This window comes from Drosophila nasuta, chromosome 2R (assembly GCF_023558535.2).
Source record: "Drosophila nasuta strain 15112-1781.00 chromosome 2R, ASM2355853v1, whole genome shotgun sequence".
NCBI lineage: Eukaryota > Metazoa > Arthropoda > Insecta > Diptera > Drosophilidae > Drosophila > Drosophila nasuta.
In genome coordinates this window covers 16786177-16908426 of record NC_083456.1, presented here as the reverse complement: position 1 = coordinate 16908426, position 122250 = coordinate 16786177, and the positions used below count along the sequence as shown (strand labels likewise).

The following is a 122250-nucleotide window of genomic DNA, read 5'->3' as shown; positions in this document are numbered from 1 at the left end:
ACGCACGCAATCGTGTGGCGGCGATGGCGACGGCGACGGCGACGGCGACGTTGGCGTCAGCGTCAGTCAGGCGCGGCAACACCTCGTATACGCAACTTTGGCTAATTGCTGTATTTATGTGATTGCTGTTGCATGTGTGCCAGCGTTTATGACTGCTGCGGGCGATTAAATGGATAAATGCACTGATTAAGGCCATGAGATCAAGTGAAGAGTCAAAAAGATAAATGTGCAGACGACTGCTAATAAGATTATTTATCTACAAAATCGAATGCTTGTTTCGTGATAATTCATTATGACTACGCTTATAATTTACTTTAATTAATTTTTGTAAACATTCTTTGTACCTATTTACCATACATAAACAATTTGAACTATTGCAATGCTCAAATTCCAGTTGAAGCTTTGGTAATCTGTGGAAAAATTCAATAATTTACGCACATTTAAGTATTCTCTTAAATTATATAAATTTTGCAATGAAACTATATATTTTTATTTTACCAAGTATTTTAAAATTAATAAAGGAAACCATATTTAATAAAATATGCGACTCATGCAAATCATACATAATTCAAGTCCAAGCAAACTTGGAAATGTCGCTACAAGAAATCGGATCGATATAAAAGTTGTTAAATATTTATTATTAACACAAAAAAAAAACATGTTCTGCATTATTTATTGAGCGTGGCAATATGAAAATGAAGCCCATCAAAAAAGATAAGCTTTTTAATTCATTAACTTAAAGAGGGCAGTTAACCCATAGTCCATTAGCTGCACTCGAGTTGCAGTTGCCTGCTCTGATACTTGCTGCGCGCTTTAACAAAAAAGTTGCACATACTACCCAAACGCTTTGCAACATTGACCAGCATGTCCCTTTGACAATGGCTTTGGTTTCAATGCTGCATTTCGTTTCGTTTCATTTTGCTTCGCTTCGATTTTATTTGTCCCGTCTCCTTCTTTTATTCACTTGGTGTGAGTGTATGTGTGAATTGAACCAGACCGTATGTACACATGTGTGTTTTAACAGCAGCGTACCTCTTTGTGTGCGTGACTAGCTGGCACAGCTGTCGCGTGTCGCCATTATTTTACGTTAATTAAATAAGCGAAATTGAATTCAAACCAAATCAAACACGCTCGTTCAACTCAAAAACGTACATAAAATAAGTACGACGCATATAAATAAATGAAACTACATTTCATCCTATTCTGCATTATACACTTTTATAATGTTAAGTGAAAGCTGAAGTTCTACATTTATTAGCCATCATTACGGTTTAAATATTAAAATTCAAACAAACATAGCAATTATTGAAAGATCCATATATTTGAATTATTAAATAAATGTGTTCCAAGTGATGAAGAGTTGTAGTCTGCTGAGAATAAATTGTATTTATTATTTATATGCTCAAAAGAAGACATTTATGTTAACGTCTCGGTCTGATTGCCACTTAATTTGTCGCCTGCAAATTGCTTGAAGTTTAAATGAATCGTGACTTTTTTAATGGTAAAATGCGAATAAGAAGAGAATAACATGAAAATGTGCATAAACATGTTTTTTTTTTCTGTGAACCTCAAAAGTATATTATAATTTGTGTATTTCACAGAGTTGTTGCCATAATTTGCAGTTGCCAATGCGCAAATCGAAATCGAAATGCAAATGGAAGTGCGAGTGCAAGAGCGGGTGAGAATGTGAGTTTGAGTTCGAGTGCAACTGTGTGAATGCTTGAATGCACTCAAACACTTTTGCTGCTTCGACGGATTTCAATAATGCAGCAGCGCAACTTTCTGAACAGGTTGCGAGCAAAATGTGGGCGAAGAAAATAAAAGGGAAACTGTCTAGATGGACTTTCAATGCGCCAACGATTTGATGCTGCTGCTGTTGAAGCTGCTGTTGAAGCTGAAGCTGGCTATGGCAACGGTCAGATAGACAATTGATGCCGTGCATGGGTTAGCATTCATGTTAAATGCTGCCAGTTGGCAAACGTGACTCTCCACTTGTCCACCTTTCGACCTCTCTCTCTCTCTCTGTCTCTCGATAAGGCATTCAATGCTTATGCTTTCAATGTATGTGAGTGTTGTGTATGTGAGTGCACACATTCAATTGGATATTCAAATAACTTGAAATCGCATTTGTCTGCGCGTGCAGGTGAAGCCAGCACGTCCACATTCTGCACTTAAAGCCAATGATTTGGATGAGTTATTCGACGCTTAAGTAAATTTAATAAAAGCCATGTTACGAGTACACTCGCACACATGTTCATACATTCGATTTGCCCCCCATTCGCTTCGCCTTTTGGGGTCGGTCGCCTCACCCAGTTACTGTCACAGACAGAGAATACCATTTGGGTTTTCAATTAAATTTATGGCTAGCAAAAGCCATGAACGCCTCACCGCTCCACTTTAATGCCGCACAAAACTGACGACTGGCGAATGGCAACTGGCAACTGGCGACTGGTTACTCGTAACTGGTAACTGGCAACTGGTAAAGTTCATTTTGGCGTAAAGGACGAAAATCGATTAGATTCAAATCTTTTAATAAGTTTCATTTCCGTTTTGTGTTTGGCTTTCGTTCAAGCGCTGTCTATGCCGACCTAACTTTTCCGAACCATTCACCACACCTAACACACACACACACACACACATGCATCCCTTCGCTCTCTCTCTTTCCCTCTCTCACTCAGCCCTTTAAGTCTCTGTTTGGCAACGGCATTCGCTTTGTGGCTTTAAGTTTTGGTACAGTCTATTAGCTTGTACAAGCGTATGTTGTATGTAGTTGGTCGCGGTATGGAAATTGCGGTTAAATTGCTGCCATAAATGTTTGGGCCATGGCCATAGGACCGATCAACCTACAATTGTCGGCATTCAAGAGGTTTGCCAAGCAAATTAGGCCAACATAATAATATGGCTGCCTTTCTCATTCCCTTTGCTCTCTCTCTCTCTCTCTCTCTCTCTCTCTCTCTGCCACACAAACACACTGAGTAAATAACTGCCTGCGATTGACGACGATTGGCTGGCCGGACAAACAGAATCGATTTGCATCGATTGTTGGATATTCGGTTATTCGTTTGCCACAATGCAAATGCGATAATGATTATGTCGCTGTTGCTGTCGCTGTCGCTGCTCGCGGTCGCTTGCTCGCTGGTTGTGTGTGTGTTTATGTTCGACAACAGCAACAGATAATCAACACCACCCAACACACACTTCGTATACTCCTAAGCTACATTCATTTTTGATAAGCCTGTCGGGCGGTAAAAGCCACGTGCGGCACTTTCCAATTGAAACAATCTACATGAAATATAATATAATTGCCGGCAAAGACGAGGCATGTAATCAGTCAATCAAAGCACTCAGATATATATGTATATACGGTTATGTAACACAGTTATACACAGTTATGCGCCTTGGCTAGACAAAGTTCTCAAGGCAGACCACAATTAGCTTGACAGCTGAGAACAAAATCACCTTTCAAAATCAATTTGCGCTTTCCAAACAAAAGGGATAATGATACACAGAATCGAGGCTTTACAAAACCCAACCAGGGCCATTACAAAACACACACACACACACGCACAAGCATGCACACACATTTAAGATACACATTTGCACACACATACGCAAAACTGTGTTGTGCACACGTCCCAAGCAGACATTCGATTCTGAGCAGCGCTTTCAATGCTTTTTGGTTTGTCTTTTTGGTCGTCTTACGGCCGTTCGGTCTTTCTTTCATTTCAGGTGGCTTAATTGGCTGTGAGATGACAAAAGCACCGCAAACACACGCACACACACTCTGCCACACGCACACTATCATGTGTGACAAAAGACACACCTTAGCTAGAGTCCAAGCGAACTCGTTTAACAAATCATTCGCAGTGGAATTGGAATTACCCAAAAGTGTTAAAAGATATTATGGTAATGTTTCTGAAGTTTTGAAAAATATATAACTCAAATATTTTACAGTATAAATATATAATATATTGCATATATGTATATGTATCTGAGTATTTAGTTATTGTATACTTTCTTTTATTTGCTTTTTATTGTTGTTGAAATTACCCAAAAACTTACAATGATGTTATGGGAAAATCTTGTACGTCATTAAATAGTTTGAAAATATGATATTTATTTATTTTTCAAAATACCACATTATATTGAATTTATATCTGAATTTTATGTAAAAGGTTATGGGATTTTTCAACTTAAACTTATTACTCACTTTTAAGTTCGGTTTCAAAACGTGTAGCTTTAATGCTACCAAATTGAATTGAATTTCCTGAAACAATTCCCATTACTATTTACAGTGAATGATGTCAGTGTTGGGTCAGAGGCCGAAAGTTTCGTCTAATTCTGATTTCTTTGTTGCCCTTACTCCACTTCGCACTTTTGTTTTGCTGCCGTGAAAGCTTTTGTCACATTAACGACATAAGCAGTGACAGTTGGAGAAGTCAGAACGCAGGACACACAGGATACAGGACACGCAAGCACTCTCGACGAGCCTTTCACACGTTACTTTAGCTTTGGCTCTGGCCCGGGGCTTAATCTATTCCCCATTCAATGTATCGTCTCATACTTGCTGTCATGCACTTAAATGTAGTAGATATATCTGCAAGAATGTGTTTGTGGCTAAATGAATATTAAATAACAATTAAAAATAATCGATATGCTTGGCCGGAATGTTGGACAATTAAATTTAGAAAATTAAGTCCAAAAAGTCCCCTGTCCGAGTGCCCAAAACAATAACAATTATTCACAACGGATTAGAGCTGTTGGCAAACACGTCGACACTTGGCCAACATTTTTGTTGCTGCTGCTACTGCTGCTACTGCTGCTGCTGCAAATTACAAATCCCATTGGCCCATTGCTGTTGCTGTCAGTTGTTTGCCATTGCTGTTGCTTGAAACCGCAGCGCGAACTGTTTGTTTAATTAAATTGCAAGAGGCGAGCAGTGGCAAAAAAAATAAAAACATTTTACTTTCTCGTTTTTGTTTCTTTTTCTCTCTCTCAGCAAAATGACCAAAGTTATGGTGGAAATCATGAGCCCGAGATAGCAAACCACCCGCACAATACTTGCCACTCATTTGTATTAATTGAATAAGAATTGTACTGCAATCCAATATTATGCTGGTCTACTTACTGCCTTCTATGTACCTTCGACTCGAGCATAAATAGAGACCCAAGTGGCACTTCGTTTTATATCCGAAGCATTTTATTTTTATTTGCTTTGCGCGTCTTTCGTCTGCGTTTTATTTTCATTATTTACTATTATTTCGCTTCTCTTTTAAATTACGACACCGCATACGTGTTGCCTCCCTCGCTTGTGGCAACATAATTGCACTGTTACGCCCACAAAACAACGCCCCCAACGCCCACTGTCGGCTATTACCACGCATCGCCACGCGGCAATTGAAATTGAATCCGCTTCCAACTGGCAGCTATGTGATGTGTCCTTGTTACAGCCAAGGATATATGCTCTCTAAGCTCTCCCATATTCACACCTGGAAACGTGTCGAGTTTTCATGATATCCACTTAGAAATCTACGTCCATTAATTGAAATCAACGTCATGGCCACTCGATTCGATTATTATTTCAATACAAAACTCAAAATAATTACAACACTCGTTCAACTCGAATATTAAATTACTCAGAAATCCTGTTTTGGTTTTATCTGTTGCCAATGGTGATCAACGAAAGCCCATTAAATATGAATAATGACAAACTCACTGAAGATTATCATTGGCCACACTCAATCCTTGCCTCGATTATAAATCATGTTTCCACTTGCGCAACAGTTCCATAATATAAAATACACTCCATTGGATACTTGACATTTGCAAGCACATTGATAAGATAATAAAGTACGAAATACGCAGCGAATAAGTAGTTCTTGGTATTAAATAAACAATCTAATGCTACGGAAATGAACGAGTGAACGCTCAAAGGAAAAACACGCACAGCCCGAAGCTAATCAAGTTTGAAGTTTCCGCTTTCGCCGACCGTGAATAGAAGAATCCAGCATAGTATAACTCAAGTCTATGGCAGTGACAGTGCTTTTTGTGCGCGCTTGTCCTGGGGGGCAATTCACGTAGCTACTTTTCCTGGAAATCTTAAGCGTCTAATAGTTTTTACTTCGTGCGAACTTGCAACACAAATAAATCGCAAGTGAACTCAACTAGAAGTTGCCAATTACATAAACTTGTTACAGCGGCGGATGGCTTCCATTTGCTTATTGGAATTTAAGAATTTGAATGCATGCCAAACATATATCTAGTTGACTATTTTACAGGGTATACAAATCAATATATTATTTGCTGCAATTGATTAAATTTACGCAATTTAATTAACAACTAGAAACTGGTGTTCATTTGCTCTTTAGTTGCCATGAACTTCGCCTGCTTCTACGAAGTGTAATCTAGATCAAGCAACACTCAATATTAAGTATACGCTCAGTGGTCGTGGCTCTACTTCAGCTTCAAAGGAAAGGAAATTGAAAGCCTAGCTCGTTCGCAGAAGTGTTAAAAGGCATTGCGTAACATGAATCTTATTTTATTAATACGAGTTGCACAGAATACGAACTATGAGGCTATCTTTTTATGCTATGTTCTCTACAATTAGAGTAAATGTGCCTACGCTGCAGGCAAGTATTTGGGACCAGAGAGAACCTTAGATGGAGTCTGAGACTGGGCTTGGCCCACCTCTGCTGCGACTGGCGCTGAGCTAAAGTCTAGCACTGGTGCCACGCCCTCGTCCGAACTGCGTGAACTGCCGCCCAGAGCATCGAACTGTTGCTGGATGAGCTGCTGGGCACGCACAGCATCCTCGGGAGTGCGGTACTTGACAAAGTGCACCTCGGGCTTGTGTGTGTTACTCTGGCTCTCGGTCTGCAGCCTCTGAGCCAGCTCACCGACATCCGCCTGCTTGGTGAGCACATAGATGGCGGTGCGTTGCTCACTCGACTGCTTGGCCAGCTGGAGTGCGGCATTTGTGAGACCTTGTTGCTCGGGTGACTTGATGAAGAGCACGCGAAGATTACGCTTCAGCATCTGGGCAATGTTCTGAGTGGCCTCGCGATCGGCAAACTCCTCTTCGGGTGCGCTATACGTAAAGAATTCTTTGTTGAACTCATCGCCAATCAGCTGCTGCTGCTGCTGCTGCTGTTGCTGTTGCTGTTGCTGTTGCTGTTGTTGTTGCTGCTGTTGTTGCTGCTGCAGTTGCTTCTGTTGATGTCCCTCTCTGCTGAATCCCGTTGCCTCATTATCAATTAGTCCAGCAAAACGACGGTCGACGCCAGCCGTCTGATAATTATAACCCAACTTTGCTGCGCTTGCTGCAGCAACCAACAAAAGTAACTGCGAAAGAGAGAACAAAAAAAAACAGTTAGTTGTATCCACGGTGATATTTGGGGATTTGGGACTTACCAGAAATCCACGCATCATGAGCTTAAATTAGTTTTGTTGCAGTGTGGATCTGTTGCGTGCTACTCGAAGTTGCAAACTGGCGTGCAGTGTTGAGGGTTTGCTGATTTTTATACGCTCATTTAATTTCGCTGGACCAAAAAAATAGCGAAATAGTGAAAATTCGTAAATTGTAACTATGATAAATGATGCGAACGCTCAGCTGAAGATTCGGTTTCGGTTTCGGTTTGTGTTTCTGTTTTGGTTTCAATTTCAGTTCCCATTTTGATTTCATGCTCGATTTCAGACTGTTGCAATCAAAACAACGAAGATGTCGAACACAACACAACACAAGACAGCAAAAGACAACACATGTTAGGAGAGAAGACAACAAACACTATACAACAAGCCGCAGTTAATCAAAGATAAATGAGCATTTAAGCGTTAACACTGCGCCTCGAGGCTGCCCCAGTGGGGCGTTGGTTGCTGCGCTGCTGTTACATAAACTCCAACTCGGCCAAAAAACTACTCGTGTTTCGGCGGTTAAACTACAAAGCGACTGTGTGCCACCAAAACTATGCGGAAATATGCATAATTAATTAATTAGTCAACAGGCAGCCAACGAACCAGCCAGCCAACAAGTCGGCAAAATGATTTTGATATTGCATTTCTTTGTTGTTTGATAGTTTGATTTTGAATTTGTCGTTTCTTGCGGCAAACACTTGTAACTATTTAAGTATTTAAGGCAAAGTGCCAACGTAAACAAACCAACTAGATACGCTACTCGCTTGCTGGTCAAGACAACAAGCACAACTGGCTAAGAGCAACAAATTGGCACATTGTCTTGGCAACAAATGCGCTTAAATTAGGCATAAATGGCTCCTTGGAGACATGCACTACATAAACACTACTGCTGCATAAATAATATTTAACAGCAAATACGAATGAGCACGCTCTCTGTTCTCTGTTCTCCGCTCTCCGCTCTCTGCCTGATGCCTAATATTGTTTCCAGGCTTTTGCTAGGTAATTGTCTTGATTGCCGCACATAAATCTGATTACGTCTACATGTGAGTATGTGAGCACTTCTGTGTGTGCGTGTGTAAGTATGTTTATGTTATAGTGGCATAGACGATGCGCTCTAATTGATAATGATTCAGGCAGTCCACAGCCAAATTGCTACTTAGCTGTCAATTCAAATTCATCATAAACAAGCCGAGGCAGAAGACCCAGATTCCAGAATGTTGCCTGCTCAGATTTATAGACGCAACTAAGCAAACAATTCTATCATTGTCCTGGGCAAACAACAGCGACCAGCAACAGGCTAAACCAGGTCCACTCACAATGCCTATTTATGCACATAATGAGATGCCATGCATCAGCATAGACACAGCAGCCAACCAAGCACAGTGGTACGAATAGGCTCAATTTGTGATACAATTATCAACAGTTAATATTTAATTTAATTACTATTTAAATATATATTTCGAACTATTATTTACAATTATTAAATATTAATCATATATTTTCGACAGCCTTCAACTTTGACCTTTTTCTGTGCACCACTATGCGACAGCGTGTGTTCGTTTTCTAGGGCATTGTGTGTACACGGCAGCCATTAGCCATCGCCACTGGCCACTGGAGGGCAGCATTTCCATTTATAAATACTTACAATTTGTTAAAATACAATATAAGAAAATTTTGTCACAGCCTCGAGGCGCAACATCGCTTAATTTAATCACTTTTGTTTCGAGGGGAGGCAGCAAATAGCAAATCGCCAAATACAAAGAGAAAGAGACGCAACAAAGCTGTGAGAGAGATGGCTGTCTGATAGACCCAGAAAGTTTTTTGGGGACTGTTGCTGAGGCACCTGTCATGCCATTGGATATGGACACCCGCCAAAAGCTGCGTGTCCAAAGTTAAATAACATGGCCTAGGGTCACGTTGCCAGGTGCGCTTGTTTTTCTCTCTATCTCTCTTCTCTCGTCTGTCTTTTCTCATTCCAGTTGCTTGTTTATCTTTTCGGCCAAACGCAAACGCAAACAAAACTAAGCTAAAACAATAACAAATAGCAACAAAAAAGCCAGTTATCTGCCAAGATGTCGAAGCATCAATACCCTTTCCAATGAAAAGAATTTGAATTTGTTAGCCAGGCATATTTCTTGATGTTGCCAATGCGCTGATGAAAATGATATACCTTGGCACGCAGAAATAAGTCAGAGAGTCAAAAGTTGCCACGAAATAGACGAGAGCGTTAAAGTAAATTATAAGATTTTCTTTAGGCTACGCATATTGGGCTGTGGAAATTCAGTGTCTATCGATACGAATTCGAAATCTGGAGTGGACTGGGTAATTGATAGCAGCGTGTGCGGTGTTAATTAAAATTTTCGAAGCCACGCGTTCAGCGTTGTTCGACTGCCCTATAAATCATGACATCAACAGCAACAGACAAAGAGAGAGAGAGGAGGGTTGAGAGAGAGGGAGCAGGAGATAGAGAACAACCATAGATACATGTGTAGTATATATACTAGCTAATCATGGCAATTACAGCGACTAAGCACATAAACCATTATCGGTATTAAACGTATGCTTTACGACCAAAGGTTAACATTGCCACCATAATTACAAACACACACACTCAAACACTCGCACGCTCGCACACTCCCATCCACTCACACAAACATTCATATGCAAACACTGTCATGCATTATCAGTTTGGCTGGCAAGTGGCCTAAAACAATTGGAGTTGAATAGTTGGCCACAAATTGTTTAGAGATGTGGCTGCTCTCTTGGCCACTTATCGCGGCTCAATTAAAACGCAATTATCAACAAATTACCAAATGACCAGCAATTGACATTTGTGTCTGGCGCAGGTCAAAGTGCGTTAGCCCAATTTTAGCATTGGCAAAAACTGACCAAAAATACGCATTAATTTTAATGAAGAGTTCGCGTCGTCGTTACTGTGACATCAACATCGACGACTGCGACTGAGACTTTGTCTGTGTCTGTGACTCTGACTGCGACTGCGACTGCGACACACGCGACCCCGGGCAGTTCATTAAAGTGTCAAATACTTTGGCTCGCCGAAGATGTCATGTCCGAAGACGAGCCCCGATAACCCCGCGTTTGGACAGAGAAAAAGTTGTTAAAAAGCAAGCAGCAAATAACGAACAGCAGCGCATAAGAAATATGGCAACAAACCTGTTGCCTGCTGCTGCTGCTGTTGCTGTTGCTGTTGCTGCTGACGACTGCCAACTGTCGACTGCCAACTGCCGACTGGCAACTGCTGCTGAACGCCCCAAACTGACCCGGGCCAAGTTAGCTGTCATTATTAACGTGTCATAAATCAAAAACTTGTTACTTGTTGCCAACTTATTTGCATATCTGCGAAGACAGCGACAACGCCAACGACAACGACAATACACACACACATATATTGTTATGCTCAAACCACTACCAACTTGTTATAAGTAATAATCTTTGCTATTAAAGTTTACCCATCAGTTTAATTGCGCATACGCAGTGTGTGATGGCCAGTGGACGAGCTTCTTCTTCTCACCTAAATATGATTGATGAAGCAGTTACATACGCCAATTACGTATTGCAGCCGGGCCCAGAAAATGTTGGTTTACGAAACCATCCACTTAAGTATACTTAGTAAAGCTGAAATTGCCATTTAATGGGCTAAACCCGAAATGATATGCAAAATTGACAGGCCAAGTAAATGAGTGGCAAAATCGTTTTGTTTTCCATTTTACTATTCATTGGCATTTTAAAGCATGAGCCTAAAATTATGCCAGCCTCAGGCTTCATTGACAGACCAACATCATCGTCATTCTCAACGCCAACGCCTGCCAATGGCAAAGACATTGACGTAAAAGCAAAGCCCGACCCAAAGACGTTGCCCGCCCCCCTCTCTGACTGCCTGCCTGTCTGTCCTGAACGCTAAAAACAATTAGTATGACAATTTATCATATGCCCGCAGCCAAATGATTTATGAAGGCCCAGGCTGCCTACCATACTACGTAACATACAAGAAATGCTCGTAACTTGCCCATTTTGGCCTCCTCAGTCCTGCGAAACAAGCGTTTTGTGTAGGCCGCAATTTTTATTTGTGTTTGCGGGTGCGTCCGATGTTTGCTCATTTCCTTCCTTCCTATGTGATGCCTTTGCCGTTGCCGTTGCCATTGCCCTTGCCGTTGCGTTGCGCAATTTATAGTTAATAAACATTTCCGGCAAACGAAAACTTTTACGCGCCTTTTTTGGGGCAACACTCCCCTCGAGCAAAAGTATCCTTCAATAAGCTTGCTTCACATGGTCGTTTGCCTATTTACGAGCGATTGCCCCTATTTATAGCCTCAAACTAGTAACTCTAAATAAATTAACAAGAAATCTTCAATGCAATAGAGCATCAAATAAATACGGACTTTAAGTTTGTAATTTAGAAACTTAGTTCAAGGCTTTTTCTTAAACAAATAATAAAAGAGTCTCTTTAAGAATACCTAAAAAAAACTTGCTTACAATATTAGCTTAAACTATTTTCCGGCTATTCAATAAGAATTCATTTAGTTCATAAACATTCCATTCTTTTAAGCATTCAGCATCGATAGCCATTTCCATAATAACATTTATACCGTCGTTAACCTGCAACAAACACGATTCGATATATCCCTCTAGCTACAGCTTTTGTTGTGGCATATTAATTGGCTTTAATTAATTATATTTTGTTAGCACCTGGCCAAAATAGTGTTGCATAATTAATAGCTTTTAGCCAAAATAGCACTTGGCTAACATTTAGGAAAACAAGAGAATATTCCAACGAGCACAAATGGTATAGAAATTGGCTCGAAATCGTTAAAAAGCTTAAATGAAAGTGGAGAGTTTGTTGTCGAAGCTTTTGTGTAGAGTTCATAAGAGGAAGGTTCACTACTTCTTCAAAGCTTTTCTAGAGCTTTTATCTGAAATTTGTTGACTTATTGCAGAAATGAAAATTTCGTTTGGCCGTTTTCCAACTTTTATTTACAAAATTAAATAGATTTATTTTTCTTGTCCATTACATGAGAATCGAAGAAGCCAAAACAATAATATGTTAATAATACTAACAGAAAAGGGTCAACCAAAATCATTGGCAATCAACTAAAAACGATGCTTGTGTTTAACATCTAATCTAGACATTATGCAATTTTCCATTATTTTTCAATTTGCAACTGTATTTTGTGTGTGAGTTTGTTTGTATGTGTGTGTTTTGTGTTTGATATTTAGTATCTACAACATCAAAGATAACTTTACATCAATATAAGTTATTTATCTGATGATATACATATATATGTTTTATACATTTATATATATATAATATATACTCATCTACTTGTGTACTCGTATGTATGTATGCGTGTATGTATATATAGATATATGCACTCGTATATAGCCACAATTTCATTCGATATACTCGAATGTGAATATATGGTTATGTATTTATAATAAGTATTTATGTTGGGCTTTTTTGGTTTATCGTCGTTTCGGTTAATAATTACACATGTTATGTATATTTCAATAAATGTATGTATTTCTTTATGTATATAGATATATGTATGTATATCATTCCGTTTGCACTTTAACCCATGAACTTTAACAATGTGCTTATTAAACAAATCAATCTCCGCCTCGGACACGCTCAACACACCAATTCAATTGTTCTGCACTTGTACTTTAATATTTATCATTTAGTTTTTCATATATAAGTTCACATTATAAACAATTTTTAGCAATTATGCTCTTTTTTGTTGTATTATTACTTCTTTGGCCCCCGAAAGAAACTGAAAACTGCGTACGCAAATGCAATTTACATGCACGAATACAACAGATACAAACAATTTAAACACAAGAAATCTAACTAAAATCAAATCATAAGACATAATATACCTATTAAGAGATACTAATTGGAAGCAGTGTGCAGCATTTGCTTTCTCCACGTTATTAAGTTCAACATTTTATGTTTTTCATTTTGTATATATATATATGTATGTATATAGGGAAATTAAAATAGATTTAAAATATTTAAGCTAGATAATGTTTAGAGTCTAAGAGCATAGGACACAGTTTTACACATATGTTATGTATATATATATATATATATATATAGGTAGATATAGTACATTTACATGAATCGTGTCGAGTTTTAAGATAAGTATTATGTACTCTATGATTCCCTCTCTCTGTCGCTCAAAATACTACTGTAATACACGTATGCTATACCTGTTTCAGATTATTCTTTCTGCTTATCTTTGATAGTTTCTACGGATCTTCACACCATCATCATCATTATCATCGTGAATCTTTGTCTGCTTCTAAGCTGTTCTATTCGTAATTTGTGGCTCTTGAAAATAGTTCACATAAGACTAGTAAGTAATGTGCGCTTTGAAAATCCCACAATCCTCAATTCTCTCCATCTCAAAATACAAATTATAGGAGAAATTATTTAACTAAGGGAAATGATAATCAAATGAACTTTGAGTTCATTTGCATTTTATCAAAGAGAAAGTGAAGTTGAGAGAAAATTGATAATAGTAACTGAAGTTAAATCTCAATCAATCCCATTTAAACAAAACACAGCCAGCACATTTCTTGCATTTCATACTAAACTCAAAAATCTGCTAAAAAGTCATGGTGTCTAATGGACGACATCGCTTATGGAATTGGACACCATTTTACTTCATCTTCTTGTCCTCATGCGCCTTCTTCACAATGGCTAGCTTGGAGTGCGGCGAAGATGGCGACAGAGTGCGATACGGTGCCTCCTTAGTGCCATGCAGAACCAGAGACCATTCAATCAAGTGCCCAATGCGTGTTTGAGCAGAATTGAAGCGTGCCTGCAATGCAAAGAAAAATGTGAATAAAATAACTTGCAAAAATATGAATTATCACCAATTTCACCTCGAGTTTCCATGTGCCCTGTGGATACTCGCCCCAGGAGTGGGTGGTCATGAAGGGCCATTTGGTGAAGCCATCGCGATGATCATCATCGTTGGCACGTCGCGACAGAATCATGGATCTAGATACCGTAAAAAAAAGAGTGCAATGTTTAATGCTCAACTCGGATAAAATCACAAATCACACAACTCACTTGGTGCCCATGGGGGAGGTGAGGAAGAGCTCCAAGTCGCCACGTCGCGAAGCATTGGCCGTAATCACTGCCTGCACGTGTTCCAAATAATTCACTTCCGTATCACTGCCCTTGCACGCATCCGTTTTAATCTCCCAGAACAGCGAGCGACCCATTATAATTGGCCTGCAAGTGGGTCAAGAGTTTAGCTAACAATATGGAGAACGAGAACATATATGAGAGTATGTAAAGCACTTACTGCGCCTTGTTAATCTCTCCAGCCTCGCAGTGATAGCGTGCTGGCACCGAATGCCATTGCTTAGCCAGTGTCACCATGGCACCCGCATCGAGCACACCGAACCCAAAGAGGTGATTGAACTCCAGGCCAACGCCGTTCATTGTCCAGTAGAAACGGTTCTTGGCATCGAAAAGCGAATTGCGCTTCGATGTCAGCACAGTCAGATGCTGTATGTCGCGCCAAGTCAGCTGTGGGCTATTTGCCAAAAGAAAAGGAGGGATTTAAGATTTGCATAAATTTGATGTAGAAGCAAAAACTTAAACTCACTTTGCCTCCAAGGCCAGAGCAAAGACACCCGCTGCTTCGGGTGCCGCGGCACTTGTGCCCGAATGTGTTGTCGTACACTTGCCATAGAGGTCAGTGGTGGCAACGCCAGTGTTGGGATCCTTGGCACCATTGCTGAACGTGGATGCCAGTGTGGAGCTGCAGCTTTCATCGTAGTGCGCATTCTGGCCATCGTTGATGGCGCTGTTAATGGATATGGTCCACATGGAGGCGGCATAGCCATCGCAATTGCAATCATCCTCCTCGCCGCCATCGCCCGATGCCCAAACATAGATGTTGCCCAAACCATTGCGTCCCTGCGGGTGGTTCATTCAAGCAAAAATTTAATGAGTCTCAAGCTAAAAGCTGCTAGCGAGCATTAATCGCATCGCATCGAATCGCATCGCATCGTACCTCATTGACACCCTGGACAATGGCACGCATGGTGGCATTGCGAGGCCCATCGACCGTCTTGCCATCATCGGTGGGACCCCACGAGGCGCTGTAGATGTGGATTTTGTGGGGTTCATGGCCCATTGAGTTGGCTTCGATTAGGTCGGTCATATAGGGCTGATCCAGCATGCGTATGCCTGTGGAGCGAAGCGATAAGTATGCATTAATCTTAATGGCGGAAATTATAAATCAATATTTATAACACAGCCACCACAACCACCGTCCAACTGGACGTTTTCACTTGACACTTTATGGCCACCATAAAAAGGACCTATCAAATATATCCGATTTTCACTTGATATTTCCCAGCCGTGCTATAAAAATGACAGATAACATTTCCGGGATTTATGTGCACACTTGTTGCCCCAGCGATACCCGAACCGAACCGAGCCGAACCGCAGAACCGTATTTTAAATAATATTTGTCGCTTCAATTTATTGGGCATATTCCGGACTACGCGGCGTGTACGTGATGCAAGTCCTAAGGCGACACTTTAAAAGACGCCACTTCACTTGAAGTGTTGGGACACCGCAAAAGCGCTTCGTTGACGTCGTCGTCGTTGTCGTTATTGTTGCCCCTTTGCTAAAGCCACTTACCTGCGATTTTGCTGTCATAAGCAACGCCCACGCCGCAAATTCCATTATCTCTGGCAGCAGCCACTTCGCCAGCGCAGCGCGTTCCATGGCTGCAAGGGAAGAGCAAAACAAATGGACGAAAAGTGTGAGATAGGGTGTGCCAGAGGATTGGCAACCATGTCATAAATATGTTAGTCAGATTCCTGGCATTTCATTCCGTCTGTCTGTCTGGCTGTCTGTCTGTGTATAGTACTTAGCAGTAAAGGGCTTTGCCACCATTATGCAATAAATGCGATATGCCGCAAGCAGGCTAAACAAACAGCAAGCCTGGCTGTGCATACCCCGGAATTCGTTTAACTGGTTTGGGTATTAAATAAACAAAACACCAAAAAACAATTAACCGACAAAAAACAGTCGAAGAAATTAAACGAAATGCGTAAAAGCAGACGACATGACTTTGCCTTTAAGCAGAGAAAAAGAGAGTTTTATTTTCTCTACATTCGCTTGGGTCAGGTCATTATGCCCACTCCTCTCTGTATAGTGACACTTAGTTTAAGCCCCAATGGAGCTTAGGCCTCCACTTACCTGTTAAACCAATCGTCGGTGTAGCGCGGGTAGGGGAATGGATCATTGCTGCTAAAGTCATAGCTGGCCTCCGCATTCTGAGGAAAGAGAAAAAGTGAGTAAAAAGTGAAATGGTGAGAAAAATTTATATAGTTACTCATATGCATATTAACTTGTTTAGTTGGTGTGAGTCCTAAGTGCAATTTGGTGTCTCATCGCACCCATAAAAGCAAATAAATGCTTCCTATCATATTTACACGCATTTTTATGGGAGGGTTGAACTATCAAGTTATATGACGCAAACAATAAATTTGTGTTTTAAAGTAAAGTAGAATAGTTTATTGTGCGCATGTTTGGTTATTTTTTGGTAATAAAAGTATTTCAATAAGCTATTGCAGCTTAATCTACGCTCTCAATGCTTTAAAAACTCACTATTTAAAGAAATCAAAACAACTCTTTTCATAAATTTATTTTTTTTTCTAGTTAATCTGCCATAGTCTGAAAAGTTAATAAAATGTTTCTTTTCCCAACTTCGAAGTGCAATGAATGTTTAAAAATAAAACAAAAATAAAATAGAATAGTTTATTCTACGTATTTCTGGTTATTTTCTAAGTAAGTGTAAAAGTTATGCAAAGCTTTAAAAATATGTATTTAAATATATATTTACGAATTCCTGATAATTTTCTTGGTAATCAAAACTATTAAAAAATTCGTTAAAAGTTTGATATTTGTTTGTCAAAGCTTAAAAAAAAACTTGAATCTGTCTTTATTTATAATCTGATTAAATTTTAAACTTCTCATAACATAGATGATACTTCTATTAAATAAATGTATTTCTGAAACAACTTGAAAAAGGAAATTAACAGCAAAATTATTTATGGTATGCACCACATTTCAAATGTCAGCTTCAGCTGCTTTTAACTCGCTCCAACTTAAATTGCATTTTAGCGTTTTAATCGAGTTGACATATTAAATTAGTGGCCCGTAAATGACGTGGCTTTTATCAACAAAACTGCGAACGGATATAGTTTAAATAAAGCCAACTACTGCTGCTGGTGAAAGGATTCGCAAATAACATTTGGAATTGAGGATGTGGTCTGGCGGTCAGCCGGCCATTTGGCCATGGCCGTCACACACATGGTAAATATAATTTTGAAATGCAACAATCCAGACACACACACATGCACACGCACAAACGAGTTTTGTTATTTACGAGAAAAACAGAGTTACTCACGTAATTGAATTTGAGGTCCGGATGCATATAGTCGACTCCTGTGTGTGCACAGTGGGAAGAGGGAAAAGTGTATTAAAAACTGTTGCACAAATTGTGGTTCTCTACATATGTATGTTATGTAGTATATATGTACATAAGAATGTGTGTATTCGTACCGTCATCCATGATGGCTGTTGTCACGTTCTTGCCCGTTATACCCTGCGCCCAAGCAGCCTGCACATTGAGATCCAGCCGCACTTTGCCGCCATTCTGTCCGGTGTTCTTCAAATACCATTGCATGGGAAAGTACGGATCCGTTGGCTCCACATCCACATCATTCGACTCGCCCAACGTGGCCGCATAGTGCAGTCCATGTATGGCAGGCACCTGTGGTCGCAGTCCACGTTTGACACGCCTAAAGCCCGGCTGTTGAACAGCCGTGTGTACCTAGAAGAAGACCATCGAAATGAATATTCAATAAATGAATTGATAGCTGTCAACGTTTGTCAATGTGGCAATATGCTCTGTTCGATTGTAGGTCAATGTTATGCGTACGTGACAGTCTAAAATGTTAATTTTGCGTAACAGGCAAACATCAGCTTCAGCTCCAGCTGTTGCCCCAAGCTATTGACAGGGCCAGAACACACAAATCGAAACTGAAGCCAAATCAGCATAATTTCCATCTGCATTTGCCATTTCCCCATTTACCATTTACCATGGTGTGTATTGTGTTTTGTTTGACAACTGCATTTTGAATAGTAATTATCGAGAATGGCCCACTGGCACGTTTCAAGCTTGGAGCTGTATCCAATTGCAATGCAATCAATGCTGCTGTGCGTTCTGCACTGACAGCAATACAATTTGCCAACTGATTGCACACACAGAGATAGATAGATAGATAGAGAGAGAGCGAGTTTTCGCCATGGAAACCATAGCAATACTATACTCGATATGTATGAACTCTGGCATTTGTGCTCGTGATGAATACAATTGTCGGCAGTCTTGGAATTTCAAACAGGTTGCCATCCACTGTTCACAACAACATCATCATCATCATTCTCATCATTCATCATCATGATTCGCTATGATTTACAGTGCGTAATACTCACCGAGGGATGGCTCTTGATGGCGCGCGTGTGCGTCAGGCTGCGACGTGAACGGGCATGCGGCAGAGTCCTGTGCTTGAAATGATACTCATGTCCATCTGCTCCTGCCAGCTGCAAATAAGTAAAAGTAAAAGCAAAAAAGAGAGAGAGAGAGTGAGTGATATTTCATTAGAAACTCATACTAATTGAGCTTAACACATTAATTCGCTGCGTCAGCCATAATTGAAGTGTAATTGACTTTAGCTGGATATGCCCCAACCGTATACTATATATGTATACACTATATATGTACGTATGTATGCCTGCACATAATTACGTTTTAAATTGCTAGTCATGGACAGCAGCAACATCATCATTGCTTCGGTAAATTGAGAGTTTACAGCGTCAGCTTCAGCTTCTACTAGTTATTTTCCATTTTTGCTGCAATGCAATTCCCAATAAATAGCATATCGTATTACCCAAGATCCCAACATCCCAACAGCAAATCCCAGCACAGTCCAGCGGCAAAAAAAAAACTTTGGACTTGAAGCAAATTTCAATTGGGTCAGACTATCGCATACTCTGCTTACAACTAAAATTGACTTTTCGCCACTTTTGCGAAACTTGTCAAAATAACGAGTGAGAAAACCGAACCAATTAGAGCATTTCAATTGGCCATTCCCTCCCCACCCCTTGGGGGATCTGTTAAGTCCTTGGCTCTCAGTTTTCCAGCCAAGCAGCCATTGTCCTCTTGACCTGCGGAATGTCATTGGAAACTCGCACACAAATTGAACAGCTGTTGCGCATCACGGTCACGTAATCGCTGTTGCCACTGCAGTTGGATTATGAATAATTAGTTGGCTGAGACGAGTGAGAGAGAGAGAACTCAGTTGAGTAGTACATAAAAAGCCGCTTAACTTTGCCATACGCTGCAGTAATTAAAATTTTGCCCACAGCAGCTGTTGTCAGCTGCCCACTCGCTTGTCGTTTAATATCTGCGATAGCATCGCGGGTCTTCTTCATTCGAGCGGCATTTAAGTAGAAGAGGCAACTTATCATCATCTTCTAGCTGCTGTCTATTTATAGACACGACTTTTTGAATAAACTTCTCTCTTGGCGGCTGCAACCTGAGCAACTGTCAGCATACACGCCCACGTCTGCTGATGAAGGGTTTTTGGCAAAAACCAAAAAAAAATTCATCATGTATTTATTTATTTATTTATGCATTTCTTGTGCAGACAAAGAAGTCTTCTAAACAAATTGCCCCAGCAACAAAAAGTTAATAGTCTTTCGAAATTCTCTTTAGCTATAATTTCGCAACGCATATTTCCATAATTCTGCACTTTTTGCGAATGTCTGTCAACAATTGAGTCACTTATTTATTATTCATGAAATTTTCTGTGTGTGTGCTGAGGCTACGTCAGCAGGACATTGGACGAACATTAGACGACACGCAGCTGGCGGGGCACTCAAGCCGCAACTCGCTCTTAGTTTATTTAGGCCACAATTAGGAGGAAGCACAGAGACGGTCACGACCGTCGTCGTCGCCGCTGCCGCTGCCGCTGCTGCTGCCTGAGGGCCATCAATCCATTGAGGCTTTTGTCAATCATAAACCACTGGCAGTTTGTCAATAATCTACTCATAGAGTCGTCAGCAGAAAGGAGAAAGAGGCTTGCGGCGGCGGGGCTTGTCTATTTTTATGCCCTGTTAATTTGTGCGTTAAGTACACTTGGGTACTGTAACAGCTGGCCAGCTTGGCTTTCGCTGATAGACCGAAAGCAAAGTTCGGTTAGCTAGATAATAAAAACATTGCGCATACGCACAGTAGGACGACGCCCCGCGACACCGCCCTCGCTATATAAATTAATAAGGCTCCACACTAATCCCAACAGCAGCAACAGCAGCCACATGCTGGCCAAATTGTGTGAATATTTTTAGAAATATTTTTGGTATAATTTTTGCATTATTCCTAATAAACGCAACATATGGCAGCGAAAAATACTAAAAAAAAAAAAAAAGGAAAACAATAACGAAAACGAAAACAGAAAATAAATAAATAAAACTTGATGCCTGAGCTCGCAGCACGCAGCACGCTGAGCTGAGTGGGTTGAGCGAAACAAAAATAACCGAGCGTAGAGCACACAAAGGCAGCTCTACACTCAAATGAAGTCATTGTTGTTGCCAGTGTATCTATGCAACAATGTGTGTATGTCCATGTGTGTGTGTGTGTAATACACAACGTATTATAAATATAATGTGTCACAGCGGGTGATAACGCGGACAGCAGCCGGCACCAGAGTAAAAGTAAAGCAAAGTCAGACCAGGCCAAGCGAGCAGACACTTCATGACATATGGCCCCCGTCTCTGTCCCCTGCCCCCTCCTCGTGCCGTCTGTCCGCCCTCAAGGCGACGGCTTCGTGTGAAATACTTAAACTAAGTAACACCCACGCGCATTTAGTTCATTGGTTGGGATTTAGTGTGGTGCGAGTGTGTTGCCAAAATGGCGACAGTAATAAGTTTCATTTATCGTAGATCACAGCTTATAAGTAATGTTTTTTTCTTCACTTTGAGGGGGGTGAAGAGAACTTGTTGCGCTTTAAGAAAGACACTCAACACTCACGCACATTGACACCCAGAACATGAAGTATGTAAATTTGCATGCTCACTACGAGGACAAAGGCGCTGTGAGTGTGTATGAGTGTGTCCGTGTGTGTTTAGTTACATCACAAGACATGCTTTGAGCTGGGGAGTGGGGGGGAGGGGGAATGCGTGGGCAATGCGGGGCATTGTGATATCGCTCGCTTGTAGCGTGTGTGACATGTCATCTCTCAGGCGCTGTCAACGCCGCAAATTTATGGATTTTCACTCAAAGCGTATATGCACTGCATGCGAACAGCAAACAACAAGCAGTAACAATAACAACTACAGCAGCAGCGACCATATTTAAAGCAAACAAGAGCAACAGGCGCAAGCAAAATGCAGTTTGCACACGCCATAAAGCACTTCTATCTATATATATAGTATGCAAATATATATATCTGCATGCTTGTGTACTCGCATTTTGTGGAACAGCAGTCAGGCTACGCAGGTGGCCTTTTGTTAAGCCCCAAGCTTAAATAAGCCAACAACAATGGCTTAAAGTCGCCATTATACAAAGCTCTTGTGTATTTGTGCTGATGGGACACTACTCCACTCCACTGCCCTTTACTCCATTGCTTTCCACTGTCTAGTCTTTGCAGCTAACAAAAATAAAAGGTCACACATATGTGTATTCATTAATTCATTCAGAGTTTCAGCTGAAAAGTAGGCAACACTTTGATACACACATCTGCACATAGTTTTCCATTAGGCAACGGGATTTAGCTACAGCTTTCACATTATCTCTTGCCATTTATGTTGGACAACTAAAGCAAATCCATTTATCAAAATGCTGCCGGAGTGTGGCCGAGATCCAAACAGAGAGTAACGAACTAAAAGTCTGTGGCTCAATGGCTCTTTATCAGTGGCAGGTCACTTTTATCAGTAGCTGTTGTGTGCAAATGACTACCGTTCTACACATATGCCAAACAGCTACTAGATAAAAAAAAAGATAGATAAATAGGCAAATAGATAGCTTAAATAAATGACACACGCTCTGAGCAAATGCCAAAGCGAGTGCTAGTAAATGCTGTAATTTGCAAGCTTGGCTGCAAATGTATAACTTGCCATTTTATTTCAATTCCCTTGACAGCTTTGCCATTTGCACTCTTCGAATTGAGTAAACAAAAGCAATTATGCAGCCAATCAATCAACCATAAATCAGAGAAACTTTCTACTTACACACGAGTTCATGAGTTTATGATATTTGCATGCCATATCGTTTTATCGCAAAATAAAAAAGGCAAACTCATGAGATTGGCAAATGTCAGCGGCTGCTGTTTTTCCTGCTGTAGAAATTTAATTTAAAAAGTGCCAACATATGCGACCAAAATTTTCTCTTTGTGGCAAACAATGCAAAAAACACACAGAAATATTGATTGCCAGCTGCGTTAGCTATGTAAATCCAGCCCTCCCAAAAAGTACTGCCACATCGAACTTGTGGCAGGTGGCAAACGAAGAGAGAGAGAGCGAGAAATGCAAATGAATGCCACGACCTGCTGAATAATTCAGCAGGATGTGGTGTGAAAGCGAAAGCAAAGACAAACAGCAGTCATGGCTAATAGGCTTTGATTGAGGCTTTTGCCATGTGCCAGTCATCATTGTCCTGGCTGGCTGGCCAACTGGGTCGCTCGGCTGATACGGATTTGATTTGTTGGCCCAGGCTTATGCGCGTTAGCCGCTGCTAACTTGTTGACGTAAGCAGGCGAAATGTAAAACTTAACACAATGCCAATCAAATGAAAAGTTATTTGCAACAAGCAACCAAGCTGAACCATGACATTCGCGTCTTGCAACAAGTGGTTGCTGCAGCCAAACAAGGCGCATTTTAATTAAAATTGAAGGGCTGAAAGCTAAAAGTAAATGTGTGTGGCAACATGAACTCAATTTTGCAACTGGGTCATATGCTTATAAGCCAACCCAAAGGCCAGCGCCTAGAATCGATAGCATAAGACTGAGATACACACTGAGAATGAGAATGAGAGTGAGAGATGTGAGAATCGGAGAAAGTGCGAGGAGGCCATCATAATCACATAAGTCCGTTTGCTATTTGGAGCAAGAAAAAAAAGCGACGACAACGTCGACGACATTCTCTCGCCAGCCAAGCAAAATAATTATCTAGCACACTGTTGACATTGACATGCTGTTGGGCGCACGCTGCGTATGCGTGATTTTCAACAACATTTCTCTGCACAAACAGGAGCCAGCCGCCCGCTGGCTAATTAAATGTAATGATTTTATCTCCATTTTCCTGACTCAGTCTCTCAGTCTTACCACCCGCGAAACAACAATTACATTGAAATGTAATTTGCAGCATGGCAAACAAAACTTTCTGCAGCACGCTGCCCTCTGACATTTTTCGCCAAGTGAGATGTTTATAAAGTAATGTAGGAAGCACGTTTTAACAAAGTCTAAATAATTCAAAGCTACACGAATTGAATTAGTTATTAGAATGAAAGCAGAACTTTAAACACATTTTCTCACTTGCGTCATGGCAATTAGATTGGGCTAGTGTCTATAATTTAAAGGATTTGATTTATTGCCAATCAAATTTGAGAGCATGTTTCACATTTGTTGTTCGTCCTCGTGCCGATCAAATAACTTAATTGAAGGCTAAGCTGTTGCTAATAACTAAGTTGCGAGTTACACAAACACAATTTGCGACTGAACTAATGCATTCAAATAGTTTACACTTGGCAATTAACAGCAAGAGACCCCAAAAATTTATAATAAGCTAAATTAGGGTCGTGTGTTTTGTATCAAGTTTACATTAGAGAAACTATGCTTGGCCAACGTTTCGGATTCGGGTTCGGGGTCAGCACGTGTAAAACGATAGCCGACGATGCTAACGAGAAGCTTGCAAATATTTGCTAAAAGTTGGCTTTTCCATCAAAAGTTTGCCCAACTTTTTGGCTATAAAGTGCAAATGGGGCATGAGTAGACACTGTAGATGAGAGATAGAAGACTTGTTAGTGTGTCGTACAGGTGACTGACTAGTTGGGGAAAGACATTTCTTAACTGAGTTTGCCAAAAGTCGAATGAAATTTTGTCGAAAGTTATTGCAAACAATGTTAAATGTGTCGTTCTCGCCTCTTGTAATGCGCATGAGAACTGAAAGCATTTAGCAGTTGGCATCTAATCTAACTACAAACTCGAACCCTACTTTCATTCGAGCAGAAAGCAATTTATATGAAGCATCGAACTAAGCTTGTGTCCAGCAAACGCTTCGAGCTGCTTTACGATTCTAAAAATAAATAATAATAAAATGAAGAAAATAAAAGAGCAGAGAAAACGCTGCGTATACGTGATAATGTATTGTGTGCTTTTGCCATTCTTATTGCGTGTCCCTTTCTCTCTCTTTGCTTGTGTGTGTGTGTGTACATGCGTGTGTGTGGCTTGTGTGCCTGCGGTTCTTTCGCCTTTTTTTCAAGATTTCTAGCATAACCCTGCATGTGCGTCTTCGTGCTCGTCGGTCGACGTGCAAGTCCTTTGTTTGTCTTTTATTTGCCAACATATGTTCCGTTGCCTTGAGTTACAAATTGCTGGCAAAATGTCTGTGCCGTTAATTTGCAAGCGGCAAAGAAAAGGCCACAAAATTTGTAAACTCGTTTTTCATTTCGCATAATAAATGAAACGAAAACATCCAGCAACACACAAGCACAGACACAGACTCTCTGCATCCCATCTACTCTGTTTGCAGAAAATGAAATAAATTTGACAATGACAATGACATGCCTCAAAGTCATTTGACCAACTCCCACACATACACATCATAGCGATTTAATAGCTTTTCTGCTGCTTTCCTCCAAACTATTATAAATAAGTTATAATCTCTGGCTTACAACAGCGGAAATAACTAATGAACGCTGCATATTAAATGAGAATAAAACAGCAACAACAACTGAAATGCAATGTAATGTTCTGTCTTGCATATTAAATGAGTGTCGACAGCAGCAGCAAACTTTCTATAAATATTGAGAAAGTTATGCGGTTGCAGTAAACAGCAACAGAAGGACTTACAACTAAATACTAGCATGTATTTGGGACTAGAGCATGTCCTGAATAGCACTTTCAATTGCAACATTCCAGTCAACGTCTAGAAACTTCAAACTGAGTTTTATTTTCAATTTGAACATTCTTTTCGCCTCGCGAAACTAAAACAAACCCAACTCTGACATTGTTATGTACCCCGAAAAGTATGCAATATACTTTTTAATATAAAAAAGTTATTCTAATTATGAAGATCAGAGATGAAAAGAATGTTGAAGAAAAGTTGAAGAATACAGACTTTAATAATTCGTTTGCAGGTAGACTTTAGACTTTTTTTTTGCAGAAGGTATTAAATAGGTGCAGACAAGAAAGCTTAGGATTGCTTTGGCAAACAACAACTTAACGCTTTATGCAAGGCTTTGTGGCAGAGCGCACGTTGATAAGCGGCCTACGGCATGGAACAGACATCAGGCAGGTGACAGGCGGGTTTGTTAGCTTTTTAAGTTATTACACACACCAAGCAAAAATAAAAAAAAGTGAAAGTACACACACAGAACACACTGCATGCCCAACGGCTCAGCACACAGCTGGCAAGTAAGTAGTAGGTGAAACTTTTAAGCACCACAAAGACAAACGATGAGCATGAAAATAAAGAGAAGGCGCTTTGAGGCATTAGCCAGGATATCAGAAAGCAACAGGAGCGACGACGACGACGAGCAGCACTTTGTGAATTTGTTGGCCATTAGTGAACATGAGATTGCGGTGCGGCAAAAATCAGCGAGCAGAAAATTGCAAGGCAAAGCCAAAGCCAAAACCAACCTACTGAGAACAGTTTTTTTGCGTGGGATTCGACTTGTCCAGTCCTAAGTCTGCAGTCCGCAGTCCGCAGCTCAGCTGCCTCTCTGACTAACCAAATCAAAAGCATATGTATTTACCAAAGCACGAAATTGAGTTAAGTATTTTATTATATTTAAATTGTGACAGAAGCAACAAAAAGCCCATATTTGAGCCTACATAAATCGCTATTTACATGCATTTATATTGAAGGCATGTGTGTGTGGGTGGGAGTCTATAAGTGTGTATCTAATGGGTGACTGGCAACTAAGGTTTTTATTGATGATAAGACCATAACATCAAATGCAATAAAGTCAAAATGTGGCCCCAGCGCCAGTCCAAAACAGAGATAACCGAAAACCCATGTGAAACTTCATACGCCGCGTATACGCAATATCGATTTAGGCAACCCAACGGAGCATAAGCCTGCCGATGTGAGCTATGAATTTACTCTGCATTCACCAAAGTATGGAATGTCTGTCTGTCCGTTGTGATTTCTGTTTGCAGATAGCGTTTGACGTAAGAGCAACAGATTTTTTTGGTCTACATGTATGGCAATTTTATTACTCGACGCCCTCAAAATAAAACACCAAAAAAAAACAAAAAAGAAGAGAAACATTCTGATGGACTTTTGCTGTTTATCAACCGCGAACCGCACGCAAACTCAATGGGAAATTGGCCCGGAAATCCAGCAAAAGCCAGCAGCGTACACCAATTTCTAATTAAATGACGGTCTATATTTAAACCCAAAAATAAACCGAAATTACACTCATAAATAACTAATACGTTTGAAGCGTCTTCACACTCTAATTTATATTCCTAATTCCAATTTAAATGCATAATCGAGTTGGTTTATTCTGTAATTGTATGTTGAAGTTAAAGTGAAGGTAAATGGAAAATTATGTCCTAGTTTCAAGCTCGACTATTTATAGTAACTTTGTGTCCAATATGTGTCTAAAGAGATATTTGAAAACTGTGTCTGGCAGTTCAATAATGCTGCACTAAGAAAAGGAAAAACTGAGCATGAGATTGCAAAGTGAAAATAACAAAATAGCGACCCCAAATAAGCGCAATGAGTTGGGTTCTCTCTATATGAGTTGGGTACGAGGACAACAAAAATGACTGACAACTTAGCACAACAAGGGACAAATAGACCATTAATCAGTGCTGGACTTTTCAAGAGTAGGCCTAGAATTTAATTATGTCACCTACCTGGAAAAGGATGCAGATTAAAGCCAACTGGGCATACATTTCAGGTGAATAAAAATATGTTGGATCCACTTCAAGTAACTGATTAAGTCCAACGCAATGACATTCGCATACTAACAAGTTGCTTAGAGATGTCCATAATTAGGCAAACGAAGTTGAAACGTCTCAATGGCTGAGTGACAAAACAAATGCATGGGAATGTCCTAATTCTACGAAAAACGGTAAGCACCAATCTAAGGTTTTCTCTAAAGTAAATTCGTTGAAATGTCAAAGGAATACCTTCATTAAAGGCTTAGTGCTTTTCAACAAGAATTTGCATTGCAAAAGGTTATTTTCAGCATGTACATTTTGTACAAAATGTGTTGCTCAAGTTGCTCAAAACATTCTTCGAACTTTTCTCAGCTGGGTTTAATTAAAAATACATGTATATGAATTGCGATATTGTTTTTCAACCTATGCTTTCTTTTTTTGTACATCTTTTCAAAAGCCGTCGGCAGCACTTCGCTGGAATGTAAAAGAATCTAAACAGCCAGTGGGAAATTCAATAGACAGACAGGAAACGGATAGAAATTGTATCGCATATCATCTGCCTACATCGTTTCAGCTGATTAAAAAAACTGAACGCGAAGGCTGTCACGAACGTCAGAGACGTCGAAATTAGAATGGAACACTTTCAGGCGAAGCCTGTTGTCGAACATTTCTAGGTAATCCCTGGCACAAAAGTTCATGCAACAGGCAGGAACATATACGAAATGTAGTCGCAACTAAAGCCATGAGATTTCACTTACGTTGTCGTGGAGGGAGTCGTCGAGAGTTGTGCAATTTGCGCGGACGTTGCCATGGCTGCTGGCAACCAGACTATATAAGCCACATTGCCACACTTGTGCAGCTGCAATGGCTGTGCAATGCAATATGTTTTAATGGCTGGCTGGATATGGTATTTATGGTCTGCAGATGTTGCAGGTGAACTGACAATATCAACTTACAAATAAATCAGCAATTCATAGATTGTATAATAATAAGCAGTGGAGGCCTAATTGGATTTAGCACCTGCTTCATATTTCTTTATTGACGCAATTTGCTGACCCCGATGATGGAAAGTTATCGACGGCTGCTTGCTACCCAATTAAGCTAGAATGTCGGGCTAATTAATTAGTCGCACATCGGTTTACTAGCGATGTTACGATGTTATTGCTCCTACTGCGGCTGCTGCTGCCACTGAGCTGAGTTACTGTGCAACAAGTGTGCTGTGAATCAAGTCGATACGCTGTCAAAAACACAAGTCTAGCCCAAAAAAACAACGAAAGACAACGCAACATTTTAGCAGTTACGTTATAGGTTACTATATACTATATATGTAACTGAGCTGTCAGTTGCAGCGCAATCGAAAATGCAAGTCGAATATGTAATAAACAACCGTACTACCTGGCGTATACTTAATAGTACTGCTTGACCTTGTGCTCGTTTTGCAAGTTGCACTGCAAACTGCGCCTAGGCGATATGCAATGGAAATTTTGCGCGACTCTTGCAAGTTGCTTAAAGTCAATGGCAGCTATGTACAATATGTGTGTGTTGTATGCCAAGCACGCGCGCACTCACACACACACACTCACGCACACATACAGAGACACCCACTTAAGTAGTCACAATTAGCTGAGGCAGCCAAGTGAGACCCTTGTCGACGAGCGTAGATTGTTGTCGCTGCTGCAGCAGCAGCAACTTCTATGCTGTGTCTCTTTAGGCTTGAGGAAAACGTGCCCACGCTGCTGTCCGACCATAAAATAATTGATTTTTCACAGTCTTGCCTGCTGCCTGCTTACTAAATGAATGAAGAGAGCCTTCAGCTCGGGTTACTTACCGGTCCCAGGTTGTCGAAGCCATATTTATCGGCCACTTGGTGGGCGAAGTCATTGTCAACGCCCCGACGGAAACGCACCAGAAATGAGCTAGTGAAGACCGCCTGATTACCCAGGCCGCCGTTGCCGTTGCCGTTGACGCTGCTGCTGCCGGTTCCAACAGCGTCCGCCTCTGCCACAATGAGTGGCAAGAGAAGCGCCAGCATCGACACCATAACGATGCACAGCAGTCGCCATGAAGCAGCCAAGCTCCATGCAGCTGCTGCAATGAACATTGCACGCGTTTCTATCTAAAGAGACTTTGTCGTGTTTGTCGCTTTTGTCGTCGTTCCTTTTTCGCTTGTTTTGCTTTGCTCCGTTTGCTTATTTTTTTTACTTTTTTTTTGTTGCTTTTGACTTCAGTTTACGCTTCAGTTCACAATTGCGACGATGGGGCAACGCTGGCGCCACAAAATTCGTTCACACTGAATGGATGGAGAGGACTTTTCGTTTTCTTTTTTGTGTTGGGGGGATGAAGGAAGGGCAGGCAGAGGCAGAGTGTCAAAAATAAAGGCCGCGCTTCACTGGACACCAAAAGCAGAAAGTTCGTTGGCTGCGATTTTGTAAATACTTTAATGGCCGGCAAACAAGCAAACTAAATGTTGTGCCTGCTCTTTAACGTGTGTTTGTTGTCTGTGTATTATTTAATTTTTCCTTTTCTTAGTAATTTTGTTTTTGTCTGCGCCAAGTAGAATTATTATTGTTGTGCGCTGCCACGAACCTCACTTTGGCGTTGCGCGCAGAAAACTGTTTGCCAGCGTCGTCAATGGACGCCATTATGAATATACGAAAGGCGCCGCACCATTCAAAAAGCACCATTGTGAAAGCTCAACTCAAAAGCTCGCTCGCAGTCAAGTACTAAACTCACATCACTCACTCTCTTCACACTTGGCGCCCACACAGTGCATTTCATTTGTCGTGTAGCGCTGTGCTGCTCGCACGCACAGCTGCTTTTGGTGCTGCTCCTTTCTCAAGCTCTGCCATCGGCTTTCAGCTTTCATATTATTACTTTTGCAGCGTTTGTGCTTAGCGCTTTGTAGACGTCACCAATTTTGGGTTGACCTGCTGCTTGTGCCTTTTGTTTTGTATTCCCTCTCCCTTTTCCCCCTCTCTCCACTCGCTCCTCTCGCCTCTTGCTGTGTTGTTGCTCATTCTGTTTTGTTCCATGCGGATTTGCTCGGCTTGTTGCTCGGCTGCGATTGGTTTATGCTGCGCATCGTCAACATATGGTAGCATACTTTATGCTACAGATTCATTGCATTTCATAAAAAGCAAATGTACTCACACACACATACACTTCCTAATAAGTGTAAGTGTGTGTGCGTGTGCTTGAAATTGCCTTTTGTCGCGTATAATAGCTCGAAAGGGCTTCAACTTTGACCTTAGCCCCAAATGAAATGGGCTATGACCAAAAGCGCGTATTAAACCTTTTTTCATTCTTTTTTCTTTTAAATGCCCGCAATTGTAAGCCAAGTATTAAACATTAACGGCCACACTTCCGTTTCTTCATTCGAAGGCTTAGCAACTCAATATAAATTTAACATTTAATACGAACTCTTTAAAAAAAGCACAGTACTTAAGATTAACTTAACAACTAACATATCTTATATGCTGCTTAAATTCTAAATACATTTAACAAATACTAAATCGACTTTCACAAATAATTTGAGCAGTTTGTAATAATACTTGAACTTTAAACTTTCATTTCAACAGCAACGAAAATGTGAATTTTCTCAAAACGGATTTGATCAATTATTAATGCGCTTTCGAGACTTTCTCAATTAATTATGCATTGACGTCAGTTTTCAGCGCTCTCGCAGTTTAGTTGAAGCTAATATTAAAGCATATGGACATCGCAAAGAAGCTGTAAACAATGCAATTAGCGCAATTGGCGTGAAGCCAACTTTAAATTACGATTAATGCTTAATTGCAGACTTAAGTCGCTATGCTAAAATAATTATCGTATACATTCAAAGCTCAGCTAGCCGCATGAAACTTGTGTGAAATTCTGGAAGAGAGCAAGAGGAGAACATCTCAACGTCAGCGTCATCGTTATTGTCATTGTCTTTGGCATTATTTCCGCCTGCCAAATAGATTTCCACGCACTAAAAATAAAGACAAAAACAAGAACTTAGTAGCATCAAGAACTAACTATAGCAGGTAAGAAAGTGGTATACAAGATACGACTGTAATAGACCCTTTAACATTTTTGATATGCTTTCAATCAATATTAGTTTGGTTAATGTGATTAGACTACTAAAAATGGAGTCTCGAACTCATTATCGATCAATAAACTTTACCTATTACTATATTATTTTTGACTTTTCTGCTATATACTTTATTTCAATCTTTCACTTCCTAATATCTTCTATATTTGTGGTGCAGTCGTAATAAAATTTGCAGAATAATAAAAAATATATATTAAAAATGTTACTACTGTGCAATTCTAAACTATGAAAACTAAAATTTTGAAGTTAAATCGTTTAGGACATCGAGCTATGATAGTTTCAGCAATCTTGTTATTCATACCAACAACCTTATCTTTATATATTCGTTTTCGACTAACTTAATATACCCTTTTCCAACTCTTGTTTGGAAGCAAAAGGGTCTAAAAACAATGTCCATAACTTACCGCATGATGTGGCAGGTGATAAAGCGTGAGAACTCGCATGACGTTTGATGCCCGGTGTCTCCACCTTACCAGGAGGCAAGCTGGAACTGGGACATTTGTTGTTTGTGCCGTTTTCAGTGCTGCTGCTGTTGGTGTTGCCTCCATTTGTGGCAGCTGTGTTACTAGGCATCGATTTGTAGCGCTGCAACGAGATGCGAGGCTTCTTGGGCTGCGTAGCCTCAATCATAGCCTCATCGAGGGCAGAAAACCAATCCTCCGATTCACTTTCATCCTCTAGGAACTTCATGTAGAACGATGCCCGCTTCTCTTTGCTGGGGCTCTTGCGATGATGACTCGTTGGTGTTGTTGCCGCCTGTTTGGTCGCCAGTTTCGATTCCAGTTGCTGTGTGGCTTCGAGTAGAAAGCAATCTGAATCATTATGCCCCGTTGGGGTTGTGTCAGCTTGTTTTGGCGCTAGATTTGATTCCAGCTGCTGTGTGGCCTCCAGGAGAAAGCAATCCGTATCTGAGTCATTTAAAAAGTCTGCCAAAGCGGGATCATCTGCTACTGTCACTGAGGCTGCCTCAACGGGAATCGGCGGCGAAGGTGACGCCTCTTCAAATTCCTGCTGCTCCAGGTGCTTGTGGAGTTTGTCGTAACGCTGCTGTAGCAGCTCCTGATCGCGTAGCTGCTGTGCCTGCCGCTGCTTATTGTCCAGCTGCTTGCGTCGATACTCGAGTGCGGCATCCACCCGCACTTGTTTTCTTCTTGCTGGCGCATTCGGTCCAAACTCCTCCGAATCGAAGCCACTGTCTGAGGTGGTGTTGACCTTGTCGCCACGTCCATCGCAGTTCCAACGCCAACTCACCTCGGGGCTGCCCGTCACAAGAGTTTGCGAGAAGAGGCAACTTGGTGATAGGTTGGCGGCGTGTGGCGAGAAATCCAGACTGTCGTCCAGACTATGCAGCTTCTTGTGCGGCGGCGTGCACTCCACATTTTCTGCGATATCGAGTGTGTTTGGGGAACGTGGTGTGTCTGCCACATCTTTTGTCACATCCTGTGTTGCGCTGGCGCGAACGCGATTTTGTGGCGATGCTGCAAAACAAACGCATTTTCACTAAAATTCCAATGATTAGTTTGCAGTTATGTTAGTTACCACTGTGTCGCTTCTGCAGCAGGCGACTGCTTAGTGTTAACGAGCGCCGTTTGCTCGTGGACGACGAATTATCCATTTGTTTATTACATTTATTGTTTTATTTAAAACATTGGTTGCTTGCGTCGGAGAATGCGCTCAAATTATAACGCGTTTGGTATTTTTTAATACCTTGCAGTTTAACACTTATCGAACTGTGATTTTCCAACACTGTTTTCCACATACTAGTAAAAATTCAAAATATAATTTCTGCACCATGCAACTTATTGTGTAAAATCCATACACTAGTAAGTACAATAGTATCGGTGAGTATTTTAGTGTTTTAAATAAAATGGTTGTCAATTACCTTGTTATCGTTATCGATAAGCCAACTGTCTGGCAAAACACTAATCGATTGATTTTGTCAATAAGCTGACTGTTATAAAACTTCTTAACCGTTTCCATTTCAATTTTCCCACTCAATTTATTTAATAACAATATTTCAAACTTGATATCTTTCACAGACTACAGCTAAATAAATTGTTGCGACGCCAGCAAAATATTTTGTTTAACTAATTCACATTGATTGGTAGGTATTTGAACTGAACAACATGTAACCGCAAACAAATTATATAAATGCTAAAAGAACTGCTACATTAAATGCACATTGAGTAAATAAATTAATCACTTTTGCAAAAATATTATTGTCCTCTCCAAAATCCACTAAGGATATTCATTGGCGACTCTACAAGCCCTTGTTGTACCAGACGGTCTCCAAGTCCGGATGTTTCTTCTGTATAGCTTCGCTAACATCCTTCTCCAGCGAATCCACCTTGATAGCTGCCCGCTGACTGAAGAAGGCACACCCCAGGGGCGTGGCAAAGAGCAGTACAAAGCCGCAGAAGACCGTTTGGATGGGTGCATTGAGGCGGGGGAAACGCTTGAGGAAACCGCGTTTCTCCAAGTTCTCCATCAGCAGTGGAGTTAAAGCTGCAAGCGAATGGAGGTTGAATTAAATGCTGAATACTCTTTATGAGGATTACTTACTCATTCCTGGCATTGCCATGGCTATGCGACTAACCAGCACCGCTGAGATGCCCACGAAAGCGGCTTTCTTAGAGATGCCCACTTCGTTGTTCTTCTCATCCAGCAGCACGACGCCATTACGGAGTTCCCTTTAAACAAAAGTTTAATTAATCAAATAACTTTACAGTCAAGATTCAACTTACTGCATTCGCATGCAAGGAATATTGATGCAATTGGCCGCTGCCACAGCCACCAAGGGCACGAGGCGACCCACCAATGGATTCATATTCTTCACCGCCCGATTGAGGCTGAGGGCAGTGCCTAAAGCGCCACCTGTTGCCAGGCAGTATGAGGTAAACAATTGCCTGTGTGTGTGTGTGTGGAGTGCAAAAGAGAAGGAGGAGCATGATGAGTTCAATTGTAGTTCTTCTTCTTATGCTTTGGGGTCACCTACGTTTGACTAATTGGTGTGGTACCCGAACGGTTCGTGTAGTTGACGATCGCATTAAAGGTCTGATTACACCACTGCCAGAAGACGACGGCCGGCGTTGTTTTGTAGAAGGTCATCATGCCTAAATAAACATAGCAACAACAACAATAACATTATTATTACTTGTTGTTTATTAATCAAAAGCGCGGAAGCAAATTGTTGAACGTTTCAAATGAAAGCACACGAAAGTGACACTAACACAAGCATAATATGTAAATGTGAATGTGTATGAGATGGTGACGACGTTCCAGTTTGTAACTAGCGAATCCGGTGGTGTGTTTGTGTATAGCACTAGTGCAGGAAAGCAGTAGGCCTGTCTTAAAATGTTTACTTTTAAATGGATATGTTATAGGATGAAGACAATTTCTACCCGTAAAGTAAAGTAAAGTAATTCATCACCATACGAAGTAACTAGTTCGTGGACTAGTGCCAAGGAGACAATCGTCACAAGTGTTGTTAGTCGAGTTAAAGTTGCGAGTGTGCTTTTTGTTTACTTGCCTGCTGTGATAAACATATTCATCGGCATTTGCGCCGACATGCGACCAATCAGAAGCTGCTTCTCGCCCGTCTCTGGATGAAACGCCGAATCGTACAGATACTTGGCCTTCCACAGCTGCTCAACCGATTTGCACTCGGGCACATCTTGGCCAGCGCGATAACGTTGCACGATCTGGCGGGCGGACTCCAATTGAGTTGAGGTAACGAATAGATTGAGGGGATTGGTGACGAGGAAAAAGTGCTTGGCACGTCCCACATATGTGCTCTGATCGAATTTGGGTTTATCAATATCGATATCGCGTGGTAATAAAGCCATTTTGAGTTGACTTTCCCTCTCTGGAGTATTCGCTGCTGCTGCTAAGGGCGAGAATACATTTAGTTGGATTAATAAATTTCGATGAAATTATTGAATTGCTGATTGCTTAATTGATTCAACATGTCAGCTGCTTCGTCACACAATATCAACATAACAATATTTATTTATATATGTACAGTGGACGCTCGCTAAACGTGCGTGTGAGCGTGAAACTGACCTTGGACTATCTTTATCAATGAATAAACAAATTCAAAATATATTTTTGGATTGTTTCTATGAGTTTTGTGTCAGAAAAAGTTTGTTGTTTTTTGTTTTCGAATTATTACTGAATTTCTTTCACTGTATCAGTTTGTAGTAGTTATAAATAATATTGCGCCGGCTGCCTTATCAGTGGCCGCAATGACCCGAGTGATTCGTGCTAATCGCCAAGAAACGCGTCAACTTTCCAAGTTTCACTGCAGTAGACAAACAGAATACATACAGACTCTATATAGAATATATTCTTAAGCTCTTGGCAAACTGTTCGATTATGCAGTCAAAACACAACACAAACAAATGCATTATATAATTCCTATCACAAAAAAATAGGCGTAATATTGAAAAATCCATAAATCTTATCGGGCGTGTTTGCCGGGCGCACAGCTGAGTTGATTAAAAAAACATACATAAAATGTTGCTTCCAGAGAAAGAGAGAGAGTGACATAGAGAGTTGGCAAACTGGAGAACAAGAACAGGTTGCGACACACACACACAACAACACGCTACTCACGTTAAAAGCTATGTATGTATTGGTAGAATGTGTGAGTATTTAAGTTTCGGTTCTTCAAGTTATCCACGCGGACGCCACCTACATACACACGCACACACATACACACGCACGATTCACGCACGTCCAAGCGTCCCGCTTCTTAACACTTTGGCAGCGAGCTGACGACTGAACCCCGACTGCTAAGCATGAGCTGCTCTGCCGCTGCCAACGTCGCTACCGCAACTGCTCCAGAGAGCTTTTTGCTTTAACCTCGAAGAGAGCATTTCACTGTTATCATTGATGTTGTTGCGCACACCGAAAACTAAATGATTGCTTAGTTTCGCACAGACGCTAGGTAATTTGCTCAATTTATTAAATAAATAAAGATTTCACAACAATGACATAATCTTGTTACATTAGAACATAAAGTTATATTATTATATAGCACCTGGGCGGAGAGCGTATTCAATAGTCAGCATGCCAAAAAATACTTTCTCTTTCTAGTTTCTTTTGTTACCTTGCTGTATTTCGAAACTTTTTTGTTGTGGTAAGTGTCGATGACTTTGAAATGAGAGAAGAGAGAGCTTTTTACTTATGCGCAGCTCTTCAACAGTTCGGCTTGCAAGTTTTTGGCAAAGCTTTAAAGATAGCCTGTTGTGCTCAAACGAAAATTATAATTTATAATTTGACCTTTACACGTTTATAGGTATATTATATATATGTATTGTTATATGCATATATATATATATTATTCTGTTAATGGACTTCCAGACCATGCAAGACAGAAGTGCAACCACATTTTTTGGACAAAATCTAGACAGGAAACTATTGTCGAGTATAGACTTTGAGATACCCACATTTAATTTTCAATATAAAGTATACCCAAAACCACAAAGAGATCGAAATTCGACTTGATATTCTACGCTCATATATTATTTGTAAAGAAAAATATTACAAAATTGTTTAGATTTATCAGTAATAATATATATAATATATTACATTACAGAATTTAATTTCACTTTAGGTTAATTATACTCAATTCATCTGGTATAATATGATACATAACTCTAATTCAGTATTCTGGCTAGCATTTGTTATGCTACAAACCTTTATTGAAATAGACTGTATCCATGCCCGGATGAGCTCTCTTAATCGACTCTTTAACTTCAGGCTCTAGCTTATCAACCTTGATAGGCGATATTTGTTGGAAGAAGGCGCATCCCATGGGAGTGGAAAAAAGCAATATAAAAGCACAGGAAAGAATTTGTATGGGTCCAGTCAAATGAGGATATCTCTTAAGGAATCCACTCTTCTCCAAGTATTCAATCAAAAGGGGTGTTAGGGCTGTAAAAATAATTATATACCATATAATTCTTCTTTTATACCATACTTTATAAATACTAACTCATTCCAGGAATTGCCATGGAAATCCGACTAACGACAACATTTGAAATGCCTTGAGCAGCAGCTTTCTTTGAGACGCCTACCTCATGGTTCTGATCATCCAAAAGGGAGACACCATCCCTCAGCTCCCTGTTTACAATATATGTTGCACTCCAAACAGACTATTTTATGACTTTGTTATACTTACCGCCTACGCATGCAGGGAATGTTAATACAATTGGCAGCAGCAACGGCCACAAATGGCACCAAGCGACCTATAAGAGGATTCATACTCTTCACCAAATGATTCAAACCGAGTGCGGTGCCCAAAGCTCCCGACGTGGCCAAAGTATAAGATGTTAGTAGCTCTCTGAAATCGACAATTGCAGCTAAGCTAAATAAGATATTCTTAATATAACTTACGGCTTCGAAATGGGAGTTTTGCCAGAGCGATTTGTATAGTTAACGGTTGCATTAAAGGTCTGATTGAGCCACTGCCAGAAGACCACTGACTTAGTTGACTGATAAAAGATCAGCATACCTGTAAACGATAAATGCCAAAAATAAATCAATAAAATTATGGATAAAATAATGTTAAATTACCGGCCGTAAGTAATGTATTCATTGGCATCTGGGCAGACATGCGGCCAAGCAGGAACTGTTTCTCTCCAGTCTCCGGATGAAATGCAGAGTCATACAAATACTTGGATTTCCACACTTCATCAATTGATTGGTTGGAGCGAAGTTTGCCAGATCGATACTTCTCAACTGTGTCTTTAGCTTCATCAAGTTGGCTGGACGATGTCAATAGGTTGGCGGGATTCGTGAGCAAAAAGAAATGCTTACAGCGACCCCAATACGTGCTCTGATCATATTTGGGTTTATCAATATCAACTTTACCCATCGACATTTTACTAAGTTATAGATAAGTACCGCTGTTCTTGAAGGGGATACAAATTAAATTACAAATTAATCTAAAAATTTAAAATATTCTCTAAAATTTTAACTAAAATGACATCCCCTATGTGAACAGCGGTAAGGCGTTGAAAGCCTTTAACAATAGGCAAAAAAATCACAATCAAAGAAAAATAAATTCACAAAATTGTACTAAAATTTTGAAACATGAATTTCAGAGTTAACTCAAGTATTGTTTTGAAATTTCGGTTTCTATATGTTACTTTAAGAAAGTATATTGAATTGAATCACAGAGTGCTTCTTGTTTTATAAAATTGAATACTCTAACCCAAGAGTCCTTATTGTAAGCACGATATCTAAGAACAGATGATCTTTTTTGATTACTCATTGGCAGAAGAATGACCAACCCCTGAGAGTTCTATATTAAAAGGAGAAATAAGATTATGTAGTATATAGCAGGTAAGAAAGCTTCAGTCGAGTTTTGAATAAAAGCAAAACAGTGCGGTATATTTCTCATAATATACCCAATTAACATACTATAAAAATTCTATATTTAGTATATTGATATAGTACTACACTCAAAGTATACCATAGAGTATGAAATATACCAGATTGTCAGCCAAAGCAACTAAGACTTAGACAACTAAGTAATAAGTAGGCTTTTTTATTTCCTATTTGTATAACTTTTATAATTTGTATCTGATCTCAACAAAATTAAAGAATCATATAAATTGTAGTTATTACTGTATATACCAAAAATTGATTTCTATACATGTCTACTAAAAACCGCTGTTGAAAAGCCAACAGCAAAGCTTTTATTCATACGCCAATTTCATTATTATTTCGCATCCAACATAACTATTCCATTAATTAGCTGTTTAGTTATCAGATATATGGGCATATTTATATTCTTTATGTACTTTTTTTTATAATGTCAATGCAATTTAAACCCATTAATTTCATAGCTAAGCACTTATGTCTGTCGATTTTCCTTAATGTTTCCGTAATAGTTTCAAAAGAAAACCAATTTGTTATCTGCGTGTGTATATTCATTTATTTTTGAAATCCATTATTAGACTAAACATAACATCAACAGTTGTGTATAATAGCAATAGTTATTATGGTTTTATCATCATAAATAAGTGTAATTGTTATTGTTATTATTGTTAATATTTTTGTTGTTAATATTATAAATACGTATGTATATGTACCTCGTAAATAAATATTATGCATATCTGAAATATCATTTAAATTTTGCAAACAATTATAGTCATAGTTAACACAAATGATAGATGTAAATACACGTACTTGTAGATGTAACAACATATGTACTAAGTAGATGCAATTTATTGTACATTCTTGTATGTATGTATTGTATGTTAAGTATAGTATCGTATCGTATAAGGGGTATATAGTATGTATGTACATATGGTATGTATGTGAGTCAGTTTTCATGTGTGTATTATTGTATGAATGTTGCTTTGTTTCACTTCAGTAAGTATAATTATGTATTATATGCATACATAATTTAATATATATATATATATATTTATGTATGTATGTATGTATATACTTAAGTAATTAGTTGCAATTGTTGCATTAGATACTTGTACAGTCAAAAGTAACACGAAATATACATATTTGATTTGATTTGATTTAGTTGAAGATATTTAAAATAAATTGAATAGAACACTTTAATAATTAGTATTTGTACGTCCATAAAATTTCAACTGTTTTCTTGAATTCAACTGCTAATTGAAATAGTTTAATTGAAACACTTAACGTTCTGCAACAATTTAATTTTAGTTCTTGGATTGTATATTGTAAATATGTATGTATGTCTTTTTGTATTCGATGAATATGTATGTGTGTTATAAACAGGTCTCTTCCTCATTCCTCGTTGTTTAATCAATTTGTTGAACATCAATACCAAATACTTTTAGTAGAGATTGCCTAAAAGTATGCAATATTAATTTCACATGGAATGGGCAACAGGACTTTATGGTGTATAGAGTATGTCTGTGTTTTAGGTAGTACATTAGTTGCGTTTGGAACAAAACGATGTCTCCAGAAGACATTATAAATAGTATGTAAGTATGTTTATATATATAGATATATACTGGTAACTGGCATATTTCTTTGAGTGGGGAAGAACCTTGTACTTGAGCAATGTCCTTTTTAGAGGACATTACACTTATAGGTATGTATGTATGTATGTATGATCTTGTAATATGTATGTATATGTTAATGGCTTAGTGGGAATTTTCAATAGGCGATTGTTCGTACATTTATTGTATTGGTTTTACTATAGTTTAGTTTAGTTTTTTTTTGCTTTTTGTTATTTATTAATTAGATTCAAGGAAGTTGGCGTTGTTAAAATTGAAGGGGGGAAATCAATCAGATAAGTTAGATCTCGTATCGGCGCCTTCAACAAATTTTAGCCAACTGAACCCTGTCGCTTTGTCCACCATCTGTTCCATCCATTTATTTAGTATACATATATATATTATATATAGTATTGTATTTATGTTTGTATGCAATTATGTATGTCTTGTATAACTATGTATGTAACTATGTTTTGAGCGCGTCCATTTTTATATAGCAGTGCATTGCTCACTATGTAAGTATTTTCTTGTTGTTCTTGTCTCTTTATGCTAAATAAATTGTATGTACTTTGTATTATATGTAGTTAGGAGTACACTTTGCTTGCAGCTAAATTATTATACTGATTCAGTGTCATTTCTAGCAAAAACCTGGGATTAATAACGACTTCGACTTGTTGTGTATGTGTGTATGTGTGTGTGTGTGTGTGTGTGTTTGGGTGTTGCTATCAATTCTCTACCAAAGCATCAACATTAGCTAAATACTTGGTCTGGAACCAAGCAACCAGCTTTGATTGTTAATTCGAATAGTCTTAGCTATTCTCTAACTAAATAATAATGCAAATTCGTAATTGTAATATTATCATATTGTTTTTCTTGTTCTTGTTTTTTCATTCAACATAAATGTGAAATATTGCCGCCGTTAAACAGCATTGAAGCAACCAAATTTATTACAAATTTTAATAGTTAATCCTGTTCTTGAACTGTTGAACGGCAGTATATAGTTTTAAAATTAGATATAATGGAATTTCATAATTTATACACATGAATTATCAGTCCTATTCCAAACTCCCCAGCAGCATTTTCTTTGCATACTTTTCGGTATTGCACAATTTCGAATTACTCCGAAAAAAGGGAATTCGGAATAGGTATTTAACATTTATTGAGTGCATTGTATAATAAAATATATTATCATTATTACGTGCTTAAATTGGCAATAAAAATAAAATTATAAGAGCTACCATATTCGTCGAAATTTCCACACAAAATTTCTAAATTTGAATGTTTACGCAATTTGCACCAAAAATTGACTATAAATTTACATTATTTGATTTACGAATTTTGTATACATTTAGAATAAATATATATTTACAGTAAAAAATTGACGCCATTAATTGCCATAATGTTAAATATTTGTTTGTAATTTTTTATGTTAATATTGTTGACTTTTCTTTTTATTTTTGTTTAAACGATAGTTGTTGTTGTTGTTGTTGTATGTGGCTAAACTTAGGACGTTTTCGTTTAATCAATGTGGCTATTTTGTAAATATATTTACTTAATTGTACAAAATATACATTCATTTTCATATTTCGTTTATTGCAAATTGCATTTAAAATATCTACATAAATATTACTTGAAATTTACTTTCTGTTCTGTTTTATCCTGCCTGTTGAATGCTTCTGGTATCAATGTAAATGTGTGAGTCAAAATACGAACAGAAAACAAGTATCTAGTCGAATAGGAAACGACTAGCATATACCCGGTATTAAGTGTAAAGTAAAAAAGAAATTTGTTTCTAATACATAATTTAATTCATCTCTTATAATCGAATCTATTGATCTCTATCAGACAAACAGACTCTTGTCTTTGGAATCTTTTGTTACAGGGTATAATTAATATAAATATGTAATAACAAATTAAACAAAAATTCGTTGATATCATTCATTGATTAAGTAAAATGAATTCATTTCTTTGTATGACTTGTAAGATCTCAAAAAGAGAAGCGAAACGAGAATCGAAAGAATGTTTCTATGTGGAAAAGAGATTCTTACAAACCAAACAACATTTGATAAATACATATATATTATAAATTGATGTAAAAATCATTGCCTAATGTAAAACATTCGTCAACTTTATATATGTATATGTGAGTGTAAGTGTTTTGTTGAATTTTGCGTTGTTCCTTTTCTATTCGTGTTGTTCCATAAAACCGCGACAACAAATTTCATTGATTTGCTGCTTTTTGTTTATACTTGTTACTTGTACTTAATTTAATACATTTCACCCTATCTACAGTGCTATATATATGCTTCTATATATGTTCTTGTATATGGGTTTCTTTCTTTGCATCTATATATTATATAGTATGTATGTATATAGTATATATTTTCATTCAATTGGTGCATGTAAAAATCCATGTAAAACGCGCGTTGAGTAATAAATTGTTGTCCCATTAACAATAACATTTTCATTTACATCTATTATCAAGTTGTTGTTGTTGTTGTTGTTTTCCATTGTTGCTGTTGGGACTATTTTGTTTATTTATTTTTATAGTTGTTGCTGCTGCGTACTGCACGAGTACTCGTTTATGTCCGTACTTATTCATATGGTATTCATCATATGCATACTTGGTGCTGGTGAATGTGATTCTAGGTGCGTCGGTCTATAAGTCAAGTTAATCGTTTTATCCATTTAGAATTCACCTGCAGCAAAGAATATATTAGAAGGGATCGATAGAATATATATTTATGGGCCACTTACTTGCACATTCTGGTGGGTTCATGTAGCCAAAGACGTTCATCTCGTAGAGCGCCGCCAGCGTGATGAAGAACAGATACCAAATCATCAGTATAATGCCCAAGCGTTTGTCCAATTTCCAGCCATTCAGATGGGTCGACAGTATCAAGAAGACAACGGTGGAGAAGAGCGAGAGTGTGGAATATGCCAGACCTAAGTGTACAGAAGTAGAACTCCCAGAGATTAGCAAATATAGATCATTAAACTACAACTACATCCACATCGGCTAGATTAAAAAAAAAAGAACACACAATCAAGACACATGCCAGGCATACCACACATAGAATTTACGACGACGAGGCAAGCACTAGAGGAGGTATTGTGGGGAGAGGGGGTAGGACATTGACATTGTGATACATACCCTTGGATATGACATTGACGTGCGAGCCGGGCGCAATGATAGCCGTTTGTATGAACCACGGAAGACCTAAGCACACTAGTATATCAAAGACATTCGAGCCAATTGCATTCGATACGGCCATGTCGCCGAAGCCCTCTTTGATAACCGCTATTGAGCTTAGGGCGTCCGGTACCGAAACGCCAGCGGCAACGAACGTCAGGCCCATCACAGTGTCGGGTATGGCCAACGTGGAGCCAATCACCGTTATCATCCAGACCATAAAGTACGAATAGAACGAGATCCAAACCATTGAGATGAGAAACGTGAATGGATACCAATTGCGATACTGATGCTGCCGGCAATCCGGCATCGTCAACTTGCACAGATAGTGGATCGGATATACCACATACCAGGCGACCAATGCTGGCAAACCGCCCTCCGTGGGTCGCATCAATGGATCGGGGCGTGCCTCACGCTGTTTATCCGTCGACTTGTAATACTCAACGCCGCCACCCGGCGTTGTGGCCACTTGACTTTTAGCTCCGGCTCCGGCTGCTGCAGCAGCAGCCTGCTCACCCGTTACCACCGAATCCGGCTGATCGCCGTGATAGCCCATATTCTCTTGACCTTGGCCCTGATTGAACTGACCCATGCCCCAATCATCGACCGGCGGTTGGCTGCTTCTAGCACTGGCTGCCATTGGCATCGCTGCTGCTGAGGCTTGATTCTGGCTCGACTCTTCGCCCCAGGCCGCGTTGGGATCCCAGCTGGCATTGGGGTCATTGTAGCTCTGGTAGTCGCCTTGTGTCGGATCCTGTTGTTGCTTCTGCTGCGCACTGGGATCGGTTTCCTTCGTCTGCGTCTGTCCCCCGTTGCCCTGGGTGTAGGAACTTTCGGGCACATTCTTATAGGTCACCAATGCTGATTGCTCCTCCTTGCTGGGCAGCTTGAAGGGCAGATTCAAGCTCAACGCCCAGCGCTCCAGTTCCGTGTTGAAACACAGCGCTACACAGTAGCCCACATAGCAGAGCAGCATTACCACAGACTCGAACTGCAGAAATGGGAAATATATTCATTAATTAAAGTAACTATTTATGAAATTTAGTAAGACTTCTTCTAAAGGGCTGGGTTTCTATAACTGTGGAAATTTTAATATTGTCCTTGTCATATTCTTCTTTTTTTTGTGCATCTACAATAGTTCAAAATTAACAAGTGAGAAAACGAGTGTACTCGACTGCGAGATACCCGCTACCTATTTTGAATATAAATTAACCATGTAATATTTTAAAAATATACCGAATAATATATGAAATATACTAAAATATACCGTAGGCCATATTTGTTATGTCGATAAATGTTTAAATATGTCAGATTGCTAGCCAAAGCAGCTAAAAGCTCATTGCAATAGGCGTAATTTGCCATATTTTTTGTATTTCTTAAATTTCTACAATTTTTATTCGATCACAACCAAATTTTCAGGAATCATAAATGGTATAGTTATTAATGTCTATCCCATAATGAATATAGCTTTATTATTACGCTTGTTACTCGATTTTTGTTAATTTGCGATGGCGGAAGTGGGCGTGGCAAAAATTTAAAGCATACTTGATATCCGTGCACACAATAAAAGTGCTGTCCAAAAAAAATATAACTCTTTCTCTTATAGTCTCTTAGATATATGTAGGTATTCATGCGGACAGACAGACAGACGGACATGGCTTTATTGTCTCGGTTGTTGACGCTGATCAAGAATATAGAGTGGGAGATGCCTTCTTCTGCCTGTTTCCTGGAGGCACAAGTTATAATACCTTCTACCCTATGGGTGGCTCGTATAAAAATTTAATAAGAAATATGATTCTGAGCTGTATCATCACTCGAAAAAATAATATTTACTTGTTAATATTGCTGTAGAAGAATATTAAGCTTGGTTTTAATAAACTTTCATTGGTATCCAGCAATAGCAAAAGTTAAAAATAAACACGAATAGGAAATCCATTAAACTTTCTAATCCCCTACTCTACTTATCACCATAGTAAATATTTTAAATATCAACATTTTTCAATGATAATCGTCTTCATTTAAAATAAATTTATGTGTGAATTCCTATACACGAAAATATAACTAAACGTAATCATTATCTGCAAGACTTAATCATAATTTGCATTTCAACTTTGACTCTTTAAAAGTTATTAAATTGAAACTAGAAATGTGCCATTTCTAATCGCCAAGAAATGATTATTGAGACTATCAGCAGAAGTTGACCCACGTTCCACTAGAACAAACAGTGAAATACGAACTTACACAGGAGATGACATCATTGAAAATGATTATCAGCATGACCAATATGGACACGCAGTAGAAGAAGCAATCGCGGACCAAAGGCCACCAGTTGAGCTGGCAAACAGTGCCGGAGCAGAGAGCACACACCGAGATGACGAACATGATGTTGAACACAGCGGAACCAATGACGCCACTAATGCCAATATCATCCTTGGCAAAGAACACGCCAATGACAACGGTGGCCAACTCTGGAGCTGAGCTGCCGGCAGCCATGAATGTGGCACCAGCCACATCCGGCGATAGATGCAGCTCTGCAAACACAACGAAAAAGCAATTAGCAAAAAGCAGTTTGCATTGCATTCAGGGGAGAGGGGGGAGCAACTTACCCTCGCAGAGTCTGTCCAGACTGGCCACAAAGTACTCGTCACACACAATGGCCAGGCCGAAGAAGGTGAAGATGGCCACCAGGATGTGGAGGATGAGGCCACCATGTCGTCGCGCCCATTTGTTCATCAATGGCTGCGGAAATTGCTCAATGGCCGGTGGCGTGCAGTTCTCTCGCTTCGGACGCCAAGTGGGCACCGCACCATGCGCTGTGGCCATCGTAGTTTGCAACGGCTCATCGAATTTCTATTAGAATATATACACTATAATAATTGCAATAAAATCGAGTTAGCTAACTCACTTCAGTGGACAGCATGGGGTTGGGCGAAGTGTTCACAAGTTCGGGCGGCACATCGGCATCGGCAGCTTCGGGCAGAGCGCCAACATCCAAGGGAATATCGGCCTTCTCATCACCCTTGGCCGAGTAGATGCTCACGCAGTAGTAGATGAGGAAAAGCAATCCCATGTTCCACATGCGCGCACGGCGAGAGCGTCGACGAACGATCTGCAAAAAAAGAAAAGCATCGATATTGAATACTACTTTTCTTATTCTTGCCCCTTTGCCTCGCTGCCGTTGTAATGTTGTTGACTTCCAGAGGCAGCTTAAGCGCCCATCTAAGCACACGAAGCGTGCCAAAGACAAAGCTGCAAAGACTATGCGGCTTATGTGCTCCACATAGAGACTGACGGTGGCAATGCCTGCAGGCGTTGCTTCTGATAAGGTTTTATGTACCCCCACCCCCTGCCAAGTTGCCACTCCCACTGGGGCATGCATCTATGTGAACAGTTACTTGTAGCAATTGTCTGTGCCATACGATAGGTAAACAAGTATGATGGCTATGCTCACGAATAACCGACAAGAAAATACCCTATGAATTAGGAAATCTTTGGGAATTGGAAAAAAATAAACTAGATATTAAGTGACAAAATAATAATAAATATTCCACAGTATTTAAAAATATATTATATTTTTAAGCATGAATTAAAATATTTGATTTTAAATAAGCATACATTTTGACAGAGAATATTTTTAGTTAATAATAAATATTTGTATATCTATTTCTATGGATTTATTTGAATATTAGTTACATGAAATAAATCTCAACAGAACTAAATATCATTAAAAACAACTATTCATAAGAATAAATTTGTGTATTATTTTTAACTGATACTGCAAATATTAAGATATATAACATGAATATCAATTTAAAGCTTCACTAATACAATTAATATATTTAGGTCTATACACATGTATTTATTTTAGAAATCAATGTAAATGTTTTTAATAAATTTAAAATAAGTAGATCATAAATTTCCTAATAAAAACCTCACTAAGAATAACAGGAAAATAAATTGTAAAGTGGTTTATATTACAAATAAAGCGGAACATGTTAATTTAGACTTTTCTACTAAAATGATTCATTCGTTAAAAATCAATGTAAAAAAAATTACTCGAATTATTAGAGACGAACATTATTATCTCTTTTATTTCGCAACTAAAGTGCCCTTAAGTAAATTTCCACTATTATCTTTCGTTCACTTTAAAGATAAAATTAACTGAAAATATTATGCTTAGTCAAACATTTATTGTTATTCTTTCATTTAAACAGTAGTGTTATTATATCCAAGTTTAACAATGGCTATAAAAAGCTGAGATTAGCAGAAGAAGAATATAATCTAGGGTGAGACTGAAGCCATAGAAATTCTCGCTGCTTAAGTGCCAGAAGCTGTTAACTCAGTCATAAAAAGTCAATAAATGAAATAACATAACAACGAAGTATACCCGTTTAGACTCGCATAGCGAATACAGGGTATTCTTAGACGCTTTTGCAGTGGCACAGGAGCGTGTATAAACATGTTTACTTGAATGTGTCTGAACAAATAAGTACAGCGCTGTGCTTGTGGCAAGCTTATTAAGTTTATTGCCACTGCGTTTGCATTAACTTGGTTTTGTTAGCGGCTGCTTCAGGCAGCTGACAGTCTTTGGCTGAGACATGAAATCGGATATTCATGAGCTGGGGCCCTAGACCTGGGTTGAAAGTAAATGGGAAAACAACGCTAAGTGCAACAACTGCTAGGTGATGGACGGCAATTGTTGGCCAAGATGCGAGTACGACTCGTATTGGCCAGTCTAACAAGTCAACAAAATTCTATGGCTAGCGTTGCAATATGATATGTGAGATGTTGCAAGTTCTTTGAGAGTGTCAATAGCCTGAAGCAGTAAAACCCAATTAGCCAACAATATATGCAAAACTTTAAGCCAAATACAGCTGCTCTTGGCCATTAAAAGCTTAAGACAATGGACTCTCACTTCGATGTCGATAATCGGAGCCATTATGGGAGACAAACTGATAAGCGGCGAATCAACAAAAACGGCTGAAGAAAGCAGTTTGAACTGCCAACAACTGCTGCATACTTTCCAACAGCAGCAACAACGTCGGAGAAAAACAGCTGCAGATACAGATACAGATACAGATACGTAGTCACAGATACATATACACATGTGTATACATATACACATGATGTCATATGCCTTGATTCAATTTCTCTTGAGAAAATGCTGAAATCGTGACACAAACTACATAAGCGACAACAAAAATAAATGTCTTTGAATAAATTTGAGCAGCATTACAGCCATTTGTTTGCTATTGACAGTACTTCGTCTCTCTCTTCAATCTCCTCTTACTGTTGCTATTGTTGTTGCTGTTGCTGCTGCCGTTTGCTGTTGCTGATAACAGTGCAAATTCGACACAAACGAGCGAAAGAGAGAGAGCAATTGAAAGTTTTCACCACAAAAGACGAACACGAAATCAACTGCCGGGGTGAGAGATAGAGAGAGAGAGAGTACAAAAAGGAGCAGCGGCGTCTGGCTGGCTGCCTGCTTGGCTTTGATGGCCCCAGAAAAGCCACCACACCACTCTCTCTCTCTGTCTCTCTCTCGCTCTCTCTTTTTCTGTGGTGTGGTAGGGGCGAGGAGGCTGACTGCTCCACAGGCCAAAACATACACACAGCGAGCGCCTTGTGGGCCACTCGGTCATGCCGCACAATATCGATTTGCAGAGAGCCGCCTTCCCTTTCCTCTTCCCTCTGCCCCTTTCCCATCTCAACAAGCTTTTACTCATACGCGCGTTGTTGGCTAAGGTTGCAAATGGTCGCTGTGTGAGTGTAAATGTGGTCTAAAGCGGTGGGCAGGAGGGATTGTTAGTTACAGTTACAGTTATACGTAGTTAGCGTGGATGCTGCAGCAACACATCTTATAAAAATAAATGGCTCTGCTGACTAAATACATATGCGATTACATATATACTTATATGTGGTCGTCAGTGTGTGTGTGTGTGAGTTTATAGTAGGCGGCTGGCCGGAGAGGAGAAATCGGAGGCAGCGGAAACGTCATTGTCGTAGCTGGGTGTTCGGGCTTACATCATATTTTTCTTAAAGGCTCAAACAAAGGACATCGCCTTCATTGCCACCCCCTCCCATCAATCTTAAAGAAAAGCAAAAGTGATGTTGTCTGTGTCGTTTTGGCTTTTTGTTTGCTCGGAAAAATTGCAGACAATTGAAGAAGCTGCTGGCAGATGAAAAATGCAATTGACTTGGACTTGACGTAGTAAACAATTTGCACAAGCTCAAGCAATTGTTTCGCATCAGGATTACACACACACACACACACACACACACTGTTCCTCTCTCATACACACACTCATGCAGTAAAGCAATTTCATAATCACATTATAAAATATTTACCATTTTTGCAGCTGTTGTTAATTCAAACGCTTCGCTTGTAGTTGGTTTAGTTTAATGAGCAGATTTTCAGCTTTCGATTAATTGGAATAATTGAATAAATAATTTAATTGATTACAATGTTTTTTTTTTGTGTTGTTTCACGTTTTCTTTTTTATCCACAGTTTGGTTAGTTAGCACGAGCACGAGATTGCAATGTGGGTGTTTTGCGGAAAACAGATACAGAAGAAAAGCGTTGCATTGGAAAACATGCGACGATATATTTGGCTAAGACCTTTTGTTTTGGGCCTGCAAATCGCATCACTTGTGTTTCATTCTTCACTCAGCGCCAGCAGTTGCTGCGTAAAGTTCATATATTGTATAGTATGTGTATATGTTATAGTAGAACTATTATTTAATACTCGTAATACGAAGTTTTCATTTGATTTATACTATTTCGCTCGCGCACCATGCACGGTTCTTTCTCTGTGTGAGTGTGTGTGCTTGTATTTATGTGTGTATGTGTGTATGGGTGAGTGGTGTATGTGATTCGAAACGCGCACGAGCAAGCAAAGCTTTGCTTTTGCTTTCGCCTGGCGAGACGGTTCAGAGCAAACTGACGGCAGCGTCGTCGTCCCAAAGTCTGCAACGTACATTTCTGCTCAAGCGGCACTGTGAAAAATTCTGCAGTTGTTTGTAAATACATACAAACATTTTCCAAGTATAACTTTTGAACATAAAGTATACAAAACATAAATAGAAATTTCAAATTATTTATTTATTTAGATGTTAAAGTGATAAATATTCATATTTACATTTGTTTTAATGTATTTTATGTTATCACTCTTTTTTTGTCGCAGTGTCGTGAGTCGTCAATGCGTCGGCGTTAAACTCACCACACTACTCGTGACACGAAGCGCCACTCACAAGAGACAGCAGGAAATGTAAAAGTGTGGCGCTTAGGAAGCACTTGAACATGCGTGCGCCGCAGCAGCGCCATCTATGGACAGCTTACAGCATTATACGCAAAAGCTGATTGAAATTGATTTGAATTCACCTACACACACTTACACGCACGCAGCGGAGTAATAGCTGAGCTCAATTGTTGAAGCCTGTTGAAAAATTGCATTACCAACAAAACAATGAAAGAGAGTCGCATTTATATTTGTTTGATTATTATTTATATGCGCCCTCCCTCGGCCGCAAAGTCAAGTGTACCCACATGTGCATACATATCTATCCATGTATGTGTGTTCGGGTAGATGTTGACTGTGCAAACAGAACAAACAACAAAAAATTGTCTTGGCCGGTGTCACGGCATTTGAAGTGCCGCAGTTAAGGATGGCTAAGGACATCAATTGTCAGGATTTTGCCACATTATCCTTTAGATTGCGGCCGACCAGACCAAGCCGGCATCTCAGATGTGCAACGTGACATTGCTACATGCGGCACCCTTAGATCTAGCCGCCGTCCGAGAGGGCTGCCATTGCCAAAAAACAAAGCAGAACACTCACACTGCTGGGCACATCGTATAAAAAATCGCCAAACACAATGACGAATTTACCTGTTGACACCTTCCAAAATAGACAATTCTGCTAATTAATAATGGAATCGCTCTCTCTGGGAGCTGCTGACTCGTATTTATGGTGCCTGATGCCTGCCATTCAATTGTAGCAGGTTATATGGCTCAATCACGAAATCTTTGAAAAGGAGTGCAAAAAGTTGAAGGAGTTCTCGAGAAATGCAGCGGCTGCTTCTTCTGATTGAGTTGACAGTCGAGCTAAGCGGAATTATGACTTTGATTCACAAATCGAGAGTGTAAATGAGCGGCTTACAGTAGTCTTTGATTCCATTGTCGAATGTCGGCTATTTTGAAGGTATTGTAGGGGCATGGGAAAACCTGAGAGCTTCAATTTTGAAGCTGATGGTGATGATTGTCGAATTATCTATTATAGTCGTGTCAGTTTAATAGTTTTATTCGAGTGAATTCTATTAAAGGTATTATATAATTTATTGATAAGAATTGATTCATTCTATCAATTTTTCCTCAAATATTGATAGAAATATATAATTTTGTTTTGTTATTTTTTTAAGTTTTTTATTAGATTATACATTTTAGATTTTAAATTCGTCTACAAATTGGTTTCTAAAAACTTTTTATACTGAAATTTATAAATGCTTTTTCTTCAGAATATAATAAAAACTACAAAGTATCTGGCTGAAATTATATATTACATGAAATTTACTAAAAATATGAACTATTTCTTTTTTTTATAGTTACCAAAACAAGGTTTTTTCTTCAACGAATTTTCCAAAACTAAAATGAACGCATATTTCAAACAACTTCAATACTTTAAAATTCTTATATACTATGTAAAAATTTATTAAAGTTACTAAAACAGATTTTCTCTTCTAAGAATTTTCTAAAACTAAAAACACATCTTTCAAACAACCTCATCACCTTACAACTCTTATCAAAGAGTAGCATTAATTCACCTCATTGCATTCCTAATTGAACCACAAGAACAGTCACCATGTCTAAATCGATTGATCGCCCCTCGACAAAGAAACACTCAATGAAATCTTGAACTCTAGGTAGGTGGCATCGTGGCAAAAGGCTTCTTCACGCACGCCGCCTTGTTAATGGTCGATCGACTTTCAAATTAGTTTATAAACTAAATACAAATATTGTAACTAAAATGCGTTGGCTAATCAATTTCATACGCTCAATTTAAGCGGCGACTGTGCGTCTGGTAAGAGAGACGAGAGAAGCCGAGAAACGAGTCGGTGAGGCACCTTGGCGACCGCAGTTAAAAGGACATGATGCTGGGATTGTTAGCGAGCCACGTTGTCTGGTTGTCCGACCTAGAACATAAAGCAGGCCAGGAATAGACAATAGACCAGGCTCGACTTCACTTCACTTCTTGACGCAACTGCCCAAAAATTGGCTCCCTCATCATTATTTATATATGGGACGTTCTATTCAATTGAATAGAAAAAGGAACCCAACAGAAAAAGGGAAAGGGAAGGTGTCAAGGCAAAGGCAAAGGCAAAGGTGTCGGGACTGCCCCGCTACAGATGCGGTTGCCTAGCGCAATTCAAGGCGAAGACGTGCCACAGTTTCTCCCCGTCTTCAGTGTTCTTCTTCAGCTATTGTTTCATTGTTTATTTGCGCAGCGTTGCGCTGCGCTGACTTGAGTTGAGTAGAGTGGCAATGCCGTGGTTTTGAGTGTCGGCGGTGGCGGTGATGGCAATGGCAATGGCAATCCTTTTGTCTATCGGCGACTCAATAAAGAACTTATTGTGGACAAATTTCGACATTTTTCGTTGCGTTGTTTTTGGTTTTGTACAGTTTGTTTCCCTTTCTCTGTTTCTCTGGCATTTCAAAAGGACATGCTTGACTTTTAACAGGAATCAATTTATTTTATGCGAAATAATCGTGTTGATGGCTGCGTGCTCGCCCCTTTTTTTCCACTCGCCTAACGCTTTTGGGTTCTCTCACTGCTCACCACTACTACTACTACGACTAACAGAGCAACCCCAGAGGGCCGGGCATCCCTGCCAGCCTAGCGACGAGGGCTGTCATTGGGTTTTGCCCTCGTGGAGCGCCTATGTGAAGAAGGGTGGAAGTAATTTTAATTTATGATGTCAATTTATACTAGTTTTTGCGGTTTCTCAAACGACGCTCTAGGTATTTTACATAAGCCACAGTGATGCGGTTTCTCTGAGATACGATCGGAAAGATACTCACAACCTACTCGAACATGTGTAAGTATCTAAGCTATTTGTTGATAAAATGATTTTCTAGATAGACGCTCTATTACAATGAGCTCATCAATCAAAAATGTGGCATGCACTCATTACGATTACAATTTCTTTTTTATCAAAAAAATATACAATATTTTTTGTGCAATTGTTGCAATTTTTGGTTATAGAAAATCGCACGAGCGTAACAAGGTTTGAGCATCAAGCCGATCAATCAAAAAATCGAATGCAATTTTCCCCCGCATAGCCCTCAAAATGGCCAGATTGGAGTATCTTTCCATTTACTATACACCTACTACAAGAATGCATGCCAAAGGGCAGAGACACTTCAAATGCAGTTCATCATTCATGGCATTCCATTCATCACATGAATGTTTCGGGGCGACACAAACAGACACTTGACAGCTGACCAGCACCTTGGGCTGTTAGGTAAACATGAATTTATCGGTTATTATTAGCACCTTTCCATCATAATTGCACCATAGGAGTCGAGTCAGCAGTCGAGCAATTGCCAAATTTTCTAACGGTTGCCCGTTGTCCGTTGCATGTTGCCTTTCTTCGATCTCTTTGCATCTCTTTGAATACTTTCATTCAACATGCAACTGCATTGATAAGTGTGAAAAGGCTTTTGGCAAAGCAGCAGTCGGCAATCCACAGTAGCATTGTCCACATTCCATAGAAACTCACTGTGTCATTGTTCCATTTTCGTACATTTCAATTTGCATTTGACTTTGCCGCTTTGGCCATCGACCGAGTCGAGCCAAACCAAGCCACTTATGTTTGCCTCATTTCTCGACAGGAAACCAGACTATGCTAGGATCACGGACACGCTCTTCTGAATGGATGAGGCTTTTGGCCCTAGGGAGCGTGCCGGCTACCGGCAATTGTTACCATCTTACACATACTTCTTGCGCTTCCTTGCACAAATCTGTGAATCCTAAGACGATTTCCTTAACCACATCTGTCATAAGCCGTAAAGCGTGTCATACAAAAAATGTTGCTTTGTTGCACCAAGCGGAATCAATTGCCAGAAAAACTATAAGAGAAAAAACATTTTAAGATTTTGCCTGAAACGATAAATAAAACAATTTAAAATGTTTAAGTAAACAGTTTCCGATAGATCTGTTTATTTATTTGCGTATTAATTATAAATATTATATTTTGACTACAATTTTTCTTGAGTTTCTGAACATTTATAAAATAATTCACTATTGCGGATAATACAGATGATTATAAAGATATTTTCCATTTGCTTTCTATTTGTAATTAAAAATGTTTAAATTAACAATGGCGAATATATATAAAATTTATATGGAAGAAAACTGTCTACAATCTGACAAATCAAAGATACTTGATTAAGATATTTAATTTCGCATGAATACTTGAATTCATTAATGATTTATATGATTTCGAATATCTTCCCTTTATATTTATTTAGTTAGTCTATTTTTAAATGCTTAATGTAAATATTATAATATGTTTATAAATTTTCAATACCTGTAAGTTAAAATAGAATAAATAAAATAAAATAAATAAAATTATTTTAATACTCTCACTTCTATTTTTTTTTTTTGTATATATGTATTTATCTTTATTATAACTTTGTAAGCCATTTAATGGCTATATTTATATAATATATCATTCTTCTCTTCGTTTCCACTTCATTCTTGATTATTTATTTTACAATTAAGGAAAAGTACTATTTCTAATAATTGAAATTAATAAGTGAAATTAATATTTTGCTGCCCTACAAAAAATACAAAAACCAGCATTGAAATATACAAAATCAGATACACTTTTTAAATGCGAGTTTTGCTACAGTTTTATTTACTCACAGTTACTTTTATTCTAAGGTCTGTTTCGATTTACATTTTCAGCGCCCCGAAAAGTGTTGTAAGCCTGGGCAGGTAAATCAGATTGAATCGGTAGCCAACATAGTTCGATGTGCAACTGTGACATTGTTTGAAGGCAAATGTCCATTAATAATAGAACGATTACCCGACGAGGTCAACACTTTACACTGACACACACACAAATGTATAGCATACAGAAGTTGGTTGCCCGCATTGGTATTTGAATGTGAAAAACTCTGCAGGACATGCAGCTCCTTTTGAATGGTCAGTCATACTAGGGAGAGTGCATTTGAATGAACTGCATTACAAGCGGATTATTGGATTTGAGGTTAAGTGCATTTTCAATGATTGCAACAACTTTAACTGTAACTGTAACGAAATTGAAATTTCTCGAGGATTTTCACAACTGTTTTGACTTTTCCCAAATACTGTCTCAAATGCTAAGCTGGCAACGACAAAAAAACGCACACAAAACGCGCGCGGTAGGCGGAGCGAGACACACGAACGCCATTGCTGACAGACAAACAAGGCAGCTGCTCACGCACACACACACTCATACACAGTCAACATCTGAGCGAGAGAGAGAGAGCGCGCACTCAGCTGCCTGTGGCATGCCCCAAAAGGAGCGAGAAGCGTGCGCCAAGGGGAATCGCAGCAGACGTTCGTTTTAGTTGGAAAACTAAACGGGCATTGATCATGCTTGGAGTGGCTGCGACTTAAACGCGCGTGTTGACTGTCGCCTGCCATTGTCCAACTGCGGTAGTGGTAGTGGCAGGGGCAGGCAATAGACACGGGAGACGAGCGACGAGAGACGCGACCGGGGTTGCTCTTTGTGTGCCTTTTAATGGACCAACGGCCGCCGCGGTTTTTGTGGCGTTGTGTCACGGGATAAATATTAATCGATATCTGTGTTGAGTATACATATCTCCCTTTGTATGCGCGAGAGCATAGTATCCTTTTGTTGCCGGCCAGCAGAAAACCCTTGTGTGTCCTGCTACACTAACACTCACATAAAATGAGCAACATCCGCGCTCTATTCCTCGTACCTTTGGCGCGCTTTGCCCGCTGGAATTAGTCGAGTGCATTCACTTGAAAAACTAATTTGATTTATGTCTTCGACTTCGCGTTAAAGTGCGGTTTTCCATTCAGATTGTGTGCCGCCCATTCCCAGCCGCCATTCACACCCATAACATGGCCAGTTCATCCAAGCATCCAGCTGCTTTCACAACGCCCAGCCAAGCGCCTTCTTGACTTGCTTTTCGCCTCACTGTACACCGTGTGGCAGCGGGGACTTTCGATGTGTATAATTAATTTTGGGGAAATGAGACAAAGAAGGCTGATAAATTATTAATAAACATTATTAAAACAAAGTTCAGTTTTCTATACAAGAATTTTCGATTCGAATTTACGCTGCTTAATTTGCAATTTTTCTGACAAGAGATTTAAGAATATATATATATTTTTAACTCAAACATTTATCTAACAAAAAATGCTAGGAATACAAATATATATATTTGTATGTATATGTTTATATATGTACATATGTATGTATATATACATTTTACTTTGAATTTTCGCCGAATAACTTATAACTTTTCTACTTCTCAATTCTGTATTTATTAGGTGAAATTCAAAGTTTTTCAAACAACCTTCTTTAGATAAATACAAATTTAAACCTTCACAAACTGCAATAAAAATTAAATGCAAATATATAAATAAATAAGTAAAGTAAATAATAAAATATTGCTAGTATTTATTTATTTACCTCATATTATCCGTAGTTTTAGTGCCAAACAAAAATGAACTAAAACATCTGCGTAACTTTCTTTATTAAAAAAAGAGATGGATATTAAATAAAACCCACTCATAAAGCGAGATCAAATCTCCACTTTTATAATCCCTTGCAGAAAATACTATAACAATAAATATGCAATACAAACTCAAGTATATATTATTGAATGTTAAAGATATACATAAAATTTTTTTCGTTTCAATTCCGTGGAATAAGTTTGAGCCAGAAACCATTTTTAGGCTTCAGCTGAAAGCCTGAACTGAGAACCAAGGGGATGCAGCTCTTCTCGGAAGCAGCAATACGGAAATCACGCAACAAATAGTAGATAACAGCCTTTGCTTCAAGCAAAGCGAAGCGAGAACCTAAAAATTCATATATTAGTAAGTAAAAAGGTTTTCTTCGTTCCAAAAATTATAATTACCTATACAATTGCGTGGACCGATACCAAAGGGAAAGTAAGTAAAAGGTTGGATTTTATCCTTGTTCTCCTCGCTAAAACGATCCGGATCGAACTTCTCGGGGTTCTCAAAGTACTTAGGATCACGATGAAAGCCACAAGTAGGCAGGGAAATTAAGTGACCCTTCTTGATTTCCACCTTCTTACCATCAACTTCATAGGTAATATCCTTGTTGCACTCTCGATCAACAGCAATTGCCGCCGGCCATTTACGCAAAACCTCAGATACCACTTGATCCAAGTACTTCATACCCATCAGAGCTTCGTAGGTGAGTTGACCACCCTCCAGATCGCTGTTGACCTGGGAAACTTCCTCATAAAGTCGGCTCTGCACATCCTCATTCTCCATGATCTCGTGTGCGGTGAAACACATCAAGACCGCTGATGTCTCAAAGCCGGCAAAGAAAAAGACAAAGCATTGGGCCACAATATCACGATCGCTCCAGTTGCGAACTGGTCCACTCTTAGCTTTATCGGACTGTATCATGCCACTCGACTCCATCAACATGTTAATCATATCCGGACGCACAATGTTGTTCTCCTGACGATACTTCATAGCATCCAGCACAAGACGCACAAAGTACTCGGTACTCTTTCTATCGAATAGCGGCAATCTGAGCAACTGCAAGCAAAGATCAAATATTATTATGAATACTCTAATCATTCTAATTAATACTCGAATAATAATTTATATGAATAATAATTCATACATACTTTGAACAACCGCTTGGAAGTCATAAATATCAAAAACTTCAAGCTCTGCAGACCTGTGAAGTTCATCATCTTCTTGCCACTCAAGTAGAACGCATTTTCGCGATCCTTGAATGAGTTCACCTGCAGTCCAAATGCTGTGGAAGCAATCACATCATTGGTAAACCGGGTGCAATAGTCCTTCATATCCAGGACGAGTCCATCTTTCGGCACCCCATCGCGTTTCAGGCACTGCACAGCCTCGTTGGCCACAATATCCATCAGCTGAAACATTTGACGCATTTTGCTGCCTGTGAACGCAGGACTCAAAGTGCTGCGCATGTCCTTCCAACGTGCATCACGCATGGAGAATAAGGAGCTCCCAAATAGATTGTCCATATTATGCGGATCATCATCGACCACGCCAAACATATCGCGATGATTGACAAAATGATCAAAATCCTTAATGGTTATCTGTTTCAATAATTCCGGATCGCGTATCATTAGCATCGGCGTCCGTTGATCAAAGATGCCATAAACCCTGTGAATAATCTCAGTTTCATTTTGAGACAACGACCGATAAGTAAAGTATTATAAAAGGCCCTCAATTTGTTTGATTTGGAGCATGACTCATTAACAGACGGCGGATCACTGGCAAAATATGAACTTATCAATTCAAGTGCGGTGGTATTCAAGTATTATTATTGCTGTTTTCAGCAACAGCAACTTGGAAAATAATAAGTTTACTCTCTACTTTAATTATTTTTATAATTTTATCACAAAATATTGCTAGTTCATATAGTTTTAAAAAAGTTTATCAAAAGTAATGAAGTGGACTTGTATGATAAAAACACTGCTGATTCAATTAATTAATGCTGATGAAATTTGTTTCATGTTAATGTCAATGTTAATTGAAGTAAATCAAACAAGAAAGAAAGTCGAGTGTGCTTAACTGTGAGATACCCGCTACTCATTTTTAATGTGTGGTATTATTTTTATTTTAAAATGGATCAATAATACACCGAAAAATATACCGAAATCCATATTTGGTATATCGATAAGGTAATGAGTTCGAAATATAATATACCATTTAGGTCAAAATATTCCAGATTCTCATTCAAAGCACCTAAGACTTGATTACAATAGATGTAATTTGCCATAAAGAATTATTTCTTAGATAACTTCTACAACTTTGATCTTATCTTAATCAATTTTCTGGAGTTCTAAATACTATAGCGGCTAAAATTTGAAACAAATTAGATCTGCGTGCAAACATTAAAAGTGCTGACAAAAAATAGCTATCTCTTATAACATAGTCTCTTAGGTCTAGGTATTCATACGTAGTAACGGACAGACAGACAGACCGACAGACGGACATGGCTATATCGTCTTGGCTTTTGGCGCTGATCAAGAATACTATGTGTATACTTTATGTGGTCGAAGATGACTCCTTGTGCCTGTTACATACATTTACATGTACCCTATGCGAAGTGGAATTCTATTTAAATTGCATAAAGTAAAAATAAAATTAATAAATAAATACTGAATACAAACTTTTGCATCTTTTAAAATAATTTTAACCCGCACCCTAATTAAAAGCTTTTCAATAAATTGTTTTTGATATTGCATGATAAGTGTACATACGAGATCTATTCATTAATAAATTCTACTCACTTGCTGTCGCTTTTGAGGTACAATTCGACGACTAGATCAAACACCGATTTCTGGCGCACAAACATTTTCCACATGCTGCCGACCAAGGGAAATGAATGATCATAATCAATGCCCTTATCCTTAAAGAAATTATAGTTGGCTGTGGACCATCGATAGGCTAACAGCAGTAGCACTACGAGTATCGCAAAAAATTCCAGCAACATTTTTGACGATTCCGATTTAGAATGATCTAAGCGCAAATAATAACAAAGCACGCTCATCAACGATCTGAAAGCACTGACCTCAACTAAATGTTTCCCACATGAGCATCTAAATACGAAAGCTTTGTTCCAATTGACAGAAGCTTTAATGTGAAGCTTTTGCAAGCATTAAATGATTGAGTGAATGATTGTAAACAAACACAAAGCCAAAACTCAACGAGCGTGCGTGGGAGACGATTCAGATGCATCTCTATATAAGTGCAAACGAATATGAACAAACTTTTCAATAAAGGACAATGATTTTTATCACTAATAATAATTTAATAATTAAAAATTTTATAATTTTGTAGTTATTAAAGTATTTATTTATTTTCATATTACGCGTAATGTATTTCAAAAACATTTTATATATTCCACTGCAGAACATACTCGTACAAGAACAACAATTCTCAATACAAATTTAAAATAAGTATATATTAATAAATGTTAAAATAAAGACATAACAATGCATTTGTTTCAATTCCTTGGAATGAGTTTGAGCCAGAATCCATTTTTAGGCTTCAGCTGAAAGCCGGAGGAACTGAGAACCAAGGGGATGCAACTCTTCTCGGAAGCAGCAATACGGAAATCACGCAACAAATAGTAGATAACAGCCTTTGCCTCAAGCAAAGCGAAACGAGAACCTAAAAATTCATATTTAGAAATATAAGTAAAAAAATTTACTTCATGGTACAAAAGAAACTCACCTATGCAATTGCGTGGACCAATGCCAAAGGGAAAGTAAGTAAAAGGTTGGATTTTATCCTTGTTCTCCTCGCTAAAACGTTCAGGATCGAACTTTTCGGGGTTTTCAAAGTATTTAGGATCACGATGGAAGCCACAAGTAGGCAGAGAAATTGCGTCGCCCTTCTTTATTTCCACCTTCTTACCATCAACCTCATAGGTAATATCCTTGCTGCACTCTCGATCAACAGCAATTGCCGCCGGCCATTTGCGCAGCACTTCGGAAACCACTTGATCCAAGTATTTCATGCCCATCAGAGCTTCGTATGTGAGCTGACCACCCTCTAGATCGCTGTTCACCTGACAAACTTCCTCATAAAGTCTGCTCTGCACATCCTCGTTCTCCATGATCTCTTGTGCAGTGAAGCACATTAAGACCGCCGATGTCTCAAAGCCGGCAAAGAAAAAGACAAAGCATTGGGCCACAATATCGCGATCACTCCAGTTGCGAACTGGGCCACTCTTGGCTTTATCTGACTGTATCATGCCACTCGACTCCATCAACATGTTAATCATGTCCGGACGTACAATGTTGTTCTCCTGACGATACTTCATGGCATCCAGCACAAGACGCACAAAGTATTCGGTGCTCTTTCTATCGAATAGCGGCAATCTGAGCAACTACAAGCAACGATCAAATATTATTATGAATACTCTAATCATTCTAATTATTTCTCGAATAATAATTAATATGAATAATAAGTCATACATACTTTGAACAGCCGCTTGGATGTCATGAATATCAAAAACTTCAAGCTCTGCAGACCTGTGAAGTTCATCATCTTCTTGCCACTCAAGTAGAACGTATTTTCGCGATCCTTGAATGAGTTCACCTGCAGTCCAAATGCTGTGGAAGCAATCACATCATTGGTAAACCGGGTGCAATAGTCCTTCATATCCAGGACGAGTCGATCCTTGGGCACCCCATCACGTTTCAGGCACTGCACAGCCTCGTTGGCCACAATATCCATCAGCTGAAACATTTGACGCATTTTGCTTCCTGTGAACGCAGGACTCAAAGTGCTGCGCATGTCCTTCCAACGTGCATCACGCATGGAGAACAAGGAGCTGCCAAATAGATTGTCCATATTATGCGGATCATCATCGACCACGCCAAACATATCGCGATGATTGACAAAATGATCAAAGTCCTTAATGGTTATCTGTTTCAATAATTCCGGATCGCGTATCATTAGCACCGGCGTCCGTTGCTCAAAGATGCCATAAACCCTGTGAATAAGTGCAAAAAATTATCTCAATTTCGTTTTGGGATAACAACCGATAAGTGAAGAAGCATTAACACACGGCAAATCACTAAGTTTACGCTTTACATTCTTCATTTTTATAATTTTATTCCATAATAATAATATGTATGTAAGTGCTTATGTATAAAATATATAATTGCGAGTATATGAAAAATAATACAGCTCTGCTTAATAGCCAGTAGTCCAAATATGATAATAACACTGCTGATTCAATTAATTAACGCTGATCGAAAAAAAAGGGTAATTGAAATAAATAAATCAAGAAAGTCGAGTATCCTGGTCTGTGAGATACCCGCTACACATTTTTAATGTGTGGTATTATTTTTAAAATTGACCAAATAATATACAGTAAAAGTACTGAAATATACCCAAATCAATGTTTGGTATATTGAAAAGGTTCTGCGCTCGAAATATACCATAATGTCAAAATATACCAGATTCTCATTAAAACAAGTAAGAAAGCTACAGTCGAATGTACTCGACTGTGAGATACCCGCTACCCATTTTGAATAAAAGCAATATATTTTGCGGTATTATTCTCAAAATATACCGAATATACTGCAAAAAATACTAAAAATATACCAAATTGTATATATGGTATATCGATATAGTACCGCATTCAAAATATACCATAGACGGCACAATATACCAGATTGTCGGCCAAAGCAACTCAGACCCCTAGTAAGTAGGCGTTTTTGCCCATACAAAAGTATTTCTTTAATAACTTCCACAATTTTTGTCTGATCGCAACCAAATTTTCAGGGATCATAACTACTATAGTTATTACTGTATATACTAAAATTCGTAACTCTAGCTTTAAAATTACGCTTGTTATTCGATTTTTTTGATTTGCAGGGGCGGAAGTGGGCGTGGCAAAAATTTAAAACAAACTTGATCTGCGTGCAAACATAACAAATGCTGTCGAAAAAAAATTATAGCTCTATCTCTTATAGTCTCTGAGATCTAGGTGTTCATACGGACAGACGGACGGACGGACAGACGGACATGGCTATATCGTCTCGGCTGTTGACGCTGATCAAGAATATATATACTTTATAGGGTCGGAGATGCCTCCTTCTACCTGTTACATACATTTCCTGCCGGCACAAAGTTATAATACCCTTCTACCCTATGGGTAGCGGGTATAAAAAACAGCTTCTTAGATAACTTCTACAATTTGTATCATATCCCAATCAATTCTCAGGAATCCTATGCGGCAAAAATTTTAAAGTGCTGTTAAAAAAAATTACATCTATCTCTTATAATCTCTGAGGTATATGTGTTCATACGTGCAGATGGGCAGACAGACAGATGGACAGGGCTACATCGTCTTGACTGTTGATGATCATCAAAAATACTATGTGTATACTTTATGTGGTCGGAGATGTCTCCTTTTGCCTGTTACATACATTTCCTGGCTACCAAAAGTAAGAATAACTTTTTTACCCTATTCGTAGCGAGTATAAAAAATGAAATTCTATTTAAATTTCATAAAGTAAAAACGCGCTGAACAAATGGAAACAAATTAATAAATAAATTCTCATTATTAGGGTACAAATAGTGAATACAAACTTTTGCATCTATTCAAAATGATCTCAAACCTCACCCTTATTGAGAGCATTTCAATAAATTGTTTTCTATATTGCATGATAAGTGTACATACGATACACATATATACTTGAATATATTTAATTATGTACTTCTACTCACTTGCTGTCGCTTTGAAGGTACAACTTGACGACTAGATCAAGCACCGATTTCTGTTTCAGAAACATTTCCCACATGCTGCCGAGCAAGGGAAATGGATGATCAAAATCAATGCCCTTATCTTTGAAGAAATTATAGTTTGCTGTGGACCATCGATAGGCCAACAGCAGTAGCACTACGAATACCGCAAAGAATTCCAGCAACATTTTTGACGATTCCAATATAGTATGATCTAAACGCAAATAATTACAAAGCACTCTCAACGACGATCTGAACGCACTGAACTCAAATAAATATTGCCCACATGAGCATCTAAATACGAAAGCTTTGTTCCAATTGACAGAAGCTTTAATGTAAAGCAGTGAATGATTGAGTGAATGATTGTAAACAGACATAAAGCCAAAACTCAACGAGCGTGTGTGGGAGACGATTCAGATGCGACTCTATCTAAGTGCAAGCGAATAGAAACAAACTTTTCAATAAAGGCCAATAATTTTTATCATTGATAACAATTTAATAATTAAAAAGAAAGTGTATAATTTTTTAGTTATTAAAGTATTTATTTATTTTCATATTACTCGTAAGTATATTTATATTTTATATCAAACAAAAACGAAAGTGAACTAAAGCAACTGCGTTTCTTTGTTCATTGAAAGAAGAGATGGATATTAAATATATCCCACTTATAAAGCGAGATCGAATCTACACTTATAAATTCCATGGCAGAACATACTCGTACAAGAACAACAATTCTCAATAAAAATTTAAGTATATATTAATAAATGTTAAAATAAAGACATAACAATGCGTTTGCTTCAATTCCGTGGAATGAGTTTGAGCCAGAAACCATTTTTAGGCTTCAGCTGAAAGCCGGAGGAACTGAGAACCAAGGGGATGCAGCTCTTCTCGGAAGCAGCAATACGGAAATCACGCAACAAATAGTAGATAACAGCCTTTGCCTCAAGCAAAGCGAAACGAGAACCTAAAAATTCATATTTAGAAATATAAATAAAAAAGTTTACTCCATGCTACAATGATACTCACCTATGCAATTGCGTGGACCAATGCCAAAGGGATAGTAAGTAAAAGGTTGGATTTTATCCTTGTTCTCCTCACTAAATCTTTCAGGATCGAATTTCTCGGGGTTCTCAAAGTACTTAGGATCACGATGGAAGCCGCAAGTGGGCAGCCAAAGAGCGTCGCCCTTCTTGATTTCCACCTTCTTACCATCAACCTCATAGGTAATATCTTTGTTACACTCTCGATCAACAGCAATTGCCGCCGGCCATTTACGCAGTACTTCGGAAACCACTTGATCCAAGTACTTCATGCCCATCAGAGCTTCATATGTGAGCTGACCACCCTCCAGATCGCTGTTCACCTGGGAAACTTCCTCATAAAGTCGGCTCTGCACATCCTCGTTCTCCATGATCTCGTGTGCGGTGAAACACATCAGGACCGCCGATGTCTCAAAGCCGGCAAAGAAAAAGACAAAGCATTGGGCCACAATATCGCGATCACTCCAGTTGCGAACTGGGCCACTCTTGGCTTTATCTGACTGTATCATGCCACTCGCCTCCATCAGCATGTTAATCATATCCGGACGCACAATGTTGTTCTCCTGACGATACTTCATGGCATCCAGCACAAGACGCACAAAGTACTCGGTACTCTTTCTATCGAATAGCGGCAATCTAAGCAACTGCAAGCAAAGATCAAATATTATTTTGAAAACTCTAATACTTTTATATATCCATACATACCTTGAACAGCCGCTTGGAACTGGTGAATAGCAGGAACTTTAAGTTCTGCAGACCCGTAAAATCCGTCATCTTCTTACCACTCAAATAGAACGTATTTTCGCGATCCTTGAATGAGTTAACCTGCAGTCCAAATGCTGTGGAAGCAATCACATCATTGGTAAACCGGGTGCAATAGTCCTTCATATCCAGGACGAGTCCCTCTTTCGGCACCCCATCACGTTTCAGGCACTGCACAGCCTCGTTGGCCACAATATCCATCAGCTGAAACATTTGACGCATTTTGCTGCCCGTGAACGCAGGACTCAAAGTGCTGCGCATGTCCTTCCAACGTGCATCACGCATGGAGAACAAGGAGCTACCAAATAGATTGTCCATATTATGCGGATCATCTTCGTCCACGCCAAACACATCGCGATGATTGATAAAGTGATCGAAATCCTTAATGGTTATCTGTTTCAATAATTCCGGATCGCGTATCATCAGCAGCGGCGTTCGTTGCTCAAAGATGCCATAAACCCTGTGAATAAGTGCAAAAAAATAATCTCAGTTTCGTTTTGGAACAACGACCGATAAGTAAAGTATCATAAAAGGCCCCCAATTTGTTTGACTAGGAGAATGAGTCATTGACAGACGGCGGATCACTGGTAAAATATGAAATAATTATCAATTCGAGTGCGGTTATAGTCAAGTGTTACGAGTATTATTGCTGTCCGGCGAAAAACATTCATTTTGTTTGTTTATAAGTGTTTTGAGCAACACCAACTTAGAAAATGATAAGATTACGCTTTACTTTCATTATCTTTATAATTTTATCACATATTATTGCTAGTATTAGTTCATGCTTGCAGTTTTAATAGTTACTACACATATGTGTGTCTACATTTATTATTCGAGTATATTTATAAATATATAAGCCCTTTAAAACTAGTTTACTTTAATATATACAATTTTTATTAAACTGCCGGGAAGACAAAACTACTTTGGAAAATGTTATCAAAAGTAATAAAGTAGACTTGGTATATATGTAAATGCATATGTATAACATATATACATAATTACGATTATTCATAATAATATAACTCTGCTCAATAGCACGTATTGCAGATATGATAAAAACAATGCTGATTCTATTAAATAACTCTGATGGGACACTGAATGTTAATTGAATTAAACAAATAAACGAAATTCTATTTAAACCGTATAAAGTAAAAACGCGCTCAGCAAATGGAATAAAAGAAATAAATAAATTGACACTATTAGGGTATTAGGCCGTCGGTTCTTCAAAGCTAACTATTTAATTAGTTTTCTGACAGACAATAAGCGCATAAATGAATTCAAGTGTTAAGCAAACAAGTTGATTTAATAATCCGCAACGACAGGTTGATTGTTATGGTATTTTGTTGTATAGAATGAAAATAATATAGTTCCATATTCTGAATTCAATTGTTGTATATAATATTATTGTATTACAATAATAGCTATACGCCAACTGAATACAAACATTTGCATCTACTCAAAATTATGTAAACCGCACCCTAGTTTAGAGCTTTTCAATAAATTGTTTTTGATTTTTCATGATATGTGTACATACGATATATATTCATCAATAGATGTAATTATGTATCTTGACCTTCACTGGAATGTATTTGTAATACGCAATTTTTGATTCTACTCACTTGCTGTCGCTTTTGTTGTACAATTCAACGACTAGATCAAGCATCGATTTCTGGCGCAGAAACATTTTCCACATGCTGCCCACAAAGGGATATGGATGATGATAATCAATGCCCTTATCCTTAAAGAAATTATAGTTGGCTGTGGACCATCGATAGGCTAACAGCAGTAGCACTACGAATATCGCAAAGAATTCCAGCAACATTTTTGCCGATTCCAATGTAGAATGATCTAAACGCAAATAATTACAAAGCACGCTCAACGATGATCTGAACGTACTGAACTCAACTAAATGTTGCTCACATGAGCATCTAAATAAGAAAGCTTTGTTTCGCTGGACGGAAGCTTTAATATGAAGCTTTTGCGAGCAATGAATGATTGAGTTGCGTATGAACTTATAATCAAACACAAACAAAAGCTGGCGACAACGCATCTAATAATAAAACTGATACCAGTTGACAGTGAACTTGACTGCAATTTCAACTCAACGAACGGGCGTGGGAGGGGCCTCAGATGCGTCTCCATACAAGTTCAAAGAAAAATAAACAAACTTTTGAATAAAGGTCAATGATATAATATGATGATAATTTAATAATTTAAAAGAAAACGCATAATTTTATGCTCAGTACACATGTACCCATAGCATGATGAAATGTTGTTTGCTTCTTTACAATTTCATCATAAGCGCCAGGAATTGCAGCGCGATAATGAAATGTTTTAATAAGATTACGTATCTGAAACGCAATACCAAAGATATTGATACAACGTTTACGATTTACTTTACTTCATTCATTATTTCTGCTTTTTCTTAAGTTCAAACAAAACATCTAAGAGCGCAACATTTAAATTTGTAATTACATAGTTAAATTGGCATTTAAGATAAATTCAACTTATTTAAGTTATACAATTTAAATATTGATGACTCAATGCATCAATGTGAATAATTTTGTACAACAATAAATTAAATTCTTTCAGATTTCGATTAAAATATGAAATTCTTTGTCTTAAATAAACCAAAAGATGATTTCAAAGAGAATCAACTTATGCGCACTAAACATAATTTAACATTTATTGAGCTTCATTTAAATTATTTTCAAAAAGTATCTTATATTATTAAATTAGTTTTATTAATTAATCTTCAGAAATCTTTTAACTCAACAATAAAGATACTGACTATTTTACATAATTTAATTTAAGATGTTATTAACTTAAATTATTTCATAGTGATAGCCACAACTTAGTTAACAAAACATTTAACAAATATTAAATACAATCGCTTTCAAAATGAAGTAAAATAATTTAAAAAAGTATCTCTTTGTATTACATTATTTAACATAAGTCTAAAATTCTTTCGTTAACAATATTCGATTGAGATATTATTAAATAGAATTGATTTGATATGAATAATCAAATATATTTATATACGATCTACAATATTCTCACAAGACTTTCTTCAGTAAGGAAATCTTAAAATACTGATACTGACATTAATCGTTTGTTATGCGGTATTTCGCGTAATTCCTATGAACAACTCATTTTACGTAGAGCACAAGATACAAGAAAGTATCTTGAAGATGCTGGTGCCACTTAAGCCTACCGCTGCGTCATTAGAAACAAAAGGGAAATCATTAGGATTAAGTGCAACTGCTTTGTTCTCGCAACGCTAATGAATGCAACGGGTGCATTGGATTGGGCTGCGCTTGCCGGGTTACGCTTTGCGGGTTAGGTCGGGGTTTTAGGGCTGCGCCCGTAGGTGGTTTTAGTACCTGCCATAAAACGACTACACGCCAGAGAGATTCATTCACGATTTGAGCAGCAGCAGCGACTCATTCATAAATGCGCTTTTTGCCTGAAAATCGGGCCGATTGAGACAGGATCTACTATGGCAGAAGTAGTATGCGAGTGTTATCAGGTAGGAGGTGGGTTGCCAGGCGCGGTTTAGATCATAAAAATCCATGAGCTTATTTGCGTAGGCTGGCACTTAGGCTTGGCAGCCGCCTGATACCGCTTTGGCTTGGGACTTTCCCAGCGTGTTTGTCAAATAACGAGCGTAGGTTTTTCCACCCATTTCTAAAGCGGCTTCAGCTTCAGCTTCGGCTTGTCATAAAGTAGCACCTACCTAACACAATGCAATGCTCATAAATAGTAAGAAGAGATGCTATAAAATAATTAAATATAGTAAAATGTTGCCAGCCGGTGAACCAAAAAGTTCATTCATGGAATGTCTGGAATATTTTCATATCTACCACGCATATACCTGGCATAATAATTAGAGCAAACATTGCGGCATATAACAATAAGGATGTGTGGATATACATATGTACGTATATTATGTATGTGGCGTCATATCAACACTTTGATTAATGAGGAAATTTCATAAACTCAAATGAGAAGATGTCGGCATGATTACAGCACATGTTGCACATGGCGCCTCATTAGATGGCGACGATGTGGTCAGGGGAAAAACACATCCTAACCAAACTAAATACAACACGACTGCGACTAACGTGCCAACGTGTTTATCGTAATGCCAGAGACAGATAAGCCAAGCTAGCCAAGAGCTAGATTAGTTACTGCCTCGCTCACAGATCCGCGTGCAGATCAGGATACATCCGGCTCTATGCGGTTAATCACGAGGTGACCAGATTCTTCGGGATGCTAGCTTATGATATGTGGAATTGAGCCAAGTAATGGACTAGGTGTGATCTTAGTATCGGGATTAAGCCTTGATTACAGTGTGATTAATGGCAGCTTAAGCGGAGGCATGGATTTCCTTATACCAAGCTAGATTTGGATTACCTAGCGGACAATCCTACGCTGTAGATTAGTACGCCATTTTCCACTCTTAGTTCGTTTCAATCTTTAAGATACTTATGTATCTTTCGCCATTATTTCCATCAATCTCACTGACAACTGGCCCCAAAATGGGGCTCGAGATTTATCAACAATTGCCTTGGGACAAACGCCTCTCGTAGCCCGTAAAGTAGCCAACAATTTATCCGTGTCATCCCCCAATAAACTTAAAGCAACTGTACCATTTTACATGCTCAAACCTCAGCTCAAACCCCCCCAAAAAAAAAGGAATATTTGAGAGCACATCTACTCCAATCTCTATGTATATGCGTAATCGCTTGATACACATTTTGCATATTTAAAGCGCAAGTTTAGCAGCACAAAGTGCCCGCAAAGACGAGAGACCAACAACAACCCCCACGGAATGAAAGAAGCACTTAATTCAATAATAAATTGCCACCCGAGAAGGGCAGAAGCTAAAGCAAGCCCCTTGGTTTTACGGGCAAGTCCGAATCAACCGAAAAAAAAGAAAGAAGGAAAAAGCAGTGCCCACAGATAACCAAGTTATAGCTTAACACACAGGCGGGGGGTTGCCAAGCCCAGGCGGGGAGGGATGAGGACGAGGACGAGGATGAGAGCCAAGCCCAGTTGCGCCTTTGAGACAACAACTTTTATCAAATTGCGTATAAGGGGGTTTGTCGGTAGGTAAGCGTAAAATTCATAATCATGAATACTTTGCTTAAAGTTCCACCCCATGGGGAGAAATACTACATATAAATATATATATGTATGTATATATGTATATGTATCTAATAAATAGTGCTGGGAATATACACACATTAAAAGCGAAAGTCAAGGAAGCTGCCATTTCAAGAGGCGATTAGAATTGCTGCCAAACAGCCACACATACAATCACACACATACCTTATATACCAACCCGCATGTGTGTGTGTGTGTGTGTGTATTTGAGTCTGCGTGAGCGGCCATTGTTGTGCGGTGCGAAAAAACAACCCTGAAGCGTGCCTCTCGCTCTCACAGACAGATAGGCAGCAAATCGATGAATGAAGCGAACGTCTGCCTGTGTGTGCCTGTGTGTGTGTGTGTGTGTGAGTGCGTGTAGGTAGGCCGCTGTTAGGTAGACCTTTTGGGCACCAGCCAGGACCTCTTTAAATTGTGCGTCGCTCGACCGAGAGAGTTCAGTTCGAGTTGAGATCTTGTAACGCACACAACGCACGCCAAGTGTTCCGCCCAACATCATAGTACAACAAATTTCTGAGTTCTTTATTTTTTGGTTTTCAATCGAAGTAAACGAAGTAAAAATGTCGACAATTAACTTGCATCCACCGCAAACATACTCGCGTCTTTTCCGTCCCTGGGATACGCAACGCCAAACGCCTGCGCCGCCCGCCAGGCCAGTGAAACGTGAACGTGAATCCGAGTTGGATATCTGCAATCCATCTCCTGCTCCCGCTGAACGTGTGACCATCAAAACGGAGTTGCCCACAGTCAGCAATAGCAACAGCAGCAGCAGCAATTTCTGCTACGGTCAGGATAGCGATCGCGAATCATCATCCTCGTCATCCGCATCCTCATCCTCATCGAGCAGCAACAGCAGCAAGTCCAGCTACGAGGATGGCCTCAACAACAGCAGCAGCTACACACGCACCTCGACACCACTTCTGGATGTGACTCCACAGCCAGCATTCCCCGTATCCAATGTGTTGGCGCCACAGCAATTGTCGCCCGCACAGCCAGCTCCCTATTTGCCCAGCAGTGATTTATATTATGCCGCCGCCGCTGCGGCTGCTGCAGCTGCCAATACACCATCGGCTGCTGCCTTTGGCATGGATCCCTTCACATTGGGACTGATGGAGCAGGAGTATGCTCGTGTCATGGCCGAGGATGCGCAGCTGAAGGCGCTGAATGCACGCAAGCAGCGACCAAAGAAGTTCAAGTGTCCGCACTGCGATGTTGCCTTCTCCAACAATGGCCAGCTCAAGGGACACATTCGCATTCATACCGGTAAGTTAAACTTTATTCAGACTCTCAATTGACATGCCTTACTTACAATTTCATTTTCTTTTAATTTATAGGCGAGCGACCTTTCAAATGTGATGTGGAAACCTGCGGCAAAACCTTTACACGCAACGAGGAGCTCACACGGCACAAGCGCATCCATTCGGGTCTGCGGCCGTATCCTTGCAGTGCCTGTGGCAAGAAGTTCGGGCGTCGCGATCATCTGAAGAAGCACATGAAGACGCATTTGCCGCAAGAGCGCCAGCTGGGACCGGCTATCTTTATGCCCATGTATCCCTATCTCTATGGATACTAGGCGAGACGGTCCTTAGCTAAGCCAGCGATCTGTGAAGCGCTTGCACGCTTTAAAAACGCTACAAGCCCAACACTACAACACTACACAACAACAACAAGGAACAATTCAATCAAGAAACCGCAACTACAAGCAATTTAATGCCGGCCAAAACTATCTCTACCTCAGGCGTACCTGGCGCAAACTGGCGCACAACACAAACAGACACACATCGATACACACACACACACAGATACACCTACACACTCACACAAGTACAATCACATAGTCTACCTCAGAGATATGCAGACGATATATGCAAATATTGAGCTATTTATTTTTTAATGAATATTTACACTTCCACTACGTGACGAGACAGTCGAAGAAACTCCCACCACACATGTGTAAATAAATCCTTAAGTGATCCTTTCTCATATGCTAAGCGATTAAGAGTGTTAAGAGCAAGACATACAAATAGTTGTTTAAGAGATACCATTACTATACCACTTACAATACGATTACGATTACGCGTTTAAGAGAATATTTTGTCACCACTTTTTATATAGTTATTATACGAATGCTGAAATGCAGTTAATAGCAATACGAAATCCGATGATACGATTTACATTTAAATATCTAGTTAAATATTCAGAGCTGTATTATACGATTTATGTTTACACAAAAAAAAAACCCACACAAACAATATAAAAACTTAAAAACAAATTCATTTCTTTTAATTCTATTTGCATCTTTGATATCTTTTCAGCTTATTTCCATCTGTTTCCTAGTTCAATTAATATATCTGCATTGCGGCCATTTTGCACAGATTTTCATTAATGACTTTTCACTTCCCACTAACCAGATCATTTTGGCAAATTGTTCGTGTCATGCCGGCAAATTCAAAAGTGAAATCTGCAGTTTGCATTCGTCGGCACATTTGTGTCAAATCAAAGGGTTACAAACTCGTTTTCTACAAGTCATTTTTGGCCCAAAACTAACTGCGAAAATTCATTGAGAAAACCCACAAAATAAAATCCATTAGTTTGCAGCAAGTTAAATAGATCTTAACTTTTCGTCCAGAACAAATCCATTAATTTGGTTCAGAGAGACAGTGACTGCATCTGGAAGAGGAGTTTTCTCACAGTCCTCTCTTTGGCATTGGCATTGCAATTGTTCACGTATCCTTGCCATTACTCAGACGACAGCTTGCGTCATTCATAAGGACAATGAGGTGTGGGCCCACCTGAGCAACTAGGAGGGAGACACAATGTCTGTTGCTGGAATTTATTATCGAGAGTAAATCGAATCCCGAATATCAATGTGACTTCTACGTGTGCACAATAGCTGCAATTTCGTTAACCGTAGCAGACCGATGGGCACTACACAACCTTTTTTTTTTCTATTTCTCTATTCTTCGGACAATGGCAATAAGGTTGCTTGATAGGGGCGTGCAGGTCCCATATACCATATACCATATCTGCAACTACCTGTGCCTCAACCTGTGTCCTCCCCCTGGCCTGAGAACATTTTTTCCCTGGCAGACACGGTGTCGTCGTTGTTCGACAAGTGCCACAATGATCTAACTAATAATGTGTGTCCCATTGATTTCAGTACTTGTAATTCTACTTGCAGCAGACACAGCGGCTGCACTTTGTGAGGCTGCAAGACAACGTCAAGTACAGAAACTACCAATTTTTCAAGATGATATGCTTTTCGTCAGCACAGTCTCGATATCGATATTTGCCCCGTATTGTCCTTTAATTGCTGGCAATTAATTTCACTCTTTGCGCGATTCAACAGAATAGAATCTCTTCTTTTCTCAAGTGTGGGAAAGCTAAATTCCCTAAGAAAACTCTCTCTTGTACAATTTCAAATAAATAGTCCTATATAGACTTGTGTATTTATGTCAATCACATTGACAACTGTTAATTTATGGGGTATAACAAAACGCATATGTTAAGAAAACCTGGACATTACTCAAATTGGAGATGTTTGCTATCACGTCGCATTTATGGATATAAATTTGTAGAGATGAAAACAAACATCACCCTTAAATCAAATATTGAACAAGTTCAACACGAAATTAAGAAGAAATTACTCATTCCCATAGTAACATTTAAAATATGTCAAAATTATTAAGTTAGTTTCTCTTTAAGGAGCTTTTAGTGCCTCATAAGTGAAACATGTGTAAGGCGATTTCTCGTATAACCCTAAGTCCATAATTTAATATGTTACTTTCGCCATTTTTAAATCGTCAGCCTTATACGAATGCTTTTGTTATTTCTAAAATTAATTCTCAAAAAAAAAAATAAAACACCGAAAAACCACTTAACTTAACATCCCAATTTTACTTTTATTACGTTAAGTAATAACTAACTTATACTATATATGGATAATTCCATGACGGAATTTGTCCCGTAACATAAGCTGAAACAATTTTAAAAATAAGAAAAGTTTATTTTTATAGCTCTAGAAAGGTACTTTAATTAGAGCTAAGAATGGTTTTGGAATTTTCGTTCTGTTTTGTTTTCTGTTGTGATAATTGCAAAAATTAACCAATTCGTACGCACAACCAAAAAATTAAGGAATTTATATATTTTATCGTAAAACAGATGAAGTTCCTAAAGTCAACCTTAGCTCTAAATATAGTGCTTATCTAAAGCTTTAAGAATAACATTCATTAAAATTGTTTCAGTTTATGTTATTTTCGCTGCAGTGCACTGCAAAAAGTCTCGCACGGGACAAATTTCGTCATGGAATTACCCATATAGCAAATGAGTTTTTGGAATATTTAGTACAAGAGCCATTAGTTATGTGTTCTAAAAAAAAAGGTATAAATAAAAATTTATACTATTATAAATTTTCCAGATGTAGATGTCAAACAAAATTAAGCAGTTAACGTTAATATTAATATAATTAATAAATTATTATTAAATATATACATTATAATTAATAATTGGTTTATATTTTTAATTTTATTTAAAAATACAACAAACTCAAATTAATAAGTGTTTGATTTTTTTGAATTAACGTTTCAAAAATTCCTTTGCGATAAATCTTAAAATAGCGGTAGTTTTTAAACTTGTTATTCAATACTACAAATTATTGATTTATTTACTTATGCAACTTTAGTACTTGAAAATAAATTGTATTATTCAACTTCACAAATAAAAACTATAAATAAATTTTAAAATAATGTGTACAAAGCATTTCCACACATTTTATTATTCAAATTTAAATTTCTTGTTTTTTTACATATCCATTTAATAGTACACTTAAAATAAAAGTGAGATACCAAGAAACCAAAATACTATTATTTCTCAACCAAAATACGATGTAGATTTGGATAGTTACGTAACTTCTCAATCGACGTGAGAATTCACAAGAATTTGAATTGACACAAGAATGTAATTACAGCAGAATAAAAGTCAAGAAAGAAGAGAGCATTGTTTGCGGAACAATATATATTGAAAGTAAAGTCACTTCCTAACAAGAAAGTAGTTTGGCCATCCATAACAGGCTGACATCAGTCTTGGAACAATTGCGATGTAGGAGGCACTAGCCTATCTGCCATTCATGACCACAAAAAGGCCAAACAAAAGTCGTCGGGTGGTCCATAAATTTCGCAACTAGATAATTGCCAACTAAAAGGACGAGAATCAGGATCACCTCGAGCAACAGAATGAGACTTCATGCACTTCGTTGCAGAGGGCCACACAACGAGTCTGGCCGAGAAATTGAAATGTCTTTTGTCCACTAATAGAGAAATATACGGGCTATAATTTCGCAACGCAACCGAACAGTGGGAGCAATTGAATGAGAAGTGCAAAAAAAAAAAGAAAACTAAAGAAACAGAAAAAGAGCTGTGCATGAAAATAAAAAATGGAGTTGCAGAGAGTTGGGTATCAATTGCTACCTTTCACAGCGCCAGTTCGCTCGGCCAAGCAAAGTGCGTCGACGGGTTTCAACCCCTCGAGGAACAACCCTCATCCCCTATTTCATAGACACACACACACACACAGAAACGCACCCAGGGGCTGGCAGGGGGTAGACGCAGTAGTCGTAGAAGCTGTTGCCTGTGCGCTGACGTTTTAAACAAAGTGTCAGAGGATCCATTTAATTGGGAAATTTATTGGTCAGCTACAGCAGCATAGGAGACGACATACTGTCTGGCCCTCTCTTGTTGGCTTTCTTTGGCTCGCATGTTTTGCGGTTTGCTGGAAATGCTTTCACACACAGGGGAAAGTGGTCCACTAAAAAATAAAAAGATGAAACAACGATAAAAACTAGAGACAAATTCGTGTAAAAGAAGTGGATTTGTTTTGAATGACAACAACGTGTGTGGCTAACATTTTGGTATTTCTATTCAATCTCTCGTATTTGTATTACGTATTATATATAGTATTGTAGTGGAATATTTTGTGAGCTCGTTCCGATTATGAGACTTTCCCGCTAATTATATTTGTACAGGCCACACGCTATGGACATTCAGAGACATTGTTCATTGCTCAACATTTTTTCATTTTCCAGCTACTTATCAATCGTATTTTCCAAGAGTCTCGTCTAATCCTAGGCGGAAAAGTGGGTATGTCCCGACACACGCTAAACGATGAGTTTATCTGCATAAACACTCATAATAAGTCGATTGTCTGCACTCTAATCTCACTTCCCTTATTCCTCGCTGCCAAACGACTAATGAGCATTTCTTTCCATTATCTCATCATGCAAATGTACGCAATTGCGAAGCGTATCCTAACGCCGGGAATTGGACTTGCACAACTCTGCGTAACGTGAAAGATCCGTCACACATGGCACAAGGTGAAGTCCTAATCTGTTTTTGGTCAGATAAAAACCACAGATGCAGATACATAAACTCTCACACATACACACACACACACACACACTATTGCAGTTGCAGTTTCCGTTGCAAAATGAGTTTGTCAGCTATGGGATGAGAGTCCTTCGTAATATCCCCTCAATTAAAAAGACGTTCATCATCGATTTGTTTATTATGCAATTGCAATTTCAATTGCATTCATATCAAACCAGATATCGACCAAAACAAACATCCAGGCAGCGCCCAACTGTGCCAAAAGGTAAACCAGTAGGTGGTGCCGGAAGTGCCCGAGAATCCATCCACAAAACAAACCTAGGTGAGGTATCTGTTGTGCAGTTTCCCATCAACAGGAGACAACAAACTAATCAAAACTAATGATGACATAATTGGCTCGGAAGCAGGACCCTATGTGTGGGTCCTCTGTGTAATCGAATAGGAATTGATATAGGAAGAAAACTGAGGAAGTGGCTGACGCAGTGCGAAAACAAAGCCACATACAAATTGGGTCTACCAAGGAAACAAACATCAGCCATCAGTCAGGGGTCCTCAAAAAAATAAAAAGAAGGAAGAAGACGGAAAGAACATCTCGCACAAGTTACAAGCAAATAAAAAGAAAACGAGAAAAAGTGTAAAAAGATAATTGATTTGTTTGCAAAACTGCAATGCGATGACACTTTGGATTTTAATGCCCATGGTGTGGTCCTGTTCTGTGTTCAGCAATTAGCTGGAACGTTATAATTACAATGAGGAAATTGTTGTGACATTTGGTAAAAGTCAAAACTATTGAGCAATTCATCAATATGCTGCCACACAGACTGCTTTCCTTTCTCAAATGTCTTTTTCTTCGACTTTTCTTCCCTTTTCTATTTTTTTATTCATTATAATTTTTGTGGCACGGATGTTGCCCCGCGGTGTAGCGTGTGCTACTGTCCGCTTCCATTTCCCGTGGGGAACTAAAGTCAACTGCCACACAGCTGCCATCCATACAAGTTGTTATATTTTAATTAACGCTGAAGGATATTCTATAGAAAATCTATTAGTCCCATCAGCAGCAACACATAAATAATGAAAACTTAATTACTTCTTGTTAAGAAAACCTTTAAAATAGACATTTGAAACTTGACTCTTACAGCATTTTAATCAAATACGACTTTTAATATAACTTACAGTAATTTTTACGATTTATGATTTTCCTAAACAAAAATTATTTTAATTTTTAACTAAAATGTTATAATATTTTTGTAAGTCAAATAAATTAAAATAATAATCATAATTTCAGCTTCTTAAGCAAAACTTTTTACGTTTAATTTTCAACTTTGATATGATACGATCAAACATTTAATTAAAAAAATTAACTTGTTTTACTGTTGATAATAAAAAATACATCTAATAGATAAATTTGCAAAATTGTTGCAAAGCGGAAAATCTATGTTGTATACATTTTAAATAAACATAAATATATTACACAAAAATTTATTTAAAAAACCAATCTATATTTTGACATTTAATGTCAAAACATTTATGCCAAGAGTGAAATAATTGGACTTACTTTAATTTAAGCAAAAAATATTCAAATGCAAAAACAACAACCAATACCAAATAAAATCAAGTAAAATTGCGTGTGCTCGAATGTGAGATACCCGCTATTCAATTTCAATAAAAGCCAAACAGTGCCGAATTATTCTCAAATTATACCAAATTAATATACCAACAATATACTAACTTTTATAAAAATATACCAGATTGTCATTGAAAGCAGACCTGCGGCAGCATACATTTTTTACCATACAAAATAATTTCTTAAATAACTTCTACAGTTTTTATCTATCCGTAACCAAATTTTCAGGATTCATAACGAAAATAGTTGTGTAATATATACCAAAAATCGTGACTCTAGCTTACGCTTACAATTCTATTTTTATTGATGTGTGAAGTGGACGTGGCAAAAATCAAAAATGAACTTGATCATAAGAATAAGAAGTGCTGTCGGATAAAGTTATAGCTCTATCTCTCATAGTCTCTGAGATCCAGGCAGATGGACATGGCTAAAACGTCTCGGCTGTTGATGCTGATTTAGAATATTTATACTTTATGGGGTTGGAGATAAAGTTAAAAAAAAACATAAAGTTATTGTACCCTCTAACCTTTGGATAGCGGGTATAAAAAGCCAAAAAAATTCTCATATCTCAATAAAAAAAAAAAACAATAATATATTTATATCCCCATCTTTAAACAAAGAAACAAAAGCAGCTATATTTTTGTATATCTTAACAATGACTATTGTTTTATTTGTATGATTATAAAACATACTATAAGTAGCTGTAATAAATAGCAGCTTGTAGCAAAGTGTATATAAACGAGTATATAAAATAGATTCGAGTATGTATAAAAATGCAAAAGGTAAATAACATTTCAAATACTTATATCAATACAAGAATATTTATCAAAATTGTATCGTGCATTTGTTCTATCAAGTTTGAATGTGCTATCAAAATGCGTATCAGACTTGACTTCAACGTGGTACATTTGGAAATAAAGACTTACAAACTATGAAAATGATAAGGTTTAACTTGAAGATTCATTTGTTTACATATATATATATAAATAAGGATTACATTCGATATTTGTCATGTGGCATTCAAAGGGCATCTTTAAGTAAGGCACAGACATGTGGGCCGCTGAGATTTTTGTCCCTCATCGTTCGATCGAACATTGTTTTGGTTTTTTCTTGAGGTTACTTGAGGATAATATATTCTGCCTAATTCTTGGCTAATAAAGCATTATGGCCGCCTGATTCTTGTCTTTGCTCAGCGGCTCTAAGCGATGACGATCGCGATGCTCACGTCTCTTAGCATACAATAATATGATGATATTAATAAGTACCACAATTGTGGATATTACAACCAAATAGAAGCTGTAGCCCAGACTAGCCAGTCCTGTGCTGGTCCAATGTTGTTTCTGGTGCTCCGTCAAGAGCACATTATGTATGAGATACTGATAGAACTGCACCAGCCAAGCCACAAAGGCAACAATCTGTGCGCCAGCTGCTGAAATGTTAGAGGCCAAGAGCAGCACCATAGTGCCGCCTTTCTTGGCGGCCGATGCCGACTTTAGCACTGCAGCTATGGCAGCCACAGCACAAGCCAAGAGGCCGAGTCCAGTGCCCAGGGTGGTGATCAGCCAAAGCCAGAAACTGTTATCACCATGCTCGGTGCGAATGAATGAATAAACTGCAAAGAAGAAATTCCAAATCAATTAAGAGGTGCTAATTGGATATAAAGTACAGTATACAGTCGATAATTGCACACATAATTTCTAACACAAATAATGATGCAAATCTCAAGTATATTTTTATATTAAACCAATGCGCAGTTACAATATTTTTGCAGATACGGTAAAAGCGGCAACTTAACAGCAGTTGTGCGTTTAACTGCAACTTTTCCTTTAAAAATCGATCGGCACCCGGTAGGTGGCGCTATATAACTGTTGTTGGGCGTTTCTTATAAGAAGAACTAATCGATGCACTATAGGTGGCGCTATTTAATAGCTGTTCGAAGTTTAACCAAAATCGGATGACTCAAAAATGATGCAAAAAACCGGAAATCTAAATTTTCTAATTTACTTACAATTTTATGCAATTATATTGGATGCGAGTATTTAAATAGATAGGTGCAATTATCGACGTTATACTGTATATATTTGCATAACTAACCTTCAAGCGGATGACAGCGCTCACCAATGCCCAGATTCAAGTACTGGCTGCCATAAAAGAGACCGAAGTTAACGTCACCTTTGGCCTCCGTGGAGTTAATGCGTCGCGGATAGGCGCGCACCCAATGATTCGTTGTCACGCTCACTAGCAGCAATCCTATGGCCAAACAGCTGCCAAAGAATGTGGAGAAGACCAAGGCACGCGTTCGTATGCTCATCTTGACGGATCTGTAAGGTAGATGCTTAATCAGTTTACTATCAAAAGACTTAAGGTGCGAACTGATAAGATGCAACAAAGAGCTGCTGTGTCATTGCTCCCCCACACAGTATGTACTTCATCACTATGCGCACAGTCAACAAAGAAAGTGCAACAACAACAACAAAAACAAAACAGCAACAAAAGCGACCCTTGTGTACACTGTCTCTGTAGTCTTTTACCTTGCGAAAGTTGTGCTGCTGCGTCGCTGAACGCCGTCGTCGTCTTTATCGTTGTTATCACGCTCCTCTAACTCAAAACAATTTTGATTCATTTGCAGGGTGCTTGATTTTATTTCGAATTATTGCTTCACTCTCACTATTTTTGTTGCTGCTGCTTCAAAATATGATTTTCCTGTATTTTCGATGATTTTGTTGTTGTGTTTTCCCACTGAATTGCACAAGTGTTGACAAGCGCATAGTGCTGTACAACTCGACATAGACTGTGCACGAAATGGCAACGCTGCCGCAATTGAAATGTTGGCTACTAACATATGGCAACGCTGCATACAAAAATAGCGCGTAATTTGTGCGTGAAGAAAAGAGAAATTTCGCAATAAATATGAGCAGCCGCAAGCACAGAGGAGCCGAAAACATTGAAAATCTATGTCCAGTATCCAGGTAAATAAATTTATAAAACAATTGTATAAATGCAAGCATGCAAAAACCCCCCATTGCAATGTGCCCGGCGAGCAAAAGGCGCGAATTGCGCGCAGTGACGTCACATGCAATGCAAACGATCAAAAAAACGGGGGCAGCTTTTAATTGAAAGGTGCTTGACCCGCCAATTGCATGCCGAGCACTTTTGCTTTAAGTAATGAATAAAACAGCTCCCCTCACTTCCTCCCCGTTACAGAAAACGCTCGTCAAGTAAGAACAGCGCAGTCGGCATCGGGGCGACAACGTCAAAAGCTGCGCCGTCGTCGTCTACGGCGTCGACGTCGTCTTCGATCTACGAATACACTTCATCGCCCTCTGTGCTCACATACGAGGCGCTCGAGGAGATGGGCATTGGCATGCTCGATTCAGAAGAGAGCAGCTCCTCGGCCATGTCTGCGATTGCTTTGGCAGTCAGCGCCACCAGCGATGAGAACTCCAATGAAACAACGCCCTGTGCCACAATTGCAGCGCGCATGTTGCATCAACACCAGCAACAGTCGCGCCTCAGTCTTAATTCCACTGGTGACCACAACAACAGTACCCTGGTCGAGCTGTGCAACGAAGATAGCCAAGAGCAGCGTCCGTTATCCTTATCACAAGCGAAGCGCACTGCTTTGGCCAACAACGAGAGTCCAGCGGGCAGCAATTCGAATTCGCCCAGCAAACGCACACGCAATCCGCTGGCCACAGTGACGTGCAACCAGCAAAGCGAGGCGCCACAGCAAACATTGCTGCCACCACCACCGCAACAACCACAACAGCAGACACCTCTTAGCTTGCTGCCTTCGACCAGCAAACAAGCGTTGCTGCGACAGCAAAAGAAGCCAACGCCAGTGCCACGCCTGGTGCCCACTCAAAACTTCTTTGTGTATCGCACACCAGCGATGAGTGCTCACATTAGCAGCGGCATCAATTACTTTGAGCAGCTGTCCGATGAGATACTGCTGGACATCTTCAGGTGGCTGCCGAAGAAGGCATTGTTACGCATCGCCACCGTTTGTCGCCGCTTCAACTGCTGTGCGCGTGATGAGACGCTATGGACACGCTTAGATTTGGGACTGCGTACCATTCGTCCGTCTGGCCTGGAGCACGTTGTGCGACGCAGCATTCCGGTGTTGCGTCTAGCGCAAGCTGATGTAAGTGATATCTTGACTCTTTATCAATTGTTAAACTAATTTCCTTTTCTTTCCCTTAGATTCAAGATCCTGCTTTTAGTTACTCGCCAACTGCTGTTGACTTTCATTCGCGACTGCAATACTTGGACTTGAGTCTGGCTTCCATTTCCCTTATCTCGCTGCAAACATTGCTGACACATTGCCGTCAACTCAAGAAGCTCAGTCTCGAGCATGCTGAGCTCAATGATGAGATTTGCTTTGAGATTGCACAAAACACATCGCTGGAAACACTCAATCTGTCGATGGCCAGTGGCCTTAATGCCAGCAGTGTGCGACTGATGATGGAATCGCTCTCCAAACTCAACAGTCTGAACATTTCATGGACTGATCTTAGTGCTGATGCAGTCACTGCTTTGGTCACCCACGTTTCCCCAAACATAATTCGCCTTAATGCGGCCGGTTGTCGCCGCGTGCTCTTCGACTCCCGTAAGTTACTTAAACGATATTAGTTGGCATCTTTAATACATAATTCCTCTCACCCATAGATGTCCTCACTTTACACAAACGCTGTAAACAGCTGCTTGAATTGGATCTTTCGGATTGCAACAGTTTGACGCCGGCAGCACTTGCTACGATTATGAAATTCACCAGTCTCGAGTATTTGTCCGTCTCCCGTTGTTATCTCATTCCCGCCACGAATTTTATGTAAGTTATACCCATCATCCCTAGCAAACAGCAAGTATAATGCTTTCTCCTTACAGAGAACTTAAAAACATGTCATCTCTCACCTATCTGGATATCTTTGGTATGCTTTCGGAAGCCGCCATGGAAGTGCTGGAGAAGCAAATGCCCAAGATTGGCATCAATAAGTTCATACACAGCTCCGTGGGACGCCCCACGGTTGGCACACGTCGCACCTCCATTTGGGGTATTCGCACACGCGATTAGAAAAATATCCTTCCACAAACACATCTAGAGACTACATTTGTCCATCCTAATTCATTAATGCGTTAAAAAGTCGCTTAGCGCTGTTTTTTTTACATATATTCAATTCAAAACGACAATAATTAAATGTCACGTTTCAACTATGTAATACTCCTCGTATCGTCGTCGAAGAAGAAGAAAGTGTTTCCTCTCGTTTATGCATCAACCTCACTTGGTGGTGCCACCGGTTTCTCCCACTGCCAGTCATCCCAGATCACGCAATCTTTAACGCTATCCATAAAGGCCATCTCACTGGGGCAACGAAACTTGGCTGCAGGCTCGTTGAGCTCGCTACACTTCCAGTAGGACGTGGCATCCCAAGTATCACGGAAGATACCAATATCAAGCTCTTCCTGCGTTTTGCAACCTGGCTGACCATCGCCATCGTAGGCATTTGCGGAGCAGCAAACTGCCAAGATAACCAAACTGATTGTAAGCTGAAGTTTCATTTCACTGTAACTGATAAAAGGCTGTTGGGCCATCTCGGCCTTTTATAGTTGCCTTGCTGCATTGATAAGTCAAGTCAAGTGCAATCGAGAACCTGAAAATGCTTTCAGCAATTACCCAGATGCAATGTTTACAACTTGGCTGACTCAATTCGCAGAAACAAACTAGAAAGCATCTTTCAAGAGGCGGAAACGAGGAAACAACACATCAAATATTACATAAATTTTGCAACTTTGTTCAATAATTCTTTAGCATATTTTCTGTTTCCTATTTCTTGTCATTTTATATCGGTTGTATATGTACTTTATTCCAAAATCGAATGCTAAAATTGATGTACTCATAATTGTGAAAATAAAAGGCGTTTAAACTTTTATAGCATATTCAAAATTATTGCTAATTCAACAAATCACTATAAATCAGGCCTTCATCATGTATCAGTACATTTAAATCTTTTGAAATTATTGATAATGCGCGCCACAACATTTAAGCACTGTAGGGTGACCATGTCAAGTAAATACGAGACTATATGGTAAAATTTTGTATAATATAAAGTTGCCTAACAAATGCTTCATTATATTAACTTTGTTATTATAATATTGTAGTTTTTTGGATTACTTTTACTTTAATATTCAGTTATACCTGCTTTTAAAAATTAAAAAAATCTTTAAGTCGGCGTTGCCATATCTTAGCCAAATTCAAATGTCAAATACACAACATTTATTGGCACTACTTTTTTATTATTATTAGATTTTTGTGTTCAGAAGAAGTTATGAGACTGTGCTGTTTTGATTTTAATTCTTTTTTTTTTAATTAAAAATCTGTTTACGCTAATCGGATCAGTGGAAAGAGGATTATAAGAGGTGAGCAAAAATATATTGGTCATTTGAAATATTGCGCTCCTTTAAAACAATTATCATGGCTTCTGAATTTTGGTATATTTCTTTGGCATCGAACGATGTTTTATAAATTCAGCTTGTGGTCACACTGCGCCTCAGATGTTAAATAAAACAGCTTTAAGAAAGCTCAGAAACAGAAAGTTAGAATTCGTTTGCTGCGTATAGTATTCTCTTATCAACATTACATTTACATAACTTTCGTTTGTTTGTAATTTCAAATCATTGTGTACAAAACTCTCTGAAGAAACGCTATACCCCAGGAAAATCAATAACGAGTGGAGCAACTAACAACGCCAAGAACAACAACAACCTCCAGATCATAAGGCAAACAACCTGTAAGACCTTGAGCTTTCAATAGTAGTTTCATGGAATTAAGCAAATAACACTAATCATGAGCTTTCTCAATCATACGTTTCAGCACTGTCAATCGCACAACAATCATCATGTCGGTCAGACGCACAATGTCCACCTCCGCCAATTCCGCCAAGGAGTGGCGGAATTATTTTATGAGCACCCATTTCTGGGGTCCAGTGGCCAATTGGGGCATCCCGATTGCGGCAATTGCTGATACGCAAAAGAGTCCCAAGTTTATCTCTGGCAAAATGACATTAGGTAAGTCTTGAGTGTCGATATTCGCAAAAACCAGTTCGGCAGCTGTGAAACTTTCCAGTATAGAGATCTAACGCGTTATCAGCACACGCAGTTTCATAGTTTACGATTCTATGCTAATCATGGTCTGACACTCTTGATAAGCTAGATACAGCGACACGAGCCGCCAAAATGTTTGCTGATAAGGCCCAAGTGGCTTTATTTAATATACACAGATTAATTTAACCTATTCTTTTTTATTTTCCCAGCCCTGACGCTCTATTCGTGCATCTTTATGCGATTCGCCTACAAAGTGCAGCCCAGGAATTGGTTGCTCTTCGCATGCCATGCCACAAATGCTTCGGCACAAGCCTTCCAAGGATTGCGATTCCTCAATTATCAGCGAACCCAACAGGCGGAGGCGTAGACGTAGACAGACGACACTACCCTCCCAGTTGAGATTCAGCGTGCGATGCCATTTTCAATATTTGCACAATTAACGAGGCGCAACAAATGACACATCTAATGATGACTGCAAAATCTGCTGCAGAGACACGCAATAATGGAAATATCATCATCAACAACATCATTATTGCACTGCCATTGTAATATTCTGTTATTATCTTTCCGTATCATCAAATTGGCTGAATCTCAACGAAAATTGGCCATACACTACTATATGGGTGCTACTTTATCTGGACTTGGCCATTTTTTATTCCCAACTCTAATCCGATTCAGAAACGTGACGAGGCTAGACGTGTCTACGTTGACGTTGTGTTCAAATGGAGTCCACGCTTTTCATTCACTTCTATTAAACAAAAAAGAATCCGATTTTCCCAAATTTTACGTGCAATAACTTTTCAGTACAATTGTTGAATAAATAAGTCATCAAGAGACTATCTTGCCTTGAAATTTGATATAGAAACAAATGTAGATTTTTTATTTTGGCATGGAAATTTCGTCATGCGCTTTATTTAAGTTGGTTATTTGTACATATATAAATGTAATTCTTAAAATAACTGGAATATATATTTATGCATTCTCAACAATGTTTTCTTTTTTTGTGGGGTTTTTTGGTTTTTTCTTTTTTTGATTGTAACAATTTTTGTGTTCATTTTCATGATATATGGGTATACATTGTATTTATAATAATAATTGTAATTAATCGCTTGCATTTCGCATTGAGCGCAATATTAAGTGGATTACAATTAATACATAAAACATAAGTATGAATAGAAACATGTGGTTAAAATTTGACAATTGCAAACGTAATAAAAATCATGTAATATTAAAAAAAATGTGTTTAAAAGAATTTTTAAAAAAATCTCGCGCATTCCATTGAATTTGTGGCGCATTTTGTAAGTATGCATAATTACTACAATAAGTGTCTATAACATATGTGGGGGTTGTTTGTTTTTAATCAATTTTCCCGAAATTGATTTGATCTTGTTGGTAGTTCATCATTTTTTGTGTGGCACCCCGTATCGGGGGTGCCACGTCATGCAGCGACTTCGACATCAATACTAACTTTACATTGGATTACACACTAGTTTACATCTAAAGTAATGTGTCGCAATATGCGACATGAGAGAGGAGGTACGACAGTTTGACTACTATGGCAACACGCTTGGGTGTTTCTGAGAATCTTAGTGCTCCGGTTCGGGCTTGACATAAGTGCTATTGCGGTGGTGCATTTGCATAAGATGGTGTTCGAGCATCTTCTTGTCAGCCTCAACCTTTTGTAGAATGGCAGTAAGATCTCGGGAAATAGTCAGCAAATTCTCCTCCTCCAGTTTCTCAGCATCCTCGCGACTCTTCGTCTTCCGACGGGAAACGCGACTCGCCTCGTTGTTCTTAAGGCGATCCTGATACAGTTTAAGCTCATCACCTTGCAGTCTCGACATCAATTCGGGATCGGGGCCATCGGCATGCTCCTTGGCAGGACGACCGCGCTTACGCTTGGTGCCGTTGTTGTTCGATGTGGCGGAACTGAACTGAGATGTGCTGGCTGTTGAAAATGCAGGCGATACTGGAGCGGTGATGAGGCCGGCGAAGCCGGTAAGGCAGGTGGGTGCATTGGAGGTGGTGGAGGTGCTGACGGAGTAAGCGCTGTATGGTGTATTTGGCGCTGAGAAGTCTTGAGTGTCACTGAAGGTGGTGTTCTCCTCGGTGCTGCGCAGATCCTCATAAATCTTATCCTGGGTGGTGAAGCTAGTCGCTTGGTTTTGCTGCAAGTCGAAAGAAATCAATTAGTTAGTAAAGTGTAAATTTGGAATATTTTCAGAGATAACTTACCTCACTCAACTTGAGAACTTGCTCGATTATATCAGGTGTGTTGACGATTTCTGGTTGGTGAACATGCGACTTGTTGATATTAAGTATAAGGTTACTGCGTTTTGGTGGCATCGAATCGATAATGGGCATTAGGCCAGCGGCAGCAGCTGAGCGTTTAACGCCCAGGCACTGTGTGGAGGTTGTGGCTTCTTGGCAGACGACACTAACTCCCTCGCTAGAAAGCTCCAGCTGGCCGAGCCCGAGGCCGAAGCCAAGTGAAGCCTGGCTAGAGCCATAGTAGTTGGTGGTCTCCAAGCTATTCTCGTCAGCCAACAATGGTAACTCGTGGAAGCATTTTGTTTGACTGGAGGGTAGTTCGGAGCCCTGCGAGTAGCAGGGGAACATGGGATTCTGTGAGCTGATCAACAGATCGGGCTCATCCTCGGTTGAAAATTCGATGCCGTTGCACATTGAGCTGACGTCAAGTGTCATCTCCTCTCCTCCCTCGTCCAATGGAAACTGTAGTTCATCCATGTATGTAAAGTTGTTGTTGATGTTGTCGCTGTTGTTGATATCCATATCCTGACTGCACTGATTCATTTCCTTCCGCTCAATGAGATCCTCGGCAATCAAGTTTATATCAAAGTCAAAGTCAAATATATCCGTCTCACTACAAATCTCTTTTCCGTTTTCCTCTGTTTTGCTGCTGCAGCTCGTTGACGACGATGCTTCTATGTTTTGCAGGTATTCTACGAAAAATGCAAAAATATTATTAGTAATGCATGTAATAATCAAATTTTTCAAATGTATGTGTGTGAATGCGTGTGCATATTTTTAATTTGATTTCTTTATAAATTGCAATATCAATGACCTTATTTAGATTGCACTCAGTAAGGAACTGGAGGATCACAAATAAATCATATTTTTAATGTTTAATCTAATAATTATGCTCTGATTTCTCAATATTTTAAATTCTCAAATTTAAAATCAAAAACTGTTGCATACTTTTGAGTGTGCACAATAATAAGACAAAGACAACTAGCTGAATGATGACTCACTATCTCGCTCGTTTGTTGTGAAATTCAAACGACAAAAAAATGGAAACAAATTGGAATCGAAACGAAATCAAAACGAAACAAAAAGGTTAAAATAAAAATAATAAAGAAAAATATTAAAATAAATAAATATACTGTATAATTAGTTTAGCTATTTAATTCAATTCCTAAAACACTGTGGAAAAAATATCATACGAATTTTGTCTCAGCTGAAAATCAGCCGGTGCGAGAGAGCACAGACAGATTCAGAGAGTAAGAATGAGAGAGGAAGTAGAGAAAGAGAATCGCGCCAGCAAAAAACCACCAGACGAAGAGTCTCTCGTGACGTACGAGACAAATTGAACATGTTCGTTCATGTCTGTTCCGCACTGGGGCAAAGCTGATACCAAAACAAAACGTTTGCGCGAATTTAATGGAATTTGTTAACAGTCGATATAATTTGGTTTATTTGCTTACAGTTCTTCGCCATTTTTGCAAAGATCTATAAGGTGCATATTCATATACTATATGCATATTTACATATATACACATAGTTATACGCATTAGTACATAATTGACAGCATTCAATTTAATGACATATTTGAGAACTTTATGCTCTACTTTTGTCACTTAAAAATTGCACGGTGATTCATTAACTGCAACAATAGATAAAATTGATAAATCTGGCACATTACTAATTTGTCTGCTCAAAAAAACAAAACAAAAAAATTAAATCTCGCAAGCAATTTACTTATTACTTCACAAAAATTAATTTCTATTATTTAAATTGAATTCTTCGATATGTTTTATTTACCTTTTGTCAACACTTCGAATACGACGTCTACACGGCTCAAGATATAAACGGCAACTGTGTGGTGCAAAACCGCATCACGTATTTTTTAGCGACAGCAAAGCAGAGGCCCAAACAGAAACAGAGGCACACAAACACAACTCAGTGTGGTGGCTAAGAGATCGCGAGAGCGAGAGAGCAGCATAAACACTAATACCTCTGCGCAACCTGCCCTACACCACTAACTACTGTTGGGGACTCTGAGAGAGGCAACAAGTGCTCAGACACTATAGCTGTCTCGCTCTCGCTCTGTTGGTATTTGTTCTTTGGCAATTACACATGTATACGTCCATGTGTGTAAAAACGTTGCTGGACTTGAGAGGCCAGTGAAGATGTTATTAACCAATAAATGTAGTTTTTGGTGAATTTAATGCACCAATACAGAAGCCGTTATAATTTCATCAGAGCAATCGAAAGTCCGAGAATATAAAAAATACTAACCACACACATAATAAATGTTTAGTAATGTATGTTCATTTTTTTATCTGTCAAACTCCAGCAAATAATTGTAATGGAATTGCCATATTTAGAAGTTTTTGTGACAAAAACAGAACGAAAATAAACGCTCAATAAATTAATTTAATTGGAATAAAAAAATTAAAATATTTCATATTTGCTTTGATACACATATTTCAATATTTTAGTTGCACTTTACGTATACGCAATGCAAAATTGTTTGCCCATTGGGGATCATGTATGGGTGAATGAGAGAGAGAGAGAGCGTCAACCGGCCCGGCCGGCATAAATCTTTTGTCTCCCTTTAATGAGGGGAAAAAGAGAGGGACAGTTTCTTTGTTTCTTGAGAGTGTGTGTGTGTGTGGGAGAGAGAACACGCGCTCTCCCATACTCCTACAAGTGGTGGAAAACAATGGCTCCACATTCTCTCCAACATAACGCTCTCTCTGTTTTTTTGCATGATCATTTTGCTAATCGAATTTCACAACAAATGGGTAAAGGACAGAAAATCTAACAATATCAATGCCAATGTCCTATGTTTGAACACGTGTATCAAACAAATTTCACCTATTATTGATTTAACCTATTATTAACATGTTATATAGATTATTTAAACCCGATTTTGTTTGTTTGCAATGCAACATTGCAGAATTTCAGCTACGTATGTGTAATAATCATACGACTATTAAACAAAGTGTTAAGAAAAAAGCATGTGCGAAAATGTATCTAGGTCATGCGTCAACGTTTTACATTGCACTTGACTCCAGGTAATATATATATTGTTAGTCAAAGACAATCAATATGTATTTAACAGAAAAAGATGCCCATTTATGGGCAAACATTACTTGCCACCTAATAAAACCGATAAGGGTTAGGGAACGAGTGTGTTTCCGAAATGCAGTTTACACGCTCTTTGTAGACAATTAATTTGAACAAAGAAAACAAACGTGGCGTGACTTTTTACATGTTATCATATATACATATATGTATTTGAGGTTTGAGCACGATTTTTTAGAATTTTTTGATATTTTTTAAGACATCATCCAGGGAAATTGACAAATTTAAGCAGCAGAGGAAAAATAGGAAATTATATGTGCACATTGTTGTCGATGTAGTACATATATATTTATATAGATCTTTGCAAAAAAAAAAAACCCCGTTTCTGTACAAATTTTGGAAAGACTTGAAAATACATATTTTTCTGTCGTGTGATAGTAAAAAATGCTCGAACAAGTGAGCAATTGAAAAGATGTAATATATGCATATACAAAAATGTGTATCATACATTGCATTATTATTTTCATATTGATACGTGTACATCACTTGCATTACAAGCTCATTCAAAACTGCGCAGTTAGAAGAACCATTGTTGTCAAAGACGGAAAAATAGCATGACTCATGTCATAATATAGGCGCAAAGCGCGTAAGCTGCTCACTGCTCATGAATAGCGAAACGAAATGAGAGCTAAGAAAACTGGCTGATAAAAAGTGTCAAACAATTAAATGATGAAATGAATTCACGGATTCACAAAATAATTGCCAAGCTACTGTAAATGGCATAAATCTATTCACATTAGATGTGTAAAATGGAAATTCCATATATTCATTTTATTAGTTTCAAATTTTGCAGATTATTATTTAAAATGCTCATGACCTTTGTGATTTGTAACTCGAGGTCAAACTAAGCAAAGACCTTGAAAAAAATGGAATTACTAGTCAAAAATATACTATATAATTGATTAAATACCTATACATAATTGGGCTGCCATTGTTAAAAACAGTTTCAATATACAAAAATGAAATTCCTCACACAAAAAAAAAAGCGACATCACAAATTTGTTTAAACAAAAGAGAGAAAAATGTGACAACAGGTTTATTTTTCTCTTGAAAAAAGCGACATCACTTTTATACAAGCAAAAACCAAAAAAAAAAGCGACAACAGTTTTCTGGATGCATATATATTGATATGATTCAAGACTGATCTATACTATGTAATATACTTCCTACATTGTGCGATGGAATTCTTTAGAAATTTGTGCCAAAATCAAGGCAGTTCTGTTAATTACTACAAAACTGGTTGTAGTCCGTGGATCTTAAAAATAAATTGAATACCAAACCAGGTCGTTCATTGCAGTCAAACAGAGTTGAGGGAGAGGGGGGATGATGGGGGATGTTTTGGATAGAGGGGTAGTTTTTTTTTTCATTACTCTGTTGACTGCTGTGCGACCGGGTCACTTACGATTCGCACAATTGTTAATGGGTCATTGCACTGTGATCTTCCAACTCATCAATACGTGGCAACGTACCTCGATGTCATGGGCAGAACAACCATGCCCACCATGCCTCCCTCTTGCCCCCACCCTCCTAAGAGAGGAGAGAGGGGAATAGAGAGAGATATGGTGAACATTTAGTTCGACGCCTGCTATCCGACTCAATCTCTAAACTGATATACGTTTTGTTTCTCGTTTGACTTTTGATCGTAATGAGAGAGTGCTGGGTACGAATTACACACACAAAACACAGTACTCACCATCAATGAACACCGGAACATCTATCTCTTCAACTGTAGCAGTAGGCATTGCTCCACTCATATCCTGGTGGGACAGCATGTCGGCACCTGTCAGTTCTACACCAGCCATTGAAGCCAACGTTTGTGGCTGCTGCTGATGGTGGCTCGAAACCTGGACCGTTTGATTCACCGTTGTCGGTGGACCTATTTTCGGGTCGATCGCGACTTGGTTTTTCTGCGACTCTGAACTGCTCAAGTACCTCTCTGTTGGGTATATTGTCCCAGTCGCTGGCAAGGTTTGCGTCGCGATACGGGATGCTGTCGCCGAAGTTGTAGAGCTTACTAAAGAGCTCGCCGTAGGCAAAGCCTGGTTCGTTGATGGCGGTGTTGGTACCGACCCTGGTAAAAAGGGTATTCTTATTAGCCGAGTTCGAGGCGCTGTTAACTCTGCCCGGTTGCACGTGTTGTTGCTGCTGCTGCAGTTGCTGTTGCTGCTGTTGCAGGTGTGGTTTTGGTTGTTGTTGATGTTGCTGTTGCTGCTGCTGTTGTTGCTGCTGCTTCGATTGGGCACCTTGATCAAGATTATTCTCGGATTGGGATGCGTATTTATAACGATCGGTATGGTTGTGCACGTTAAAGCCGTTGTCGACCGTGGTAAATCCTTCGTCGTCGCCGTTGGCTCTGTTCTCATCCGCGAGCAATTGCAATTGGACGATAAGGTTCTCTCGCCAGCGGTTCTCACGTCGCTCTGCACTTCCTCGTATGTTGTTGCCTGTACTCGTGCTGGCTCCTGGATCATCAATATTATATCTCTGAGATTTTCGGTTCTCGGTGTAGTTGTTGCTTGCGTTTGCACCGTTACTATTCTCTGGGTTAGTTCTCTTGTTGGGGTTGCTCTTGGCGTGCTCTTGGGATAGTTTGTTGTTGCTGTTTGAATCGCTCTTGGGCCTGTTTTGGCTGGCTTGGATTTCGACGCTGAATGCCATTTTGAACGTGGCTATTTATTGCAATTGTAATTTCAATTGTCAATTTCAAATTCAATATTGTTTCGGTGAACGGTTTAATTTCGGTTTCGGTACGACAGGATTTCAAAATTTATACAATTTCAGAATTTGTATAATTTTTTAAGGATTTCGCAGGATATGTCGATGAGTGGAGCAAGCGCATTTATAGAGTTTTGGTTTGGTTTTTGGTTTTTTATTTTTTACGTGAAAGAAAATAGACAAAAGAAAAAAGTTTTTGTTAATTCGCTGATCGACGACGTTTCAGGAGCGCGATCCTTTTTGGGGCTCGCGCCACTTGTGATTTGATTTATTTTGTATGTACGCAATGTTGTGTTACACCAAGTCAATGGGTAAATAATGTATGTACATTTTCATCGGATCAGAGATATCAACATAGTGACAGCATATGTGGTTGTCTTGATATCTCCAATCCTTGAGGTATTAGACAGGGCGAAAATTAGCAGTGTTTCTTTTTTTTATTTTTGCATTGCAAATGGATGAGTTGTTGAGTGGGTGGGTGAGGTGTCAATTGTTTTGTGCTTTTTTTTTCGCTGGCGTTTAGTTAGTTGTTTTTTCCATTCCATTTCCTTTTCTTTTTTCTTTTGCCTTTTTTCCATATTTTCTTTTGTTATTTACATTTTTTTTGGAATTACTCCTTTTTTCACTTTTTTTTTTTTGGATATACTCTTTTTTATTTTTTTTGGAATTACTCCTTTTTTATGGCATTGCGCCTTTTTTGTATGGAATTACTCCTTTTTTGTGGCATTACGCCTTTTTTAATGGAATGAATCCTTTTTTTATTTTTGGAATTACTCCTTTTTTCATATATATACACATATTTTCATAAAACATTCTTACATAACTAATTGGTGGTAGTGGGTGTGGTTTAATTCAAGCAGATATGAGTCTTATAACTTATTAGCAAAAAGGACTTTGTATACTCACTTTTAATTGACCGTTTGAGAGGAACAATGAAATTGTTAGGGAAACTCTAAACAAGCTCTAAAAGAGTCGTCGACACAACTTCCTTTTAGACTGAAACGAAATAAAGAATACGCATATTATTTATATGTTCAATAAGTGTAACAACAAACACTCGAAAGTGTTATTATTAGATATGTAACTCTAATGATGATAACAAGTTAAAGTTTTTAATGATGATTATTATCTATAAGCGCCACAAATACTTCCTCATTTGATACACACCCCATAGAAGCGTGATAGTTTGCGATAAGCTTTTTTGACCAGCTCCCTCTAAGTTTCGCAACAGGAGGGGGTCCAAAAGCAAGAGATTCGAAATGAATTTCACAACAAAGCTCCATATATGGGCGCAAAGAAAAGAGCAAAAACAAAATGGCGGCCGATTGGCAACAACAGGTTTCGTTATTTGCTAATCAGTATCAGTAGTTGTTGGATACCCCCGATCGAGGGAGAACCTCGCACGCGCCACCCAGCTAACATTTAGATAATTACACGTACATATGTATGTATGTATGTATAAAGTGTAAGTCTTTACGTGTTCGCGCAGATAATGTCACACAATCGCAATCTCGTCAACGCATCAACAAAGTCGTGCACCAAAACAACAACGAAAAGCAATTATCAATTGGTGGAAAATTCCCAAACGCCACAAAGCGCGCAAGCTCTTGCTAAATTACCCCTCTTTTAGCCCTATCCCCCTCCCATTCCCTAGTTATCAAGTAATTACATACACGACAATAAAAAGTGGCACCACATATAATAAATTTATTCTCACCCCCTCTCTCACAATAACCTTACTCGCGTGTAAATTGTGTGAGTGTGTGTGTGTAGCGTCAGCTACTGACGTCTGTGGCGTAGATAATCTATCGGTATGTAAGAACAACAACTGTTTGATTTAAGCACATCTGCATACAGTATATGTTTGTATGTGTATGTCTGTGCGTATGTTTGTGTGGCGCTATTTGTTGTTGTTTTTGTCGCACTTTTGACTCATCCAATATGGCGGCCGGCCGCTGTGTTCAATATCATTTAAAGCTTTCGCTAAACTTTCTGCTTGCATTTAGTATTAATATACTATAAATACATATGTACAAACATATATGAATGTAAGTATGTCTTGCTTTTATATATATTTGTATGTACGCTGTATGTATCGATTGTATGTCTGCACACACTTAGATGACGCATTACATATGTACATACATACGTACATATGTATGTACATAAGTAAATTCCTATGAATAGCAGATCACTTAGTAGAAAAATTCCACCCAATATGTACTTACATAAATTTCTGACTTTTGTCTTCAAGCGCAGTCGGCCGGTTGTTGAAAACGCGACCAAAAAGGTGCCACTAACTTTTAATTTAGCGACGCAATTTACTGGGTGGTTCCTCACACCACCACTTGTAGGTTTTTACGCGAGTCGCCGTTGCTTTAAAATTTCCAAGTTTGCTTATTTGCACACAAAATATGTGGAGTTGTTGTTGTTTCACGTATAAAACAACAACAGTTAAATGAATTGGTTGACTGTGTTGTACACTTTCTATCCTTGGTTTCACAAATATGAATTGCCTTCTTGTTATATGCCTTGTATTATTTCACTTGTCACATAAACAGAAAGCAGCGCTGAGTTGTGCCTCAACTGCTTGATTGTAGTATTCACGTCGAATTGAACACACAAAACGCGCCGATTTGCCAACGAGCCACAAATGTTGAAAACTGTGTGGACTTGCAGCCGCTTGAATTTAGTTTCGTTGTGAAATTCAAAAAGCTCGCTGGCAAACCAGTTTGCTATAGCAAGATAAAGCAATGCGTGCATGTGTGCGAGAGAGTGAGAGAACTTTACACAGATACGAGCTCTCACGGAAACGAAAGCTCTTGGTGTACAAGCTTTCGCTCACGTCAGCCGGCGATGAGGTTCTGCTGTGTGTACATTTTTGTTTTTTGCATTCGACGTCAGCTCATTAAATTAATGTATTTATCATGGGTGTATTAATTAATATTTCTTCTTCAATTTGATTAAATAAATGCCCATTAAAATAATATTGCTACAAATTTTGGTTCTGTATTTTCTTAAGGCAATTGTTATATAAAGTGCTTATCTGTTCGCACATGCGCTTGTGACGTCACAAATAACGCGTACGAATATGCGCAATGTGTTGCTACCTTCCTAGTTGCTTGGCAATGACCTCGATATGTTTGTGTTGTCTGATGCCAGCCGGCCGGCAATTTCGTGCAAATATTCCCCAGAAGAAGAATACAAAGAAGCTAATGTCTTGTCATTAACAAGAAAAAAAGTGGTATATTTATTTCACCAGACAACAAATTAGCCAGACAAGAATATATCTATAAACATATGCAAATTTATAAATTTTTTGGAATCTATATGTATGTACAGTTTAAATTGGTAATTAAATGATGCAAGCAAATGACCTGAACATTGTGTACTAAGATAAGACGCAGACTTGCTTGTTTTTATATTCATTTTACTTGACGCAGTTCAACTGATGAGTCAGTAGAACCAGTTAAGATGAATTTGTTTTAGTTCAATTGCTTAGGCAGTCTACTTGAAGTGAAAGTAACGAATAAGTAAAACGCGTCAATCTAAACTTAAAAGGTATGCAAATAATTTTCGAACAGGCCTATAGTTCTTTGTATTTCTTATACAAAATAAGATGCATGTATTTTGATTTATGTTAACAGCTATAAAGTAATTGATCTGTCTATGGAATTGATGTTTGTTAGTACATTTGTAGGTACACACTAATTCTTTATAGCTACAGGTGAATATAAATCAAATGTAGACAACTGTTGTTATTGCAGCAGGTGTTTCCCCTTTCAAATATACGTTAAGAATTCAAAATGAGACTTTAAATACTCTCAAAGCTTAGCGACAAAAGCTCCAATTCAAACAGATGCGTCAGCGGCTGCTTTGTGTTTGTGTGAGTGCTTGTCGGTGCAAAGATAAAAGCTCTCATTGCGAGCTCTCACAACTGGAGAGCTTTGAACCAACAATCATAATAACAAATACAAGTTGTGTGTAGGCATGTATGTATGTAAGTATGTACATACATATGTTTGTAAGCGCATGCATGGTACGATAATAAAAAAAATGCATGAGTCATGCTGCCAACGCAAAAATCACAAAATCGAAAAGCTCTCGGGCATGTGACTTTGTAATTTGTATGTTTGTTCAGGAAGGGGTAGGTAAGTGTGGGGAGGTTATTAGACCAGAGCTTTACTAAACAAATAATTAATGAGAAGGTGCGCAGAATTCGTGGAAATTTGCCGTCCAAAATAGCACACGCCATAGATGGTACAATACAAAGATACATACATACATACATACCTATGCACATTAGTACATATGAACGTGTATGTATTTAATTTGGGGATTTTTTTTGGCACTGATCACAGACTGGCACGAGATCTGTATTCAAGTTGGCCAACAAAAACAATGGCCAAACTTGTTGTTGAAAACTTTATGTGTGGGAATTTGCCAGCCACGATGATTGGACATTTTTCTGTGCCAAGGGCCACGTCAAGGAAAAGCTGCTTTCACGTAATAGTTTATAATATTAAAAGTATATTGCACATACATACATACATACATACATACATACATACATACATACATACATACATACATACATACATACATTTATACATACATAAGTGTACTTAAATCATGCATTATATATAAGTTGTACAATCTTAAGCTTGAGATACTTTTTTAAGTTGAAATTCTAATCAAGAGCCAAAATTATTTATTTACATAAACTCAAAGAATCATGGATTTAATAATATTTTGTTTATTTTGCAGGCAGAAAATTTCAAAAGAAAAAAGAATTTGAGACTTGGATCTAAAATAAATATTTTATGCTATCCATAAATAAAATATGTTTATTGGCTTTTTATGATTTTCAGAATTTTAATCGGAATTACGTACACATGTATGTATACATATAATAATAAATTCAACCAACTTCATTTTGTTGAATATAGCTTAAGAAATCAGTACATAGGAATTGAATTGAAGATAACTTCTTATCATCAATAGGTGCCTATGTTTATATACAAGTATTTTGAACCTCTTGATCAATTGGCAACAACAAAATACTTATTTGTTATCATATGCCACTCGAGTGTAGGGTATCAAGCTAGCTGGGTGAAGGGCGCCACTTCGAAAATATTCGCTCCATCAACGCTATCAGTTCGAATTTCGAAACATGGGGAAGTTTGTGTGAAAATGTGTGTGGGAGTGATTGCTCATAGCACGTGTGTTATAGTGTCAATGGCCGATGTCGGGTGGTGTAGGGTGTTTGTGTGGTTCAACTTACCGCCCATCATAGTGCTGCCGCGTTTGGCTAGCAAGTTCCACCTAAATGTTGCAAATTTCCTTTCCGTTTTTGTTTACGCTCGTTGACGGGGGGTGTTTGGGGTTTGTTTTGATCTATGTGAAAATCTCAAAAACGAAAGCCGCGGCGGCAACCACAAATATTGCGACGAATAATACAAATATCGCGCTTCTTTCGCAAACCCTTCGTACGCTTTAGGACAGTCTTAGTGGTTGTAGTGGACTTGAACGTGGTGCCCTTAATGGAGAGGCAATTGTTATTGGAGTGGGAATTGTTATGCCAGCCACGCATACGCATACACATAAAATTCTTGAGCATGGGGGGAACTTGCTGCTGCGAATGTTGCACACACATGTAGACAACGGCAGGCGAATGTTGCATGACGTTGAGACCTCGCTTGAAGTGATGCTTTCGCTTGTCGACGACTCGCGCACTTGTTGTTGTCGTTGTTGTTTGTATTGTTGTTGTTGCTGTTGTTGAGTCAACAGTAGAAACAGAGAACATAATATTGGGGCAATTGGCCGATGAAGACACTAATTCTTCAATATGCTTAATATATAGTTTTTGAACGAAAGTTTTGTTTTAACTGAGTATCTAGATACAACTTATATCTCAGATACAATTGAAGTAATGTAAAATATGATAAGTTTTTTGCAGATTTATTGCGTCCCTCGCAAATATTATCGCACTTTTATCAGACACTTTTCACTTGGCGTAGCTTTGTGATTCACGAACACGGAAAAATATTATTGTTCTATAAATAAAATATCTTTATACAGTGGCGTAGGTTTCGATGCCATTAAGACCGTCGTATACTACTTGAAAGTTTTTTATTTTATTGCTTTTCGATTTTATTTCACAAATTCACAGTAAATTTGCACAGCTTTTGCGAAGTTTGCTTGTGGTTGGTTGTTGTTGTTGTTATTGCTAAAGCTTTCGGTATTCACGACTCGCTGATATACTAAAAGTTGCTCTGTTCACGACGGACAAAATTTTGTTACTAACGAATACGTTTTGCTTCAACCAGTCACTGGACGCAGCGGTCGTCAAAGTCGGCAACAATGCTGCTTCTGCTGATTATCAGTTGGCTGACGTCGAATAAGACTTCCCCCCCTGGATTCCTCGCTCTCTTTTTCCGCTCTCTTTCTATCTGTCACGCTAGCAAATTTGCTCTCTACTGTCTGTGCTGCTGTTGCCGTGCCCCCAAAAACGATTTCTATTTTATGCTAGTGCTATATAGTATAGCAGACTTTGTACAGTAATAATATAAAAGGTCGCAGCGACTCGCAAGTCTGCTACACAAGTCTAAGAAATGTAAACGACACGTATGTAATGTTCTATGAATAAAATGCATCATCATCGTGCGAGTGCAAAAATTGTGAAGCTATCTGATTGTGCATAATCCATACATGTAGATAAAACACGAGTACATATCTCCATCTACAAACATCTATCGATAACAATATTCATACAAATTTATATGTAATTTATGACACTTATCAGTTAACAGGCAAATAAGCAGCGAATATACAATAAATGTACTTGCTTCCCTGTTAGATAATGAAATATTTGCAGGTTCGACATTGAAAGTCGCTTAGGCTGATTAAAAAGTGTGTAGAGTGCAAGCACAAGAAACAACAACAACTTCGATTTGGCATGCAGCATGCGTGAGAGTTGCTCTCTCATCATATTCTCTCTCCCTATTTTTGTCTGCCGGTTTGTTTGGCTGATGCAACAATCGCTACGCATTACAACAGCTGCTGATGGTCGAATTGCACAGCTGATGGCCTGCCACACTATTCAGCATGTTGCCAAAGTCTATAGAGCTAAAGCAACATGTTGCTAAACTCAAATTTGTATGACACATTTGCTTACTATGCATATTCAACCCTTTCGCATCATGTTTATAAACTTTTTTCTACACGCGGTACAAAATCATGTGTTGTGGTTTGTTTATATGTATTTTAGTGCACTACCTCTAGCATATTGCTGCATAATGTCATAGACTGGATGTAGCTGTGATTCATATCTAAAATAAACAGCAATTTTGGGATATTGCGCACTATATTTTAGCGTAAAAATGGAAATGCGCAGAAAGCAAATTGCAAATGTCAACGACATATCATTCTTCTCACTCATATAATTTAGAATAACACTTGACGTATGATACGTACAGTATGTCAAGAAACTCTTTACACACTGAAAAAAACACATATTTTTTGACTTTGCATGCAAAAATAACGCCTTTAGTTATTATTTTTTAATATTTTTTTAATGCAGATCTATTATTTAGCAAATTTCAAATTAGTATGTACAAAAATAAAAACAATACAACGAAAGGGAACATTTTAAATCAACAAAATATGAGCTTACACATTTTTGACACTGTCAAGAAAGTGTTTACACACTTTAGTTTTCGATTCTGTTTTGTTCTATTTTTCGTAAAAACTGTACTTTATTGTTATCTATGCTTATGCACTATTCGCTATTTTTGCATTCCTTTTCATTAAATTGCGAAATCTTGCTACGCACTTGTCAAAAAGCTGATTTTTAAATTATTTGACATGCCTGGAGCTGGTTTGACTTTTGACGTTACCCAATCGACTTATTATAGTCACCAAATTGGAAAATCTGTAGCTTAGCTAGTGGAGCTTATTGGGGTATCGCAAAAAAAATTTATAATGCTCCAAATCGAGCCAAAAATTAAGACAAACTGCAAGCAAAGTGTGGAAATGGTCGAAAAATGGATATTGACGAGCGAGCATACCGCCTTAAAATGGGCAAGGTCCGTCAAAACCCCCAAACTTTGATCAGATCCCTTGCCAAGGAGTTGGAAGAAGGGTGTGACATGGTCAATTCACAAGAAACCTTCCGGCAACTAATTCTGCGGAACAAATACTCTTCAACCGTTGAAACGGTTGCGCGTAAGAGGCCGCTGCTTTCGAAAATAAATGTTGAAAACGCTTAAATTTTGGCTTTTAACATGAGAATCACTCCGGACAACTATTAGGATGACGTCGTATTCTATGTAAAACCAAAAAAAATGCTATACTACAATGATGGACCAACTAGAGTATGGCACAAGCCGCTAACAGCCTTACATCAGCGCAACATCATTCTGACAGTAAAATTGGGAAAATAGTATTTGCTCCACAGAATTAGTTGGCGGATGGTTTCATGCAAATCGACCGTGCCACACTCTTCTTCCAACTCCTTGGCATGGGTTCTGATCAAAATTTGGGGGTTTTGACGGACCTTGCCCATTTTAAGGCGGTATGCTCGCTCGTCAATATCCATTTTTCGACCATTTCCACACTTTGCTTGCAGTTTGTCTTAATTTTCGGCTCGATTTGGAGCATTATAAATTTTTTTTGCGATACCCCAATAAGCTCCACTAGCTAAGCTACAGATTTTCCAATTTGGTGACTATAATAAGTCGATTGGGTAACGTCAAAAGTCAAACCAGCTCCAGGCATGTCAAATAATTTAAAAATCAGCTTTTTGACAAGTGCGTAGCAAGATTTCGCAATTTAATGAAAAGGAATGCAAAAATAGCGAATAGTGCATAAGCATAGATAACAATAAAGTACAGTTTTTACGAAAAATAGAACAAAACAGAATCGAAAACTAAAGTGTGTAAACACTTTCTTGACAGTGTCAAAAATGTGTAAGCTCATATTTTGTTGATTTAAAATGTTCCCTTTGGTTGTATTGTTTTTATTTTTGTACATACTAATTTGAAATTTGCTAAATAATAGATCTGCATTAAAAAAAAATTGAAAAATAATAACTAAAGACGTTATTTTTGCATGCAAAGTCAAAAAATATGTGTTTTTTTCAGTGTGTAAAGAGTTTCTTGACATACTGTATGTATGTACATACAATGTAACATTTTGAAACGAGTATCTCAAACTCGTTAATGTTTTGCACAAATCTAATCAAGTCAATGAACTGACGTGATAGGCTTATCATCAACCACAAAGTCTGTAGATAGCTTGCAAGATTATTTTACCGTGATATATGTACCGTGATGTATGTACATACCGTGATGTATGTACATATGTATGTAAATTCATGAATATATAAATGATATTAAATATCAATTTTTTTGTTTTCATATTACCGCATATTACTTGAAAAAGTTTAAGAAAATGTTACTTTTTATATGACATTCTAAAAAGCAATTATTTATTTCGTACAATCTTTGCATTAGTTCAAAATTAAAAATATATAAATTCCTATATTTTATTTCCAGATGATTTTTATTATAATAATAATTGTAATAACACAATTACTGTTTTAAAATACATATATTGAAATAAATGAAGAATTCAAAATAAATAAACTATCAATATCATTATATCGAGATATGTAAATTCTATTATTAAAATATTTATGAAATAAAAACATCTTAAATAGGTTAATAGAAATACTAAATACCAACCAATATTAGTAAATAGCATTTCTAATTTATTAATTAGGAATGGTTTTTTGTAAAGGAAAAGAAATGTAATCAGATGTAAGTTCAAAATTGCTTTTGGTAAACCTCATATCAACATGAAATGAAATCCAAATCAAAGTAGATTGTAGCCGGCAACCCGCTTTAAAAGAAAGCCAGTTCCCAGTGAATGTGCAAGTTCACACATACATACACACATAAAGTCGAGTAACAATAAATAAATTGTATGTGTTTGAATATGTATTTGCAGCGTTGAGCTCTTGCTGTGAAAGAGATTAAGACTGGAACTGGAATGAATGGAATTGAATGGAAAGAGCAAGCCGGGGGGGGGCTTTCAATTGCTGAGCCAAGCTCTGAATGCGGATCAGTTGGACTCAGTCAGTGAGACGCAGAGTGTCGACGGATTGAATCAGAGTACGTTGAGAAATGCGACTGACATTTGCGACGTTTTTATTATTGTTTTTGTGGGGCAGCAATTGCTGTGGCGCCACAAGACCGCAGAATGTGCTGCTGCTGCTCGCTGACGATGCTGGCTTCGAGATGGGCGCCTATCTCAACAAGTACTGTCAGACCCCAAACTTGGATGCGTTGGCAAACACGGGATTGCTGTTCAACAACGCCTTCACCTCGGTGAGCAGTTGCAGTCCGAGTCGGGCACAATTGCTGACGGGACAGGCGAGTCACTCGAATGGCATGTATGGACTCCACCAAGGAGTGCACAACTTTAATGTGCTGCCTGAGATCATCTCGCTGCCCAATGTACTGCGTCAGCAGAGCAATGGCAGCATCCTGAGCGGGATCATTGGCAAGAAACACGTTGGTCCCGGAGCCAATTTTAAATTCGACTTTGAGCAGACGGAGGAACAGCATTCAATCAATCAGATTGGTCGTAACATCACCCGGATGAAGGAGTATGCACATGAGTTCTTGTCTCAAGCCAAGCGAGAGAATCGATCTTTCTTTTTGACAGTCGCCTTCCATGATCCGCATCGTTGTGGTCACATAACGCCACAGTTTGGCGAGTTCTGCGAGCGTTGGGGCAGCGGTGAGGAGGGAATGGGCAGCATACCGGACTGGAAACCCATCTACTACGACTGGCGCAACTTGGAGGTGCCTCCCTGGCTGCCTGACACGGATGTGGTGAGGCAAGAGTTGGCCGCACAGTATATGACCATTTCCCGCTTGGATCAGGGCGTTTTCCTGATGCTCAGGGAATTGCAGAGATCTGGTTTGGCAGAGAACACGATCGTCATCTACACCTCCGACAATGGGCCACCTTTTCCCGGTGGACGCACCAATCTTTACGAGCATGGCATTCGCTCGCCACTTATTATTTCGTCGCCGCAGCCGGATGCAAGACGTCATCAGACAAGTGCCGCCATGGTAAGTCTGCTGGACATTTATCACACTGTGCTGGATGCGTTGCAACTGTCGCCATCGAATGGAACTCGCTTCAGCGGACAATCGATTTTGCCTGTGCTATTCAACGAGCCGAAGCCGGAGGAAAACGATGCGGTGTTTGGCAGCCAGAGTTATCATGAGGTGACCATGGCGTATCCCATGCGCATGGTGCGCAACAGACGCTACAAGCTCATCCACAATCTCAACTATTGGGCCGACTTTCCCATTGATCAGGACTTTTACACGTCACCCACGTTCCAGCAGATCCTCAATGCGACCATCAACAAGCAGGCGTTGCCTTGGTATCGCACCCTTCAGCAGTATTATCAACGACCCGAGTGGGAACTCTATGACATCAAGACGGATCCTTTGGAGCGCTTCAATCTGGCGGAGAAACCAAAATACACAGCAACATTAAAACAGCTGCAGCAGAAGCTCTTCAAGTGGCAGGTGGACACCGAGGATCCCTGGCGTTGTGCTCCGCATGCTGTGCTCCAGGCTCAAGGAGTGTTTAAGAAGGATCCGGTTTGCTTGACATTGGGACATGAGGCAATCCAGAGACCTAAACGTAAAGTGCTCAGCCAGTATGAGCAATATGTGCTCATCTAAAAGATACTACTTATCTACCCATTTTAGACGATACGATCCAAGTATTGTAATGTACTCAAACTATTCGATTAGATACTCATTTTTTTCCATTTTTGTATTTTTCACAATTGAAATAAAAAGAAACTTTTATAGCCTGATTTTTCTTGACATTACTCATTGTGTAGTGACGGGACGTACATCGCTCCCCAAAAAAAAAGGCTGATAAGATAGGTTGGCCAGACCCCAATAGCGATATGATAAACAGCCAAAGTCATATGTTGTCAGACTTTATCAAATTGGCAAATGTTTTTGCCTTTATAAGTAATGATGATTGAAAGTCAAATTTACTTCACTTCTTTTAGCTGCAGTGGCTATTGTTAATAGTGAATGATTTAATAATTAATTTCATCATCTTTGTATTAGTCGCCATGTTTCCTTCAAATGTTATTTGTGCACGTGTCCAAACTTTCATGTGCTATAAAGATTGCGGAACCATTTTGTTATGGAAAACTGGTTTGTGCACAGGTGTTGACATTTTTAGGGGATGATAAAACCGGTTTTCTGCAGAAGATTTTCAAGAATTCGAGATAAAGAAAACTTTGGTTTTCTATATAGAGAACAAGAATTATTTGTTCAATTTTTTAAGGGATGATAAAACCGGATTTTAAACAAAAGATTTTAGAGAATTCAACATAACAGAATTCTATTATTTTGTATATAGAGAAAAATATGGATTTTAGGATTACTTTTAAGATTGATAAAATCAGCTTCGTCGCTTAGTAGAAATATAGTTTTGAATGTACAATAAAATTAGATCTTTATTATTTTATATCATTAGTTTTCATTTTCAAGAATTTGTAAGGGTGTCTTAAACATAAATTCGATATTACAAAGAAGACAATTATTTGAACGATTTTTTTTAATAATGATCAGCTGAGTGGAAAATAATATATATAACAATACAATTAAAACAGTTTTGTATAAAAGTCCTTCAACTAAATAAAATAATCTCACGACTAAGATTTGCCAGTTATAAAGTGTTACAAAGCTAACGTTTCGTTCCTGAATGAATGTCATTGGAAAATTCCAGCGATAAAATATGTGCACGCACAACAGAAGTTAATCTACGCATATCTCGGAGAGGTTCAGGGTTCTTCTTTCTCTACTTTTTACTGCAGTTAACAAGGCTATAACATTTCAAATGAGAGATCACAATTACCACCATAAAGATTAGGTCGAGGAACCGCCCCAGTGATGTCACTTGATGTCATACTCGTATCACCCAACAATTTGCTGCCACTCACAATTATATTTAGAAGTCATTTCATCTTGGAGGAGCTAAGGAATGCCCCCACTTGAGACTGACTGGACGATGTGCCACACGCTCAGAATCCTCAACAATGACGGCATGACCTCAACGGATGATGCGGAGATGTGATGCAAGGGTTTGGGGGGTGTTGCGTCACGTTTCAATGTCATGACAACTGGGCCATCCTCTTTTTGTTTGATGTGGGAGACAGGGCAGGAGACGAGGGTAAAGACTTTTGATGCTCATCGTCTGCCGCCCCATTGTGTTGCTATGGAAAATCGAAAATTTCAATGCTTCTCTTTCATTTTTTTGCTGCTTTATTGGCGACGACGACGTCGCTATGTCGTGCCTCATCTCTGCTCTCCCTCTGAGAACCGGCAGCATCCAAATCAATGTTACGCAACATGCAGAGAGAGAGACGTCTCTTGGTGTGGTGTGGGGCCAAGGCCAACCGGAAGGATGTGAAGGAAGGAAGCGTTTGCCACGGCTAAAGATATACGCTACTGCTTTAAGGTCAACATGCAAATAAACAAAACGCAAATTGGGTTTTTCCTTTTTTTATGATTTTGAACGAAAGACACATTGAAAATTAAATGTATTCAATTTGGTTTTTTTTGTGGTTTTTGTTTTTGCATAAATTAGGGCATCAGTTTTATGTTTTGTTAGAATTCTTTAGCATTATTCTTATATAATTTGTTGGTATTTGTTGTAAGTATGTAGGGTATGTACTTGTATGTATATATAATTAAACTTTACTTTATATCCACCACACAAATGCATAATTACAATTATTATTGTTTTACTCTTTTTTTCGCGACATCATCGTCATCATCATCATTAATGCCTCTTCGGCTACGAGACCAAAAATTATCTATCTTTCTTTCTTTTCGCTCTCTGGAAATGTTTGGCAAGTGTCGCGGCGAATGTTGCTTTTTTTATGTTTCATTTTTTAGCGCTCGTAAATTTCAACTTTGTTGCTCATTAACTAATTTATTATCAATCAGTAAATATATAATTGTGTATACTCTTGTTCTTATTTGTATACATAAACTAGTACACACATACATTCTTCCCCACATGTACTATATTATACTACTCGTATTTGTTGTTTGCCTGTTAATGGAGCTAGTTTGAGTCTCCCATATCTGACTCTGCTGCTGCTTCTTCATTTTATTGATGCAGAGATCAGTTACGTTTACATACATACATATAGTAGGTGTATTTCTCTAGTAAACTTATTTGCTTTTGGTTAGTAATTTCTTTGCTTCGCTTCGACTTGACTTGACTGGTTTTGTTTTGCTTTTTATACATAGTTATTATCAACGTTGTGTTTAATATCAGTAATTGTTTCATAATTACTTTGTATTTTCAAATTTTAACTAGTTATATTCTGGTTTTGCTTAGGAGGATTCCGTTACGTTGTTCATTACTTTGCTTGTAATATTATTATTATTATTTATATTATTATTTGCTGCTCGGTATATGTTATAATAAATACATAATAATAAATATACATGTAGATAATATGCTTAATAAATATATCTATATTATATATATATATATATATATGTATATATATATATTGTGTATATATATTTGATTCATATAATAGTTATGTATATAAATAACAAAAAAACAACACACATAAAAAGGAGCAAAAAAGTAGGATACAAATTTTGTTCTGTTCATCCTTGAATTTGAATTAGTTTTTAAATTTTACAACAAACATTAAGACAGTATTATTTTTTGTATAATTTTTTCAATGTTTCGAATGCCTTTTTCAATATTCTTTCTTTTCAAAGGATTTTTAAAGGGAATAGAGTGTAAGGAGTATTGTTTTTGCACAAATATCAGTTGTTTTCGGATAGTTTTACAATAAATATAATAGGTATAGGTATAGGTAGTAGGTATATACTAGAGGGTATATGATGCTTTGCTTTTTGGTAGGTAGATAGCGTATTTGCATAGAGAGCGCAATGGAAATTAACTAGAAAATTACAACAATCAATAAGATGTGAGAAAGCAGAAAAATCGCAACATATATATATGCATGTATTATGTATGTTTTGTGTATATCTAGCTAATTAATATATTGAGTTGACATTCTGCCAAAAAATGTTGTTTGTTAAATAGCTGAATATCGAAACGTTTTCCACTCTTGAGTTGATTTAGCATTAAAAAATCGAATTGAAAAATAGAAATCGAATTGCAGACAACGTATATGGCAAAACTTCTAATCGGCTTATTTGAACAATTTTCGTAAATTTAGTTTAGTTTTTGTTTGTTTGTTTGTAGTAGTAGTAGTACATAATTACATGCTTTAATTTAATTGTAATTGAATTAATTTGTTAGTTATTGTGTTGCCAACTGGTAAAATTTCGCTTTAAACTTTATATATTTTTTTTGTTTTGTTACTTAACGCTTATCGCTTGCTTTTGTTTATTTTTGTAATATTTGTATGTTAGTTTTCGCTTGTTGCAAATGTTGCATGATTGCTGTTTATGGCCACGAATGAATGTGTGCTGTGTGCTGTAGCTAGCTAAGCCGTAACCGTAACTTCTAACCGCATTATAATCAACTACTACATAATATTGTATGCAATGCATGTGCTGCTGCTGCTGTTTTGCTCATTTTTCTCTCTTTCTTTTTGTTTTGCTTTGTTTTGTTTTACTGCCAAACTTGGTCGCCGACTGCTGGACGACGAAACCAAAAAAAACATTCAGTTTTTAATTCTAAATCCATCTACTGCATGGCATCTTTACTGTTTACTGTCGTTTAGTTTCAGTTTCAGTTTCTGTTTAGTTTAGTTGGGCAGTGGAACCTGCACCTGCACATAGGACTGCGGGAAATAGCCGGTGCGTCCATTGACAGCACCCTCATACCAATTGTCATCGACACGATTGAGTAGCGTGATGATGTCGTTCTCTTTGAAGCCCAATTCACCGGGATTCTCGGGCTCAAAGTCGTACAATGCTTGACAGCATGGCTGTTGCTGGCGCTGCGGTGTGACGGCCATCGATTTGGCTGGCGAGCGCATCGGCGAGGGCAACGGCGAGGCGCTCGAGCTAATGTGGGACGGCGTGCCGTCATCATTGAGGCCGCCGCCACCGCCGTCCAAGTTCAGATCGAGCAGCGTCTTGGGCACAAACTCATTGCGTGGCCGGCTCTCTGCCTCGGCGCGCTTCTCTTGCAGCGTCTCCTGCAGACCACGTAGCACATCGGCGCATTGAGAGTGAAAATCGTATAGTGCTTCAGCAAAAGTGACCAATTGCGAGACATGCTCAGTGTCGTTCTCCAACAGATTGAACATGCCTACCTGTGCCAATTGCAGTGATTCGGCAAACTTATCCTCAGCACCACGAATTTCATCATCTTTGGCCTGCCGGCGACGCTTGCAATCAAAGTCGAGACGCCGGCCCTGCAGCTTCTTGCGATGATGCATGACCTCCTTCAGGTCTTTGGTCTGCATATGATGCAGCGGCTCCAAAAAGTTCTGCTTGATGTTGTCGTCCAGCGAATACTTGACGTCGGCCATTTGTTTCAGCGCTTCGCCAAACTCGACGAGCGCCTGCGCAAACACGCTGTTGTCCTCGCCGAGCTTCTTACCATACGTCAACATACATTCGGCCAACAGTCCCTCCGGCTGTGGATACGTATTCGATTTCGCCTGTCCCGACAGCTTCGAGATGCCCTTGACTGCTGCCATCTTGGCCCTGGCCGTTGGATTTGGCTGCAGGAACTCCTTCGTCTTCAATTGCAGCTCCTCGACGAGCTCAACGGTGACATCCGTCTTACGTTCCATGTCCATGAAATCCAAATCCAGCTTGGTGCCCTCCGCACCGCCCATTTTCTCCGTCACATACTGATTCGCTTTGTTGATTTGTTTCTTCAGTCCGGCGAAAGCCATGGCGAAGCCTTGTTGTTGTTGCTGCTGCTGTTCGAGCTGTCTCTGCTGCTGCGCTGCCTCTGTTGGTGCGCTGCTAGTTTTACTCGCTGTGGTTTGATGTCAACGACGCGGTTGCTGTGAACGGGTTTAGTGGAGTTAGTTGACTTGCCAATTGTGCATATTTCAAGCGGCGCTTAATTGTTGATTTGATTGAATTGAATTTCAAATTTCCAATTTCGATTTCATAGATTTGGACTAAACTCTATATACAATAACATAAAATGTATTTCTATTTTTAACGTTTGAACGACTTACGCGGCGTGCACTTGACGTTGACGTCGTCTTCGTCGATGTTGGGGGTGGATAAGTTTATTCTGACGCTGCTGCTCCCGCTGCTTGCTGCTTGTGGCTGACACTGATTGAGATTGAGGCTGTGGATATAATACTGGAAGAAATTGTGACAAAACGCCAGTCGTATAGATTTTCAATTCTTTTCTTTTTTCTGTTTTTTGCACTTTCACTCGTTTCGTTTGCGCTGCACGTTTCGTTCTGAGGTATCTCGTCTCTTCTCACGCAGCACACAGCGCTTGACACTTCTCTTCACACTTTTTGTCGTTTTAATATGAATGCAGCAGAACCTTGGAGTTTTTTTCTTTTCGGCTGCGTAATGTTTGAAGGACTGTCGTTACTACTACTATTTCTCTCCCTCTGCCTTGGGGCTGGTGTGTTGGACGCGGGGGTCGTTTTTCCTCTATCAAACTAAATCGATATTTGGCTGTGTACAAAAATGTTTAGTATCTACAGCGTGACCGCAACATTGCGTATGGAAATATACTATTTTGCGTCGGAAAAAATACCAGCGTATCACACTGCCCTATTTACGAGGCTGGTTACACTAATTATGTGTGTGTGGATCAATTTAAGCAGAAAATACGTTAAGCTAGGCGCGCGATTTTAAAATATATTTACTTTTGTAGTTTTTCTACAAAAATGCAATACATCTTTTAGTTATATTTGGATTTTCTTGACAACAGCATTTTATTTGTCTTAACTAAGGTAACGTTGAACAAAACAACAAATCAAGGCGAGTAAGGATAATGTAAGTTTCAGTATTTTGGTACCAGAAGTATTATATGTAGTAATGGTCACACTGCGATATTATTGTCTATAGCTGTTAACATGTCTTACCACTGTTAGTTAAAGTCGGTTACGTTACATAATATTTTTCAGCTTGTTATGCTTCCTATACATTTTCATTTGAGTCGAGATAACAAACAGCAACAAAATAACAAAATAATCAATTAAAATAACACTGTTGTTTACTTACTTCTTAATGTAGGCAATTACAATATTTATCTAACGCGTTGTGTGAATAAAGTGTTTGCTGAATTATTAGTTTTACAATCTGTGCAAAATATTTACAACTTGTTTGTTTAGATATTTTCTTAAGAAAACATATGACTCATAGGATCGTATTGTAAAGTCATTTGCGTATAAGCTTGATATAACAGATAAAATTGCAGCTACCGAATTTCAAATAGTTGCGCCCAATAATTAACATACAATGTACAGAGCTGTCAACTTAACGAGACATGTTAAATTTGAAATTGCCGCCATTATTTGAAATTATTGATTGGGATATAGAAACATCAGTTTTAAGGATATTTTGGAATTTAAAACATCTACCGATTATAACTCATCGCATTCCTGACGTCTTTGCGTGAGACGGCAGCTTTTGCAAATTCTCAGATTTTATCTCAAAAAGATAACCTCTTGTTGAGATTACTGTGCTACCTTTGATAAACAAATAGTAGGGCATGTAAATCAGTTCAATACCAACCTAACGCGCTGGAGTGAGACGGCATTCTGATAACGATGAAAATTATTAGTTATCCCAATGTGTATATAAGCCCCCTCCAATGTCTAGCCAGATATTAGTCTCTCTGAAACTACCACGACTGAGCTATACTCAGAAGAAAACGAAATCGAATCGCTTGAACAAAATAAAATGAAATTCGCAATTGTTTTACTCGCTGCCATCGCCTGCGCTACCGCTCAGGTAAATAAGTGAATTGTGTTAAAAGGTTGCATAATTTATTTACAGTGAAAATTATTATCTGTAGGGTCCACCTTTCAACTTTGCGGCTGCGAATCCTTTCGCTGCCGCATATAATCCATATTTAAATGGACTTTTCGGTACCTCCCTTCCAGGAGCAGGTGCGGGAGGTGCTGCTCCAGCTGCCCCCGCAGCACCCGTAGCTCCCGCTGCCCCAGTTGTTCCATCATTCGGAGGCTTCTCTGTCTCCGTCTTCTTCCAGTCCGTTGTGCTGCAAAAGGAAGCCGATCGTCTGCTCGCCCAGCCCGATTTCCCCGCAGATCTTGCACAGCGTGTACAGGCTAGCCTGGATAAGGCACAAGAAGGATTCGCTGGCTGCACCACCGCCACTTTGCCCTGGCTGCAGATCCGTTGCGTCAAGCCCACTCTGACGGCTGCCAAGAACGAGCTGAAGGCCATCGATGACGAGTGGCAGGCACGTCTTGCTGCCTCCACCCCCGCAGCAGTCGTTGTTTAAGCCTCAGGCGAAAAAACTTTGCATTCACTGTAAATGAAACAAACTAACTAAAAAGCAATACACCAGCATAGATTCGATATACTTTAATAAACGTTTGAAAAGCAGCAAAAAAAAAAAACAAGAAAAAGAAAGTAAGAGAATGTTTAGTAGATGGAAAATTCAAGACACATCCTTGACCTATGCCAGGACACGCTTTGATGTGGCTCGACTCGACTTGGGCTGAGCTGCTGAAGTGTTTTGCATATCTGTACTTTATTAAATTTCACAGCTATTACGAAATTTTCCAGCTTTCCTTTCGCTTCCTCTCTCCACGCTCCTTTTGGGGGAGGTGCTAATGTTGTGTCGTTCACTTACATCATGTATAGTTCAGTGTCCGCAGGAGTCGCCGAGAAGGCCAAGCGTGAACAACTTGACGCATTTTGGCCAAATATTTGAATTCCTTCACTTTATTTGTTCGCCTTTTTGCGGCATTTCATGACCTCCTCCTGCTCCTCCTTCTCTTCTGGGTCCTTTTTTTTGTTCGCTGGTTGGTTGCGGACTGGTTGAAAGCCAACATTGTGCAAATTGTTGTTGGCCACGCCGCTTTATGCATTCATCAATTTTCGGGGCTCGGTCAAAATGTTTCCACTGCATGATTTCGAACGCATGGCAAACCAAAAGTGGATCCATTGAGTGGCTTTGGCAACGATAATGTTGATTTATGTGCGCACAGCTCGACGATGCAGTTTCAATTATCATGCTCTCCAAGCCAGTCCTTTTAATAGTTGTCCTTTGGCCAATTTGATTTGATGTCACGTCGTTTTGTGCATGAATTTTGGGGTGCAGAAATCGGTCGCCCGCTTTCAGCATTTAGGAGGATTAAATTGTTTGGCTTAACGAGCCAAAGATTTGCCGCAAATGACCAGGCCAGGCCAGTGCACGAGTGGAGCCCTGAAGAAGGCAACAAGATTGAGCCAAATGACGCATACGCCTCGTTGGCCGCCCAAATGCGGCAAAGCACATTCAAATTCAAATTCAAATATGTAATTAAATGTAAATTTTGAAACAGCCGCTGGCCATGTCAATGGAGCGTCTGCTTCACATACATATACATATATATACATATATATATATATGCATACCAGCGATGACAAGGCGAATTACATGGATCAGGCGAGTGCAAAGTTTTGTCACTTAATTGAAATATTTGCCCCAAGATTGAAACTTGCTTTCGCTCACTCATTACAACAAATACGTTCGTATGTATGATGGAACTTTGTTAAGTTCTGCCACGCCCAGCCATGCTACCCCATTTCCGCTTCCCTCCTTCCTGTGTGGGGCTAATGCAAAAGTTGAGCCATTTCGAATATTTAAAAAAAAAAGAACAAAAAAGTGGACAAAATAAAACCCGGCCGCTTTTGGGCAGCCCTCTGCCAAATATATGCTAAAATTGGTTAGAAAAACAAAAAGCGGCGAGCAAAAAGGGACTGGCGAGCGAGAAAGGGACGTAAAATGCGCACTCCATAAGCGCATGTATGTAAATTTGTTTCGGGTTTGCGGATTTGTATGCAAAAGTGGCGCCCCTAAAAGCAGGCAACCATTTTTTGCGGCTTTGGCAAGTGAGCTGGAGAGAGAGAGAGAGAGACAGAGTGGGGAGAGACTATGGAGTTGGGCAAGTGAGAGGAAATATTATGGATTGCCTGAAAGTACTCGGACCAAGCCTCTCCGGTGCTGACATCACACATCCGCTCGTATATTTTCGGTAGCCACTGTTTACTTTTCGCACCTGTACTAAATATTTGCCCTAGCTTGAAGGTGTAAATTGCCACTCGTGGCATTTCCGTTTGCCACTCGTCGCATCTGCTGATAAGATCGGATAGTCAAGAGTCTGAGACAACCATAAAATTTTTAATTGGGTTAGAAGTGTTGACGCAGCAGTCGCCTTCAATGTTATGGAATGGAACTTTACAAGCAACTTTACAACATTGTTTTACATGGCAGCATTAAGCGCGCCGATAAGATGTTAGATAAGAGGTTTAAGAGATAAAGATAGCTGATGGCAAATAAATAGAAACGCCTGATATCATAGCATTGGGATGCTGATCTACACAGTAGTTTACTGAACGTAGCCACAACATGTTGACTGCATCGCTTTTTGTGCTCTTTTTCGTTGTCTGCCCAGTGAGTATTTTCAGTTTTGAGTTTGCGTTGAATTTGTTTTGTAAATTTTACCACCATAGTTGCAGACAAACGCGCAGAATGTCACTGTTTCTCTTGCGAACTCCCAAGCGGTATCAAACACTGTGAAAGAGATGTTGGATGAGAAGTTGCCTCCAAATGCCGAAGCTCGTGACAGCGGCAATATGCTATTGGACTCAGTAAAGAAGGCGCTAAGTATCTGCGATGAAGCACTGATTAAAGATCAGCAGATTGTCAAGCACACCAACTGTGTGGCTGAAACCAAGGTCTGGGCGTTGATCTCAGTGGGTGAATTGGCTGGTCAATCGTGGGCCAAATCTGGTGCATCTCGTCCTGGATTGTTCTGTTGAAAATGTTGTCAATTGTGCGCTGCTTTAAATAAAGTGCTTCAATTCAGTGTCTAGAGGCTGTTGCTCAAGTTGATGATGGATTGGCTTGATATGAGACCAGCGAGCTGAGTGGCGTTGTCAGTGTGAGCACTTGATGTTGAAGTTCTGGTCCAAAATTGCTGACGGTCTCAAAAAAATTTTTGGCTTTGTTGCTTGTTTTGTTGTATTCTAATTAGACTGCCGTATGTGGCTGTTTCGCTTTCTGTGCTCTGTGCTCATTACACCAAATGTGCGGGATGCGTCTAGTGGGAGTCAAATGAGTGAAGCGAATGTAACTGAGTAATTACAGTCATTAGAGGCAGCAAAATGAAACAGTCAAAGCAAATAGCGACATTAGCGTCGTGGAAATGTGTGCCAAAAAAACACAGATGAAACAAAAGCAAAGTTGAAGGTCTGCAAGTGGGATCAATACACGCCGAATTCGCCTTGACTTCTATTTAAAGCTAAGCACAACATTAAAATTCCGAAATTACATCTTAAGAATGATTTTAGGGCAAACACATATTTTGTTGCATGCACAAAATAATGACTCCATACATTGTTTTTCTTGGTAATCCTAAAAGTATGCAACATAAATTAAAATATTTTCTCAAATTCAATAAGCTGAGTCTATTTGAATATTTTTTACATTTTTGTATGATTTGCTGATAGTTACACATATTGCTTGAATTGTAATTCATTTTTTTTTTTTTAACATTTTTGTGCCTCTTCTAGGCATTTGCTTAAAGTTGTTTGTCCAGTTTGGGTCTTGCACTCCGCCCATGAAGTTGTTCTTTTGAATTTTACGAGTTTCCTAAAAGTATGCAACATAAGTTTAAATATTTTGTCAATTTCAACAAGCTGAGTCTATTTGATTATTTTTTACATTTTTGTATCATTTGCTGATAGTTAAACATATTGCTTGAATTGCAATTATTTTTTTTATTAATTTTTGTGCCTCTTCTAGGCAATTGCTTAAAGTTGTTTGCCCTGTTTAGGCCTTGGAGTCCGCCTCTGAAGTTGTTTCCGTGTCCGAAGGAGGCGCATCTGGCTTTGGCTCGTCCGTGTTGCCGCAAACACACATGGGACACTGCCGAGAAAGCAAAATACCAGTTAATTTTTAAATAGACAGCTGAAAGGCAATTAAAGCTACCTTCTCCTTGAGCACCAGACGATACTTGGGATGACTAATGGGTGGAAAAGATATAGAGACCTTAGTTTCAAGCAGAACACATTTAATTGTGTGTGTATGTGTGTGCTGGACACTTGCCTTATGCCATAGACAATGGGATTATAGACGGCACTGGTCTTGGCGAATGTGGCACCCCAAATGGTCGTCAGGGGTGTTAGACCCTCGATCTTGAATAAACCAAAGTAACAGATGACCAGATATGGAGTCCAGGCCATAAACCAAAGAGAAATGGTCGTTAGGGCCACCTGAGTAAGTAAAATTACACAGTTGTTGAGTGTATATAACATAAATAAATAAATGGTATACTTAAACCTTGGCTAGCTTGCCCTCAGCACTCTTGTCACAGTCCTCGGAGCTGCGCAAGGACTTGACATTCATCTTCTTTGCCTGCTCCCGCATTGCCTTCTCATGAGCAGCAACAGCCTGAAGCGTGATACCGTGAAAGTGTGAGAAATTGAAGAAAAATACCATTTACTTACGGCTATAATGAACCAGTAGGAATAACAGATCAAGAAGAGCGGCACATAGTAGACGAATATGGAGTAGGTGATGAGATAGGAACGTGGATTCCATTGCCTGGTCATATAGTCGATGCTGCAAGCGGTCAAATTGCCCTCGGGAACATAGCTGCTCCAGCCGATCAGCGGCATTATTGTCCAGAACGTGGCCATGAGCCAGATGAATATAATCTTCATGATAGACGTCTTTATGGTCATCGGTGTGCCATTGATGCCCTTCACAATCACATTGTAACGATCGAAGGCAATCATGCACATGGACCAAATGGACACACAACCAAACATTGAGCCACACACAGCATAGATATCACACCAGAGTGGGCCCAAGATCCATGTCTGATAGTAAAAATTAACCAGCATAATGGGCGACTGAGAGGCCATCATACAAAAATCGGAAAAGGCCAGATTCAAGACCAGCAAATTGGCTGGCGTGCGCAGCGATTTGGTGCCGCCAAAGATGAAGACAACGACGCCATTACCGCACAAAGAGATGATCAGGATGGCCAGCGTAAAGAGGCCCAGTATCTTACTCATTGTTGGATCCATGGGGGCGAAGCGACTCCAATAGGGATTGACCAGGTGCGCCATGTCCGGCAGCACCTGCAATTTGAGAGAAATTTTAAATTGTGGGTTTACTTTCTTTGGATCTGGTTGACTTACATTGTCCAGCACGGAGCCATTACCGCTCGACTGCGCCTCGTACCGAGGCCCAAGTTCAGAGCCGGACATGGCAATGGCAAACGTCTCTGGCAACAAACTGGCCACCATGCTCAGATAAGATGTCTCACATTAAAGAATTTCGAACCAACAGAGCTGGGCTGGCAAAGAATCGCGCCATTTATAGCCCAGTTATTGTAAAGCCAATTAAAGAGCAATCGATAGGCGATAGGTAGAAGAATAATGCATGTCAGATTAAAGTCATCTTATAAATTTATTGCAAGGTCGTAACACGTCATTTAGAGGGTGGCTAAAAACTGTTGTCCACAATTGTCACACAATTTCTTCTCAAGGCAATTATGTACTGAAGATACAGTCGATACAGAAGTCCTTGATGGATATCGCTTTACAAGGTCGGGCATTATTTCAGACAAACTTTTGTCTGACTCTGGTGATCGTGATCGAAGCATCGTATCCAAGTTGTGCTCATCTTCTTCATCTGTGCTGGGCAAATCATAACGAACAATTTTCACATGCTGACTGAGTATTAACTGCTTGCAGCAATCCTTGATCTGATAGTATGCGATGCGAAAAGCTTTCAGTTTGCGACTCTACATATTAAGGAAATACTTTGAATTTATAGTTTAAACCTCTTTATAGTGACAACTTACGGGCGAAAGATCGATAAGCGAGAGGGACTTGCCATTTTTAGTATATGAACCCAGCATGACAACATTCGAGGTGTTTTGCACATGATTGCCGTTTGCCCACAGCATCAGCTCTTTATGGACGTGCTCATTCATGGCGATGATGTGGTCAAAATAGCTAAAGTCATGCACTGTCAGCTAACGAGAAGAGCGGTTGAAAATGAATCTAAATAAATTGTTTGCTCAACTAACCAGCCTGCAAAAGTGATCCGAACGCAGTCCGTGTTCCCGCAGAACTCTCAAGCATTGTTTGTGCGGCTTTCTTCCAATGTTCCAGGTGCGCAATGCTGCGCTATCGATTTCCCAGTAGAGACTCGTCTTCACCATCAGATTCTGCATGATGGCCTCGGCCATCGGTGAGCCACAAGAGTTGCCTGAGTTCCACAGTTATATCACAACATTCGATGTTTGAAGAAAACTTGTGTTAACTTACCCATGCATACAAAGAGCAGCTTTTTATACGACATGCTATTATATTAATACAGAAAATTTGAACAATTTAAAACTTTCTATTTTTTCCTATTCCTATTTTGTACGCATTCGTGTGCGAGCTAAAATTACTATAAATGTAATTTTCGTTTTGTCTGGCATTTATCTAACGCCTACTTGGGTCGACCTCATGAAGTCCTTGCCGCTGCCACCGTTACCAAATTAACACAAATGAGGCATGTCCCACTGAATGTGCGACAAGAGTTCAGCTTCAGCTCGGCAGCAACGCAACGCAACGCGAAACGCCTCATAAAACTCGCCTCGCCACCTCTCGCCGTTTCCTTTTCGCGCATTATTCTCGCACCGAATTGCACAGTCTATTTTCTATGATTCTCATTGTGGCAGCTGAAATGTGGCTTCAGCAAATGCGTTGCACGAGTGTCTATGCCACGTACGTGTCGGACTCTTTCCCACTCTCTCTCTCTCTATGCTCTGGCTCTATGTATTTTTCTGTCTGTGTGCTTTTCTATGTATGTGAGTGTGTGTATGTGCGTGTGTGTGTGCAATGCACTTCTCCGCCTGTTGCTGTTATCCTCAAGAGCTGCATTTTGGCCCTGTCGTGACCGGCACAGTGTCTCAATTTACATTTTAACTAAGCAAATAAATTACAAGTGGAGCCAGCGAAAGAGTGGACTGACTGTATAGCCGTAGATGGAAACTATATTGATGAATAAAACTAAAATTTTAGAAAAAAATATGTTTTTCCTTCTTAGGCCGGGAACTTATTGAGCTGTGTGTTATTATTAGTTAATCTATATGATTAAATAGGCACTTTTTTTTGCAAATTTTATTCATTCTCAATTTCTTTTCCAACTTTTAAATTATTAATTGTTTTTTGATACAAACCTTTTTGAAAAATATTCAATTTAAATAAATGAATAATAACTACGTTATTTTATAATTCAACTGCTAACAATGTGTACTCAATTTAAAATATTACGTATACGAGCATAATTTATATAAGTTTTTCTTTCCAATTATGTTATTATTCATTATTTTTAATATTAAATTACATTGATTACTCTAACAAAATATGTCAACAACTATATTTTGAACGAAATTATAATTAGTTTTCTACGCAGTTTACTATATTGCGTATACGCAAATAATTGATTAAAATAAAATATATGTGATTTCTTTGTTATATAATAATAACAAATATTTAACAAAGATTTATTAAAAGTAGAACAATATTTCAATAATTAAAGTATTTATTTTAATTGAATTTATGCAATTTAAAAAATTATGTATACGCCAGTAATTGACTAAAGTATAATCGATTTGTTGAAGCAATAATAACATTTTCATTACTTTTATTCATCATATTGCATAAATATTATATATTGTGAAATTATTGTAGTTTAGCAATTCATGTTTAGGAAAATTTCCGTGCCAAATTTCATTTCAATTAGAAACTCATTAAGCTGAATTCATTTCTCTATGTACCTGATTAAATATGAATTTTATTAAAATGTGAATAGACCACTTTTGGGATTTATAAGTTGAGTATAAAATAAAAGGAAACGCAACTCGAAATACACGGTGCATCAGCTGAATTTAGCCCCAAGTCGAGTTGTGTTGACCTGGCAAATGTTTGTTCCACGCCCACTCGCCACCTCATATAGCTCGTAGCTGGTTCGCGTTGCGTTGCGTTACGTTGGCAAAGTCAAAGGCATTAAAAATATTGGACTGGCAGGTGGGCGGGAAGTTGCACAAAGAGTGTCAAGTGCCCGTGAGGTGTTCGCGCCGCGACGTGAGACGCATTCTAAATTGGCTCCCAAGGGTCTGCAAAACTATAGAAAGAGAGACAGCGAGAGAGAGAGAGAGAGAGAGGGAGAATATAAAAGAGAGCCACTGTCGAGTTCAGCGAACTGGACTTGCGGCATGGCCCACATATGCAAATGCATACAATACGTTAAAATACTCGTTTGTATGTGCGTATACTTTAATGATAGACTGTACTTTGCAGTGACCAAGGCATTTGAAAACGTGATGCCT

At 38.8% G+C, this 122250-nt stretch overlaps 20 protein-coding genes and 1 long non-coding RNA gene across 28 annotated transcripts; 7 read left to right on the top strand and 14 right to left on the bottom strand.

The window, feature by feature from the left end:
- Nucleotides 1-6559: 6559 nt before the first annotated feature.
- Nucleotides 6560-7935, bottom strand: LOC132785848 (GATA zinc finger domain-containing protein 10). The gene is made up of 2 exons (XM_060792138.1): nucleotides 7411-7935; nucleotides 6560-7341 (listed from the first exon to the last, which is right to left on the bottom strand). The coding sequence occupies exons 1-2, from the start codon at nucleotides 7426-7428 to the stop codon at nucleotides 6619-6621; spliced, it is 741 nt and encodes a 246-aa protein (XP_060648121.1). The 5' UTR covers nucleotides 7429-7935; the 3' UTR covers nucleotides 6560-6618.
- A 4439-nt stretch (nucleotides 7936-12374) lies between these two features.
- LOC132784741 (neuroendocrine convertase 2) lies at nucleotides 12375-30259 on the bottom strand. Its single transcript, XM_060790564.1, has 12 exons — nucleotides 29465-30259; nucleotides 18962-19069; nucleotides 18029-18299; nucleotides 17874-17911; nucleotides 16661-16737; nucleotides 16097-16185; nucleotides 15462-15637; nucleotides 15051-15364; nucleotides 14745-14978; nucleotides 14507-14671; nucleotides 14317-14434; nucleotides 12375-14252 (listed from the first exon to the last, which is right to left on the bottom strand). The coding sequence occupies exons 1-12, from the start codon at nucleotides 29735-29737 to the stop codon at nucleotides 14091-14093; spliced, it is 2025 nt and encodes a 674-aa protein (XP_060646547.1). The 5' UTR covers nucleotides 29738-30259; the 3' UTR covers nucleotides 12375-14090.
- An 812-nt stretch (nucleotides 30260-31071) lies between these two features.
- LOC132784742 (uncharacterized) lies at nucleotides 31072-33533 on the bottom strand. Its single transcript, XM_060790565.1, has 3 exons — nucleotides 33269-33533; nucleotides 32134-33207; nucleotides 31072-31606 (listed from the first exon to the last, which is right to left on the bottom strand). Exons 1-3 carry the CDS (start codon nucleotides 33342-33344, stop codon nucleotides 31575-31577), a joined length of 1182 nt encoding a protein of 393 aa, XP_060646548.1. The 5' UTR covers nucleotides 33345-33533; the 3' UTR covers nucleotides 31072-31574.
- Nucleotides 33534-33708: 175 nt separating this feature from the next.
- On the bottom strand, nucleotides 33709-36527 carry LOC132784743 (sideroflexin-1-3-like). 2 transcript variants are annotated; one of them, XM_060790567.1, is made up of 6 exons: nucleotides 36344-36527; nucleotides 35259-35615; nucleotides 34725-34842; nucleotides 34474-34635; nucleotides 34292-34419; nucleotides 33709-34234 (listed from the first exon to the last, which is right to left on the bottom strand). In XM_060790567.1, exons 2-6 carry the CDS (start codon nucleotides 35572-35574, stop codon nucleotides 33990-33992), a joined length of 969 nt encoding a protein of 322 aa, XP_060646550.1. In that variant the 5' UTR covers nucleotides 35575-35615; nucleotides 36344-36527; the 3' UTR covers nucleotides 33709-33989. The 2 variants fall into 2 exon arrangements, with proteins under 2 accessions (XP_060646550.1, XP_060646551.1); XM_060790568.1 differs by having other exon boundaries at nucleotides 35259-35612.
- Nucleotides 36528-37281: 754 nt separating this feature from the next.
- Nucleotides 37282-38855, bottom strand: LOC132784951 (sideroflexin-1-3-like). Its single transcript, XM_060790882.1, has 5 exons — nucleotides 38309-38855; nucleotides 38129-38246; nucleotides 37914-38075; nucleotides 37728-37855; nucleotides 37282-37666 (listed from the first exon to the last, which is right to left on the bottom strand). Exons 1-5 carry the CDS (start codon nucleotides 38613-38615, stop codon nucleotides 37422-37424), a joined length of 960 nt encoding a protein of 319 aa, XP_060646865.1. The 5' UTR covers nucleotides 38616-38855; the 3' UTR covers nucleotides 37282-37421.
- Nucleotides 38856-39678: 823 nt separating this feature from the next.
- Nucleotides 39679-50846, bottom strand: LOC132785837 (probable sodium/potassium/calcium exchanger CG1090). The gene is made up of 7 exons (XM_060792129.1): nucleotides 50267-50846; nucleotides 46824-47027; nucleotides 46525-46768; nucleotides 46160-46449; nucleotides 43880-44909; nucleotides 43483-43671; nucleotides 39679-43424 (listed from the first exon to the last, which is right to left on the bottom strand). The coding sequence occupies exons 1-7, from the start codon at nucleotides 50267-50269 to the stop codon at nucleotides 43414-43416; spliced, it is 1971 nt and encodes a 656-aa protein (XP_060648112.1). The 5' UTR covers nucleotides 50270-50846; the 3' UTR covers nucleotides 39679-43413.
- Nucleotides 50847-57788: 6942 nt separating this feature from the next.
- LOC132785098 (probable cytochrome P450 9f2) lies at nucleotides 57789-60739 on the bottom strand. The gene is made up of 4 exons (XM_060791087.1): nucleotides 60474-60739; nucleotides 58824-59340; nucleotides 58074-58731; nucleotides 57789-58014 (listed from the first exon to the last, which is right to left on the bottom strand). The coding sequence occupies exons 1-4, from the start codon at nucleotides 60731-60733 to the stop codon at nucleotides 57851-57853; spliced, it is 1599 nt and encodes a 532-aa protein (XP_060647070.1). The 5' UTR covers nucleotides 60734-60739; the 3' UTR covers nucleotides 57789-57850.
- Nucleotides 60740-61143: 404 nt separating this feature from the next.
- On the bottom strand, nucleotides 61144-68167 carry LOC132785114 (uncharacterized). The gene is made up of 8 exons (XM_060791108.1): nucleotides 67868-68167; nucleotides 66192-66708; nucleotides 65473-66130; nucleotides 65248-65410; nucleotides 64432-64707; nucleotides 62170-62686; nucleotides 61420-62077; nucleotides 61144-61356 (listed from the first exon to the last, which is right to left on the bottom strand). The coding sequence occupies exons 1-8, from the start codon at nucleotides 68068-68070 to the stop codon at nucleotides 61190-61192; spliced, it is 3159 nt and encodes a 1052-aa protein (XP_060647091.1). The 5' UTR covers nucleotides 68071-68167; the 3' UTR covers nucleotides 61144-61189.
- A 3762-nt stretch (nucleotides 68168-71929) lies between these two features.
- On the top strand, nucleotides 71930-73028 carry LOC132786769 (Krueppel-like factor 5). Its single transcript, XM_060793408.1, has 2 exons — nucleotides 71930-72680; nucleotides 72752-73028. Exons 1-2 carry the CDS (start codon nucleotides 71978-71980, stop codon nucleotides 72988-72990), a joined length of 942 nt encoding a protein of 313 aa, XP_060649391.1. The 5' UTR covers nucleotides 71930-71977; the 3' UTR covers nucleotides 72991-73028.
- Nucleotides 73029-77049: 4021 nt separating this feature from the next.
- LOC132785991 (uncharacterized) lies at nucleotides 77050-78782 on the top strand. 3 transcript variants are annotated; one of them, XR_009632386.1, is made up of 4 exons: nucleotides 77050-77303; nucleotides 77377-77551; nucleotides 77713-78119; nucleotides 78205-78782. It is a non-coding gene; the product is annotated as an uncharacterized LOC132785991 (long non-coding RNA). The 3 variants fall into 3 exon arrangements; XR_009632385.1 differs by having other exon boundaries at nucleotides 77052-77303; nucleotides 77713-77784; nucleotides 77879-78782; XR_009632384.1 differs by having other exon boundaries at nucleotides 77054-77303; nucleotides 77713-78782.
- Nucleotides 78783-80118: 1336 nt separating this feature from the next.
- On the bottom strand, nucleotides 80119-82167 carry LOC132786831 (uncharacterized). Its single transcript, XM_060793520.1, has 3 exons — nucleotides 81953-82167; nucleotides 81516-81742; nucleotides 80119-81033 (listed from the first exon to the last, which is right to left on the bottom strand). Exons 1-3 carry the CDS (start codon nucleotides 82042-82044, stop codon nucleotides 80573-80575), a joined length of 780 nt encoding a protein of 259 aa, XP_060649503.1. The 5' UTR covers nucleotides 82045-82167; the 3' UTR covers nucleotides 80119-80572.
- A 45-nt stretch (nucleotides 82168-82212) lies between these two features.
- LOC132786829 (S-phase kinase-associated protein 2) lies at nucleotides 82213-84781 on the top strand. The gene is made up of 5 exons (XM_060793518.1): nucleotides 82213-82390; nucleotides 82626-83565; nucleotides 83625-84030; nucleotides 84090-84249; nucleotides 84306-84781. The coding sequence occupies exons 1-5, from the start codon at nucleotides 82332-82334 to the stop codon at nucleotides 84490-84492; spliced, it is 1752 nt and encodes a 583-aa protein (XP_060649501.1). The 5' UTR covers nucleotides 82213-82331; the 3' UTR covers nucleotides 84493-84781.
- On the bottom strand, nucleotides 84574-85002 carry LOC132786833 (uncharacterized). The gene has a single exon (XM_060793525.1). The coding sequence runs from the start codon at nucleotides 84975-84977 to the stop codon at nucleotides 84684-84686; it is 294 nt and encodes a 97-aa protein (XP_060649508.1). The 5' UTR covers nucleotides 84978-85002; the 3' UTR covers nucleotides 84574-84683.
- A 671-nt stretch (nucleotides 85003-85673) lies between these two features.
- LOC132786832 (mitochondrial pyruvate carrier 1) lies at nucleotides 85674-87371 on the top strand. Of its 3 annotated transcripts, none has more exons than XM_060793524.1 (4): nucleotides 85674-85835; nucleotides 86116-86206; nucleotides 86268-86483; nucleotides 86729-87371. In XM_060793524.1, the coding sequence occupies exons 3-4, from the start codon at nucleotides 86315-86317 to the stop codon at nucleotides 86884-86886; spliced, it is 327 nt and encodes a 108-aa protein (XP_060649507.1). In that variant the 5' UTR covers nucleotides 85674-85835; nucleotides 86116-86206; nucleotides 86268-86314; the 3' UTR covers nucleotides 86887-87371. The 3 variants fall into 3 exon arrangements, with proteins under 3 accessions (XP_060649507.1, XP_060649505.1, XP_060649506.1); XM_060793522.1 differs by having other exon boundaries at nucleotides 85675-85835; nucleotides 86290-86483; XM_060793523.1 differs by lacking the exon at nucleotides 85674-85835 and having other exon boundaries at nucleotides 86018-86206; nucleotides 86290-86483.
- Nucleotides 87372-87451: 80 nt separating this feature from the next.
- On the bottom strand, nucleotides 87452-100535 carry LOC132786827 (serine-rich adhesin for platelets). Of its 3 annotated transcripts, none has more exons than XM_060793516.1 (4): nucleotides 99910-100535; nucleotides 95532-95621; nucleotides 88755-89482; nucleotides 87460-88687 (listed from the first exon to the last, which is right to left on the bottom strand). In XM_060793516.1, the coding sequence occupies exons 3-4, from the start codon at nucleotides 89331-89333 to the stop codon at nucleotides 88106-88108; spliced, it is 1161 nt and encodes a 386-aa protein (XP_060649499.1). In that variant the 5' UTR covers nucleotides 89334-89482; nucleotides 95532-95621; nucleotides 99910-100535; the 3' UTR covers nucleotides 87460-88105. The 3 variants fall into 3 exon arrangements, with proteins under 3 accessions (XP_060649497.1, XP_060649499.1, XP_060649498.1); XM_060793515.1 differs by lacking the exon at nucleotides 99910-100535 and adding an exon at nucleotides 96854-97254; XM_060793514.1 differs by lacking the exons at nucleotides 95532-95621; nucleotides 99910-100535 and adding an exon at nucleotides 93604-94516 and having other exon boundaries at nucleotides 87452-88687.
- Nucleotides 100536-104740: 4205 nt separating this feature from the next.
- LOC132786830 (N-sulphoglucosamine sulphohydrolase) lies at nucleotides 104741-106546 on the top strand. Its single transcript, XM_060793519.1, has one exon. The coding sequence runs from the start codon at nucleotides 104813-104815 to the stop codon at nucleotides 106394-106396; it is 1584 nt and encodes a 527-aa protein (XP_060649502.1). The 5' UTR covers nucleotides 104741-104812; the 3' UTR covers nucleotides 106397-106546.
- Nucleotides 106547-108225: 1679 nt separating this feature from the next.
- LOC132785094 (endophilin-A) lies at nucleotides 108226-112353 on the bottom strand. Its single transcript, XM_060791082.1, has 2 exons — nucleotides 111886-112353; nucleotides 108226-111705 (listed from the first exon to the last, which is right to left on the bottom strand). Exon 2 carries the CDS (start codon nucleotides 111589-111591, stop codon nucleotides 110488-110490), a length of 1104 nt encoding a protein of 367 aa, XP_060647065.1. The 5' UTR covers nucleotides 111592-111705; nucleotides 111886-112353; the 3' UTR covers nucleotides 108226-110487.
- Nucleotides 112354-113476: 1123 nt separating this feature from the next.
- LOC132784450 (uncharacterized) lies at nucleotides 113477-114274 on the top strand. Its single transcript, XM_060790076.1, has 2 exons — nucleotides 113477-113629; nucleotides 113694-114274. Exons 1-2 carry the CDS (start codon nucleotides 113579-113581, stop codon nucleotides 114141-114143), a joined length of 501 nt encoding a protein of 166 aa, XP_060646059.1. The 5' UTR covers nucleotides 113477-113578; the 3' UTR covers nucleotides 114144-114274.
- Nucleotides 114275-116205: 1931 nt separating this feature from the next.
- LOC132784451 (uncharacterized) lies at nucleotides 116206-116724 on the top strand. Its single transcript, XM_060790077.1, has 2 exons — nucleotides 116206-116303; nucleotides 116363-116724. The coding sequence occupies exons 1-2, from the start codon at nucleotides 116259-116261 to the stop codon at nucleotides 116669-116671; spliced, it is 354 nt and encodes a 117-aa protein (XP_060646060.1). The 5' UTR covers nucleotides 116206-116258; the 3' UTR covers nucleotides 116672-116724.
- An 898-nt stretch (nucleotides 116725-117622) lies between these two features.
- Nucleotides 117623-119218, bottom strand: LOC132784448 (opsin Rh2). The gene is made up of 6 exons (XM_060790074.1): nucleotides 119060-119218; nucleotides 118361-118999; nucleotides 118194-118304; nucleotides 117960-118126; nucleotides 117843-117876; nucleotides 117623-117779 (listed from the first exon to the last, which is right to left on the bottom strand). Exons 1-6 carry the CDS (start codon nucleotides 119165-119167, stop codon nucleotides 117684-117686), a joined length of 1155 nt encoding a protein of 384 aa, XP_060646057.1. The 5' UTR covers nucleotides 119168-119218; the 3' UTR covers nucleotides 117623-117683.
- Nucleotides 119219-119306: 88 nt separating this feature from the next.
- LOC132784449 (low molecular weight phosphotyrosine protein phosphatase) lies at nucleotides 119307-120348 on the bottom strand. Its single transcript, XM_060790075.1, has 4 exons — nucleotides 120197-120348; nucleotides 119956-120137; nucleotides 119728-119901; nucleotides 119307-119667 (listed from the first exon to the last, which is right to left on the bottom strand). Exons 1-4 carry the CDS (start codon nucleotides 120228-120230, stop codon nucleotides 119356-119358), a joined length of 702 nt encoding a protein of 233 aa, XP_060646058.1. The 5' UTR covers nucleotides 120231-120348; the 3' UTR covers nucleotides 119307-119355.
- Between the last annotated feature and the right edge of the window lie 1902 nt (nucleotides 120349-122250).

Coding starts and splice junctions, on each gene's coding strand:
- LOC132784741 (XM_060790564.1), bottom strand. CDS start 29,737: ATGTTCATTGCAGCAGCTGCATGGAGCTTGGCTGCTTCATGGCGACTG. Junction 19,070..29,464: donor GCTTCGACAACCTGGGACCG/GTAAGTAACCCG, acceptor ACTTATTTGCAG/CTGGCAGGAGCAGATGGACA. Junction 16,738..17,873: donor CGGACCTCAAATTCAATTAC/GTGAGTAACTCT, acceptor CTCTTTCCTCAG/AATGCGGAGGCCAGCTATGA.
- LOC132784742 (XM_060790565.1), bottom strand. CDS start 33,344: ATGGATAATTCGTCGTCCACGAGCAAACGGCGCTCGTTAACACTAAGC. Junction 33,208..33,268: donor GCTGCAGAAGCGACACAGTG/GTAACTAACATA, acceptor TTTGTTTTGCAG/CATCGCCACAAAATCGCGTT. Junction 31,607..32,133: donor ATCACCTGCCACATCATGCG/GTAAGTTATGGA, acceptor CTTTATTTTTAG/TGCGTGGAAATCTATTTGGC.
- LOC132784743 (XM_060790567.1), bottom strand. CDS start 35,574: ATGGCTTTATTACCACGCGATATCGATATTGATAAACCCAAATTCGAT. Junction 34,843..35,258: donor GAATATGTTTATCACAGCAG/GCAAGTAAACAA, acceptor ATGTTTATTTAG/GCATGATGACCTTCTACAAA. Junction 34,420..34,473: donor ATTCCTTGCATGCGAATGCA/GTAAGTTGAATC, acceptor TTTTGTTTAAAG/GGAACTCCGTAATGGCGTCG.
- LOC132784951 (XM_060790882.1), bottom strand. CDS start 38,615: ATGTCGATGGGTAAAGTTGATATTGATAAACCCAAATATGATCAGAGC. Junction 38,076..38,128: donor AAAACTCCCATTTCGAAGCC/GTAAGTTATATT, acceptor TGTCGATTTCAG/AGAGCTACTAACATCTTATA. Junction 37,667..37,727: donor CATGGCAATTCCTGGAATGA/GTTAGTATTTAT, acceptor TTATTTTTACAG/CCCTAACACCCCTTTTGATT.
- LOC132785837 (XM_060792129.1), bottom strand. Junction 46,450..46,524: donor TCTGGACAGACTCTGCGAGG/GTAAGTTGCTCC, acceptor TTGTGTTTGCAG/AGCTGCATCTATCGCCGGAT. Junction 44,910..46,159: donor TCAATGATGTCATCTCCTGT/GTAAGTTCGTAT, acceptor CCATTTCTGCAG/TTCGAGTCTGTGGTAATGCT.
- LOC132785098 (XM_060791087.1), bottom strand. CDS start 60,733: ATGAGCGTGCTTTGTTATTATTTGCGCTTAGATCATTCTAAATCGGAA. Junction 58,732..58,823: donor CTTCCAAGCGGTTGTTCAAA/GTATGTATGAAT, acceptor CTTTGCTTGCAG/TTGCTCAGATTGCCGCTATT. Junction 58,015..58,073: donor CGGTCCACGCAATTGTATAG/GTAATTATAATT, acceptor ATGAATTTTTAG/GTTCTCGCTTCGCTTTGCTT.
- LOC132785114 (XM_060791108.1), bottom strand. CDS start 68,070: ATGTTGCTGGAATTCTTTGCGATATTCGTAGTGCTACTGCTGTTAGCC. Junction 66,131..66,191: donor GTTCCAAGCGGCTGTTCAAG/GTATGTATGGAT, acceptor CTTTGCTTGCAG/TTGCTTAGATTGCCGCTATT. Junction 62,687..64,431: donor TACCTTCAAAGCGACAGCAA/GTGAGTAGAAGT, acceptor ACTTATTCACAG/GGTTTATGGCATCTTTGAGC.
- LOC132786769 (XM_060793408.1), top strand. CDS start 71,978: ATGTCGACAATTAACTTGCATCCACCGCAAACATACTCGCGTCTTTTC. Junction 72,681..72,751: donor ACACATTCGCATTCATACCG/GTAAGTTAAACT, acceptor TTTAATTTATAG/GCGAGCGACCTTTCAAATGT.
- LOC132786831 (XM_060793520.1), bottom strand. CDS start 82,044: ATGAATCAAAATTGTTTTGAGTTAGAGGAGCGTGATAACAACGATAAA. Junction 81,743..81,952: donor AGCAGCACAACTTTCGCAAG/GTAAAAGACTAC, acceptor TCTACCTTACAG/ATCCGTCAAGATGAGCATAC. Junction 81,034..81,515: donor GCGCTGTCATCCGCTTGAAG/GTTAGTTATGCA, acceptor TCTTCTTTGCAG/TTTATTCATTCATTCGCACC.
- LOC132786829 (XM_060793518.1), top strand. CDS start 82,332: ATGAGCAGCCGCAAGCACAGAGGAGCCGAAAACATTGAAAATCTATGT. Junction 83,566..83,624: donor TGCGTCTAGCGCAAGCTGAT/GTAAGTGATATC, acceptor TCTTTCCCTTAG/ATTCAAGATCCTGCTTTTAG. Junction 84,031..84,089: donor CCGCGTGCTCTTCGACTCCC/GTAAGTTACTTA, acceptor TCTCACCCATAG/ATGTCCTCACTTTACACAAA.
- LOC132786833 (XM_060793525.1), bottom strand. CDS start 84,977: ATGAAACTTCAGCTTACAATCAGTTTGGTTATCTTGGCAGTTTGCTGC.
- LOC132786832 (XM_060793524.1), top strand. CDS start 86,315: ATGTCGGTCAGACGCACAATGTCCACCTCCGCCAATTCCGCCAAGGAG. Junction 86,484..86,728: donor CTCTGGCAAAATGACATTAG/GTAAGTCTTGAG, acceptor TTATTTTCCCAG/CCCTGACGCTCTATTCGTGC.
- LOC132786827 (XM_060793514.1), bottom strand. CDS start 94,381: ATGATCCAGGAGCCAGCACGAGTACAGGCAACAACATACGAGGAAGTG. Junction 89,483..93,603: donor TGTTCCGGTGTTCATTGATG/GTGAGTACTGTG, acceptor CATTTTTCGTAG/AATACCTGCAAAACATAGAA. Junction 88,688..88,754: donor AAGTTCTCAAGTTGAGTGAG/GTAAGTTATCTC, acceptor TTCGACTTGCAG/CAAAACCAAGCGACTAGCTT.
- LOC132786830 (XM_060793519.1), top strand. CDS start 104,813: ATGCGACTGACATTTGCGACGTTTTTATTATTGTTTTTGTGGGGCAGC.
- LOC132785094 (XM_060791082.1), bottom strand. CDS start 111,591: ATGGCTTTCGCCGGACTGAAGAAACAAATCAACAAAGCGAATCAGTAT.
- LOC132784450 (XM_060790076.1), top strand. CDS start 113,579: ATGAAATTCGCAATTGTTTTACTCGCTGCCATCGCCTGCGCTACCGCT. Junction 113,630..113,693: donor TCGCCTGCGCTACCGCTCAG/GTAAATAAGTGA, acceptor TATTATCTGTAG/GGTCCACCTTTCAACTTTGC.
- LOC132784451 (XM_060790077.1), top strand. CDS start 116,259: ATGTTGACTGCATCGCTTTTTGTGCTCTTTTTCGTTGTCTGCCCA. Junction 116,304..116,362: donor TCTTTTTCGTTGTCTGCCCA/GTGAGTATTTTC, acceptor TTACCACCATAG/TTGCAGACAAACGCGCAGAA.
- LOC132784448 (XM_060790074.1), bottom strand. CDS start 119,167: ATGGTGGCCAGTTTGTTGCCAGAGACGTTTGCCATTGCCATGTCCGGC. Junction 119,000..119,059: donor ATGGCTCCGTGCTGGACAAT/GTAAGTCAACCA, acceptor CTCAAATTGCAG/GTGCTGCCGGACATGGCGCA. Junction 118,305..118,360: donor CCTACTGGTTCATTATAGCC/GTAAGTAAATGG, acceptor ATCACGCTTCAG/GCTGTTGCTGCTCATGAGAA.
- LOC132784449 (XM_060790075.1), bottom strand. CDS start 120,230: ATGTCGTATAAAAAGCTGCTCTTTGTATGCATGG. Junction 120,138..120,196: donor GCTGCTCTTTGTATGCATGG/GTAAGTTAACAC, acceptor TGTGGAACTCAG/GCAACTCTTGTGGCTCACCG. Junction 119,668..119,727: donor CGCTTATCGATCTTTCGCCC/GTAAGTTGTCAC, acceptor CTTAATATGTAG/AGTCGCAAACTGAAAGCTTT.